We start from the raw sequence: 138,283 nt of genomic DNA, 5'->3' as shown, positions 1-138,283 counted from the left end.
AGCTGTTTTTCTGCCACCGATGGTTTCTTTCCTATCTGTGGTACGGAGTATTTAGCGATGGCGTCGGATCTCTAAGGCTCGGGGTTTGTATGGATCGTTCCCGGAACTATTTCCCTTCCTCCTTTCATGTTCCGTGTAAACAGGTGCTTAGGAGCTAACGTTCTGCTCGGTGATGTTTGTAGGATGCGTTCTTATGGCTACGATCAGGAAGTGAGGCCGTAAACCGTATCCATGTCTGACGTCTTCAAACCTTTGTTCGCAGGCCTGCTTTGGATATTAATAATGTTATGATGGGACAGACTGCGGAGGGAACGCCAGGAAAACGTATCCGCAAGCCCTCTCTGCTTTACGAAGACTTTGAGGGCCCCAACATGACGTCGGGTGTCTTTCACCACACGGTGCCAGCGAATCCTCCGCCCCCTGAGGTCAGCAATCCCAAGAAGCCCGGCCGTTCCACCAACCAGCTGCAGTACCTTCACAAGGCGGTGATGAAGTCTCTCTGGAAGCACCAGTTCTCCTGGCCTTTCCGCCAACCCGTGGATGCCGTGAAGCTGGGTTTACCGGTATGTTTGTGAATGCTTTAGGGGGGCTTTCAGTATAGGTGTTGGAAGTTTGTATGTTCCCTGTCTGAAGCAGAAATGCCATATTTTGAATAAAGGTATATTATGTTCCTAACTAGAGGTGCATTCAATGACTTTATAACACAGGAAGGTAGAGCGGCTCTAATTCCCTGTACACGTGCTGTGAGAAGCCTTAAACCCCGAAGACTGTATATTTTCACTGCCTGGTGACAGCTCTGGGATTGGGGCAAATTTTCAGGAGTCTGGTGCTGAATAGGTCTGATTTTGTGAGGACCACGTTGTTATCTTTAGGGTTGTTAATGCTCATTCATGCACAGTGTGGACAAATGAGTTAATAAAGCGGATACCAAGAGGTTTTTTTTTTGTTTAATTTTGGACTACGTTTGATAAGGATTAGGGATTCACCCATACCTTCAACCGTACGGCCTTCCCGTACATACTACAAATGTGTGGATGTCTCCCTGCACACCACGTACCTCTGATGCTGTAGCCACCGCCCTTTATAATGTGAACTGGTTAATTATTTTGTGAGATGCAAATTTCCAATTAATGCGTTTTGCAGATCTGCACTTCCACGAATTTGTACAGGACCCAAAGTGTGAAAGTTTTAAACGCTACACATACTGAGATGTCTTGGATTAGAAGTTTGAAGTTACATTAAACTGGTAGGTGTCCTATTACTTAGCTTCTAGATTGCAGTCCTAATTTTCCCTGTGCCGGCTCTTAGCCTCGTCGTTCACCGTTTGATGAGGTTTCCGAGTCCTTTGACGCATTCATCCGGTAGATCTGCCCCTGGTCATAGTTCTACCGATTGCTTAGTAGCCGAGTTCTATTGTCCATCTAGGTTTTCGGAGGCTTTAGGTATTTTTTTTATTTTTTTTTTACTTGCTGAAACAATGATTCACCTTTAGTTAACCAGGCTCCTTGATTTGGTAACGGTGTGTTTAAGACTTCTATGCGAGGGTTTTCGTATCCAGTGTTTATAAAGCCGTGATGTGCTTTCCAGCTGTATCATCGCTTGGTGGGGGTTTCTTGGGTAAGACGTAAAATATCCCCAGAGCTGTCATCAGGTCCCATGTACGCAGAAGCCGCCTGTGTGTTTACGTGGTGGGCATGTGCATTCCAGGGTCTGTTGTACATTTCAGGGAAGATGCAGCCATTATGTGGATGGAAACACTTTGGTTTCTGGGGTATCTGTTGGCCGGTGGAAGAGTAGCTTATGAAGACTTTTTGTATGTTAGACAATCAGTGTCTCTTGCTTTAAAGCTTTACTAGGTAACACTGATTATAACTATCCCGATGTGGAAAGACCTTTGGTCAAAAGTAGACTTTTGTTTCTGAATGTTGTCACTACAGGATTATCATAAGATCATCAAACAGCCAATGGATATGGGGACCATAAAGAAGCGGCTGGAGAATAACTATTACTGGAGTGCACTGGAGTGCATGCAAGACTTCAACACCATGTTCACCAACTGTTATATTTACAACAAGGTAAGACCCTGCTGTGTGTTTGCTTACAAACCCTGTGCGTGTGCTACATGTTAGTGTTGCGTGTGCGGCAGTTTCTTACAGGAGAATGAAATGTTTTATGTGTAACTCCCCAGAACTCTACATCGTGTATGTAGTCCATATTTGATCTTTGTTCAGGATGATCGTCCACATACTGCCGAAGCTTGTTTCTGTGTCACATGCACTTCTAGGTGCTTTTAGTTTAAAAACAGTTTAGGTTTGTTACAGTGAAAAAGAGGCGCACGCTAAAGACTTCACTGCTTTTAAAAGCGATGGCCTTCCTCCAACATCTATCGTTTCTTCACATTGTAGCCGACTGATGACATTGTTCTGATGGCTCAAAGCCTGGAGAAGATGTTCCTGCAGAAAGTGGCCCAGATGCCCCAGGAGGAGCAGGAAATTCCGAACACCGCTACGAAGAGCAAGCATGGAAAAGCCTCTAAACCCCCAGGTAAGAGATGCTTAAAGTGGCAGCGCTTCACTTCGTGTGGCACCAAGAACCAGAGAAGAATGATAGAGGTTTGCAAAACCATTTCATGGTAACTGAACGGTATTTTTTACTTGCAGCAGTCACTGGAGGCATTACAACAGCCCACCAAGTACCCGCTGTCTCCTCCATGTCTCAGTCTTCAATTTATCCGAGCTCTCCAGAAGTGCCCACCACCATCCTTAGCCTTCCGCACCCTGCTGTTGTTTCCAGTCCCGTTGTTAAATCCATGCCGTCTCAGACGCTGCTGCCTGTAGTTCCAGCAACCACGCAGCCAATCACAAAGGTATGTGAACGCTGAATATTTCAAAGTGATACTTTTTGTTATGATTCGGGTTTTTTTTTTTTTTGCTTGTGTTAATTTATTTGTGGGGGGTCCTGACCTTAGTTTCAGTAAAGTGGCTGTAGTCACGTAATCGTCCCTTTATTAATTTCTTCTGCATTATCCTGTTTTTCTGTTGACAGAAGAAAGGTGTGAAGAGGAAAGCTGACACTACTACACCAACCACCACAGCTATTATTGCCACCAGTGGAGATTCTTCCCCCATAACACCCGACATCAAACCTGCCAAGATCCCAGCTCGCAGGGAGAGCGGGCGCCCCATCAAGCCCCCACGCAAGGATCTACCGGACTCGCAGCAGCACCAGACATCCAAAAAGGGTAAATTGACAGAGCAACTCAAGTACTGCAATGGGATCTTGAAGGAACTTCTTTCCAAGAAGCACGGAGCCTATGCATGGCCTTTCTACAAACCTGTGGATGCTTCGGCCTTGGGTCTGCATGATTACCACGAGATCATCAAACACCCCATGGACCTGAGCACCATCAAGGTGGGAAGAGGCTGCGAGCCTGTGTTACTCAGTAGACTGTTATGAGTCTACCACTAACAAAAGGGTTTTTAAAAACTATTTGCTATAGAAGTCGTCTTTTAAACTGCTTTATATATAAGGCACAGCATGGTTGGGGGGGTTCTGCGGATTAGGAAAAATATTCATGGATCCTTCCTTATCTGCAGAAAAAAATGGAGAACAGGGACTACCAGGATGCCCAAGAGTTTGCAGCTGATGTACGGCTTATGTTTTCAAACTGCTACAAGTACAACCCTCCGGACCACGATGTTGTAGCAATGGCAAGGAAGCTGCAGGTGAGGACTTGCTTTCTTCAGCAGCGGTGACGATATTCTTTGCTTTTCTACCCTTGTCTATAACTCATTCTTTCTGCGTCTCCAGGACGTTTTTGAATTCCGTTACGCAAAGATGCCCGATGAGCCGTTGGTGGTCGGTCCTCCTGCAGCCTCCACGCAGCTGCCGCCTTCTGACTCCAAGTCTTCCTCCGAGTCGTCGAGTGACAGCAGCAGCGAGAGTTCAGATGGCAGCGACAGTTCTGACGACTCTGAAGAGGAAAGAGCGAATAGACTAGCAGAGCTACAGGAGCAGGTAGGACCGGAAATGTCTCTTAATTATCTGCCGGTTCTATATTAAACCCAACGCAAAAAGACTTTCAAAACACGGCTTAGGTTTGGCCATAGACTTGGCTAGAGTCTGCGTATAGTGACTCGCGTAAGCTAGATTCTTCCTGATTTTATAATGCAGCCCATAATTGCATAGCACCAAGAAGTAATTTAATGCAGCATTTATGATACAGTAATTGCCCTAGGTGTTATTGGGGGGTTTACAAGTTATACACAAAGAGATGGAAAGTCCTTGCCCTGTAGAGCTTTCAATCTAAATTCTGTGTTTGTTTTTTATTTAGCTTCGAGCAGTACATGAGCAGCTAGCGGCACTCTCCCAGGGTCCAATCTCCAAACCCAAAAAGAAGAAAGAACGTAAAGAGAAAAAGAAGAAGAAGAAATCGGACAAGAAGAAAACAAAAGATGACGATGAGTGGCGCTCCAGCAAGTCCAAGCCCTCTCAGGCCAAAAAATCCAAGAAATCCTCCGGAGGGGGTGCAGCGAGCACCAGCAGCTCGACCACTCCGACTGTCTCAAAGTGAGTGAATACGGTCTCTGAGGGATAGTTGTATCGAGCCTTATTTCAACTTTTGTTCGTTCAGTTCTTATTTTGAAAGTTTTTATGTTAGAGCGAGTTTGAATGTGGATAAGCCCGCGCAACTCTGCTGTTCTGTTGCTATTATAGCATTGAGATGAGCGAGAATTTATCTTAATGGCCCTTATTTTTTATTTTTTTTTATTTCCGCCACTCAGGAGTTCTAAGAAATCTTCGAAGTCCCTGCCGTTACTTCCACCTGTGGTTTACGACTCTGAAGAAGAGGAGGAATGCAAGCCCATGACATACGATGAGAAGCGCCAGCTCAGTCTCGATATCAACAAACTTCCCGGGGAAAAGCTGGGTCGCGTGGTTCACATCATTCAGTCGAGAGAACCCTCGCTGAGAGACTCTAACCCCGAAGAGATTGAAATTGATTTTGAGACTTTGAAACCCTCCACCTTGCGAGAGCTGGAAAGATATGTGATGTCGTGTCTGAGGAAGAAGCCCAGGAAGCCCTACAGTAAGTACCATCTGAGCTAAATGTAAAACATATAATAATAATTAAATTAATGACCACAGACTCCTGACACCGTATTTCTCTGCTGATTCCAAGCTTGTCCTCTGTGTCTGTTAACATTTTCCTTATCTGCTCTCCTCAGCTTCCCTTAACTCTGTGCTCTCTCCAGCACTTAAGAAGCCGGTGGGGAAAACAAAAGAGGAGATCGCTTTGGAGAAGAAGAGAGAGTTGGAGAAAAGGCTACAAGATGTCAGCGGACAGTTGAATTCTGCAAAGAAGCCCCCGAAGAAGAGTGAGTAGTTGTCGCCCGGGTGTTGTGTGTTGCTCTCCGTGTCGCATTGTAGAGCTGCCGATAACATCTTCTTGTCTTTGTGTTTCTTAGCTCACGAGAAGGTGGAATCGGCCCAGCAGGTCTCCGTGTCTCGCCTCAGCGCCTCCAGTTCCAGCTCGGACTCGGACAGCAGCAGCAGCTCCACTTCGAGCTCCTCGGATACCAGTGACTCCGATTCAGGCTGAAGGACATCGAATCCGCCGGCGCTGGGGAGGTTTCATGGATATATTTTTCAAAGGAGGTTCTGAATGGATCTGCAGGAACAGAGCCCACCTGAACCAGACTTGGCACCCTTTTGGGGGTTAAAAAAACAAAAAACAAACTGAGGCCTTTTGGGAACGGGAATAGGTGGATTTGCTGTTCGGTTGTATAAATGGACGACCGCACGGCTGGGTTCCCACTCGTAGAGCTCGAGGCATCAACCCTCCACCCCTGTGCTTATGAAAGGAGCTTGTGGGGAGGCACAAATGAGGCATTAAACTTGTGTATGATGGGGAGGGTGGGGGTACAAACCTGGTGTGTGTCCTTCTTACGCTGTTTACAATGTTCTCAAAGCGCACAGATCCCAGGACAGGGCAGGGTCCAGCTCCCCCGAGCTGAGCGCTGCCTCCAAGCGCAACGAGGCTGTTCCAGGACGGCTCCTCTGATCAGCGGATGACTCCGTGCAGTGTTATTAATCTTTCTCTTTAAGGTTTTCTGTTGCGTTGCGGCACACTACAGCCAAGCTCTTGTTTTAACCGTTCAGCTGCTAGAAGCTTGCTGGCCTGTGTGCTTCGAGCGAGGAGGAGAGAGGGCTGCATGTGGTTTGAGACACTTTGACTTTGTTTATTGTTTAAAGCACTTTGGAGAGTTTTAAACCTGCAAGTGTTTTGTTCCTTTGAAGCTGGTGGACTGACGGTCTCGCCCCCTTAAGCCCTCTCCTGCATGATGTGTTTTAGGTGGCATTGGGTAGTTCTGTCCCTCACCGGATACCATCGTCTGTATCCGGTTCCACCGTACAGAACGTGAAGCCTTTATTGTGGTTGCATTTTTTTTTGTTTTTTTTTATTTATTTTAAATGAGTCGGAGAAGGAACGCGCGTCTTTCCTCTTTTGTTTTATATTGTAAAATAATTGCAGAGGGCCACCTGTTGACACAGGGGCCGGTGTAGATGTAAGATTTTATAAACCCTGTATATAAATATTCCGAGTTGCACAAGCAGCATGTTTCTCAATGTAAAGGGTGACTTTATTTTTTACCTGAAAGTAGGTTTTTTTGTTGTTTTTTTAAATTTTATTTCTAATATTCTGTCTGTCACTATGATCTGGTTTTTTTTTTTTTTTTCTTTTTGTTTTTTTTTGTCTCTTGTATCTGTTGAAACCCTTTAGTTCAGAAACATGTAAATAAAGAAAATTATACTTGCATTTAACCTTTTTTTGGTGTATTTAATGTGTTGCCAAACAGTTTCTTAAAAATCAGCCAGAACGAGTATGTGTGAAACTGCAACAAAATGCTGGGCCGATAAACCGAGGGAAGGGATGCAACGAAGACAATCCGCAGTAGTTCTCAGCGTTAAATTCTAAGGGCGTATGCTCTATTTGTGTTTTTTTATGAACGTCTATACATCAAAAGTAACTTTATTTTACAAGACACAATCACATACTTTCTGCTTTTTGTGGGGTAAAAAAACAAACTACATGCCATCCAGATCCAAGTTCTCTCTGAGGTGAGTGATTACAAACCAGGCATATAAATTAACTGTTAAATAATGGCTAGGCAGTGTGTTTGTGTCCCAAATAGGACTCGGGAGTCGGGTCTTGTTAATGTCAAAATTCCATGAACTGTGCATAGACGCACACACCCCAAGCAACCGTTTAACCTCATAATGTGCCAGACATGTCAGCTGTCAATGGGTTAAAAGCAGTTTTACTTCCAGAGGAATAGGATGATTTGAGATAAGATGTACGCATGAGGAAGCTTTGTGTTTGTACCGGTAGAACTGAGACAATAGTTATGGAGGGTGTGGGGTCCCTGGGTACTATAGGGTCTTAACCGTTCCAGATGTGTTAGCTGTCCGGTGTCGTGTTGGGTGAGAGCTACTGGGTCACGTGTAACATTACTTTAGTATCTTCATCCCGCGTGCAAATGACAAGACGTTGACCGGTTTCTCTCGGGCAAAATTCCATCCTGTGGCTTTAAGGCTGAGGATGCTTAGAAGCTTCTAAACTGCTAAACATTTACAGATTCCTGGGGTTTTCATAAACTTAATCTGCTTTTATACATTAACACTGAGAAAAAAAAACACAAAAAGCAAAGCCTTTCGCCAAAACACAGCCGTCCGGGACAGAATGAAGATCCGAGAGACACAAATGGACAAATTGTCTCTTTCTCTGGCTGTTAAATAATCCGGATTTCGGCTGCCTCCGTATTGTAGAATATATGATGTCTTGGAGAAACTTTAGTGTAGGACAGACGGACCTCTGCGGACAGCTGGACTCCCCGGTGTGGAATCGCGTGGCATCGCTGCATGTACGTTATACCTAAAATTATTATTATCTATTGCTTATGGTGCTGACAGAACTAGAACCGACAGACTGGCGAGCTGATGGTTACATAAAGGCAGGGGATTTTAACGATGGCGCACTAATATCCATATTCCCAGCATATTCATGTAAAGAATGAAAGATTCAGCCCCAGACCCAGGAACGCCCCTGAGAAGCCACACGGGGGTATTAGCCGCATGCATTCAGCACTTTGTCACTGACTTGTCTTTAAAACACGTGAGCCAAAAAATAGATCTAAGGATGAAAATACCACCAGGGGTCTAAAGCCCACCTAGAAACATAGAATCTTCCCGGTTCGCCCCGTCCAACCAAAGCTGAGCTCCTTGTGTTTGGTGCTCGACGCGAGACAAATGATTTTTATACGATAAATTAATTTGAATGTTATATTTATTGGTTTCAGGTATGATGTTGCTGATAATATCAATTACTTTATACATTTAAATCCATTCCACAAAAATATCGATAAGATGACCATTCAGAGACTTAAACCAATGAACCGGCCACAGCTCGCTGACGACCGTAGCAATATCGCGTTTGGGTGACGACGGGGGCTGCAAGACGGACCGGACCCCTTCTGTGGTTGATGATAAGATCCCGGAAACAGACAACCAAAAGGAGAGCGGATAATTCCGCCGGAGATGATGTAAAAAAAGTCTTCAGCGTGAAGCCGGTTCTGTGCTTCCCTTAAAGGGACAAAGCCCACCTGCTCAGGATGGGATTCACTGTCACTGATGGGAGAAGAATATTATCCCCTTTTGGCAAACAACAGAATGGCCGAATCTTAATCACCCAGAGACATCGTCGGACTTTTATTAGCTGAACCGCAGCTCAGCGTGATGTCTTGGTAAGAAAAGCCATCACACCTGGAGACGAAGTCTATTAGAACAATATGAAGCGTAAAGAATGTGACTCTTCGCCTAATTCTAATGAATCCTCCTCCTGCCATCACAGGTTCTCTGGGGCCAATAAGTAACCGACCCTTAGTACCTGTTTAAGATGTAGTTGTGTTTACTGTATGTGGTTCCTATATACTTCTTATAGGTCAATCCACCACATAGTAATCATCTATTATCCACCCAATAGTTTAATATTACTTACATCACCTATCATTTACTTTATACAGCTAACATGGTCTCAATCCAGTTCATTGTAATTACCAAGAACCCACCATTGCCCTAACACTCATGCTCTCTTTCACTCTCTCTCACACTCTCTGTCTCTTTCTTACTCTCTCCTACTCTCAATGTCTCTTACCTTCTCCGCCAAAGGCTTCTGTGTCTCCCCAACTCTGCTTCTTCTCTGCTTTTCCCTCTTCTTCTATTTCCTCTTCTTTCTCTAGTGATCGTGCTCTCCTGGCTCAATGCTGCGTTAATCTGACCTCCTGACAGTGACGGCAGCTCCAGTGGATGGCAATGCGCTTGGTACTCAGCATAAAGATGGGTGCATGAATAAACAATTATACCAAACAGGTGAGAAACAGCCAAATTCACTAAAAAGGTCAGGGGTGTAACTAAAAACCACTGGGCCCTGGTGTGAAAATCCCCCCCCCCAAAAGCTGGTATGTGCCATCAATGCCACCAAACAACTTGTCTGTGCCTTCTTTGCCCCCACCTTCCAACATACACTCTGACACACATGTAGACGCACTTACAGAACTTACACACACTTACTCATACTTGCTCACACACACATTTACATATCCATGCTCACTAACAATTACATATCCTTTCTCACACACACACACATCCATGCTCACACATACACAATTACACGTCCATGCTGACACATCCATGCTTACACATTTACACACACACATCCATGCTGAAACACACACACAAAATTACACATCCATGCTGACACACACACACACAAAATTACACATCCACACTGACACACACACACAATTAGACATCCATGCTATCAATCATACATACATAGACAAACATTCCTGCCCCCACTTACCTCTCACCGTTCCTGCAGTCTCGATTTCAGTGCGGGGTCACATGACCCCAATGTGCTACTTCTATTTTTTTCCCAGTGCCGGTTAAAAGTAGTTTAGAAAAGGCCCTTCCGACCTGGAGCGATGTGGTCCAGGCAAAAAGTGTCGTTTCTAAACTATTTTGAATCGGTACGAGGGGACAGGAACAAGGGTTTACAGGGGTCGCACCGTGCCCCCTATAGGCATGGGCCCCGCGTAATTGCTGCAACCCCTGTAGTTATGCCAGTGGGTGAGTTTGTTTGGGGCAATTTAATGCTAATACACCATAGCAAGACACCTAAACATAGCATTAATGCTGAGCACGTTACACGGTATTATAATGCCATCTAGTGGTGAACCTAAACATAGCATCAAAGCTGAGCAATTACACAGTATTATACTGACATCTAGTGGTGACAATTAAACATAGCATCAAAGCCGAGCAGATTCGACGTTATATGCTGCCATCTAGTGGTGACACCTAATCATAGCATCAAAGCTCACAGTATTAAACTGCCATCTATTAAATATATATCTAAAGATATATATCTAAAGTCTTTGTTAACGTGTGAATTGTGCTTTTGTATTTAGAAAAGTCTGTGTTAGCTTCATTAATGCCTGAGGAAGGGACCTAACAACTTGGTCTCGAAAGCTCGCAATCAAACTCTCAGTTAGCTAATAAATGGTATCATTTTAACTATACTTTTCATCTATTAAATATAGCATCAAATCCGAGCATATTACACTGCTTTTTAATGCCATCTAGTGGTGACACCAGAACATAGCACCTAAACCGAGCATATTATACGGTATATGCTGAAATCTAGTGGTGACACCTAATCATAGCCTCAAAGCTGAGCAATTACATTGTATTATACTGCTATCTATTGGTGACAATTAAACATAGCATCAAAGCCGAGCAAATTACATGGCTTTCTAATGCCATCTAGTGGTGACACCATAACATAGCACCTAACCTGAGCATGTTATACGTTATATGCTGCTGTCTAGTGGTGACAACCAAATATAGCGTCAAAGCCAAGCATATCCCATGGTATTATAATCCCATCTAGTGGGGATACCAAAATGTAGTGTCAAAATCGGGCATGTTACACGGTATACACTGCCATCTAGTGGTGACACCTAAATCAGAAAACAGAATCAAAGCAGAGCATATTATGATATCTGCTATGTAATATGCAAGGCTTCAATACTACGTTTAGGTGTCACCACTAGATGGCAGTACAATGCTCGGCTTTTGGTGCTAAGTTCAGGTGTTACCAGTAGATGGCTGTATAATACAATGTACCTATTTTCTCCAATATAAGTCAAGGTTTTTTTCAGAGAAAATGCCCTCAAAAATACCCATCTTATAGTGTAGGTCGTTTTATAATCCAACCTCAAATAGCAGTCTAACTATAAGACTAAGATTCAGATCCCCCGCAGCGCTACAGGGGACCTGGATCCTCCTCTCTGGCAACCTCTGCTGCTGCCCGGCACTTCCGTTGGGGCTTCTATGTCTATGTGCATTGTGCAGACATCCACTGGCTGCCACCACTAGAAATCAGGGAGTCTGGAGTATCAGTCTGGGGATGCATTGGTAAGTCTTGGTGGGGCAGAGTGGCATATAGGGGGTATAAGGCATATCCGACGGGCAGAGTGGCAAGCCAGGGGGCATATGTGCATAACTGGGGGGCAGATGTGCATAACAGGTTGTCAAATAAAAGGAAATAAAAACAAGAAATGTTTTTTTCTCAATCATGGTATGTGCCATTAATGCCACCACGCTACGTTTATGATTCACCACTAGATGGCAGTATAATGCCGTGTAATATGCATATCTTTGATGCTACGTTTAGGTGTCACCACTAGATGACAGTATAATACCGTGTAATATGCATATTTTTGATGCTACGTTTAGGTGTCACCATTAGATGGCGGTATAATACAGTGTACCACATTTGCTCGATTATAAAACGACCCCCCAAAATTTGAATATAAAACCGGAATATTATGGCACTAAATAAATCAATAAATAATAATATAAACCCATGACTTCAGTGCTCCTGATAACTAATACTAGCAAGCCTAATTGAGCTTCTTCTGTAAGAAGGGCTTAGGCGACCTGGTTGATTGCAGCGCAAATTGCAGCCTCTGTTATTTTATTGTCTTTGTTCCTGGAGGCTTCACACACCACATTGTGACCCTGCTCTCCTTTAGTCCAGGCCGCTTAGTTTACTTTGGTCATCTAACCAAGAATTAAAGAGATAAATATTATGAAAACAAGACTTGAGAAATCAGGGAGATATCCCACTAGCCAGAGAATCCCCTATTATTATTATTATTATTATTATTATTATTATTTATTGGTATATATATAGTGCCATCATATTCTGTAGTGCTGTACTTTCTACTGTGGTTTTCGTTCCATGCATCCTGAAGAAGAGACTTAGATAGTCTGGAACATAGGCATCGCTACAGGGGGGCTCTTTTTGCCCCCCCCCCCGAATTTGGAACTCCCCCCAGTTGCAGGACTAAATGGCACAGTGCCATCTAAACATATGAGCGCACTGGGCAGTCGCCCAAAGGCCCTGCATTCTGGGGGCCCCGTGGTGAATCACATTGCTGACAGCAAAGTAACTCCCCACAAAGCCATACTGTCCTTTTAATGCAAATAGACATATATGTTCTACCTGTAGTTCATAAGTGCACTTTCTGACAATGCCTCTACCTGGTAACAGATGATCCAATTCCATCCTAGTGCTCTGATTGGTTGTCTGGGTTTAATAAGTACAAGAAGTCATGTGATTTCCCCTAACTCTCAGGGTGGAGTTGTTTGGTTCCTTGTTTTATTTGTTCCCCGCACCCCAAAATTTCACCGTCCTGTTTACAGCAACATTTTAACCCCCGCTCCGATCGCTGCCAACGAAACCAACCTGCTGCATCATAAAAGTCGCCTCATAGCTTAAAATCTACAAACAAATACAGGCTTGTCTGATTCTCTGCGCTTTTACTGTTTATATGACCTACTGTAACTGCAACGTGATTAGGTCATAACATTTAAAATAGAATGGAGTGGAAAAAGGAGTATTAGGGGGTAAAAAGAAAAGCAAAGGCGAAGGAAAAGGAGGTGTTTTAAAGGGGTAAAAAAATACGGAGGAAACATTTATAAAGGAGACATATGAAGGGTGAAAGAAGTTAGGAAGAAAAGGAGGTTTTACATTTTAATGCCCTTTTTTGTGAAAAGACTTGATTACAGATCTCCCAAGTGCCACGTTGAGAAGTGACAGTCCTTGTTTGAGTCCATCTGTCCTTCTTTCCTCCCCTGATGCCAGCTCTTTTCTAGGAGCTCAGAATGTTTGCTGGGTATGAGGGTATCAGACGGTTCTACTGCCCTAAAGACCCCAATAATATGTGTGGTAAAGCCCCACCCCTAGACAGGACTCGGAAAAGACCCCTATATAAAACTGACCCTTTTTAGCCATTAGAAATGTTGTGAGAAAAGGCGGTATTGGCCATCTGGGAAACGAGATAAATCCCCGGCGGCCTGGTGTCTGATGGCCCCGCTTATATCAACTGCGGCTTTAGCGGCAAATTCCCTCTTTCAGCGCGTGGCGCAAGAGATGATCTTTACTTCACAATAGGTCCCGGGTAGGTAGATTGGCCCCTGGCACGTAGGGCTGACATAAATAGCAGCGGCTCTCGTCCTGGCCAAGGTTGACGTTGTTGGCCACCATGATGAGACACGATGGTTATTTTTGGACCTCCAGCTCCGTTTATAGATCTGTTTGTGACTGTAAACCCCGCGCGTTTCATCTTCATATTTCCATCCCTCCCCCACACAAAGCCTCAGCCACTCGCTTCCTTCTGGACCGTGAAGTTTCGTTGTGCAATTTAAACCTCAGAAGACGCCTTCAGAAGCTTCGGGAAGCCAAACAAGAACATAGATAGAGACATGCAGACATTTCCATACGTAATAAATATACGTGATAAATATATTTAACCTCCGTGTCACTGAGCTGGTTCAGGAGAACATGTGTGAGATGCGGGGCATTACACATTACCCTGGTCATGGAGGCACAGAAATGATTGGGGGGTAAAAAGGGATTTAGAGTGGAAAAGAAACAAAGATATTGGAGGAATTACTATATACATCGCTGGGTGTTATATTACTGTATACAGTGCTGGGGATTATATTACTGTATACATCGCTGGGTGTTATATTACTGTATACAGCTCTGGGGTGTTATATTACTGTATACAGTGCTGGGGGTTGTATTACTGTATACAGCGCTGGGGGTTATATTACTGTATACAGCGCTGGGGGTTATATTACTGTATACAGCGCTGGGGGTTATATTACTGTATACATCGCTGGGTGTTATATTACTGTATACAGCGCTGGGTGTTATATTACTGTATACAGCACTGGGGGTTATATTACTGTATACAGCGCTTGGGGTTATTACTGTATACAGCGCTGGGGTTTATATTACTGTATACAGCGCTGGGGGGTTATATTACTGTATACAGAGCTGGGGGTTATATTACTGTATACAGTGCTGGGGGTTATATTACTGTATACAGCACTGGGGGTTATATTACTGTATACAGTGCTGAGGGTTTTATTACTGTATACAGCGCTGGGGGGTTATATTACTGTATACAGTGCTGGGGGTTATATTACTGTATACAGTGCTGGGGGTATATTACTGTATATAGCACTGGGGTTATATTACTGTATACAGCGCTGGGGGGTTATATTACTGTATACAGTGCTGGGGGGTATATTACTGTATACAGCACTTGGGGTTATATTACTGTATACAGCGCTGGGGTGTTATATTACTGTATACAGTGCTGGGGGTTATATTACTGTATACAGCGCTGGGGGTTATATTACTGTCTACAGCACTGGGGGGGTTATTACTGTATACAGTGCTGGGGGGTTATATTACTGTATACAGCGCTGGGGGGTTATATTACTGTATACAGTGCTGGGGGTTATATTACTGTATACAGCGCTGGGGGGTTATATTACTGTATACAGCGCTGGGGGGTTATATTACTGTATACAGCGCTGGGGGTTATTACTGTATACAGCGCTGGGGGTTATATTACTGTATACAGCACTGGGGGGTTATATTACTGTATACAGCACTGGGGGGGGTTATTACTGTATACATCGCTGGGGGGTTATTACTGTATACATTGCTGGGGGGGGGGGTTATTATTGTATACCAGTCTTGACCCGGAGAAGCAATGCTTCACCCAGCGATCTCCAGGTCAAACATATAGCAAAGAGCACCCTTCTACTATATAGACCCTGGGGCAAGTTTCTCCTGATGCCCGTTGATCCCATTTATACTGGAGCATACTGTAGGTGGAAGTCCGTGCAGCAGGTGGCACAGACGTCTCCACTAACATTTCCCCTTCATAGTCTCATTACCCCCTTCATAGTCTCATTACCCCTGCTGCTGGGAGGCAGAAATGTATGTCACGCTCCAGCACTCATGTGTAAGCTTGTGATCAGGGCAACTCCTTACCTAATGTATCGGTTTGTCTTAGTCTGTCAGTTCTAGTTTCTATGAATATATATGTATCATAACAAGCACAGCATAACTTGTTGGGACTTTAAAATAATAATAATAATAGTAATAATTTATATTGAGGTCTCCTCCAGCTGCTGCCCCTTTTCCCCATGTTACAGATTATTATTAGAAATGCACAATACAAACCCAAAAAAGCAGTGCTGTATATTTTTAGTTAATCATGGAATATATTCAACATTTAATTTACATTTTTTGAACGTTCTTCTCATCCTGGAATCTTTATTATTACATTGAGTGCTATGCAAGACTCAGTTTAAGCAACCTGCTACGGTCTCTTACCCGGCAACTGATGACCGCATGCCAGGGGCAGCTCCCATTGGCTGCCCGCCTAGGCTGGGAATGCGGTCGCGGCTTGGGGCCGCGGCGTTTGTTTGTGGAAGCTGTTGGCGCGTTTTGTGCCAGGGGATTTTCAGCTTCAGAAAGTCCCTTCCTCATAAAGCCAATCACGGTTCATTAGAAATTGCAACCGCTCTTTATTGTGTTGCGCAAACAGAGAAATGAAAGTAGTGGCTTTATTCTGCGTGTCCTATTCAGGGATCTGTAACCAACAGGAAAAAATGTAGCAGGTCCGAAAAGACAGATTACATAAAGGAATAATAAAGGTTATTGGGGAATAATACAAAGGGACAACGCACTAAACCCAAAAAGAGCTTTTAATCCAAGGACCAGAGGAGGATTTGGGCCACGACGACGAATACCCCTTGCCCTTGGTTCCCGTTCCAAGGCTTTATCCACGTTAACTTTACTACCCCGTTTTAGCACTTTGTCCTTCTTCAGCTTTTTTGTTGATTTTTTTTACATATTAAATCTGCAGGAATCGGTTCCTTAATGTGAGTTTGTTCCTGAGAGCGATTCATCCCCGTCAGGTAGCTCCAGATATGCTAACGTTAGTCTTTTTAGCCAATGTTTTGGTGAAGCCTCCACTAGTTTGCTTTTGTGAATTAATCGCAAGTGTCACCAAGTTAAAACAAGAACTATTACAAACCTGAGCGTCGTATTTCTTCGGTGGCCAACTTAACCAACACACACACATACTAACACACAAACTCTAACGCCATACACTTACAAACACACATTCTTTCACCTGCTCCTCCTCTTCATCTTCTAGCAGCCACTAACCCTAGGCTCACTTCTGACACTTCAACACAATATCCCGACACACACACACACACTTACACTGAAACTCATACATGCTAACACCAGATAGTAAAAGACACACACTCATGCTAACACCATACACTCAACAAACCTTTACACAACCTATACACCATACAGTTACCAACACACATAATAACACCATACGCACATGCCTGCTAACACCATACAATAATATGCACACAATCTAATGGCTGACGTGCACACTCACTCTAATGCCATACTGTAACACACACAACCCTATACGCACACTAACACCACATTCCTGTACACACACGGGGGTAAACAATCTGTTTTTCATACCTGTAATATAGTATGTCCTAAAAGTCATCTATTTTGTCTGCTCTGACTGTATACAGGTTTATACGACAAGCCAGGTCAGACCAGCAGTCAGTAAAGATCCCCGCACCATTTAAAGACACTGGCTAACTTCTTATTTCCGCTGTAGGATTATTATTAGCCATAAACTACTTATATTTATATTGGGATAAGTAAAGCAGCGGCGTGTCGTGCCCATAGTATTCAGGGGGCAGTGGTTGCAGGTCAAGGTGATATCCGTGCTGTGAAAGAGATTGCTCTTCTATTGAAGGTCAGGTTAAGGTTTTCTCCCCATGAATATGGCTTCACGCAGCCCCGCGGATTGTGTAGTAATATGGATAAGTAGTTTGTCCTCTGACTGATGACAATTATTTTTGGAACATCCATTGTTTGGTAAGAAGGGAAAAAAAAATATTCACTCAGGGCAACTCCTTACCGCGTGGATATATTTATTCTCTCGAGACGCCAAAGAGCCCTAGGCAGGTACAAGACATCCACCCTCCGCTCTGCTCAGTGTGTGAATCTGTGTCGTATGAATGGAAACAGTGTAAGCTGGGTCTAATTTTGTTTCAAAGAAACATTCGACGATATTTTAAGGTAAAGAGGCTAAGTATTATGGATATTGTGGTACAGATTATATCACCAAGTTCCCACCAACACTGCCATACATCCATGGTATGCGGTAGGTATCTGCGGTGACACTGTCTATACTGTGTGTCTATAGAATAGACATTAGTTCACAAAAATATTTATATTGGGGAGTGAATATAGCAGAAAAGCGGAAAATAGTAAATAAGCGGTATAAAAGGAGAGTATGCACATATGGCATTAGACCTTTTTCACACCACCAATGCCCCAAAACAGTACAAGTATGGGTTGACTGTCAAAATACACACATATACACGTACATACACTTACACATACTTACACATACATGCACATTCCCGCTTACTATTAAACACAATGGCATCCACATGCTTACTTGGCCTTAGACACATTTACCCTAACATACACTCATACCCAAGATGCATACGTTCTCTCTCCCTTTTCTCATTACGTCTCCTCTTTTTATTTATCTCTCTTCTTTATCGCTATTGCTCCTATTTTTTATCGATCGCTATATCTCTGATTACTCATTATCTCTCCCCTTTCTCATGATCTCGCTTACCTTTCTCCCTCTCATTTTTTCTTGTTTCAGTCCTGTGGTGGGAGTGCAAAGTCTTTTTCTTCAGACCTCTGCTCTGGTGCTCCCTCGCGGTGCGTGCGGCTTCAGTGCTGAGCGCCGGGATAATGATGTCATATCCTGGCACTCAGCATAAGTCGCCGGCACACAATGTTAGGGAGCGCTGAAACAGAGGTCTGGTGGAACAGAACTTGTTCTCACTTAATTTTGGGCCGGTTAGAGGGAGACTTGCACCCGACACCCACAACTTTTTGACTGTGTACTTGCCTAGGCTCATCTCCAATTGTTGCGTTGTGTAGTTGTGTGTTTGTGGATGTTTATGAACGCTGTGAGCGATGTTAGGTATTTAGGTGTCTGGCTGTGAGTTGTGTGAATGCTGTTAAGTTTCTGAGCGTCTGTCACGCTGAAAATATTTTATTTGTATTTGTTCTTCGTATTACTAATAATAACTGTGAAGTCCATTTACATATGTACAGCCCCAAATAGGTGTTTTTTGTTAAAATCCATCCCTCTGCCCCATTGAGTGTGTTGTAAGCTCTGTAGGTCACTGGGAGTCGTAGAGAAGTGCTGTCTATATACTAGAAATGGCTGACAAGTGACTACAACTCCCATCATTCTTACTGGGAAACGCAGGCTGCCCAGACCTGATACAGAGTCTACTGTCAGGATATTATTATTAGTTGTGAATAAAGATTGTACAGAAATCTTTTATGAAAACATGCTGTAGAATTATGGAACAAACAGATTTTGAAGGAAAAGGGTTTTATTTATTTCATTAGTTCCGTTATACGATACAGAAAAGAACATTTGCAGATCATTAAGTACTGTTCAACCGCCTCCGCTAACCGGGGGCATTAATCTCAGCATTAAGCCATAAGCGATAGTAAGGACGTCCGTAACATTTTATTCTATTTACAACAATGATGCGATTCACTCAGTTTTTTGTCCTAATCATAGAATTGCAGTTTTTTAGATGCTGTTCATTTTACAGCCTCCATGATTCTGCGGGTTCTGCGAGCAATTAACGCTCATACAGAGAAACGAGACAGAGCCCAGAAAACGGCCGTTTCAGTTCTGGTATCGTTTTGGGAATGTTATCACATGATCAGCGATAAATTATTTCATCCCGGAATTATTGGGTGACTCGGACCTTGTAGTAACTGCCGCTTTAAGGTTGTCCCATCGCACCTGATACAGATACGGATGAGAATTTCCCAATTAGAATATGTGCTGAAGCGATGTTAAAATATTTTGGGTCACTATTACAACCTGAATGTTTTTATTTGTCACTTGCAGTTCCAGATAACCACAGCTGTGGTCTTTAGGTGTCATCTCCACCATGACTGGATCCTTTCTGTGCTCTTTTTCATTAATGTCAGACAGGACTGTATAGTTTACATGGAACAAGATCTTTTCTTGGGTCATTCTAGTCCCGGTTTCCAGCCTTCCCTGTTATGCAGGTAAACTCTGTGTGATTGCTTATCATAGGTTTCATTGTATTTAAAATAGCATCTTAACAAATAGTGCAAAAAATACATGAATGTTAAAATATATGGCTCCTGCCTGATTTTAAGACATGTTCTCGCCATAGACAAACATCCATAAAATTAGGAGAGCAGTTTCTATTCTATGAGCGACAAAGCAGTAAAATCCCTTAAAGTGAGCTTAGCCTGTGGGGTGTAATTATTATCGCTGTTTGATCATGCGCTGGGATTAATACGATGCCTGTATGCATGGGCCAAATATTTTATTTGGGCTCAATTCACATAGAATTGAGCAAATGAGCTGTCAGAGGTGGAAGATGAGATTTACCCCTAACTACAGAAGCAAATCAAGATTTTAACACAAAAGCCACATTAATGGTACCCTGTATGGCGGGTAATCAATGTACGAATTAAAGGGGCCATACATAAGATACTGGAAAAATGAGGGGGGAAAATGGGGTGTTTAATATTTGTAATGCTGCTTCTAACAGAGAAGCAAGATGTTTAAGAAAAGAAAAAAACCCTCCAGAAATGTAATCACAAAACAAAAAGTAGTTTCAAAGCTGCCAGATCCAAAGTAATTCATGAAATGTACAATCTTTGGAGCCTCCTCGGCTGGGTGTTGCAGGATTTGGTTAGTGAGAGTAACACCGCGCATGTATTTTCAGTATTTGGGTGACTTTGTGTAGAGTTTAGGCAGATGAGGCCCCGAAGCATCAACAAATATTGTAAGCAAACCAACCCTGTGAATAGTAATAAAAATAACATCAGTATTGCAAGTAATCATTTCCATAAAAATACCCAAATTGTTCCAAAATACGGTACAGTGATGTCAGATAAAAGCCCATTACCCATACATGTGATTGGCGCGGGGGTTGTATGAATATAATACGGTACTTTGTATAGTTATCCCCTTTGTGTTTAGTTTTTTTATTGATTAGTTCATGTGCTTTACAAGAGGGAAATGTTTAGATAAAGACAAAGTGTTTTAAAATAACCTTTCAGCTTTACTGCACTTTAGATTCAAGACTCTTTAAGACTGTCGAGTGTTACGATTGGTATTAATTGTTATGCCCTGGATGAGAAGGAACCCTGTTCTAGTATCGTCCTATTTTAAGCCGCTACGCCCCGGCTGGGTTCTGCGTTACCTACGAATCAGTAACCGCTGCCTGGATTGTTGCGTCTTAGAGCTTTGAAAATCAATACGATCCCAGCGACGATCCCAACGATTCCGACAGCCAGACCCAGGCCACAAATGATATTCTCAGATGTCTCTGGGTGGGGAGACGAGGTCTCTGGTCCTGAAATTATTACAAATAAACAACAAATCTTAATATTATTTACTCAGTGAAAAAAATAATTATTGGAAATCAACGGGAATTGCTTGTTAATAAATAGGGTCCATCACGTGACCTCTCCAGCTGTCGCAGCTCTTCCTTAAACGTCTGGAGTCTTCAGTAGAAGTAAATTCAGTTTTATGCCAATACAGTTTTTCTTTTCTACTGTATATAAAAAGTGTTTATTTTATCGGTTTGTATACTTACTCCAAAATTGGTTTGTAGGGTTGGTGGGCTGTCCTGCGTGTTCCACAGAACACGTGTAAATATCGCCCTGTTTTGGGACAAACCCTAAGTACAGGAATTTTCGGAAGGAGCCGTCTGGAGTCGGGTAGAAGTCGGTTTCGGAAACCCCATCGGTCACAGGCTGGTTATTTTTCATCCAGCTCATTTTGACAACAGGAGGAAAGAACTTGCTGGCGAGACAAATCAGCGTGTTGGGCACCTCGAAAACCACAGGGTTCTCTGGGAATAAGTGGATGTCGGGGGCCACTGTGGGAAAAAGAAGCCGGAATTAATCCAAATGGCACTGGCACATAACTAGATGTCTCTGATGTGTCCTAAGAATAACCAAACACAAAGAAGATAATTAGATCGTCTGACCTTTAGTTCTGTCATTATTTCTATGTTAATGATGGTTAACGATGTGCTTTGTTTACTTTCGTATGGAATTAAAATCTACACCCGCTAAATCCACTAAAATCCTGATAAAGCGCGCCCTTTTTTATAGTGTAACTGTAGGAGGTGTTAGGGCGTGGCTTAATATTATTCCCACCCACTATTAACCATACCCTGCCCATTTTTGCCAGTATCCACCCCTTTTCCTATTTTTTTATATAGTCAACGCAAGATACGCATTTTTTTTTTTAAAGCCATAATTTTCAAATAACAGAACTGAGCATATCTAAGCCGTCTGAGTACCTATGGGATGGAAGCAAAGGTAATTAAGACGGAGATCACTAAGAAAGCTTTCCGGGTGAAAAGATGGAAATCTGTGCTCTATGCTATGCGTTTGGTGGGATCAGTAAGGATATGTCTGTGGAATATGGCAGTTTTATAGAATAAAGATTAGCACCAGATCTCTTGCATGTTCCTGTCGTGAGATTATATTCAGGTTTGAATAACTGGAATAGCACATTGGCAAAAGGTGTAGTTACCCACAGAGATCTGGGTCTGTTACCCGGCAGCCAGTCCAAGCTTGGCCACCAGGGGACACAACATGAGTGACTGTAAATACACCTTTTGTGGCTTGTGTTATTATAAAGGGAAAATGTACATTGATATACAGGGAAGGATCCGTAACTGATGGCCAACTCCTTATCTCATTCTAACCGACACCTGTAGTAAACCTAAACCCTCATTATATTTACTGATAATAAACCATCTCCACCTAAAGGTCCCTCTATATATTTGAGCAGTTGATGTAAATCTAGTAAGAGAAGCTCTAGGTGATCATCCGTTACCGTTTCTGGCGGCCGTCATGTTTGAACGCTTCATCATGATGTTCAGATTCTGCTTCATAATTCCAATATTCTGCAGGGCGCCCGCTGCCTCAAATGTGGCCGTTTCTCCAAACTGAGGAAGCCTCCACTTTGTCTCTTTTTTGTCCAGATCCACATAAAATATCTCATCTTCATCAAACTGGAACATAAACTCCCCCGTGGGCTCCTGAGTCTGGTAGAAGTTTGATTGAGTCAATACATTCTCCACTGCAGAGAGAAATACAGACATAGAAAGAGTCTATTTAATGCTTATTAGCAGCAATGTCCCCAAAAACCTCTTCAGATGACAAGCGGATATTCACTGCCCTCACTGCTAAGAAGATTCAGGGTCCAGAGCAATTAATTACAATCAACCCAGAGATTTATGCATACAAAGTAAATCCATCCACGTTAAAACACTTCGGAGAAATAGGCAATAGATAAATACAAAGTTTCTTTTTTAACATTAAAAACTAAGAGCGAAATGATGCCGATCACCCTGTTGGCCTGCGGGAAATGGGAATCCATATAAATATCTGGCTAATATAACGAGAAACACCCAGCCTTAACTGTATCTCGACCTGTTCATAGCGTGACGTGTTCAGGACGGTTCCGATAAATCTCCGCGTTCCACCTCTTATTCCTATAGCGTCTGGGTATTATCGTTGACGTGTTGGTTGGTAGGATATTGACCCCAGTTTGTTGTCTGAGTAATAAATGTAGACCCATAAAGCTTGTAATTTAGGGTAAGACCACCATGTATGTATAAATGTGCCCCCTTCCCACAGTTTCTGCAGCATCTGGCGGGGTATTTGGTAAAGTTTTGCCCGTCCTTGCTGTGTATAGAACCATCTATATATAAGCCGAAAGAGTTTCTTTATGGATTATGCAGCTGGTAGTTTTGCAGATATTCAGAAATATCCATCTTCTTTGGTTTGTAAGTCCGTTTCCCGTTTACATCACCCCCATATCATGGCGTAAAAGCCCCTTTTATAGACAGAGGGGTGAAAGCCAGGGAGTCGGTGGTGGATCGGAATCCAGGTTTTGTTGCCAATAAGCTGGTTTCTGTAGCTTGGTAATGCCAAACCTGCCAAGACTTATAGCGATCCCTTCTGTGGATGCCATAACTCGTAATAATATTGTATGATAGGGGATCGCGATGTTCATCTCTCAGCATCATGTGATGTAATATAATTTGGTGTAAAACCCCATGATGTAATGAATTATCTGCTGTCGCTTACCTTTTACTGCCTGACTGGAGTGGAGACGCAGCACACAGATCAGGAGCAGGGAACACGCCGAGAGGCACCATCTCTCTGCCATGATGCTGTTTTCACAAATACTGAATACCCAGCGTGCAGGAGCCTTCTGTGTCCTCTTTAAACTTCTGATCATTGTAATACCCCAAGACGAGCTACTAAGAGGAGGAGCTATCAAAACTCAGCCAATAGGAATATTCCTTGCACGTGATGTAACAGTTGCCAGGTAAGCATTTGCTTCGAAGCGCTCAGAAGTTATGCCTCTGGGTGCTCGCAGTGTCACTGGATCTATAGGGGGTATATATAAGGGGTTATATGTCGGCGTCGTCACCCCCTGGTTGTCAGTATGGGAGTAAAAATACAACATTCCAGCAGTTTAAAGTAAAATCAACAAAAGTGCAGCGATTATTCTGAGCTTTCTATAAGAATACATTCCAGCTCTGTGATTTTAGTTGATTGGCTGCATGCTGTGGGGGGGGGGGGGGTTCAGCCTACGGGTATAAACCCCCCATTGGTGCCCCGATTAAAGACCCCTGTGCTGTCGCTTCCCCTGCAGAGCTGTGATGCCTCCTATGTATCCGTGTAATAACTAAATATCTACAGTAAACACTTCTTTTATTAACCCCTTCAATCCCCTATAGACGTACTGGGACGTCCAAAAAACACCCACTAAGGAACCCCTATGGACGTACCGGTACGCCTAGCCCTTCGTGCAGCATCAGGGACACATCCTGTCGTTTGACAGCCTGGACTCCCCCCTGGCAGCAGAAGCCAGCGTCGCCCCAAATGAAACATAGGTCTACTAAAGCAAAATGTGAAAATTTCACGTTTGGAATCTATAACGCGCATGGTCCCGTTTGTGCCCTGTAATGTCCAGAAAACCACAAAAAAAATAGGCATGTGGGGTATTTCCGTAATCAGGAGAGGCGGCTGAACAATTTAGGATAGATTTCTCTGCCGTTACACATACCCTGTACAAAAATCCTAAGAATACTACAAAATACTAAGACGCGTTGGTGAAAAAAGTGCAGGAACTAATTTCTGTGGCCACCTTTGACAGTGATTGGTGGCCAAATACCTGCATGTAGAATGCCCAAATACCCCTGATAGGGGAGTTGCAGTCCCATCAAAACTTATGTAAAAATGTAACGGCTTTGTATAAAGTAATGTACACCTTATAGTATGTTGCCTATATGTGCTGGGAAAATCTATATAAATTAGGTATTTCTCAAATCAGGACACCTGAATTGATAAATCTGGATTTTCTGTCTCTTTACCTAATTTTGTGAGGATTCAGAGGGAAAATGTAAAAAAACTTAGATGTTTTTTCAAATTTTTGCTAGTTTTTACTAAATTTCTAATTCTAAATTTTCAGCTAATCCTCCAACTATGGTATCAAAAGAAAGCTCTATCTCTCCTTGAAAAAACAATATATAGTTTATATGGGTACACTATTCACAGGAAAAGAGAATCATCGCTGAACCGACATACCGCAAAAATTGCAAAATTGCTCCGGGTTTTGCGGTACCAAAAACCCCTGGGATTGAAGGGGTTAATATGTATCAGCATGTGTCTAATGTGCAGGGGTGGGGCTACCAGATAAGCAGCAGCTTAAGGACCCCATTGGTCTACGGGGCCCCTTAGGGGCAGGTTTATTGTAAGTTAATATTATAATGTATCTTGTTCATTAACAAACTAGCGATTATGTTCCTTTGTGTATAATGATCCGTTTTCATCATTGTACTTAAGATGGGCCCCCAGTCTTTTTGCTGAGGGCCCCTAAAAGACTCGAGTCCCAGGCGGCACTTTGACAGGGGTGGCAATTTGTGGCTTCATGCGCAGGTATTCGTTAGGAGCGCTGCATGCACACAGAAAGCTGTCATTAGCTGCAGACGTCATTCCCCACACCCTTCGCTTTTGGTGGGCGTGGTTTATGTGGGGGAGGGGCATAATTTCATCCTCGGACCCAGACAGCCTTGGGCCGGCCCTGTATTTATAACAAGAGCACTGAAAACTACGTCTCTTAAAACACATCCTCCCCGGAGACAAGTGATGATGATGATGAGCGCGTCTTCTCATTGGTCATTCATGTGAATTGTAGAAAGTCCCTCATGCATTTTATTGTAATCCATTTCTGTAGAGCTTCAGTTGCTGAGAGTTTTAGTCGCCCCCAGTCGTACAGATCAGGCAGCGGGATGGAAGCCGGGGGACTCTCTGGGACTCTTCTACTCTGCGTGTGGCTGCTGATAGCCGACTGCTCATGTAAGTAGATCCTGAAGTACCTCTAGATTATAAACTTGTTTGAGCAGGGCCCTCCTCACATGTTGTTTCTGTAAGTCAGTTTGTTATGTTACATACTACTTGTTATGTTCTGTCTATCCATTGTACAGCACTACGAAATTTGATGGTGCTATATAAAACAAATAATAATAATAATAAGTGTCCGGACGCACCTGTCAGATATTCTGTAACTATATAATACGTAAGAAAAGTAATTCCACGTCATGCGGTCGCAGGGCTTTATTCTGATGATCATTTCAGAAATCATAATAATAAAAACACACATTAAGGGCGGATCTTCAGTCCTCTGGATAGACAGGCTGCGATGGCCCTGCATAATGTATACTAATACCATTGACATGACAAAATGTAACAACGTGACTAAACGTCAATAACGATGTATTAATGATGAAGGCGAGTAAGAAATGGAGATAATAAATCTATATAATAGTTACATAGGGGGTTAAAATGTTCCCAAGAAAACCTATAAGAAAAATGGTTAAATAGAACATACCGTATTTGCTCGATTATAAGACGAATATTAATTTATGAAAAAAAGAAAAAGCCTGAATATAAGACGACCCTATAGGAAAAAAGTTTTACCAGTAAATGTTAATTCATGTAAACTATGTGAACAATTGTTTGTTAATAAAAGCTATGATTGAGAAAAATATTTTGTTTTTATTTTCTTTTTTTTCAACCTGCCCCCCCCAGTTATGCACATCTGCCCCCAGGCTTGCCACTCTGCCCCAGAAATGCCTTTTAACCCTCTAAATGCCACTGTGCCCCATGATATGCCTTTTAACCCTCTATATGCCACTGTGTCCCATGATATGCCTTTTGACCCCCTATGTGCCACTCTGCCTCCAGAAATGCCTTATACCCCTATATGCCACTCTGACATTTAGGGGGTTAAAAGGCATATTATGGGGCAGAGTGGCATATAGGGAGGTATAGGGCATTTCAGGAGGCAGAGTGGCATTAAGGGGGTTAAAAGGCATTTCACAGAGCACTCTGCCTCCAGAAATGCCTTATGCCCCCATTTAACACTCCCTTCCACTCCCTCCTCCAAACTTACCGGTGCTTCTGAGTCCCCCGGTGCTTAGTCCGGGCAGCGTGTAGAGCTCTACGCGATTCGCGTAGACAACGTCCGCTCTACGCGAATCGTGTAGAGCTCTACAGGCTGCCCGGGCTAAGCACCGGGGACTCAGAAGCACCGGTAAGTTGAGGGCGGGGGGCATAGCACAGGAGGATCCAGGTCCCCTGCATCGCTGCAGGGGATCTGGATCTTAGTCTCATAGTCAGACCTATTTGAGGTCTGATTATAAGACGACCCCGATTATAAGAAAAAACCTTGTCTTATAATTGAGCAAATACGGTATATACAGATTCATAACAAATGGATTGTTATCTTTATATTGATTCTATAGCCTGGTAAATACACAGAGCAATGAGATACGGAGAGATCCTGGAGGGTGTCGCACCTAATTCCACCCAATCACTGCCCTCCACACCGTCGTATTTTAATAATACAGTTATGTGATTGCGGAATATGTCAGCGCTATATAAAGAAAAAGGATGGGATTCTAATATATAGTCATCAGAGGCTACCTGCTTCTTTAATGTTAATGCAACATAATGGAACCCAGCTCGGTCATGGTTTTGCGCTCTTCCTCTGTACCGGTTCAGATGACCTATAATCATAGGTGTAGGTAACGCATTAGCAAAAGCAGCTTGCGAGTCTATATGGTGTCTTACTAAACATGGCCACTAGATGTCGCTAAAGGCATAGGAAAGGGTACTGTCTATGGGTTCAGGTGCGCAAGAGTGTTTATGTATTTATATAGCGCGATCATATACTGCAGCGCTCTACAATGAGTAAACAGCACATAACAATTTGGACCCAAACAAGTTTACAATCTGGTAAAGTATAGTATATCCTGTCTAAACCGTAATTGGTTTTAACCGAGGAGATTAGCGCAGGGTTTGCGATTCGACGACCCGTCTCTCAGGCGCATTACAATAATAATGATCATTTTTATTAATACTTTAACTTCCAGCAGTGTGAGAGTTATTTAAATTAAGTTCTTCCACCCCAAACTCATCCCACCATGTCTTTAGGAGCTTGCTTTGTGCGCTGGGCGCAGTCATGCTGGATTAGTAAGGGGTCTTCCCTAAACCGCCACCACACCTGGCAGACACATTTGTACGGCCAGAGGAGGAGCACCCGGATACCGTTATACGGGGTTTCTTGCCTCGGCTCAGGAGCCTGCAGAGTTCTGTGGGCCCGGCTGGGGCTCTATCAGTAATATCGGCGGCGGCTGACGAGACAGCGTATCCCCTCCCCCACCGCCTCTCTCCGGCTGCAGTCTGTGTTACGGCCGCTCCCCCCCAAGGGGGCGTGGCTACGGAGGAGGGCGGACACAACAGGAGAGCCGGGGCTTCATCCTGTATTGCCTGAGACCCTCCCTGATACACACCCCGCACTCATACTCACTGCGCACTCACAGATTCCGCACTAACTCACCACACACATCTCGTACTCAGTCACTCACACACCCGCACTCACAGATCCCTAACTCACAGATACCATACTAACACACCCCGCACTCACAGATTCCGCACTAACTCACCTCACGCACATCCCATACTCACGCACCCCGCACTCACACACCCCACACTCACAGATACCATACTAACACGCCCACACTCATACTAACATATCCCATACTCACAATAACACACTCACAGATCTCACACTAACTCACCCCACACTCACATGCCGTACTAACAAACACACTCCACACATCCCAAACTCATAACAATCCACACTCAAACATCCCACACTCACAATAATTCAATCCAGACTCACAATAACATACCCCACACTCACATACCATACTCACACACACTCACAGATACCATACTCAGAGATACCATACTTACACTAACACACTTACACTCACAGATACCATACTCACACTAACCCACACAACCCATAAAATCTCACACATTCCGTACTCACAGTCACACAGCCCACACTCACAATAACACACCCCACACTCACACATTCCGTGCTCACAATAACACACCTCACACTCACACATGCCATACTCACAATAACACACCCACACTCGCTGAAACACACCACACCAACACAATCCTCGCACACAGACCTCTCACTCTCACTCACACTCTGCTTCGCTGTCACTGCACATACCCGGGTGTCTAATATACAATCCGGCCCAATGTGGGAATTACCCCCGTCTGCTTTCTGCCCCTGTGATGGGGGAGGGGTGTGTGTGACCCGGGGTAACTCTGCTCTCTCCCCACAGCGGCCGAGGATTATGTGTATGAGGTGAAGGATGAATGTCTCTATATGAACGGGACTGAGAGAGTCAGGTATCTGCAAAGACATTTCTACAACGGGGAGGAGTTTCTTTACTACGACAGCGACGTCGGGAAATACATCGCGAAAACCGAACTCGGGAGACCCGACGCGGATTATTGGAACAGCGATAAGGAAATCATGGAGCACGAGAAGAATGAGGTGCAGAGATTCTGTGTGCATAACTATAACGTGCAGCCCGGTCTCACAGTGGGCCGGAGAGGTGAGTGCGATCCCCACACCGGCCAGCAGCGAGTGACCGGCGCCCCTGTCAGCACCCTGTGTCCACCATTAATAATACCCCAGCTGCTGCTAGTTACCCTGATGTACCCCCCTAGTCTAATCACTGACACCCCCGACACGGGGTTACCCACTGACATCCCTCTGCGGTATACAGCGGCCCTGGAGAGGACTCGGGAGGCTCCGTATCAACAATCCTCATATAAACGCGCATTTTGTGTAATTGGGTTTCCGGCACTTGTGTTACAGATCGGTCCCGATCACCTTTACATCCCATAATAACCCAGAACTGCCCCGTGTACCGATATCTACCCCAATTGCCCCATCCCGTGGCTGCCCGTTGTCGCCGTTGGTTACGCTCACTGCGTGTTTCTGTGTTCCAGTGGAGCCGCAGGTCAAGGTGTCCGTGATGGGGCCGGAGGACGATTTATTGCAGCACCAGCACACCCTGATCTGTAACGTTCACGGGTTCTTCCCGTCCGAGGTTTCCGTGAAATGGTTCCGGAACGATCAGGAACAATCGGAATCGGTGAAGTCGTCCGATCTCTTCCCGAACGGCGACTGGACCTTTCAGATCTTAGTGATGCTGGAGACCGACATCCAGAGAGGCGACTCGTTCACCTGCGAGGTCCTTCACAAGAGCCTGAGGAGCCCCCTCCGAGTGCCCTGGAGTAAGTGTGCCGGGCCCCCCCCCGAACCCCCCAAATAATGGGATCGTCCAAATAGAATACTCATTAACCCCTGCGGGTCCCGGGCTCTTTTACTACAGGACTTATCGCAGCCGTTATTCTCTAATAATTAAAATAACTATCAGGTGCTAAAAAAATATTGCACAAAATATACAGTGAATAAATGTTATAGTCAGTGCCGCAAACACTTGAAGTATAGCCCCAGATACCACAAACAATAATGATAAATAAATAGACTTTCAACTTTTAGAGTGACAATTAATTAATTTTACCACCAACAATACAAAACGTGTATCATAAGAACATTTAAATAATACTAATAATATATTATATTTCTCTCAGTTGTCAAATTGGATCTTCATCCGTTGTATCGCAGAGACATCAACATGTGAAGAATAAAAAACAAACCAAAATAAACAAAAGTCATAGTGCTTCCCGTAAAATAAATAAATAAATATATCTATCAAGTGTTTCCCCTAAGTGGTCTCGCACTCACATAAACTTGAGCAATACAGTTTGCTCTAACTTTTTCCAACACACGACCAGAGGTTCCGGCTCTGTTTTCGCCTGTCGGGTTGCTTTGGAAGATTCCCTCTGGATCTCTAGCGGTTATCCGTCCACACGGCAGCGTAACGAGAAGAAGGATGCGCATGGAGAGGCAAAGGGTAAGGTATACAAAAGTTTTAATGTTTAGAACAAAGTGCGGTACGTATGCTCACATTAAAAATCTGTCTCTCGAGTATCTGAGTCTCTCTGATTTTCTCCAACCGAGCGGCTTCTGGATGCAACGCGATGACGTCGACGCGCAGACGCGTTTCGCCCAGTCAGGCTTCCTCAGTGGCGTCACTGTCAGTGGCGGGAAGCACTATGATTTTCGTTTGTTTTTTATTCTTCACATGTTGATGTCTCTGTGATACAACGGATGGAGGTCCAATTTGACCACTGAGAGAAATATAATATATTATTAGTATTATTTAGATGTTCTTATGATACACGTTTTGCATTGTTGGTGGTAAAATTAATTAATTGTCACTCTAAAAGTTGAAAGTTTATTTTTCTGCGCAACACTTTATTTATCAGCCGTTATTCTCGTTTACCGAACCCACAGAAATTATATTTTTTTTTTCAGAACAAAAAGGGCTTTTTTAACCCCTTAATAAAATTGTTTTCAATGGGTTTTGGGACCGCCCATTGTCCTTAAGGGGTTAAACTAAACATATATATATATATATATATATATATATATAGACATTACTTTTTATTAAACATAAAAAAAAAAGGGGGGATTTAAAAAAAACACAAAACTCCGGCCCTAACTTAACAAAAACCCGACATTTCTATATAATTTTTGTTTGTTTCAAGTTTTCAGGTTTTTGTTTTTTTTATTTTGTTAACCCCTACCTAACCCTAACTCCTCTCTCGTCCACCCCGCCGCACTAACTAAAGGGAAGAAGGGAAAGAACTCCAAACATAAAATTCACTAAACAGGCTGCCACCAATGTCGGCTTTCATGATGTGAATTCTTAAACTAAAAATAAACGGCTTCATGTGAAAGAGGGCGCTGGGAAGCGGACGTTCTGCGGTTTTACGCGGCGGCTTTCTTCATCCGTGTAGTTTTTCAGGCAGAAGGCGTGATAAATACCGTCTGGGAATGTCGGGATGTGAAGTCATCGCCGGGTCGTCGTCTCTTCTAACGAATCCTTTGTTGTTTCTGCAGAACCCGAGGTGTCTGATTCGGCCAAAAACAAGATGGTGACCGGGATAGTTGGGTTTGTACTCGGCGGCATCTTTATCACCGTCGGTCTTGTTATCTACTGGAGAAGCCAGAAAGGTAATTAGAGACGACCGGAAGAACCCAATGATACAGCACGGCATCGACACCTGATTTGTGACAATTTTCTGTTTTTTTCTTCCAGCGAGATCTTTGCAACGGGGGAATTACTCGCACCGTAAGTTTATGATGTCATAGGAAGTAACACCCCAGTTTGTATGTCCCCATTACATCAGCCTGCAGGTTATTAAAATGAAAAGCAGTCACCCACCAGACATTTAACCGGGAATACAGCTGCTGATTCTGTACGGGGGCTCACAAGGACCAAAACACTAAACTGGGGGAGCATCTTAAACTTGTTTTTTCTCTAAGAAGGGAGAGAACAGGAATGGGGTGTAAATTGGTGAGTTGTAAGGAAGTTTAACTTTACTAAGAAGGCGGTAGATAAGCGGAACAGCCTCCCAGCAGAAATTGTAGTGGTTAATACAGCGATAGGATGTAAACATGCATGGGATTGGCATACGGCTCTTGAATCTAACACAAGACCAGCGACTGACTGGATACACAGAATGGGACTTCCGGTCAATGGGATTTCCGGTCAATATCTATGTTTCTGTGTTGGAAAATGATGTAGAAGGCGTGATGTCGTGTATTGCCCCCCCCCGGTAAAGGATGCTGAGGGCACAGCCACCAACATTAATTGTCTCTCGCATTTATCCTACAGCATTAAACACCAGCGAGACCCACTGACGACCTTCAAAGCACCTTCAAGCCTTTTCCTCTGCATATCTGAATCTGCGCAAGATGGCGGCAGCGGCGGTCATGTGACCCGAACCGTAAAAACAACCCTAACAACGTATATATATATATATATATATATATAGGGACTCAGCTTCTATACTGTAAATAATGAGATTGAGTTATTAAAAAGCTTTTTTATGATAAGGAGGGGGTTAATTCTTAGATTATAGAAATAAAATGATTTATTTTGCGGGTTGCAGGTATTTGCTGTTATGATTATTAAAGTTCATCCCAATCTAATCCATATAGTCTGTACATACAGTAAGCGTGTCGCCTTCCGCTGTGGGATCCCTGCGTAATCAGGGGTTTCCTAGATCTAACGCCCCTGGATACAGATACAACCCGTTGCTATGCCGATAATATACAACCCGTTGCTATGCCGATAATTGGGTTTCTAGCACTGCTTTGTGGGTCGGAGGTCAGCGCGTCCCAAACTTATACGCCAGAACCCCAGACGCTTTTCACCAACTGCTTTATTAAATGGGTGAATGGAAGGGCAAAGAGGTTTGAAGGACCGGCTCCCGTCAGCGCATGTATATAACGGAGGGAAACATCTGCGTCTCATCTGTCGGTTTACATTTTATTTGAAGAAGAGATAAAAGCCGAAGATCTGCAAAGAAACGCAGAAAGAGGGAGACAAACGCAGAAGAGGTGATTTGCATATGAGCCCGCGCTGTGATGTCACAAAAGGAGCATAGCGCGCCAGGCGATGTTTAACCCTTTGCGTGACAGATTTATGCTGAATTCTGCTTTATCACCAATTATGAAATGCTGTTTTCTGAATAGCTGCTGATTGATGATCGTTAATAAACTCCTTTCTTTCTGTATTTTGCTTCCGATACTAAAGCTCTGCCGCCTCTTCCAAAGAAAAATAAAACAAGTGTCGTTAAAGAGACCTCTGACCTCCGCGTTTATTTCTCGGGATCTTTTGAGAGGATATTTAAGTCTGAAGTGAATCCCACCTCATATTATTTTCTGTTTCAACGTTATTCTGTATTATAACAAAGATCAGCATCTCGCAGGGATCAGGAAAGACCAAATCTGCTTACTTTATACAGACAGAGACCCCCGGATATACCCATGAGGAATGCCCCCCCCCCCCGAGATAAACGTAGGCATGCTCTTGCAGTGTCTCGGCTTACCCATTCATCTCCCCAACATATCAGGACATAACATAAATCATCTGTTCCTTAGCAGGTGTAAAATTTTGGAAAATTGAACCTCAGATGAACAACAACACATGACATGTTACACCGTGTCATGATTTTTTCAACAAAAATAAAGTCAAAATGGATAAACCATGTGTGAAAAACAAAGTACCCAAAGTTTGGCGAGTCCTGTCTAATTTTTCATGGCTATATTGCTTACGAAGGAGCTGAATCAATGATGCTGCATTTTAACCCAAATGAGACTCAATGTAAAGCCTTCTCTGGTCTCCCAGGAACATCGCCTAAGTTATCTGCTTTCTAGAAATATATAGTTTTGTGGGTGCTTTATGGCTTCTTTGTTCAATATTCCAGTTACAAATCCAGCACACTAATTAGGGGGGAAAAACCACACTTTTTTTAATTATCAAAAATATATGGAAATTCTACCCAAATTAGGTATTTCTAAAATAGCAGCTGGGTGGGGTGGCCTGGCTCGCTATGTGCTATTTGAGGAGGGGTTAATAATAAACAAGACTTAATTTGCCAGAATCTTATGTTTATTGGTTAAATGGTATTGAAGGTATTTCACGGTTACAAAAGCCATGTCCGGGGGTACATAGCGGGGCATATGCACCTTCTACAGTGGGGAATTTAAACACGCATGGGATAGACATACGGTTCCTGACTCTAAGACGAGACCAACGACTGATTAAGGTTTGAGTCGTTACAGCAGAGAAAAAGCAGACTATACGGGCTGAACGGCTCTGATCATCCATCGGTTTCTATGCTGGACGTTGATCCTAAAGTTGTGATGTCTGAATCGGCGCAGGATGGAGGGAGTGGCAGTCATGTGACCCGAACCATATAAACAACCCTAACAACATATATATATATATATATGGGGATCCATTATATAATCTATAAATAATGTGATGATGAGCTATTGAATAGCATTATTTTTTCAGAACTTGACTAGGCAGAGATGGAGCTGGATGTGGCAGAATGGGCTACAACCTTGTACAGCATGCATATGGCTACAACACTGGGCAGAAAGGCCGTACACCAAAATATTTATGTAAAAGCCATTTATGTAAAATAGTCATTTTTATTTTTTCACTGTAGTATCCTTAATCCAGTAATCCATGATGAAGGTACCGGTTTGTTCCCTGTAAGCGGCATCACCGATCACTTACAGCACTCTGGCGCCACCTCTCTCTGCTCATTGGTATTGATAATTGATTCGTATTTGCGCTCTGCGCCATCTTCCCACCTAGCTACAGATGACACAATAACACTAAAATTTCCCATTGGCTTCCAGGCTGTTGCTGGGCACGTGACATTTAAATATAGATTGTAACTTCCCTTTATGCCGGGGACTTTCCGCTTGAAACATTACCTGATCTCGTAACTACGCGATGACGGAATAGAAAGCGATTTTTATTCTCAGTAAATTTTGATAATGTCTATAGCTAAATAAGCACATTGAGTGCTAACCCCCCAATTGCTATATTAAACTTAAATAAAATAGACTTTTTTAGAGAAGTTACCAGCAATTAAAGCTTCAAACATTCCTTAAAAACCTTAAAAAGCCCTGTCAGAGGCTCTCTTGCAACCTTAGGATATATTGCAAATTATACTTCTCACTGGCCTTTCCTCTCATGTCTCTTTCTATTACACTGTAAGCCCTCCCAATTCTTTTAGGGTCTCCTTTCTGGCGGTTGCCATCGATTAGCCAGTGGTCCTCATTTTCCACAGGATAGCCCAGCGGCTGAAGCTTCAAGTCCCCAAAATCTTCTTAAGTGTACAAGAAAAGTCTGTACCACAGGTGACGCGGTCTTTTACTTTAAACTGGACGAGTTAACTTGGCACCGTCATTTGATAATAACTAATTTAGGCTGGAAAAAATTTATAAGACCATCAAGTTCAACCCTTCTACCGATCATTACTGCTGTTTATCCAAAAGAAGCCAAAAGACCCCATTAAGCTATTTTTCAGATTTTGCCACAATCCAGCGTGTATCAAGGTCCTTATCCGAGTCCGAGGTGCATGTCCCCTATTCCAATTCTAAGGTGCCAACGAGCCACAACGTTCCTCAGAGACTTTCCAACCCGTGTGTACGGCTGTATAACCAGTCCTGTTTTTCTTACCTGATCAGCCAGCACTAGTCAGTATAGTCTTATCTTGTAAACCAGCCTTTACACTGTGAGAGTAAGAGCGTAGCGTGTGGTCATGTGTATGAATGTGTATGTGTAAGTGTGTGTGTTAGCGGGAGTGTGTATGTTTGTTAGTGTGAAGGGGTGCGTAAATATGTGTGCCAGTGGCTACCCCCCCTCCTGAGCCAACAAAGTAGGTGTGTATGAATAATAATGTGGGGGTGCACCTGCAAGAAAGGGCTCTGGATAAGGATGTCAGGTGGGAAGTGTGATTGGAGTGATGTGTGATGGGAGTGGGCTTTGATGTGTGATTTATAGATGTGATGGGAGTGAGTTGTGATAGGTGCGAGGGGTTGAGTGGTTATTTGTGAGGTGTGATTGTGTGATAGATGTGAGGGAGTGATGTGTAATGTTGTAGATGTGAGGGAGTGATGTGTAATGTTGTAGATGTGAGGGAGTGAGGTGTAATGTTGTAGATGTGAGGGAGTAAGGAATGATTGCCCTATGGATGTGAGGTGTGATGTGTGACACAGTAGTTGTATGGGAGTGATAGATATGGCAGGGAATTGTATTGTGTGATAGAGCTGAGGTGTGATGTGTAATAGGTGCTAGGTGGTGAGTATGTTAGTGTATTCAAGTATTTTACTGAGTGTGATACAGTGTGTCTAACTATTTTACTGAGTGTGTGTTAGTGTGCCTATAGGTATGTTACTGTTTTTTTAGAGGTGCTTAGGTACCCCAACCTTATGTCTTGCGGGGTGAGTCCCGGCATTTTTTGGTTACACAGCTGGTCAATGTTTTGCATCAGTTTGTCCGAGGGTTTATCACTGGGTCAGCTTAAAAGAAGTCCACACTTTGGAACCTCTTTCTTTAGTAAACCCAATGGCGAATTCTCCTCAGTGAATTTCAGTCTATGTGGTATTATTACTGGTATTTAGTGTTGTTAGGCATAGGAACCTAAACATATAGGGGATAGGGTAACTTTAATTTGTCATGATGCAACATCTGGATCTGTCTTATTCAATATTAAGGAGCGCCAACCCCTTCACTTCTTCTATTGTATAAAAATGAACATTTTCAAACATTAAAACACAAAAAGTGCAGCTCTATCCAGGCTTCTCCTGCATCGCCGCACGAGGAATATTAAGTAAAAATATAGTTTGGAATTTAAACTCACTAACCTTATATGATCCATATTTTATACCAGGGCTGCCACCAGAAATGGTGCCCATTGCAAACCTAGAGATGGGCTCTCCCTGCCCTGACCTCACCCCGGTTGAGCCACCCCTTTGTAAACAGTTTGGACTGGCCCAAAAGATTGCAAATTTTTGTGGTTTGCAGAATTGTGTCCGCTAACTCATAAGAAATGCACCCATCCTGTTATTTTATTCCTCTGTGGGATTCACCTTTTGCACATCATTTATTTAAATAAAAGCGGAGGAAACAGTAGATATGGGTAGAGAGCAGGCTAGAGTTCAGGAACTGATGCTAACCAATCAGAATAAGGGGTGTGACAGAAGAGCAAACAGGAAGTTGAGAGGCAGGAAGTAATGCATGGACATGCGCAAAAACAGGAACAAAAAACAGGAATAAAAAAGCAGCAAAATTATAGATTATATATTACAATACAAAAAATACTTACAAACATTACACAGTAATTCTCTGAGCACCTGTGAGGTTTTTTTGATCTCCTTGGTCAAATAATAAGTATTATCTCTGAGCACCATAGTGAAATTTCATTCACAGAATTTTTTCCCATCATTTTCAGGACATTTTTTTTTTAAATATTTATCCCAGGTTTTGTGTGCAAGGGAGAAGGGGAATCCATAGCATTTTTTATTATTTTTAAATAATATTTAAAACTTTTATTTATCCACAGAAGAAAAAAAAAATAGAGTCCTGTTTTTTTTTTAAGGCGCAAAAGAAGAGGCTCAGGGAAAAGGTTTAACGATAGATAAAGCTCTCTATGAATGTAAAAAAGAACGGCTTGTAATGTCTTCATTGTGATCGTATAGGATATGGCATGGGGACCCCATTTTTTCTCTGTGAATGATGGGTTTTAAAAAAAGCCTCAAATAATTCTAGCTAAGAGTCTATCATAAATCTTTCTTTGGTCATGCGAGGAGCCACCCAGTTTTTTTGGTCAGAGTCACGCGTTGAGTGGGGCCTTTTGGTCTTTTGTTCCGCCTTGTCAGTGGGGCGATGCCTTCTGTTCCTCATCGGCTGAGTTTCTTGAATACTGGTGTACAGGAATAAAGGGGGAAGGGAGCTTCTCCGTTTTATTTTCAGAAAGGGGAGGAATTGTATAGGGAGAGGAGTTATTTTTTGCCTCAACCCCTAAAACATACAGGTCCCACTTCAAAGCCAAATTTCTGGTTGGGTTCTCCAAAGTCCATGAACATAGCGTCCCTTAAAGGAAGCTGATCCACGCGTGGAGTGTGAATCTCCAGTACAGTCTTGTCTGTGCCTTTCCTCATCTGTAAAGAAAGTATTCAAATATTACGTGGAATTCACACTACTATCGTAATGAGCAATGTTACCAAATGATTGACAGTACAGGCAGGACAGATGATATATTTTGTAAAATGTTGATGCTACAATCTTGTCACCCAAAAATATTTCTAGTAAGCCTGCAAATATGCCTCTTGTTTAACCCCTTCAGTCACGAGCGTTTTCATAACCAAATGATCACAATATAAAATGTTGTCATTTTTACCATGTTTACCATGATTCCCCTTTTCCATATTTGATGGACATGCACAAATTTAACATCATTTTGTTCAGAATTAGGGCCTTTTTAAGTAATAATTATTTGTGATAATAGATAAATAGAGGGCCACATCCATGCTTTACATATTACACTATATTACATATATTTAATACTATTGACTAAATCAGTTTTGTGTAGTGTTTTTGTTTATTTTTGTACTTCTAGTGGAAGGGGTGCTTTTTTAGTTTTTTTTCATTTTATTATTTTTTTATTTTTTTGTACTGTTCCTAGTACAAAAGTGAATTTTCTGGTGGGTTTCAACAGTTTTAGCGAAGTACTATTACCGATACCCCCGTGTATTTGTATAGTTAACATTGACCACTAGATTATCTTGGGTTTTTTATTAGGCCTTTTCCGATTAAGACTGTTGCAGTATTTCATCTCAATGAAAAGGTCATCAAGAAAGCTTCGGGTAAAACCATTCTTCAAGGAGCCATTTGGTTTATTTAGTAAGCCAAGAGAGTATGAAACAATTAACCTCAATGAGTTAGCAATGAATTGTGATGAGCCAACACCAGCATATTTTTCTGAAAGAGGGCCAAATTAGTGCGTGATTTATGGTTAAATCAATGAGTAGAAATTTGAAGAAATCTTCCACTTACCGCACAGCCATCTCTTAGAGCCTTGATGTAGGGGCTGTTGTAGAAAGAGAGGTCCTCATCGTTTGAGCCCATAAAGTGCAGAGCCTTCTGGTAGGTGTTGGAGGAGGTGAGGTGCCAGGCAGCTGAGCGGTGGCAGTTATATGTGAAGTTCTGATGGGCAGAGACACTCAGCAGGCGGAGGAAGGTCAGCTGAACCACGCCAATAGGGATACCGTCTGAGTCAACATATGAGAACTGTGGGGAGTGGGATATGTTTAAGAAAATGATTGACAAAGCAGAAGAAACCAACAAGGAAAGGAGAACAAAGCTCTGGAACTGGTTATAGAAACATAATTCTAGATTGGTTAGATTGGTAGGTTTGACTTTGCTCAAGTTTTCTGAGGAGCCACAAACATCTACTGTGTGCTCACCTTCCTGCCATTCCTGAATTTGCTGTACCAGGTCTCCTTCTTCTCCGAGCTCCAGGGTGACATCTTAACCTGTGTGAGATGAGATGCAGAGTTAGCAAAATATTTGGCTTGATTGCCATGCAAATCACTGCTTACTTTAGACTCTTCATCTAACCTTCTCAATGTCTTTGCTGGGGAAGATGCAAGATTCTGCTCCAGCTGTAAAGTTACAGAAGACCTTAAAGGAGTCTCGTGTGCAGCCCTGGTTGGGGTCAATCCAGTATTCGCCTGAAAGAGAAGGTTGGGTTTAGGCATCAGTGTTGTAACATGGCAAGAACATGCTTGTGCTATAAAATACCCAATCCTGTTGACCTCATATTGTATTTGACCGTAAGGTCCTATACTCTTGGGTAAGATGCCCCCACTCACCATCTGGCATCTCTGGATGGCACAGTATCAGCTCCTGGCATGTTCTGGCTGGATGTTCTTTGGTGCCCAACGGTGTCCTCATTAGCTCAATATCTTTCTTGATTGCATCAAGAGAACCATAGATCTCCTCCATGCCATCAGCATATTCTCCAGCTGGCTCATCCGACATGATCTGACTGGCATCGATTGAACGTTTGTTTTTCTTGGGCATCTGGAAGGGTAGAGGCTGAATCACCTCACCTGGAGGTCCCTGCATGGGGCAAATAAAAAAACACACGAGTGACACTCTGTTCATGTAATGTAACATGGCTGTTGGATGTACAATAAATAGACAAAAAGCTTAAGGCACAATCCCACCAGGAACGCTGACATACATGTCTTACAACATTAAAACTCAGATGAATGTGAAAAAGTGAACTGCTCAGTAAATGAGACTTACCGGGGGCCCAGGTTGACCTGGTACTCCTTTCTGTCCCTTGGGTCCAGCTTGTCCCTGTGTGACAAAGGAAGAGAGAAGGATGACTAAAGAAAAGGTGTTTGCTTACTTACAGTTGTATGCAGAACCATTGGAGAAATAACAGGGAGCTATAGAACACCGCCGTAATGCCACATGATGCTGACAAACCCAGGCAACAGTGTCAAACGTTTAACTGTCCCGTTACAGAGATCAAAGAATGGAAAGTTATGGGTGTAATAGTGTAAGCTTGAATGTAGGTAACACATTGTGTGCATATAACATTTACAATTAACCTCTAAAGGGAACTGTGGAATGTACAAACCATTCTAGCCCAATGGAGCCATCAAACCAGAACAGATAGTTAAGGAATCGCCAGACTACATGGGCCACATAATATACATTGGCGGTTCTTATATGGCATTAATAAGCACCCAGCCCTTCCAGTCTCCTGGTGATAAATATATTACTCACCGTAGCTCCTTTGGCACCCTTAGGACCTTGAGGACCCTTTGGAGAAAAAGATAGAAACATTTTTTTTCAACCTAAATTACTAGGTAGATACATATAGAACTACTAAGATACCGTGCAATACTGTAGCAAACGTACTTCGGGTAAAACTGAGTTTATCTACTACATTTACTGTCTAAAACAATCTACTTGTCACCCAGAACTTTCTGAATAAGGGAAACAAGAAAAAAAGAACATAGTGGAAGGGCAAGAGATATCCAGCATCTGATAGACGAGGTGGAGAAGGAGACTGGGCACCAAGAATTAAAATGTTTAGGCTGTGTAATATATATACGGTATATTTAAAGAGGGATAGGTGTAGACAAGAGAAACTTACAGGGACACCAGCAGGTCCACCGGGTCCAATGGGACCTGTGACACCAGGAATACCCTGTAGGAAAAGGGAAGGCAGTATTATAAAACGTATCAAACAACATACCACGTAACCAATCTCCAGCCCAGGATCTAATGGTGCTCACCGTCTCTCCTTTTGATCCAACTGTTCCCGAAGGTCCAGGCATGCCCCTGTCACCCTTCTCACCCTGCTCTCCTGTTGGTCCAATCAGACCGATAAGTCCAGGATGACCCTGTCAGAGAATAGAAAATGGAAGTCACTGCATGGGAATCTGGGGTTAAGCGATGCTCCTTTCATACAGCAGGTACAGGGATTTATCCCACATTATAATCTAGTTATCCTATATGATTTTCTATGGCTCATATGTTAGAGTTTTCAATGTTATTTCTCCTCGCAATGGCGCAAACAGTCCGTTCCTGCTCCCAGATGGCGCACAGGTCTGGAGGACAGGCAGTGATTGGTCTACCTGTGCTCATCAGGGGAGATCCTGAAAACCTGCTCTATTGGAACCACCTGAGGACTGATGTTGAGAGTATCTGCATTCAGGACATGTGTTTAATTACATGTTGTGTAGTCTTTTACATGTATTTTAACAAATCTGGCCATGTGGATAGCATGTGTTCATAGAAAAGGTGCCCTCTAACACACTAGGTCTATGTGCGAAGGTGCATACGTGTACAATGGGTTCCTTACCTTCTCTCCCTTGGGTCCAGTATCTCCCTTGAGTCCTGGCAATCCAGGGGGTCCCTATAAAACATACAGTTTAGTTTTCAACGCACTTGTATACATCTGCACAAAACATACACCTGAAGAACTCCAGCTTACCATGGGGCCTGGAGGTCCAGCTTGTCCAGTCGCACCTGGACGACCTTGTTCACCCTGCAAGTAATGGTAGGATTTGTGAGTAACTTTGTTTAATGGCATCTTACAGTCTGTCTATAAAATGCATGTATAATTTCTGGCCAGTCACGGTTTGACGCAAAGAAAAAAGTCACAGATAAATAGTAGATGGTCCTGGAGGTATTCTGAGTGACCTCGTCTGAGAAAGTTTTATGACACCTTTGGAGTTTGAATACAGTGCAAACTTCTGAATATGGTTTTATTCACCATAGCAATGGAATTACCCAATTAAAACAAACATTTGGGGCTAAAACCCCAGAGCCGGATCCAATAATAGTGAACATATAGCCACCATCTCTCCCTCTGCCTTACATATCATTCACTCACCACAGCTCCTGGGATCCCGCGCAGTCCCTCTGTGCCTTGTTTTCCTGGAGATCCCTGAGGACCAACTGAACCGGTTTTACCAGGAGCGCCAACAGCGCCATTCCCACCCTGAAAGGAGGACAAAATGGAGGCCATGAGAGCTGCATCCGGTTAAAAATTGAAAACCGGCCACAGTTAGGGAGATCACTAGTGTCAGGCTTTAGAGAAGGTGCTGTTGATCATACCTTGGCTCCTTTCTCTCCTTGGCGACCTTCAGGACCAGGTGGACCAGCAGGACCCTACGAGAAGGATAGACTGTGATAGATGTCTGTACAGACTAGAATGATTATTAAGCAACACAATAAAGAATTTCAGAGACAATGAAACAGAAGAGAAAGCTTACAAGAGACATGGAGAAGGAAACAGTCAGAGGAGAAGACACCAGAATAGACAGTAAAAGGCAGAAAATCATCTGTCTAACCTTAAAAAGGGCCAGAATATTGTAATAACAGCTCTAAAGAAGTGAGCGGTCCAGTGGCCCATCTTCAGATTTATTCTCTTTAAATACATGATAATGATGGAGCCATGTAGGGCCACTTTGGGCACTATGTTTAGCATTAATCTTGAATTCAAACTCACCCGCTTTCCTAGTGGTCCTGGTGGGCCGTTCTCTCCAGTAGGACCAGGAGATCCCTTAACAAGAAGACAAGGAACTCTCGTTACATTGTGTTTATGAGATGCTGTATTTATGCAGGTCTCAGAGATACTAAGTCTCATATACCTCAATTAACTGACGGTCCCATGGAAGCCAGCAGATAACTAGTTACTAAAATTGGTGGGATGGAGCTGGCATCCTGCTTTCCATCATCCAGTGGCTTCATGTCCGTGTGTTTTTATAAGGGCAGTAATTCTTTAACACATGTATGAGTGAGCTATGTGCTACACTTACAACAAGATAGGATCACTTACCGCCTCTCCTTGTTCCCCATCTTCTCCTCTCTCTCCTTTAGCTCCATCTTGCCCCTGTATGATTATAAAGCAATTACAGTAATAATAATAATAATAATAATAAAAAGCAGTGAGGGCATTATAGACCCCTGCATTATTTAAATATCCCTTTGTATATTTCTATGTGATGTGTACACACAAAACATGCGCATTTCACAGCCGGAATGGGTGTAAAGGACACATGAAGGTTAATTGCACTGACTATTTTAATATCAGATGTTAGCTATAAACTGGCTGAGGATAATGGGAACTTCGGAGCTGCAAGTTGAACACCCCCGCCAGCAAGCCATGAGTCCAAAAAAAAGAAAGAACTGGAAACTCAGATCTTCTTTCATATACGGAGATCTTTAAAGATCACTAATCTCATACTGTTATATAAGTGATATTCCAACAGATCCCGCAATCTCTGTAGTAACAAGTGGCACATTTGGCACTTACCCTGGGTCCCATCTCTCCTGGGGGGCCGGGATCTCCTGGGAATCCAACGGGACCCTAAATGCAAGAGATACCAGTTACTTCCAGTTTGGCATCTTAATGTGTTGTGTTATTTAGCCCAATATACCACGTTATCAGTTACAACTCTTGTTACAGGTATCCTACAGACACAATTATTAACCATCATTACACTTATTATACTACTGTACCATACAACTATTAAGAGCATAGCATTATTTCAGCGTAAGATTGAATTAATAACTTACATGGACTTATTTTAATTACGTCTCCAATGAGGTGAACAGAAACTGGAAATGTAATCCCTACCAGAATCTTGGTAAATACTCACAGGATTTCCTTTGGGTCCATCATCTCCATGTGGGCCTTTTCCTCCCGGAGGTCCGGCCTCTCCTGGTTGTCCAGCTTCTCCCTTCTCACCTCGGTCTCCATGTGGTCCCTGTGAATACGATGAGTGTTACAGATTTCCGGAGAATGGCACCGGCTACGTCCTACAGCGTAAGAGATCTGCGGTTCGTGAGATGATCAGATCACTCACCTTAGGTCCAAGCTCTCCAGCGACACCAGGGACGCCGCTCTCACCAGGTTCACCCTAAAAGAGTAAGACGGTTCCATTAGAACATTTGGTCAAGTAGTATGCTTCTTTAACCAATAAACATATGATCGACTCTTTGGAAAACCAACTGATGATCCAAAATGTAAGAACCCACATAAAAAAAGTTCACTCCAGCGAGGGAAGCCTTTCTCAGGTGCCACGATTTTCTGCGTACTCACTTTTGTAAAGTGTCTCTTTCTTTAGTACGTGGTCTTTTATGAGTACATGTCTTCTCTTACTGGAACGCTGTCCACCATATTACATCAATTCATACGGTCAATAAATCAAGGGGTCTGGGCTTACTTATGTAGGATCCAGGTCTAAGAGGATGTAAACCTGGCCAACTTTTACTGTTGCAGATTGTTAAGGTTACATGGTCAGCTGCTAGATATGCTTTGATTTGATTGGTTATTTTATAACGTGGCGCGTCTATGTATAAATAAATCTGCATTAAATCTATGTGTTATCATTCATACACACGGCGTGTGTAGTGATTCTCCAAAAGAGTTCCCGATCCATGTTTCAGTTTTATGGAAGCCCTCAATAGATTCTCAGATTACAGATACGCTTGTTGCGTCTACTGGCTTCCCAGCCAACAGTTAATAAGTATCAATGTCCGCTTTATTATTTAGTGGCAGGGCATGTATTTAAATCAAAAGGATCATATACCTTCTGTCCTGGTGGGCCCAGGTTTCCTATTCCTCCAGGAGGTCCTTGTGGACCCTGCAGTAGACAAAAAGTAGTCAGTACAGAGACAGCAGGAATGGGAAGAAAAAGTGGAGACACAGGGTAAGAAAAATGGTGTTATCTCAAGTATGAGGAAGGGTCATATATAATAGCATATACTGAGTGTATAGGGTACATATTAATGTGGGTAACTATTAAATTATCTGAAAGTACAGGGTACTTAGCGATCTAATACTAGGCAGTTACTCACATCGGCTCCAGAAGGTCCAGCAGGGCCACGTGGTCCGGGTGGTCCAGGAGGACCCTTATGAGAAAGATACGTAAATATTTTTCAAAAAACACAATTTGCAAATCAAATATAACTAGTACCATGTCACCTAAAGTTGACATACCAATGGGCCAACATCCCCTGTCTCTCCCTTCTCTCCAGATGGACCTGGTAGTCCCTGAAAAAGAAAAATGTGTTTAGCTAACATGCATATAATAGGCTGCCAGTAACCTATAGAGTGAGAGGACTTCTGAAGAACATGCATACAAACCCGTTTGTGCCGAAATATGCGACATTGGTGCCCCCTTATCTCAGCTATATATCGTTTTTGTATATCGCAAACTCCTCTCATGCCATATCTGCCCCATTACCTGCAGACCAATGGGTCCCGGAGCTCCTGGGAATCCTCTGGTGCCTTCATCACCCTTTGCTCCAAATATTCCTTGTTGACCTCGTTGACCAGGCTCTCCGTCAGCACCCTAAGTGGAGAGAAATGATTAAAACACTTATTATCAAATATTAATAGGTATTTAATTAACGAATGTCATTTATGTCTCATTGGATGGATAATTGATCTATTTAATGTGCAAATTGAACTACTTGCCCCTTCCATTGGCATTACTTCCATTTTCCATAAGGCCCTGGTAATGTATAGTCTATCGGAACGCACGTTGACTTATGTTACTAGACATTCTGTAGAGCATTGATTTGGGGACAATAAATGGAAGGTATCCATGGATGCACATTTCTCTATTACAGGTGATATCGTCGTGGAGGGTAAGAGCATGAATCTATACAATAATCTACACCCTTGAAAGGTTTAAGGGCATTGCAGAATATGTTTGAAGATATATATATATATATATCGCTATTACAATATGGAAAATTGAAATGAACAATAGCACTAAAAATAACAATCTTAATAATGAATACATGTGAAGAATACCGGTAAAGAAGGAAACGAGAGTCCTTGTCTTGTGAGCTGACAGTCTTTGGGACTTATAAATCATTATGCCGCCTGAGCTGTGCCTCAGTTTTTAATATCAATAATTGACATAAACTGTTGCTTATTTACTAGCCGGTATTTAGTGAATACATTTCATCGCTGGCACCTCTCCTTTACAAACGTTATTAATCATTTAGTGAGTTACTTACTGCAGCTCCTGGTTGTCCAACAGAGCCAACTGGACCAGACGGGCCGGGGGGACCCTAAGAAATAAAACAGATTCAGAGCGTAAGCAGAGCCCAATTATCACAGTAGGCAAAAAATCAACTTGCATCCCTATAATTTTTGTTTATAGGGGCAAAGGTGTGAAGCGCTTTGGGTAATTAAGGAAAATGAGTTTGTGAGAGGCTTAGTAAATACCCCAGTTGGTGGATGGGGCTGTAGTTGACTGCCCCAGAGGTCCAGGTCTGGGTATTATGAACTATTTGTGCCCCATTCTAAGATTATTATCTCTAGTTCCCCATTTACAGTGTGTTCAGCCAGTCATCTTCCTTGTGTATCGCGTATCATCTTCAATACCATTTTCCAAAGATAATTTAAAGAAGAATATATGTGGAAATAGGAGAAAATATTGTGAAAGGATAAGAAAATGGTATCTGGAAAGGAGGACATAGTTGAGGGAGATATGATGAGGTGGGGAGGTATTTAATGATGGGACTGGCTGAAAGGAGGCGGAAATGAATGTATGGGGAGAGATACAGTGGTATAAGGTATATATTATACGTGAGGTGACACGACGGGATCTGTGGATTGAGGATAAACCTGTCCTCGTTTAAAATGAATTTACAAGGACAACGTTACATAAAGCTACTCACGTGTTCTCCTTTGTTCCCCTTTGCTCCTTTCTGACCATGGTCTCCAACTTCACCCTAAGAACATCAGAACATATTACTACTGAAGCACAACACACACAGAGACAAAAGAGACAAGCTCATACTAAACACACACAACATACGACATACGACATATAACAAACACACATGCGGACACAAACATGTTCGGCACCCAGCATGCAATGTCAAAATAAAACTCCGAACCTTGTCTCCATCCTCTCCGGCTATCCCAGGGGGTCCAGCGGCGCCGGGTAACCCTACAGGCCCTTGGACGCCATCTCTACCCGCAGGGCCAATGGGACCTTTCTCTCCCTGGAAGAAAATGCATTGAAGAGACAGTAAGTATATATATAGTAGTTACAGTAATGTGTAAAATGAAGAATAAATGAAGTCCTGCGTTCCCAGATAAAACTTTGATTAAGAATATGTGAGCCCATTAGTGTACAAGATCCCCGTAGCTCACACTGGGAGAAACGCACCACTAAGGAAGGAAGGCGATCCTTTACATTTAATGCACGCAGGAAGCGTTACATGATTTTATTTACATGTTTACTGTAAGTTACTATGAGCCATGGTTACAGAGTATACGTACCGGTACTCCCTTCTCCCCTGCGGAACCTGCTGGTCCCTGTGGTCCTGGTCTTCCTGGGGGTCCAATAGGTCCTCCTTGGCCTGGTCCACCTCTCTCTCCTGGGGATCCCTGCAAGGGTAAAGAAGAGGTCACATTGTAGCATCAAGAAAAGAGAGTCTTTTTCGCTGGGATTCCAAAAATGATTGGCCAAATCTTTTTTCGAAGACTTCATCCATGAGTCGTTTATTATCTGCATTTGTAGGCAGATTCCAGAAATCTGTTTGGTAGGCCTCATATTATACATTTGTATTATTTGAGCCTGAGACTAGCTTAGCGCACCGACATTTTTTCTTTTCCCTGTTTGCACATATTTGAGGTTGTTGGCTCCTCATTAGTCTGGTTGCAGCTTGCTGTCCAGGGGTTAAATGGGAGGAGGTTTAATTGCACCTCCCCCAACACATTAATTTGGTTTTGGTAGCAGTATAAACTGCTTTGTGTGCCCACTATGTAGGAGGTGAGAGTAGGTTCTCACCCTATTGAGAGTGTGCCTTGACGTGGCGGGTGAGCTTAATTATGCTTTGGCCAATTCATATAACCAAAACCTCTCATTTATATTATGTTTATATATTTGTTGCCAACTTTATTAGGGTGAGAAGCGCAGACAGTATTTTGTCTTTTGTATACATTGTACAGCCAACACTGTATTTGCAGCATGCTCACACTGTTTGGTAGGCCTCATATTATACATTTGTATTATTTGAGCCTGAGACTAGCTTAGCGCACCGACATTTTTTCTTTTCCCAGATTCCAGAAAGAGACTATTCGCAAATATTTAGACAGGTGGCATGTATAAGGCCAACGTCCACCTCCCCAGCATTTTTAAAAAGCATAAAAGTTCAAATAAAAATTACTGGACAACATCCATGGCGCTCGGTTCCAGTACCAAAACATTGGATTAGCGATCACAGCGTACAATTGGAACACAGGAGTAATGGGAGTGATAAAGGGCCATTGGAACACAGGAGTGATGGGAGTGATAAAGGGCCATTGGAACACAGGAGTGATGGGGGTGATAAAGGGCCATTGGAACACAGGAGTGATGGGAGTGATAAAGGGCCATTGGAACACAGGAGTGATGGGGGTGATAAAGGGCCATTGGAACACAGGAGTGATGGGAGTGATAAAGGGCCATTGGAACACAGGAGTGATGGGGGTGATAAAGGGCCATTGGAACACAGGAGTGATGGGAGTGATAAAGGGCCATTGGAACGCAGGAGTGATGGGAGTGATAAAGGGCCATTGGAACGCAGGAGTGATGGGAGTTATAAAGGGCCATTGGAACACGGGAGTGATGGGAGTGATAAAGGGCCATTGGAACACAGGAGTGATGGCAGTGATAAAGGGCCATTGGAACACAGGAGTAATGGGGGCGATAAAGGGCCATTGGAACACAGGAGTGATGGGAGTGATAAAGGGCCATTGGAACACAGGAGTGATGGGGGTGATAAAGAGCCTCTGTACGCCTATGATGATTTTCCATAAAAAACCCAGCTACGATAGTTATTTACAACATTAACACCGTCTGCGCTGGATTTCTGATCTATTTCATGTTATTTTAATGGACAAAATTTGCTTTTCTTTAAAAAACAAGTCAACATCTAAGTGACCCCAAACCTTTGAACGGTAGGTTTTTTTTTTGTGCATGAAAAGGTTCCATCCTATCATTAGACTCTAATAAGTAGACACTTACCGCAGGGCCAGGGGGTCCTGCAGGGCCTTCGTTACCCTTCAGACCTGGACCACCCTAAAAGAGAAGAATAGTAATGGTCGGTTATCAGTAATTTTTGGATGCATGTTATTACTTGATCTTCTAACGAAAGGTTTGTTGATTGCAGACAGTCCGGTACAGAAGCTGATCTGCCCCAATCTTCACAGGTATGCAGCAGAAGCTGATCTCTAACAATGTGTAATTGAGGGGTATTTTATTTGGGTGCTGCACCCCAGCTGCCCCCTCCACTGTGGGTCTGGGGTCTGCATGTGACTGGGCATAAAGCTAAAAGAGATTTAATTACATGGAGCTGCCACTGCCTGTCTGTTACACGGGACCTAGCGGGAAGCCATGATGACCTGAGATATAGCAGAGTATATCGGCCTGATGCTAATTATGATACTGAAGGAGAGACAGGAAAACATGGGATTTGTCTTTATAACATTGACCAATAACAAGTATGACATCATACATAGCTAAGAGACGCTACAATGTAAATTGCCATTAGAATAGAAGATGTGATTGAGCTCTACTTAAGACCCAGTAACACATCAAGTCGCGCAGACAATTACCCCACTTTATAATTTTGCTTCCTTTTCCAAATGATCTCTAACAATATGCTATGCTTTGGGTACCTGCTGTCATAATTTATATTTTGTATATTTGTATTGATAATTGTTCCATCTCTGGGATCTGCAGATATCTCTCGTTAAGTCATGAAGGGCACCAATTTGCAAATGGGCGATGTTCGATGGGCGATGTTCAGCCCTTAACACTTACCGGGGTACCAGGCAGGCCTCTCTCTCCAGGGAATCCTCTTAAACCAGCTGGTCCATCTTTTCCGGGAACACCAACAGTCCCTGGGTCTCCCTAAGAATGGAGGAGAGAGAAGTCAGGACAGCACCTGGAACGTGCAATATAGGAAGAAACTTAAAAGGAGGAGAGAAGCCTCGTTCTGCCCCAACACTCACCTTGGTACCCTCCTTCCCAGACGGTCCACTCAAGCCTTGCTCTCCTGGAGGTCCGGGAGGGCCAGGATGTCCTCTCTCTCCCATTTGACCGGATTCACCTTGAGCCCCCTGGAAAGGTACGAACGGCTATGTGTCAGCAGTTCATAATATATAATATGTATACATACTGGGCACTTTAACCAAGTGGGACGATCTGTGAAATCCGGCTGTTACTGGACTAATACTGGTGACATGACAGCGAGTATCTAAGCACTAACGATAGAAAAACGTGTTATACGGGAGGGCAGAGAATCCATCTGCTGGTGATGAACGCGTACGTCCGACAATGAGCTACATTATCAATACCCAGATTCAACAAGATACATTCCTGTCCAGCGATGGGAAAAGATTTTATAAATAATAATGCTGAGTATCCGTACAATTAATGGTGAGAATATGTTATTTCGCCGCACGCATCTCACCTGTGCTCCTACAACACCGGGAGGTCCTGTTGTTCCCACCTTTCCTTGGAAACCCTACAAAGCAGAGACACGGATATTATTCCCAGTTGGGTCCATAAAGCATTTACCAAAAGAAAGCAATTCTATGAAACCATTTCATTTTAATTCATTTTCTCACCATATACACAGTAACGCTGGGAAAGATCTACTCACCACTTCACCTCTCTGTCCGGGGTGTCCTGGGATCCCGTCTTTTCCTGGTGGTCCCTGCGGGAGAAGAAGACAATTTTCAGTTGAAGGCTTAACCTCGGCAACTCTTAACCTGAAACAACTCCCAAAAAGTTTTAAATCAAGTTTAAAAAAACTTCAAACTAAAGCCGGAATTATTAATGCACTCAGGAAATCAGGATAAAGTTGCCTGTTTGCAAACATCTCACTTGGTCCTGTAGGACACAACTCAGCAGAGTAACGCGCATGGTACCTCGCCTAGAGTATTGGGTACAGAGGACAGTTCTGGAGTACGGTTCTGAAGACCTCATCTCCAGAAGGTTATTGAAAGAGTCCATAGAAGAGCAACTAAAATGGTTCATGGTTTGCAGGATAACAATAACAAGAAAAGACTACAGGATCTCCAAATATCTGGCTTGGAGGAGAAAAAAGAGAGAGAAACTCTTACAGGTGGTCCTTTGGGTCCTGGGAAGCCGTTAGATCCTTGTGGTCCAGGAAGACCCTAAAAAAATGCAGAGAAATGATTTAATACGAATTAATGAACAAAAAAAGAGACACATTCCAAACTAGGATACATAAAGAGTTAAAAGTGCTGATCAGTTCTACAAAGCATTGGGGTCTGCAGCTTGTTAAGCATTAAATACACGGAGACTTTGGAAAGGCCTTTTTGATTTCTATGGCAACAACATATTAGTGCACGATTTTGTGTCAATTAAACTTTCCCTGACAAATTATGAACGAGGCAAAAATTTGAAAGGTTTATCCATTTTGGGAAGTATTGGGAAGAATGTTGATAATGCTACATTTAGTTTATTATTTTAGGTGAAACCCTTTAAATAACATTGTGTGTGCGTGTGTGAGTATGGGGCATGCGAGAATATATGACGGCATGAACATGTGCCGGGGGATGGGTATACACATCATAGGAGATCTTTACATCAAGCATGAGGGTAACTTACTCTTTCTCCTGCTGGCCCAGAAGGGCCGTCACCACCAGAGGTGCCCTGGATTTTGGAAAACAAAAAGTGAACATATTAGTGCCACACACAAGTACACAGGCAGCATGGGTACGCATAGAAAATGCAAGCAACAACTATACACACAGACACACAGCTTACACAAACAGCCACACAACAAACCACCTGATACACTAACAGAAAACCACTGGGGTCGACTTACTAACCCCCAAAATTGCAGAAACTAAACGTTGTGGGGCTCGTGTGTTGAGGTGGGCTTGTTAATGGTGGGAACAGTAGTGATTGTGAAAAGATACCTCGACCGAGACAGCAGGAAATAACCAATTGCCCCATTATTGATGGCAGAAAATTAGGGAAGAAATAACCATAAGACCGGCTATTCTGTGTATTGTTCAGTTTTACAATATTTTCAACATAATTAGAGAGATTGTGATTTTTGCTATTGACAGAAAACCTGGTGGACATCAACCAGCTCTATGTATCGTGTTCCCCTAAGGCCGTGTTGAGCCAGGTCACAATATCATATCACAATATCATATCACAGTATCATATCACAGTATCATATCACAATATCATATCACAATATCATATCACGTTCAAAGGCTCCCCAACTGTGCATCCACATTGTTCTGTAGAAGAATTCTGTGTATAGCCTGAGAAGAATTCACCGTTACGACTACGGTCACTGAATTATTGGAAATAATTATTTACCATGCCTGTATTAATAGAGCAGCGGAGGGCAGGAGAACTGAGCCCTATGTTGGAGGGGTTTGTTGCCTGCTGACCCAAAAATCAGCCAACACGATGCGATTGGACATATTTTGAGCAATAACTTTTTAGGGAGCAATCACAAAACGCAGACACGTCTTATTAGAGAAGTAATCACAAGTTATGTGGAAAGAAATAGATAGAGATCCGCTTGTGCCATTACAGCAGAAAAATTAAAGGCATCTCTGCTTTGTGGATATTTTTTACCCGCTGTGGGGTGTTGGTCAATGTGAATAAAGGGGTATTTTCTACAAACTCTACGGCTTTTCTGAGATGCTGATTTTAATTAACCGAGGATTCCTCACTAGGGAGTTTGTGCCTAATTAGAAATGTCCTGGCTATAAAGACACGCAGTAATAACCAAGAATAAAACGAGTATATGACGCTGAGAGGTGTCCGGAGGTGCGCAGGCAGACAGGCGGTGTGTACACACACTTACACAGCGTAACCCGTGTGACTCACACAGATACACTCTGTATACACAACCCTGCAAACGCACAAACATACAAACCCACCGATCACGCACGCTGATAGTAATTGGAACACCATACATAAAAAAGGACAGCTAGATTAGGACGTCTTCCACGCACACTGCCTGTGTTAATAAGGGGGTAGGATTTCCACACAAAAATTGCCGCTAGGCGCGTCACGCAGACTCGTGGGCAAGGAGTGGAACGTTACCCACCTTGGGGCCTGATTTCCCAGTAGCTCCTCTGGGTCCTCTCTGACCTCTAGGGCCCTGGAAGATTAAAAGTTATGCATATTATATTTCAACGTATGGAAGGTGAGAGCGTGTATTGTAACTCTAGCCTGAGTCTGCAGCAATAATGTCTGAAGAAAAACAATGAAATCAGGCCGGGAAATAACGCAGTGTCTGTATTGTTCATAACACATGGAGACTTTATTAGTGAGACCTGTAGGGGAGACGGGTAATAATACACGGGGACTGTGCTATTGGGATCTGTAGAGAAAGCTGAGCGGCAACACACATGGGCCATACTATTTAGATTTGTAGGGGAGGCCAGGTATAACACACAGGGACTGTGCTTTTTGGATCTGTAGAAGAAGCTGGGTGGTACCACACATGGACCATACTATTTAGATTTGTAGGGGAAGCCAGGTATCAACGTGTTACTCACCGATGGTCCCCTCTCTCCTCTAGGGCCGGATTTTCCAGAGAGACCCTGTGAACACACAAGAGTGATAATAACATTAAAAGACAATGTGACTGAACGGGCCCTCCATCCACATAGACCTAGCTTTGGCTCCTAATAAATTATAATGCAGAGACTGTTTGGGAATATAATAATGTTTATGGAAATAAAAAGCTTATATCCCAAGTGAGACAGTCCTGTCCTGTGTCGTTGCAGATAGTGACTGTGGTGGCGATATGCGTTATTGATGAATTTTCCTACATAATAAGACAATTAGGTTTATCTGTGTCTTATAGACAAAGACCCAAAAACTAAAAAAACTAAAGTTAAAAGGCTTTTTAGGTGGGGCACAAACTAGAATAAAATATGTGGGGTTTTGTGAAAATGCGCAGGGCATAAATAAGGATGGGCAGAGCTACCATTAATTTTAATTTGCTGCCAATTATACCCCTAGAAATATGGTGGCCTTGGCACATAATATATATAGCGATATATTAACACATCTTCATCCTATTGGGTATATCGTTATTAAGTATACCTAATATTCTGCTTTTAGCACTCTTTCTTTACACAGAGAATATGGGCATACTATAAGCACGCAACGGACATTGAAACGTGAATATACAATATATTGCTCCTATTGTATCAATCTAGCCCGTCAGTGAGCTAAAGACCAAGTTACTCTTACCCGGGCACCTTTCTCTCCATTGGCTCCAGGGAATCCTGGGAATCCGAGTGAGCCCTGTAACAATGAAGACAGGACAGGTTACTACCCACAACAATCCGTTTTGGTCTCCCCAGCACTCATCTGCTTCCGTGCCCTTCCTTCACCTTTGCGCCCTGGCGTCCTGGGTACCCAGGCAGTCCAGGAACTCCAAGTTTACCCTGGAAAAGAGAGGGGAGAAGCATATGAGCAACAGGTCATCTTGTCTTCATATGTGCGTGGACACAAGACTCTGCCACATCTCACCTTCTCACCAGACAGTCCAATGGGTCCATTGTCACCATTGGGACCAGATCTTCCCTTGGGACCCTCAGCGCCATCTTCTCCCCGTGACCCTGGCACTCCGATTTCACCCTATAGACAGAAGAGGTACACAGTTGAGAATAATAAAGCGTGTGCTGCCAATGTTAAGTTTTATATGACAAAACATACAAAAAAGCATGTACAGTATGACTTCGTATCACAAAGCAGACACATCTACACATGCTACTGTTATGTCACGTATTGCTGCACCCCGTTTACATTTAATTAGGGATTTCATTTCTTGATGCAGTTGCTATTTTTTATTTTTTTAATGGAATACTCACCTTGTCACCTTTCACCCCCACATCTCCTTTGAATCCAGGAAATCCGTCTTCGCCCTGAAATGAATTAAAGCCACATTAAGAGTTTGGTTTTCTGTAAAACTCCAATATCAGCCTCATTGCATCTAATTTTAGTCATCTCTTGAAGTTTTTGATGCGATTGTAAGGGTTGGCGGTGGTCTCATAAAATCAGAGTAACTCTTTGGGCTATTGGCTCCTTGGCTGCTGTAAAATCCCAATGTGGGGTATTATAGCGAGGGTTAATAGGATGCATAGGAAGAAAGCAATGTGCTGAGACCAATGGAGGGAACCCAAAGCTGAATACATAAGGAGGCAATAAGGGCATCATTTGGTACCTTTTCACCTTTGTGTCCTTTCAGACCACGGATTCCTTCTTCACCCTGTAAAAATATACAGATCAAGAAATAATTGGAGAGAGAAGAAACACCAAGTAAGCCAAGAGTAAGAGAAACGAAGGGGAAGGAGTAAGAAAGATCCATGAGAGATTCTATAACATATAAGGTAGAGCGTGAGGACAGACGTTCAAATAGAAGAAATAATGATATTTAGATTTGGTTACTGTACCTTCACACCACGTGGGCCGGGATAACCAATGTTACCTTGTGGACCAAGTGGGCCCTGAAAGAAAGGGGTGCATACAGAATTTTAGGTTGGCATCCAAATGATTTTCCTACTATTGTCACTCTATAAATTCAGGTCGTATTGGAAAGGTTGGAAAGATCATTATTATTTATCCTCTACGTCCCACCCTAATTATTATTATTATTATCATTATCATTAGGGTGGGATGTAGAGGATAAAGCCATAGGCCACTAAAGAGGTAGAGCGGTATGTGTGGGTCTATATAAACCACACAAAAAATGGATATATCTTATGTTTATTGGAACAAAGAAAGTGGAGCAGGCTGTATGGGTCATATGGGACATGTTTGGACAGATATGGAACCAACACCAACCATGGGTCTTTGGTCTACTTAGACGAAGGGGTCGTTTACAAGGTTGGACAGACTGGATGGGGCATGTAGAGATCATAAGCTGTTTGCAGGGCAAGTGAGAGTTTGTGGTTCAAATGCTCATTATGTTAATTACTGTGAATTATGCCTCCGAGGTCTGGATGACCAAAGGTGCTTTTATGTCAAAGGAATGATAATGTCTGCATGGACCTCAGGTGTCCACAATATAACAACAAATGATGCAACCATAACCTCGTGTCACAAATCCCCACAGCGCTCACCTGGTTGCCTTTATAACCCGCTGGGCCCTCTTTGCCAGGGTGACCCTAGAAAAAGAAAGAAAACATTTGATGACACTGATTATTATGCTGATATTCCCATGTAATATTTCATTCACATACTTTGACATCAGTTGTGTGTGCCTTGTAGATTATGCAGGGATTATACGATAGTCTAGACATGACATTTGGATTTGTCTGTACTTTATATTTTATATGATGATTTTAAATAACATAAACACAACTGATGGGTTTTGGTCTGGTACTGCTGGAGGAGAGCTCGGCCCATCAGATGTGTATTAAGGTCAGTAGCGTCTCTTATATCAGAAAGGAGGCAGATAATAACGCATTGCCCCGGAGGCCAGGTCATGGACCTTCACATGCAGAGATTATTGGGACCAGTTCCAGTTTCATCACAATGGCTGTTTTTGTTACATTGTTAATCTTAGGGCTGTTACTGAAGTGATTGATTTCCACCACATTAAATACAATATATAGTTTCCTCATATTACATACAAAGCATGTGTCTATGGCTTTGGTGGGGGCTTTATTAAGGACAAGTGGAGCATCATGAAAGCTAAGACCCCTAGCAGCGGCTACTGCTAGCCTAAAGCCCTTTCTGCTTAGACACATTATTAATCTACCTTTTACTTGGTGGGGATTCTCCAACTATGTGGAAGAGAAAAAAATCCCACCAACTGGGACCAAGCCTATAATTTTTACGCTTGTGCAAGTTTCCATCTGTGGCTGGGGATGAAGTGGGTCTCAAAGTAAGAAAACAGTGAAACCTGGTGATCATTTCATGATGGGGGAACCTGAAGCACAATTGTAACCTACTACAAACTCTTTTGCTGTCAAATTCTTAGCCTTTTCGGCCCCCACGCTGGCATATGCTTTAACTAAAGTGAAGAAGGTTAATACTCACAGGAGGTCCATCAGAACCAGGAATACCAGGAAGACCAGGTTTGCCTGTTGGCCCCTGTAAAGAAGTACATAAGAGTCAACCCGTGTGCCGTTGAAACGTTGCACCCTACAGCATTGTAAACCAGTCCTGTGGGGGTTTCTCACCTTCTCTCCGGGAGGACCCTGTGGCCCCTGTGGTCCGGAAAGCCCTTGAGTACCAGGAACGCCTTGTTGTCCGGGAGGCCCAGGTTCACCTTGTGGACCCTATGGAATAGAAAAATAAATGACATTGGCGCAAGGCAGATACTTTGTGACAGGCATACTACAGTCAACATTATATCGCATAAAATATAAACATGTCTCTTACCAAGTTTCCTTTAGGTCCCACAGATCCATCCATGCCTCTAACACCCTGCAGAGATACAGAGCGCGATGTTAAACGGATAAGAGCTCCCCGCAATAAAAACCCAAAGTATGGAACAGACAGCAGATACTCACAGGGGGTCCGGGTATTCCTTGGGGTCCTTTAGGTCCAAGAAGTCCTCTGACTCCCTAAAGGATGAAACCCAAACACAAAAGGATGAGGCACCCAAGAACATCCACTGCAAGCTGACTACTAACAAACCTACCTATACACAGCTATACAGACCACTTACAACACCGGTTTCACTGGTTGCTATGGAGATAAGACTACTTTTAAACTACGACAGACAGTAGAGAGGATACTGATGATTTAATATATTTGGAGCTCCTGGTTTTAATGGCAGTGGAATAGCTTGAAGTAACAATATTTCTAACCACCTGTCGGGGACAGTGTGAAAATATGGGCCATGAAAAGAAAAGCCGTCACGCTTTCTGAGAATTGTTCCCGGAACAGTACAAGTATTGTGCTCAGAATGTCTGAATATTATTTACCTGCAAAGAAATTATTGTCTACTATTGTGTTTGTTGCTAAAATATAAAGCGTTCCTTACTGGCTCGCCAGGAAGTCCACGGGGGCCAACATCTCCATCTCCTCCCTGGGTTTAAAATACAGAAAAAAGGGTTATTAACCCAACAAGGAAATCTATCTCTAGACTGTCAGACTCCATCCATCCATGGATACTCACCCTTGCGCCATCTTCTCCTGGTGGTCCATGAGGGCCTTGTGTACCGGTGTCACCCTGCAGAAGACAAACGATCTCGTGTCATTTGCACATCTGTAATCTTTCCTGATTTTATTCTATAATCTTTCCCGCGGAAGAGATGATAATGATCCATGGAACGGCTGAGGATCACAGGGTGCTGCTCAGAACGTAACGTTGGCTTGGGGTGGATGGGATATGGAAGTTAGGAATTCAGCTCTGATTCCTCCAGATGCAACAAATGATATAACCGTTCCTTCTTTTCCTCAAACGCTTTGTGTGTACATTAAGATTATTTAATTTAATTTGCATGCAACGATTATGTGACCACATCTATTAATCTTTATGATTTTACATTCTGCAATTCGACATTGTTGTTTGCCTTAATATTTTGGTGCCTGAAACTATTTATATAAACCTGTGGAAATAATAATTTTTTCTACTGGGTTTGTACGCATGAATTGGGTATGAAAGCTGCTGGAATAGGTATTAAATGGGTATTAACATCAATATTATCGACTTGACTTACCCTGTTGCCCTTCTCACCGGGAAGTCCAGGAAGTCCATCGAAACCTCTGTCTCCCTAACACACAAGAAATATCAGTTGTACTTTGATCCCAAAGAAGTCATACATAGTCTTAAGAATGTCAAAAATGGAAGATTTACCTTAACGCCAAATTCACCAGGAGGACCACGAGCTCCGTCTGCACCCGGCCGGCCCTGCGGCAGACAGAATACGTGAGAGAAGGACAGGAGACTTAAATATACAGAGGGTGATGTGAGATATGAAAAGAAGAGATGTAAATGAAAACTAAAGAGGCAGAGGTAGGTTTAAGAGCGAGTGAGAAGATGAAGAAAGGTCATGGTCCAAGTGGAGAAGGAGAGATAAAGGTGAGATCCTCACTCGTCTGCCAGCTTTTCCATGAGGTCCTGATAATCCCTGGGGTCCTCTTGGCCCCTACAATATGTGAAGGGAACACAAAAAATATGTGTAAATATGAATCTACGTTACCTTCTACGTGTGTTCCTATAAAGCATGAGATATTATTGGAGATCATGTAGAGATTAAGTGAAACCCAGGCTCTAGCCAATTATATAATCTAATAATCCCTTTATAACAAATTCACGGACAGTACTGTTCCGTAGTTGTTTATCATAAAACATCCTTGCAAAGCAGACAATTCACAACATTCTGCCCTCTTTGTGTCTAAAATAATACAACGTGGGACAGACACTCGCTAACAGAGCGATTCCAGTCGTTAGGGGAAGATGTCCTGTTCCTTGAGTTCACCGGGGTTCCCACGATTGAGAAAATGGGAGAATTCGCTGCATTCCCGCCAGCGAGCGGAGAACACGCAGGGTTCCCATATACAGAGGCCGTCGCCGCCGCTCGTTACGCTTGGCTGATATGTGTTAATAGGATGCGCTATTATATTATGTAACAATATGAATTTATTTATTACCTGAGAACCAATATCTCCTGATTCACCTTTTATACCAGGATTTCCAGTAGGACCCTAAAAAAAAGCAAACAATTAGCACATCGCAGGTTAAGAAGAACATCAAACAACAGGCAAACTTGACGGCAGACAATGCTCAGTATTTTTATAGAACGTTATGTTCATTATTACTGCACAGTCGGATAATGCTTAGTATTAGTATAGGATGTTACAGATTGCTCAGTATTACTATGAGATGATATCACTATGGGATGTAGCACTCAGTACTATTATAGGATGCGGCCCAGCACTCAGTATTAGTATAATATGTGTATAATATTATCAGTAGTATTGTGAATACTTTCTGTGCCAACTTACCAAGGGTCCGGATCGCCCGGTATATCCCATTGGTCCTGGGGGTCCGCGAAGTGCTTGCTGTTGGGAGAGAGGGGTCATTAGATGATATGAAATACCCCAGGAAGCAGAAAGCTTTAAGGTGCATATGCCCCACTAGGTACCCCTAGGCATGGTTCGCAGTCGGTAGACTTACCCTGGCCTGCTGCAGAATGGCCTGAGCTTGAGCTTCTTGTGCCGCGATCACAGGGCCTTTACTACCCCCACTGCTTCCTAAACGGAACTACGGGAAAAAAATACGGTTACAATGAAAGTTCAAGGTGTGGATCCTATGGGTAGAACATCCCATCTACAGAATATTCACAGAAATAGAACAGTAAATATCACAATATCTGTGCTCCAAGTTAGAATACTGCACAGCCAACAGGAGTAAACCAACTGCCTGGTAAAGCTTCTGTTTCCTTGATATACATTCTTTACATAAATACTGCCTATATATATATATATAGAGAAAGAGAGGGGGACAGGCAATGTTTTCCTAGTGTAGTTATACTAAAGTGGGTCAGTAGCCGGAATGGCTTGCAATATCACACTTGAGAGTATTTGAGTATAACTGGACATAGTACCAGTTGCCCAAATGCCCCCAGCCCCACCACCGGTGTTTAAATAGCAGAACTTGTTTTTCGACTCACTGGAATCATGACGGAGCTCCCGGGCTGTCCTGGCAATCCATTGGCTCCATTGAGCCCTGCGCGCCCAGGAGGTCCCTAAAACCAAGTCAGATTATTACTCACAGCTTTAGCAATATAGAAGAAGACAAGTAGAGATCCGGTTATATATCATTTGGATTCCCGTCCCGAGTGCCTGCTTGTCTTACCCTCTCTCCGGGATCACCAGCTGGTCCAGGAGGTCCTTGAGTTCCAGGAGGTCCTGAGAGACCCTAGGACAAAGCAGAAGCCATTAACATCCATTTAAATTTATCCTACCCACGTTAACACCTTTATCTCATTCAAACCCTCACACGTTCCTACATAGACGGCTGTAAAGTCCACTTCTTTCTATCCCACCTAGCAATGTACTAAAGCAAGGCAGAGATATAACGTCTAATGTATGTTTGGCGCGTCCAATGTACAGAAACTCTGTTGCTTTATAAACCAGGTGGGTTACAAAGTAACACAAAATCTGTAATTCTCACAATAATTCTTAAGTTTTTCCTCCAAACGTAGTTGCTAATATATGTCTTTATAATTTCTTTCTTCTATAATTATATTGTTTTATTTCATTAACCATCAATAGGCACTAAAGCCGCTATTATTACATTACGATATTGGAACAAAAAGAAAAAAGAAAATTGTCCATTGTATAAAACTAATAAGAACAAGAAAATGTGTGCGTGAGAAGAAAAGGGAATACGGAGACGGAAAGAGAAGGAATGGAGAAACCAAAGATTACTTACTGCGGGTCCTTCTGGTCCTGGAGGACCTTCAACAAACATTCCCTGAGTGAGGAAGAAAGGGGAGCAGATGAAAATGTTTGTAAGTATCGATATTATTATTATTTAGTGTTTTATATAGTGCCTTCATATTCCGTAGCGCTGTACAATTGGATGTCAATAATAAGTTTGTTTCCAGATGAACTGAAGGTGAAATGTTCTCGATGAAATGCAGAAGCGACCATATACTAAACAATCATCTTTGTATGAAATAGATCAGCTTTTCATTTATGGCCGATCGCCATTCTTCATAGGGCACTAAATCGCTCATTTTTATTTAAAATGTGATAAATGTGGAATAGTTTATTTTCTGTTTGGCTGGTCGCCTATGACACAAATCAGGTGTTAAACAGAAAACCATTTAGTTATTTCAACATAAAAGTAGTCAAGCCCCACAGAGATGATCCAGAAGAGGGATCTGAACCATTTTGTCCCTCACTGGCACCCTGGAAATCAATGATAATGATTTGTTTTTCCAGCAGAAATGTTCCCAAATCTCACAAAAATCCCACCAAAAGCTAGACTTACCGGCTCAAAGACAGCTGACTCCCCTTGATCCCCTTTCTGTCCCCTGGGTCCGCTGATTGCCTGCGGGTAGCACACATATAACCGTAAAAGACGCCGTTATTTAATATAATTGACACCAGGAAGGCCTCGCTTGGTTATTTCTAATGTGACAGACAGTAGAAGAAGGTAATATCTACCAGAAGTAGTAATATTGATTATTTGTACCCATATTTGTGAACTAAGCTAAGTTACATTAAGCATCTCAAAGCATCTGGACCAATGGAATGTCAGATCATAAGATCCCAATGCATGTTGGGAATTCTATAAATCTACATATGGGAGTCAGAATGAATCCTATGGGAGTCAGAATGACCAAGTTGACGCTAAGCAATAGGGTAACTCTGGTCACTAAAGACACCGTTAGGATTGCTCTACTTCTGACATCACACAGTAAAATCATGTCACGGTGACATCAGAATTGGCATTGGTGCATCATGGAAGAATATATTAGAACAGGAGGTTTTGAGGAGGAACAAAAACAGAGAGTGGAGAATTGTTTTTTTTAGCACATACTTCAAGAAGGAAGTGACATCAGAGGAACACAGAAGACACAGATGACATCACACGTGCTGTTCCATAAGAGGGATTCAAGACAAGACAACAACATTGACACCAGGAAGGTAGAAAGTGACACGCGTGAACAAAAGACACGTGGAAAATGAAGAATGCACACAGAACGTGACATCACAACATTGACATCAGAAAGGAAGACTTGAATCAACGAGTAAGAGCAGACCTTGGAGAATAACAGATTTTGCTAAATGTTTCTCACCATTTTTTGGGAGAAAATTTTGCTTTCAATGAAAGGACCCTAAAGTTTTAGACTTACACCTCCGCTCTCGGGGGTCTCTGCTGAGAGAACTGGGCCCAGCTGCGCGCTTTCCGAGCCCTCATGGTAATCCTTGTAAACATATTCATAGTCCAGCTCGGGCGCTGGAGTGTCCTCCTCCCCGGTCACATATTCCTCTGTGAAGGAATCACTACCCTTGACAGCCACTGAAGGAGCGTTTTCTTTTTCCTTCCAAGGGGAGGAAATGAAGCAAAAAATAAAGATAGATGCAGGAAAGGGGGCAGCAGAACAGGGACCGGGGTCAAACACATCAATGACATCATCACAGAAAAAAAAAGGGGAATACGGGGGGAGAGGTTCACTAAAAATGCAAATATTTCCCAGAAGCCTTTGCAAAACAGCTACCGAGTAAAGAGGGGCTCAACTTGATTTTGTAATGATTAAAAAAGAATTTTTTTTACAAAATTGCTGATATTTTGTATTTGCTAATTTGTTGCAGAACTTCTCTGTGTATCATAGAAAAAGACTGACGGCGTGCTGCCGGCGCCGCCGGTTTTACCTCAGGGGCGGGCGTGACTTCTTGCGTCACCTCGTCCTCCCAGACCCCGTAAAACTCTTCCTCTTCTGGGGGAGGTGCAGTGTAATCTGGATTTTGTTCTAATATGGTGGGCTCGGGGGTCATGATGGGTTCAGAAGTGAGAGCAGGATCCTTGGTGACCAGAGAGAGGGTAAAGGAGGGCGAAGTTGAGGAAAAGGGGGATCAAGTAAGAAATGATGGGAAGTGGGGGTGGAATAAAAAAAAATGCAAAGAAATCCAGAAATTTAAAAGAGGAAAGCGAGAGGAGAGGATAAAAAAACGAGAAAAATGAAAAGCATTAGTGAGTTACCAGATGGATTCTCTCTCCAGGTGAGAGAGAAAATCGCTGCCCCATCACAGATTCAAACAGAATTAACATTATCGCCCCCTTTGGAGAGAGGTAGGGGCAGATAATGAATCCCAGATGAATCGTCGCATGTGATGATCAGTCATCCACAACCATGTGGATCGGGCAAGGTCTGTTCATTCATTCGCTGTAACACCATAAGTTACACAACAAGCAAAACCTGAGGGTTCTGAAGAAACAGAACATTGTTGCAGACAATCATATTCTAAGAGCAGACATTCTAAGTCTATCTGTAAGCCCCTACCCAACGTAGCAGTAATTTACCTATAATTAACCTAACGATTCCCGGAGGAGACGCACAATGTTCTGTTACCTTCACAACTCTTGCGTTTTGCATTTAGGATGATGAATGAGCCCCAAGCACGGAGCGGCACAGAACAGATGAGGATATCTCTAGCAAGACACAATGCACAGCTGAGACAAACAACTTCCTCTCTTTTGGTTCACAATCTCGGCACTCATTGAGGGGGATTTGGGGAGCGGTGTGGGCTATAGGGGGGCATGTATGTCAGATCTCGCTCCTGGGATCTGCATACTTTTTTGCTCTACCTGCTGGTAACCATTTCCCACGTTCTTCCTCTTGGCGCCAGCGAAGTTTTTCTTGGGCTGGACTTTGCCCACATTGTTTTTCACGGGGGTGTCGCGTTTGGCGGGGGCCTTGCCCGCTGCGCCGTTTTTCACCTTGCTGTTATTCTTGGCGGGAGGAGGCACCTTTGGCTTCGGCTTTGCCGGCTGCTTGGTGCTTTTGGCTTTGTTTTTCTGCCGTCGGCCAAAGCAGGTTGGGTAGAACGGGCGGGGTATTTAAGGGTGTTTTGGGGGGCAGGTAGTGATAATGAAGGGCACGTAGGAAGTGGTACACACAGACAAACAAATGAATTGGAGAGAGAGAGAAACACGCATGAATACAACATGTGATGGACAAGCAACATACAGGGAATGCAGGAACATGGCGGCGCCCAACAATGGAAAAAGAGGGTAACACTATTTGCCCCATATACCCTCCACCTGCTAAATCAATTGTAATAAAATTATAAGGAAAAGGGCGATTTAGGGTCCCTTAATGGAATCCCTATAACTAAAGAGAATTGGGTGGTTGACTTTTGAATTGTAATATTACTAAGACGGGAATAACGGGAAAGATGTGAAGATATCCATGCTTGAACACAGGTATGCAAGTAGATAGCACTTAACTGAGATCAAGAGCAGCTGTGTCCCTTAAGCTGGGCAGACCTGTTTCAAAGTCTAGTGAGCTCTAACGCAGTGACATGGGGGGTCAGTTTAATGGGGTGACAAAGAATGTAAATGCCCCCTCTTCCCCGGCTGGGCAGCACCATGTTCCTCAGTAACAAACGCTGGATGGAAGGAGATGGAGTGACAGACGACACCACGGATGGACACAATGACACATCCACCGGTTACCTGCTCGGCCGCCCCTTCCTCGGGGGCTTTTGCAGTAGGTGGGGCAGGTGTCCCTTCCTCTTTATTGTCATAATAGTACGGATACTCGTAATACTCCACCTCTTCCTCTGTGTACTATAAGCGGCAGGGACGGGGGGAGGGGTTCATAAGCACAGGGAGTCGGGGAGAAGGGAGAGAGCGTTATTATTCTGAAATGCTAAGAGGTTGTGTATTACAAAAGCATGGGGGCAGAAAGCGATGGAAAAACAGGACAGTACCCCCCCCAACTCTTTACCGAAAGACAATTCCATTTAAAGTGATAATGATAACTCTTCACGTGCCGCCTGATTGGACCTTTTATGGGTCAACTCCAGGAATAAATATCTAAAAACTTTGAAACTCAACCAAAATAACATTCCCCTTCCCGCCAGACACTAAAGATGCTTCGACCTTCCATGTTTTAAGACATGGCCGACCTGATGACTGTACAGAACGCCCCAATTCATTGACCAGCGTCATCAAGAAAGACCTATAAGAAGATCCTACTCAACGGGCGAGAGAATGCCAAGAAAGATCCCCGGAGGGGAGGACAGGTAGAGGCATACGCAGGAATGGGAAGGAAGTTTTGGGGTAAAAAGCCTGGGCAGCAGGGGGCGATATTGTTAGTCAGAGACGTGAACATTTTTGGAAAGTGCCATAAATATGACTGTGTTCAATATACACGACATTCACATTAGGTACATTGTTCATATTATAGCCTGATGACAAAGTATTGTAATGGATGCTGAGGTCATACTTGATAAAGGATAATTCTGGTCCAAGAACAAACAGCTACACATCCTTACTGGCAGAATAATGACAAATGCCCTCAGTGGCACTAAAACCCCACAATTGCAGGTGGGGGTCACAGAACATTCAGCTTCATTCTCACGTTTGAAGGAATTTACAGAATAAATCGCATTCCAATCGGAGTCACAATCAGAATTAATGCTCACGAAGGCGTCAGCTATTGTATGGTGTAGGAGGAAACTCATTGCGGCGAATGCAGATCTCTTTTATGGAAAATATAATAGATGCATGGAGCTCACTGAAGGGTCTGTGTTCTCCTGGCCCCTTTTATTTGGTATAGCTGGGCATGAAAAGGTGGTAAAGCTTTCCTTTTAGAAGGGTAAGTCATACGAACTAAGTGGCAGGCGGAAGAAGAATGGGCAAGTTAGACGATGAATCAGTGGCTCGCTGTTTGGTGTTATAGTTTCTATATCAGTGTATATCAGACCGGCTGTGTCCGGGACCCCACCATACTTACATCTAGCCTAGTGTTAGGGTCCTGCGCCTGAGGAGTGTTGGGTAGTGCCTTGTCACAGTCTGGGCTGTAGTGTTCACAGTAATCATACGCTGCCTGAGCATTAGATGCTATGAGAAATTGCTGTATATCGCCCTAGGAGGAAAAAAAAAAGGTAAATTGCTTTCATTCACCAGGAAGACATATCAGATGTTACATAGCATACAATATTATTGTTTTAAAATCACTTCCATCTGATGAAGAGATCCCTGAGGCCCCAAAAGCATATGTAACTTTGCATCTTTTTCTATGTTTACCCAAATATCTTCAGAATAATCACCAGATTCTTTGACTGGTAAAATTGAGGTTATGTATAAAGGTGTCATGATCGCATATGAGTATTCTTTGTCCGCCTAGGAAATGTGTAACACATTTTGCTTTGGTGAAGCTTGCGGTGCAGTGCTCCAATTTGCATTGAAAACATTGGTTTATATATAATACTATGTACAGTGGCTAGGCTTGTAGACCCTTTTCATATTTTATGTTAGTGTACCTTTAACTAAAACATATTGCATTTTTATTTTTTCAAGTGAAATTAATATGTCCTGGCTTAAGTTTCTGCAAAACTTTTTTTTTGCACATGATTGACTTATAAATTCACAATAAAAGAGCTGGGATTGCAACAATTTTATGAGTTAATAAAGAAAAAAATATAGTGGTAGAGCTCCCTCAGGTGGTAGTTTTGTGTAGTGGCTCAAGTGTCTTTTGGTAGAGCATAGTAGAAATGTGCAAACAGCCCCATCTAGTGGTGATAGCGGGTATTTTTTCCCAATACTCTTCTTTCAAGGCAAACCAGTACAATAATGTATACTTCTTAACAAAAAACGACTAGAACAGTATAAATGCATCTTTTGTCTGCATTGGATTATTTTTAACTGGAGATTATTTAAAACATTAGAAGCACATTTCCCACGTGGAAAGCTAATCCTTAAAATGACATGAAGGGCTGGGGCGCATAGCAGGGGGCAAGGAGGAAACTGGGCTGGTTTGATTTTTAAAGGTTTGGGCCATTACCTGAAGTGTTACAACCACCAGCATGTCTAAAAAAATGTAATTGTGTTTTGTATAGGAATGGATACGTCTGGAGCTGATTTATTACAGGGCCTCTTGGTTGGACTTGGCCCCAGACTGAATGCTGCTAGACCTCCCATGATTATAGGAACATTGTAGACATCATATGTACTTTATTGCCTATGATAGCTGAGTGCTCCCTTTGAATTATCATTGTTATCTCCCTGTAAATGCATTTCCCCTCAGGATTACCCCTGTGTATTTGCACTTCTTCCTCTGTCCCCAGCTCCTTGGCTCAGCCCAACACATTTCTGCTTGCCATTTCATACGCGTACTATTCTTGCCATCAGTCAGCACCAGCGCTTGTTTATCAAGCGTTCCAGAGAGGGCCAAATTAGATGACCAGGCTCTAGGTTAGCACAATATGCTATAAGCGGGTTTGTGTAAGTGTGTGTGGCTGCAACAATTGGGTTTAAGCGGGGCTATGGTGGCAATAAGGAGAAAATCTTTTCTTTTTGGCCTTGGCATGAGTACCCTCTAGTGGTGCAATATGGTATTGCCTGATGACAGGGAGAGACAATGACTGTTACTGTAAAGCTGTGTAAGAGCGCCCTCTTGTGGTATTTACTTGATACAAGCCAGGTGTGAAAAACCTGCCCAGTATTGACTTTCTGGGAGGGTAACCAGCTTCTTGTAGAGACCATTTGACATCTTCCATGTGTATCGGGGTACCTGACGTTACTTAGCCTAATGACACAACAAGCAGAATGGTTTTTACCTCGAATGATTCCTCATCCAGGATACGAGTCCCAAATACAGTGATTCCTTTGGTGTCAACGATGGGTTTATTCCCACGTGGTAGTTTCTTAGTTATTCGCTTCTTACAGTCCAATATCAGGGTCACTGAGGTTTTCTGTACACTTAAAGCAATGCGGTGCCATCTGTGGATGCAGGGAGAGGGGTGAGGAACTCACAGAGAAGATAGAATGAGTGGTCTTGGTTAAGCTGCAGGAGTCAGTGGGTGTAGCTATTGTCACAAAACCTAATATTATAGAATCAGAGAATTTTGTTCCAAAGTTATCATAGAACGCATATGGCCTTTTCTTTTTGCTTGTACCTGAACTGACCTGCAGAACACTGGTGTAGTTTATGGAACATCCAGTGTAACCAGTTAGTATCCAGGAAGAAAATAAAGTGAGAGAATAAAATATGGAATACAAAGGGAAATTGACATATAATTTGTAACCCAGCCAGTGAGTTGCTTCCCCCCTCTGGCACTTAAAGAGTTAAAATAATGGCAATGTATACTGACTTTCCATCTGCCAGGTTGATCCCGCTGAATATGGGGTAATCCTCGGGGGCCGGCTTTCCATGCTGATCCTCGTACAGGAAGACCGGGGAGCGTCCTAACTCCACCCCAAGCTGCTGGACTCCCTGCTCATTGTATATGGACAGGAGGAAGGCCTGCAGTCCGCTCTTGGCCCGCACCAACGCCATGATTGAAAAATCCTCAGGGAATTTACCTACAGGGCATATAAAAAGGTTTGATTAAGGAACCAGTTAATGTATCTGTTCATGCATCACATGATGAGGGCTGCACACGTACCTGGGAAAAGCTGCCTGGTGGGGGCGCTGATCTGCGCCTGCTTGGATATCCTGTAGGCCACATCAGAACCAGTGCTAGAGCGACGTGCTGGGCAGAGGCCAGTTGTCTTCTTCACCCCCTCGGGCTGTGTGTGGAGCTGGAGACCCTTTAATACATCCACAGGGTCTGTTACAAAGAGAGGAAAAGAGTGGCAAACATGAGAAAACTTAAGAGAAATCTATCCATTCCCATGTCCTGTAAAATAACACGTTTTTGCTCTATTAAAGTCTGCCCCCTAGTGGCCCTGCCTGGTCATAGCTAGTTATAGTGGCGCTGCTCCCAGCCTCCAGTCTGCTATGTAGCCTGGGGCAATAAGACTAACCCCACCCTGGCATGAATATAAAATCAATAAAACACTTTATAGACGGGTTGGCTCCCCGTTCCACTAAACCAATGGTCCGCAGCCCAGTCTTCGAGGCACGCTAGTAACCGGCATATTCCATTCCAACAGGGAGCTTCATAAAACCTGGAGCGCCAGTATGTCTCTGGGACGGGGCTGAGAACCATGTCACTAAACCAGTCAACGGTAGGTGGACTGACTGCTTACGGTGATGCTGCGACCGTGAAGCCAATCTGGGCTTTTCAAGGAGACAGCTTTGGAAGCACAGAGCCGTTTAAACAAACGCAGAGTTCTACGAAGCTCCCCATAACATCGCAGCTCCTCGCAGAGCATCGCAGGTGTCTGGAAGCAGCCGGACTGAGAGAATGGAAACTGGCAGCCGGAAATATTTCACAGTTAAAGCGCCAGCGATGTCTGCTATATCCATCAAGCTGGGCCTCGCTTACACCCATCGTATAACCATCCACATATTCCCATTTATACATCCGTCCCTGAATATACACCAGTCTACCCTTTATCTGTATACACCGAGGGTAACGGGGGCACAGAGCGCGCGGTTACCCGTATATACAGAGAGGAGAGAGTAAAGGGGGCACAGAGCTCCCGGTTACCCGTATACACAGAGAGGAGAGAGTAAAGGGGGCACAGAGCTCCCGGTTACCCGTATACACAGAGAGGAGAGAGTAAAAGGGGCACAGAGCTCCCGGTTACCCGTATACACAGAGAGGAGAGAGTAAAGGGGGCACAGAGCTCCCGGTTACCCGTATACACAGAGGGGCGAGGATAAAGGGGGTAAATAGAAAGGAGAGAGTAAGGAAGGCACGGAGCTCCCACTTATTTGTATTGTTTGTATATACAGAGTAAGAGACGCCGAGGACTGTGTATTTAGATGTCTCTATCACTAGTGGAGTGAAGACAGCAGCAGAAGAGAATGAAAGGTCAGAGAAAAAGGGAAGAATGGAGAGAGACCGAGCGAGGAAGGCGCAGGGGACAGGCGGGGGGCGCAGACTAATGAAAGGAGCTGATGGGAATCGCAGACTCCCCGTAATATGATGCTCATTCAGCCTGCAGGACTTCCAAGCAGAAGCCAGGGAGGAAAAACTCATTACCCTCGGCATACCTCAATCCAAGAGGGACCAAGAAACAGAGGGAGAGGAGAAGAGGAAAGCGAGCAGGACAGAGAGAGAGAGAGAGAGAGAGGGGAGGGAGGGAGGAGAAAATAGGGGTGAAAAGGGAAAATAAAAAGACATTGCTGAGTCCACCGGTGGAAGGGGGTCCGAGGTGTTTGATGGATAGCAAGGGGATGAAGGGTCGCATCCATGGACCACCTTTACGCACGCGGTATACTGCCTGGGCCCACACAAGAAGCCCTGGACAGATTATTATTATTATTTTAACAGACTGTCCGGTGTCTGGGGGTCAAAGTGCATTTCCCTTTACTAAGCAGCGGGTAAAAAGACCACACGCAACCTGCCATGTGGGTGAACGGGGCAAGCGATTACCTAAAGCACCAGCATAGCCCACAGCGCAGTATGTGTGTCTAATTCATACACACGCACACATTGAAGCACACACAGACACGCACACATAGAGATGCACACGCACACACATTCAAGCAAATCTTCTTTACGTTCTGCCGATGCCTTGTAAATCCATTGGAACACAATATTAAAACCAAACCCCAGACCAGAAAAATGTGATGGTTTTCCCATTAATGGACAAAAAAATACTATGCATATTAAACTATCCACTAATTTATTTCGGGTAATGTAAAAAAAAAGAACGCTGAAAATATATCAACGCTACATTCTATAGAAGCGGTTACTATATAACCTTATATATATATAACTCAGTTACACAAAATGTATCCACAACTTAGAAATCAATGACGGTTACATGCAGAAACATTGTTACATATTCCAGATTATGTATAAAAAAGTGATTCTGGTACAAATATTAAAAAGTGGTTTTATCACCATAGCAACCAATGTGATTTTCCTGATTCTGTCTCAGCCTTTGATCAATCAGATTATAAACTGTTTTACATGTCCATAGCTGTAATAAAATTAAATTTAACTAGTGCAGGTACAACCTTCAGAGGTGGCCTTATATTTTTGGGGGTCATAAACATTTGGGGAATCGGAGGTAGAGCATCACTAAAACTAGCATCGCGACTGTGCATGCGCACAATTCTGCCCATGCACAGTGTGCGAGATAGAGGGAGAACTCAGTGGGACAGTAGGATAGAGTGGCAAAATCAGGACTGTGCTGCACAAAGCGGGACAGTTGGGATGCATGCTCTAGACTATTGGGGGCCCTCAACAGCTGCTTAATCTTCTTATCTGGTTGCAGCGCGTCTCATGACCCTTTCCAGACCTACAATTCATAGTTAACATAATTGTTCTGGCCAACCATGGGTATTCCTTGGCCATCCCCATATGGGAACAACTACTGCCCCAGGGTCCATCATCTCATCGCTGTGTATCCAGATGCCCCCTACTGCATGCCAACATAGGGGGCAATCTAATGGGGGTGCTTCCATCATCTCAGGGCTCTTCTCTGCTGCCTATGCCACCTACATGGTGGAGCCAGTCCTGTTTGCGTGTTTATATACACATTATCCTTTCTGTCTCTCGCTTCCCTCGGTGTCTTTCCATCCAGGGCACCAGAAGCAGACACTTTGCATGTCAGCGAGAGGCTGCGTCCTCTCACAGGAGGATAGGAGCCGTCTGGGTTTTTGGGAGAGGCTGGAGCGCCGGGGAAGGGACTCCTCTCCTAGGAATACCTGCATTTGGTTCTGATTTGGAATGCAGGCAGCAGAATTCTGGGATGTGTTTGGCTCAGCAGGACGGTAGCAAGGGGCAAACGGACGGGGGCAAGAGAAAGGAAAAAAACAGGAAATATATCGAGACAGAGGGTTAAAGGTGAGAAATGAGACCGTCTACACCAAGAGAGAAGTGCGAACACTCTCCCCAAATCTCTACATATTCTTTATTGGTCACTATGTAGGCAATACAGCTATCATCTTAATAAATCATATTGTGGGGCGCTATATCGTAAATAGTGCTACTTTAACACAGTACAATTTAACTGGATGGACATCTGCAGTATGGAAATGGAGAGACTGATGGAGGAGAGGTCCGTATAAAACCATGAGGTCTCCACATTAATTGTTATAGAATAAGAGAGCTATGTTCGGGATCAAACAGCTACTGCAGCTACCGTATTTAATTTCATGCATATAATAACTTAGTGGACCCTTTAGATTTCTGTGTGGTCTTCCTTGCAAATTTAGAGCCCCCCATATTCTCTTAGGGAAATGAGTTCGATGGAGCGATTTTCTGCCACAAAGGAAGAGAGAAGCTGCAGCTTCTCCCTAAGGTAAGCAGTTAAAAAAAAATATATATATATATAAAGCATATTCATTTGGTGAGGCTGTCTGGAGTATTGAACGGCCCCTTTAATCTTCAAACATATATCTGCTGTATATTGCTGTTGTGTTTGTTGTAATGCGTTGAATACAGACATAACCTGATCTTATCACTGTATTAAAATTAAAAAGACCCCAGAATTTGCTACCCCCTCAGAACCCCCCCCAAAAGATATAGTGTGAATATTATTTAACTTCCCATATAGCACGCCAAAAAAACTTATATTATGGGGGGGGCACCATGTGAATCAGTATAACTGATTATCCAAAAACCAGATTTTTAATAGCAGGATCTTGGAGACTCCCACAAATACACTTTAGTAAGACTACTACTAATAAATTATTATTCCTTAATATTGTAAAAGAAAACTACCCATTACTAACGCTCTGTTATCTGCAAAGATCCAATGCATTCCACAGGAAAAAAGGATCTGAAACAAGGTAACGTGACAGAGACCAGAAGAGGGGATTAGAGGGGATGAGGGATGAGGGATGAGGGTTATATTTGGTGTAAATTAGAAAAGAAAAATGGGGACTCAAAGAAGAGACTTTATCTCAGAATGATAAAGAGGATATGAGACGGAGAACACTGTGAACATTTGAGGGATTTAGGGCTGGATGAGAAGGGTTAAAAGCTGTGGATGCCAAACCCCTATTTTCAAAGCATTCATTCTGGAGGGTGTGTTGGGTCATTTTAGAGACCTTGAAGATCCCCCAGATAAAGATCAGGGGGTTATTTAGTCTATAGCCTGCGGGGGGGATCACGTATTGGGCGTCAGGCCATGTATTAAGAGCGTGCAATAGTCAGGTCAGGCCACGGTCGGTGAGCCGAGGTTTACGGTGGTTGCGTCTGTACAACAAACCTTACATATCTAAAGTGTATTTAACTGAATGCAGCACTCTCTTTGAGATGACCGGATCACTCCATTAAATGCAGGGTGAAGGGCTGCGTCACAATCATCAGAAAGTCCACTTGAATTGGGCAAGCGTGCCTGTCAGGGCTTCCATCGCCGACTCCTGCTCAACCTGTGGCCCTCCAGCTTTTGTTGGACAACAACTCTCACTATGATGTGAAAACTACAGTTCTTCTTCTACACAGAGGAGGCATCTGTTACGGGTGGTGCTTGGAGAAGACACACAGCTCTACCGGCCCTGGGGAGTTTCCGGTTGCCTAATTCACAAAAGGTTCAAGTAACAGAGGTAATTAATTTGACTTAACTCGAAACCACTCAACGAGAAGAGCAACTTGTCGAGATGAGTGGGGTGCTGATGAGCTATACATTGAGTTGGGAGTTGCTGTCTAATTGATGTTTGTTGGCCAAGTGGATGGTGCAAGTTTGTTGTTGAGTTCTTTGGAATCAAGTCAGTCTAAGTAGATGTCAAAACCCTTTTTTGAGTTATTTTGAAGTCAAATGTATGTGAATATATGCTTTTCATAGAACGTTGAGTCAAGTTGACTGTAACTGTGGTGGAATTGGCCATCAAGTTCGTTACAGCAAATCATTTGCTCATTTTCTGCCAACTCAATGGACTCAAAAAAAGAGTTGTAAATGGTGAATGGCCACCTACTCCCATCGGTCCCTCCACCGAGTGTGCAAAAGATTGACTCAACTCAACTTTGCCACGAACTCATGAAATGCTGAAGTGTGACAAAGTGGCAAAGTGTCCGCGGAATTTCTGTAATGGGAAGTATGTGAAAAGTGAAGGAAAACAAAAAAGAAAACAGCGAGACGGAAAAAATTTAAAGAGTCACGTCAAGCTCCTGTCTGAAAGCATCGGAATACTTCGACTTCAATTATCCTGCACCCCGCATATAATCGGTGATCAGGGGTATTATATAAATAAGACGCAGACGTCCAAGAGGTAATGGCTCATATTACTGCTCTAAAACACATAAAACCTTTAAAGATATATACATGTCTGACAGAGCGTCTTCACCCAACCGGAACCCAATCTCTGCAGAAATAAGCACTGCTGGAAAATAGCTTTATACAACTTCACCAAATCTTAAACAGATGGAAAAATCCTTCCAGCGAGAAGAAAGGATCAGCGAAATGTTATTATGAGAAGAATTCAATAAAACTTAAAGAACCAATCTGGGGGGGGGGAGCAGAAGGAATTAGGGGAAAAAATAATTTTCTCCTATTATTTATTTATAAAAAGGCAATCCCTCCTATAGATTTTCTTGTTTATTTTATTTTTTTATATTAAAGCTTTATTTCCCCTTCCCTTGTGGTTTTTCTGGTTTTATTTTATGATGCTGGATATAATGGCGGCTGGAACTTGCCGTAGACGGCAAGGTATTTGCTGCCAGACTGGATCACTGGCATCGAGTGGCCAATCAACACGCAAGCCTTGTGGTAAAATTATAAAACCCAGATTTTAACCGTTTGTAATTCTATTAAAACCTATAATATATTGAAAGCCAATATTACAAGGTATTCAAAGTCCGCAGAGCCAGGTGATGCATTAAGCTGCTGGGGTCCATGAGATCCATAAGGCGTCTGGGTGGACCCGGTGAAGGCCGGGGTAATGTGCAGCAGGGATAATTTGCCCCGTATTTAAAGTGATTAGGAGGTGGTCCTCAAATCCATACCTTGCCTGGAGCCTATGGAGTGTTCATCTGGCTCTGGAAGTCGGTAGTCGGTGTGATGATTTAGCTGGGGACACTTATAGGAAATTAATACATTAAAGGCTGTGGTAATATTTTCTGCTGCCCCGCATGGTGCATTTTTTTTAAAGCATGCCCATGGTCATCCAGTTATCCAAGACCAGGCCCGACCGGTCATCGTAACCATACCTGGGAACTCTCAGGAGACTCCGGGTCAAGTGTTGCCCTTTCAGGTCTCTGGGTCTTCCCCAAGAAAGGGAGCAATGTGGCGACACGCTCATCACACTGATAATTGCTTTCATGGCCTAGGTTGAGATGAACACACCAACAACACACTCTTGCCGCCATCACATTTCCACCATCAGAAGGAGGCTGTGCTCATGGAAATTTTAAACGCTTGGCATCATTATTATTTTTAATATCAATATTATGATGATTACCCTATTTATTACCCTATTTATTTAAGTTCCAACATTTTCCACAGCCTGACTGCACTATTCCCGCCCTGAAGATGCTTGAGAGTGGAAATGACCCTCGAGGACCAGCGGTGGCCATTATGCCACCACTCATCAGGCAGGCGTGAAATTGAAGGAACTTCAATTATTTGTAATTACATATTTATCTAAGTCTGCCAAAAATGCCAGGCCTCTGTTTTAGCTAGAAGCAGGGCGCTCTAATCATTGTAGGTGGCTCTTGATACCCATCCACGGGGTAATAATAGAGTCTGAGAGGGCTATGTAAGGACCTTGTGTATATTTATGGTCCCCACCTAAGCTCCTCTTTAATAGGGTAAATAAATAACATTTTCACCAGATGCTATTCTGACCACACATCCCATATGTACCAATTTGCCTTAAGAAATAGTCAGGGTCAAACTCTTTTTCTCAGAGGAGATCACCACGCAGGATCTGGCCACATTTAACCATGCGCAACACTTCCCAGTGGACATTCCACCGAACAGGGTGGTCTCCTCGGCATCAAAGAACTGCATAACTTTTCTTTTTACCCGAGCTGAGCCTGAGTAAAACTGAATGAATCCCTGAGGGGATAATTGGCAACTTGTCACCCACGATTTATCACATCTTGAATCCACTTGCTGCTTAGTTAATAAACCCCAAGGTGATAAATCACACGCAAACACAAGCCCATTCACACACACATACACACAAACCCCCTTAAACTGCATGGGGACAGAATTATGAAGGGCCAGGTTTCTCCATTAAGAAGGTCTGAGCTGACCCTGTACAATGCATAATTCAATGGGTGAAGAGATGTCTTCTATACATTCTATACATTATACAGGGACTGCCAAGCTCCTCCCGCAGTAGAAGCTCAGTTGGGTCTTCATAATGTTTAGTGAAGCCAAGGAGCTCTTTCTTTCTAGGAGGACCCACAAATGTTCTATCCGTTGTAAAGGAATCCAGGAAGCGATCTCGAGGTGAACGAGAGAACCAGGCAGGCCAGATGGTTCTTAAATATATAAAACACTTAATATTTCTATGATGAGTATATAACAGGAGAACAATAACAGCCGCCTTAATTGAGGTTATAAATAACAGAGACTATTAAAATAACACAGACGTTCCGTAATGTAAGAGAAACGTTGTGGCACAGAGTACCACGCTGGCCTCGGAGCCTTCCAGTGGCTTTACGTGCCATTCATGTATCGTGCGATGAACAGACCGGGCAGCGATACTCCGAAAACGATCTCCTAACTTCTGACACATACTTTCTAAAACCAAACTAAATATTTACCTCCCTCCTCTCTCCCTCGCTCCTTTCAGCGAAGGCCCCCCCCAGCTTTTCCCAAAGCCGTTCCATAAACAGAGGAGACACGGAGCGCTGTATGTTCATTCACACAATGGCCCCTCTGTGAAAGGCCTTCCTTGGGTTTCAGACAGAGGATGCTCTTAGTACACAGAATAACACCGGATAAAAAGCTCGCTCCGCGGAGAGCACATTTCGCAGGGTGTGGGGAGATTTTTTTTTTTTTTTAAATTGCCCTAAATGTTGACTTTTACAATTAAAACGTAACATTTCTCCACCGTAGTTCTTTTTTTTTTTCAAGGTAGACATTCCAAGAATTCCAGACTACAGTGAATACAAAGTGACCCGTAATAAATGATAATTCTAGATCGCTGGGGTTCTACAATGAGCTCTGTGTACTGTATGTGGTGATGTGGCTTCAATCACTGATGCAATAATTTTTTTTTTAAGTGAAATTATATAAATTACAGTATATTCCATTACATGAACTTCAAGCGGGATTAAAACAGAATTTTTTTAAAAAAATTATATGAAATTCCCAAAAAAAGGCAAAAAAATAATAATATTTAATTACACATTTAATGGATATGTGCATATCTAACATTGACATAAAAAATCTAAATGTGATATAGAAATTAATAATAATAAAAAATATATAAGCAGATACGTCATTCTTGATGGAGTTTAATATACAGAGAGAGCATAAAGGGCAGGAATCCATGCATTATACCCTCAATCTGGCACAGGAAGGGTTAATGTTCTGCTATTCTGTCCTTTTTGCTATTGCCCTGCCGGAGGGCCCTCTGGAGCTCTGGGCTCTGGATCAGACGCACGCCATGTGGCATTTATTTGCTTTAGCACCGTGCAACCTTGTAACCTTGTTTTTTAAGGGTGCTGTTCCATTACTCCGTTAAATTAGAGAACTCAGACTCCTCCGAAAGAATTTTTCAATCATGCCAAATATTTCCTCATTCATAATTTTGCAGGGAACGCGTTATTGTCACGGGACACAAAAGCTGGCTCCGATAGGCTGATACGGAAAAAAAAGCTTAAAGCCTAAAGGTTGTTGCATTGCTTGTATTTGGTTAAAGAATCGAGTGCCTTATTTGCTAAATGCTCGAAGGCTCAATTAAAATGGAACGGCACCTTTAACACAGAAATGTGTCAAGATTAGCGTAAAGAACTTGTAATAAGTATCACAAAGCTGGTTTGGGCAGGCGCCAGAATTACACAAGTGCGCCAGAATGACACAAGAGCGCCAGAATGACACAAGAGCGCCAGAATGACACAAGAGCGCCAGAATGAAAGTGACTACAAACTGGCGTGATTCCTTTTCAAAGGCGAATGACAATACAACAATGAGGGTGATTTTATTTTTAAAGTAGTTGGCTCCTGCAGTGTGCATCTGTCTACTTAGGACCGAAAAATAGAGTAAATAGAGAAACACAGATTTAGAACCTGCCTACAGTATAAAGGATCACGAGGATCACATGAAGGATTTGGAGGACTTTCTAATAGCCAACCTTGCTTGATGATGGACCTTAATAATATATAAATTGTGTTAGGTCCTGCAAGTGTAACCCTTTCCCCATCTGTACTTATTGGGCGTTTTTCATCGTTACCCCGTAAGGCTGCTGGAATTCCCTAATAATACTTGAGTTCTCATTTTTGGAACCATATGGCCGTTCTAATTGGCCAACCGAGGCCAGATGATACTTTCGTTTTAGCGGAAATTGCCCTGTCCCAAAATTCCAAGGTTCAGCAGGACTGACCCAGTATGGGACCAGTGTCTTTATTACCAAGACCCCTTCTTGTATTTTAGGGGTACTAGAAAAAAATCTTTACATGTGTTCTTATTGTTATCCGAGGATACCCATTTCACTGAGTATCCATCTTTTCTAACAGCTGCATGTCACATGCGACATGGGCACACGTGCCAATACATCATGCAGCACATGGGGACACATGTAGGAATACAGGGTCATATGTGCTCCTGCACAGTTATGCGCAGAAATGAAGACACAGTCACCTCTAGGACTTCAATCAAGGACTTCAAAGACGCTTACAGACCCCAGTATACATTTTACTAATATGATACTATAACCAAGAGATATAACATGGTTATAGCATGGTGGATCAACCATGCTAACGTCCAAGAGGACTTCATCGGTCTCCATTGCAATAATGCAACCTCAAGGACGAAAGCCACGCACATTGAAGTTAACTGGTGTGTGTCAAAGTTACCAATGGGCCCCTTTATTCTTCTCACTTAGGGCCCCTTCCAACCCAATTCTACCACTTCTCCCTTGGGCTGGGTGTATGTGAATATCGCCGACATCATAAACTAAGTTTTAGATATCAGTCGGTGATATAGAACGACCAGTATGGCTGACGCAAAGTGTAAGCATAAAAAAATAAACGGTTATGTGTCAACGTTCCTTCCCTGCCCACAGCAGTTAACATAGGTGCGCTGTCTGTATGTCCGACGAGGTGTAATAAGGAGGGGAGTGTGAATGTTTAATTATATGTCCCTAAACGCTGCTTCCTGCCTCTGTGAATATAATCCCTGCCTTATGCCGGTGAAAGGAGCTCTCTGATGGCGGCTCGCACCCACATTCATTTCCGAGATGACGTTTCACGTCGCTCAGCGCTTCTTGCCTTTATTCGTAGCGCAGATCTCCTCGCACTCCATCGGCCCAAAATGGAGTAAAGCTCACATGGTGCGTTCTCGTTCCGGTAACATTTATATGATATAAAAGTTAGTATAGAAAATCTAAGACGGAGGATTCCAACGCGGAGAACGAACGCCACCGAGCGGCTCACGCCACGGCGCCACCAGAGCTCCACGCTTCGGGGGGGAGACTGGGGGGCCTGCATCTATTCTAATACAACTAACTCTCAGAAAGACATACAAATAAAAAGATAAATTCATAAACAATCAGGAAATAATAATAAAACATGAAATGCTTCTAATATATGCATGTCTTGAACTTCTTTTTTCAATATTCTTAGCTGTAGCCCTTAAGCTATTAGCTCTACTTCTCTATAATTCCCCGACATCGCCATCCATATATTCTCCACTGTCATTCATTATAATAATGTTATCAAGCCCTTCCTACATCCCATTAACATCTCAATATACCGCCATATTGTCATCTATTAGTCATGGATGATCCTTCTCCATATAAACCCACTTGATCTCCATCCTCTCGCTCCATATGATCCCCTCCTTATACTCCTCCCCTTACTCCATATAACCTCTGGGTATAACTCCTCCTCCAGCGCCATAGTACCCCCTATATCCTCCATATAACCCCTCCATATAACCCTTTCATATAATACCTATCCCTTTAATAGTAATTCATATTTTACTTCTACATTCTATACATTCTTTTAATTTGCTGTTGAAATACTCAGAGCCACTATACGCAGCGACATGCTCATTACTAACGTACAGAGCCAACAATACTGAAAGGAGTTAAGGTACGCAGCATAGTAGGGTGCGGATACTCGGCATCATTATACAGAGCATCCATCGCCAGTGTATGTATACTCTGCTTTATAATACAGTACAGAGTATTCATCACCAGAGTACAGATACTCAGCATCACTATACATCAGATACAATATCCATTAGAACTGTATGCTCAGTATAAATATACCGCTCAGTACATTGTTACTATTACTTTAGAGATACTCATTACCTGCGCACTAATAATTAACTCTTTGATATGATGTAATAATACCGAGTATGTACAGCACTGATCATTATTGTATTTATGATTTAAATCAGTATTTAAATGTCTGGTTTCATTAAACACTGAAGCAGATCCCTTATCAGGTAGATACTCGGCATTATTATACAGTGTGATCCATGATGTATAGAGGATCCATGTGATTGACATGTGGAGGTTATGGAACTATGGAGGAACCGTCCATATGAAAGGCTTGCCGTTCCTACTTTGCCCACTACACGTGAACCTCGCAACGACACAACCGTCCCCCCTCTGACAGCTGTCAAACTATCATGGGACGGTGTCCTGTCTTCTCCTTTGTGAGGAGCTAGCTTTCAAAAAAAGCTAAGAGCCAGACATTTGGCCAGCTCTGTGACTGCTTCTCCGAGTGTCCTCCAGAGTGAGATTCATGTACTTGACCCCAAAAATGTCTATTGTTTGACAGGTTTATTATTAGAAAATGAAATTGTAATTCCAAGTAGGAAGGAAATGAGAAAGTACACAAATAAAGTTTGAAGCAAAAGTAATTGTAGCCAGGAATGTCAATGGTTCCCACTTAATATACTTTCGGTTAAAGGTGCCGTTCCAGCTACATTTGTAACATCAGAAACATCATAGCACTGCTGAACGAGAATTACTTCTTTACTAAAAATAAAATTCTACTTCCATATTGTTTGGAGGGATAACCTAATTGTCATTAATTGCCTAATTGCACAGAAGCAGGCACTGGTGGTCATCAAGACCACCATGGTTAGGTTGTCACATTGTCCCAAACTATCTTCTAAACCAAGCTGGTTTTCCCTGTCATATCCTGATTTCTAGCCTAGAATAGCGTGCCTTCTTCATACCTGCCCTGAAACTTTAGCATTTAAGATGTTCTTGGAGTGAGTAGACCATTCATATACCATCTCTGCTCAAAGAGAACCTTCATCCAACTTGTCAACATTCCTCAGGAGAGCTTTCCCTCAGACTCATAATTTATTGCCTAGAAAATTTGTGACATGGAGCTTTGTCTCCTCTGGTAGATCACAGTCCAAGACTGTCACCTCTCCTCAAGAAAGTCTCTGGTTTAGAACTTTTCTCTACATTCTAACCCCTTGGCCAGGAATATATGCCACGTCCTAATTCCAGATACAATGTGTACATTTTGTAACAAATCAACTCCCAAAACTTTTAACTACATATTATCCCATCTTTCTACCAAAATAGATGCTCCACAGTGGCCCTTATCAAGAAGACCACTACTACTCAACCAAACCTGGCACCTCTTCAGAAACAGATCTGTCTACAAAGTATTTTATTAGTAGATCACTAATCAAAACTGTCACGTCTTGTCAATGGGATCCCTGCCTAAACTCTCCCTTACACCATCTTAACTCATTTCCACCAACTCCCACTTAAAAAATCTGCCATCTCTCAATGTATAGATCAAAAGCCCCCAGCTCTGTCCCCTTACCAAGAACCTATATTCAATGAGTGTATTTCATCTCCAAATTGCCCCATTCTATTAAACTGCCAGTAGTTGTTTTTTTTGTTTTTTGTTTTTTTTTTTAAATCTTCCAGGATGTGACAAAACCTTTCATTCGTTGAGATTTTGGGTCTAGACGCCCAGGCTCCAGAGTAGCACCTTTTTTAATAGACGTGTGCTGCTCTGAGACACTGCTGTTTTCATGGAAATTCTAGTTAGAATTTTATAAAAGTTTTCTTGTTCCATCAGCCAGCGTGGAGCTCATTAAATGCAAACCAAAAAAAAAACCTATTCTGCTCATTGAAAACAATAAAATATCATCATTGTTTTTCTCGGGAAGAGATGTTATGGAAAGAAAAGAAGAAGCCAAAGGGTATTTTTTTTCTACCCATGATTTGAAATTCCAACTTTTGATATCCAACTCTTTTTGCAAATAAAAGAAATCTGGGTAGGTTTATTCAAAAATATTAAAAAATTAGAAATGGCAAGATATTCCACATTTGTTTTCCAAAAGCCATTTCAAAGATGTAAAGCTTTTTTCTTGAAATTAACCCATAATGCTTACTTTTGGCCTTACCATATATTTGGGCCCCCCTTAGCCCTTGTATTAACCCTTTCAGTGCCAGTGTCTGCTACACAATGCAGCTAACACCTCTGGTTGTTGAACAGTTAAATTTGGCCGAATGATGAAGGCCTATGGTAGCACCCTGTAAATCCCCACATTTCTAGGTACACACACACACAATTGCATTCACTATCTTAAGATGTTAACATCTCGAAAATATATTACCCCATGACTGTGTCCTCTACCTGGCCTGGCAAATCAAGGGTTAAACTACGAGTGGTGTGAGTGGTCCATTCACCAAACGTCAGCTCCAGTCCTTATGAGTACCCGCTACCTGGGCTCCCTTGGTGCCTGCTTCCCCTGCATACCACCTTCACACACACACACACCCTGCTATACACACACACACCCTGCTATACACACACATATGCCACTATTCACATGTGAAGGCACAGCTGGAGATATGCACTGTCCTACACAATTATTAAACGCTACACAATACCTACACAACCAATGCGGCAGCACACACCCAGGCAGGTGCGTGAATAACCATCCTTTACAGCAACTAACATAGTGCTTTCCCGTAGACTTATACACAGCGACGTCTGTGCTTCTAGAATCTCTAAAATGTTTGCTCTGGTCATTCACACTCATGCTTAAAAATCACACCTGCATAGTAAATAATACAGTGAAATACTCCTACAAATCCACCGCAAACTGGAAGAACTCACGTCTCTGAGTGGGATAGTGGGTGAGTGGGATCCCACCTCAGTGCCCCACACACCCTAAACTCAGTAACAAAGACACATCTGGCTCAATAATGTCCCACCACCCAAAATCATCTGGACCATCATAACCTGGAGACATCACACTAATCCCAAGAATGTATCTCAACCTCAAATCATCTACATGAAAATCCTATATCTTCTGAAGTGCCTCTTCCTTAGGTAATCCCTTACATCCTAAATTCCACATTCTCGCCACTCAAAGTGATCCCCTCTGTGACCACAAGGATTAAACAAATAATGCATACATTCCGAAATCCGAGGACCTAGACCTTACAGGGCGATCAAACAATAACATCAGCCCACATCAACGGGTCGTCCATACATTCTAATCAACAGATACATTGGAATGAAACCAACAACTTGCCCCCATCTGATGTCCCTCAATAACATTCCCTACATCCTAGCCATAACAATCAGCTGATAAGAGTCTGAATTTAATACCCGCAGGAGCAGATTCTAAACATTATCCAGGGGTTCTAATTCTCACCAAGAAAGCTGACTTCTGGATACGCTGGAATAGCCACTGACGGAACAATAAAATTGCCCCAATACCCCACCCCGACTTATGTGCAAACCCAGACGTATCACCTCTGTTAGCTGGCATCTGACATTAGCTGTCAATGGGATCCTCTCAGAAGATCCCTTGATCTCCCTCCAGTCCATCACTTCTCCCTCAGTTTTTTTTTCTTCTTGAGGAGCAGTCAATGACATATTCCAGTGGATATATCCCAAAAGCCATCTCTACGCGAAGAACATGGGCATTCCTTCATATCGATTTAGAAAGATATCCCCTAAACATTTCCATGCACGTTTGGTCTATCAGCTTTCCATGGGCGCCCCATGGATCTGCATTCAGAGAAGCCCCCCCAAAAAACAAGAAAGCTTTCAGAGGAAATCATCTCAACTCTCTGAGATAGAGAAAACTCAAAAAGACAGATAAAGAACCTACCATGCAGAATATACAGGATTTCTATCAATTAACAAAGTAACTGTTGAGCACCAACCACTAAGAAGTCTGAACTTAATATAAACAATTAAACATTTCACCTGCTCTTAGAGATGTTCATAATTCTAGAAGTAACTCTCCAAAGCTTTCTTTTCAATTAGTTTTTTTTTAAGCATCCTTTATTTTTTTAGAACTGGGTCTTCCAAGTTCCGGAAGGGACAGCTTTTCTGCTACGAGAGTTCACAGTTTGTTTTGACATCTCTGCACAGTTTCTGACAGTCTAACACATTGGTGGGATCCAAAATCTTGGGCTGACTAAGGATGGACTTCATTCATTCGTCGCCCATGGGTGCTCTGCACAGTGGGTGCTACGGTTAAGTAACTAGATTGGGTCCTAATTTTCCAACACAACCCAGAAGGTGCTACAGAGAGTCTACTAGTTCTGAGAGCCCGCACAGAGATAGCGTACTGTTTCCCCCGAGTGTATGGCATGGGGATGCCAGTCTTACCTGCTGCCTGGGTCCTCACCAGCTGCCAGAAGAGGAGCAGCACCAGGCTGCAGAGAGGTGGCACCCCGGGGACCCCACATCTCCTGGGCTGCCGCTGAGGCCGGGGCATGGTGCCCAGGTAAAGGGAAGGGAGGGGAGAGGAGGTGGGCCGCAGGATCAGAAGGAGCAAGATGCGAGGGAGCAGGACAGGAGAGGACAGGCTGCAGCTACTGCTCAACTCTCACTACTTACACCATGTGCAGGCAGCCTGAGGAGGAGAGGGGAGGGCTGCCCAGCACTGGGAGGGGAGGAGGAGAGAGAGGGGGGTGCCTGAGGTGAGACCCTGTCTCAGCTCCTTTCATAAACACACCCACTCTTTCTTTTTTTCCCTCTTTCATGAATTATCACCCCAAAATTCTGCTACCTTACATTTCTTCCGAAATGTTACAATGTTTCATTTTCCCAAGCGGTTGTGCCAACATCATGCCCTCTCCCACCAAACCCCGCACTCGCCATCACTCTCACCCTCTCCTCCCAATTATTTCACTCTCCCCCATGTAGTCGCCTCCATCCTCACCCATTTACCACCCCGATCTAGCTTATATTTGATCAGTCATCATACCCCATAGTAATTAACCCCACTCTCTTCCCCATCATTTTTTGCTCCTAATCTCCTTTTCTCCCATCCTCTCACTCTCCACGTTCATACACCTTCATTCCTCTCCCCCTCCCCATCTTTCTCCCCTTAAAAGAACATTTGTATGTGAAATTCCTCAATACCCTCATGCCACAAGGCTCAAAATTTCAAAAAAAAAAAATGCTCAGCAATATTTACCGGGGGAGAAAACTTTTCCAATTAATTTCTACTTTCCTCGCTTAATAATTTTGCAGGTAGAGGTCTGGCCTCTGTTTACAGGGCCTTCCTTGCGTAGTAAAGGTGCAGTTCCACCTACTCTGCTGAGTTGAAGACCTTTAGATGTTAATGAAGCGTTAGAACTATCCACTCCTACTCCAGCTGAACGTTCAAACCATTCCAAGAACGGTTCTTTAATCATGTAAAATTTTGCTTCATTTATATAGTTTAGGGAACGTTGACACAAGCAGCCCCTCATATGTTATTGCCGTAGAAACTTCTATGTTGGGTTTTTTAATGTGACTAATCTTAAAAGGGAAGAATGAAATGTCTGGCTTAAATCCTTCACATGCTAGAGGGGGCAATCCAAGTTTTTGCTCAGTGGAACACCACTTAAACCTAAAATACACATTTTTTTACGGTGTCAGAGAACCCACATTAATGTAACGTCAGGCTGCCTCTAAGAATGGAGGTGTTGAGCCGGACCATAATGTTACAAATGATTCAGCCCTTTGCTATGGATTGTGTGATGATCTGTCAGAATGAATTAACTAAAAATCACACTGAAAATACATTTAGGCAGCACGGATACTGAGTATACTGAGAATTTATCCTGATCTTTCAAAAATAGAATATTTTTTACATTATAGATTATATAAACCCACCCAAAATGTCCCTAGGAAAGTTTAAAAAGTGTTTTTATCACAGTAGCATCCAGTGGAATTGTCCTGTAGAATGGACCATTCCATTGGTTGCTATGGTGATAAGAATACCAGGGAACGCTCTGGGTTAGACTCGGCGTCTCCGGGTGAATCATTGCTTCCCTGGGTCTCTAGGACACTCTCCTTTTTCTCTGGGGCCCACTCCCCGCCCAAATCTCCTCCCACTCTCAACCCATTTCTATATTTGGGGGCAAGTCCAACCATACCATGGCTAACCACACCCCTTGAGCAGATAGACCCACCCTTATGCATGGCTGGCCCGCCCCCTCGTAAAGCCACATCCTCGAAAGATGGAGAGCTCTGGGCAGCCTATCCCCTGACGTTCCCAGGTATGCTGATAATGATAAGTCTACTTTTTAAAACTTTTAATTATTTTGTTTTTACCTAAACCTCTTTAGTCGGGGACGTGACTATGTACAGGTGAGAGGCAGGTGCTGGGGCTCACGAGGTAGCGAAACTGAAATAACAGTGAGAAATGTTGGGAACTGTGATAGACACCTGATTGCATAAACCTCTATTGATGTCACAGCACGGTGGGCCAATAGAGGAGGCCCAATCATCCCTCCAACCAGCCCATTATCCCTACCACATGGCAGGCACCTTTCACAATTATTGGGAGGTGCAGAATTCAGTGCCAAGTCTCCATCTTCTATTAACCCCTAACAGCCCTGACCACCCCCTTAGATTCTAACGCATTTGGGAATAAAAAATCCAATTCTGAATTTAGAGTTTTTATTTTGTAAAGAATTGTTCTGGTACAATGATTTAAAAGGGGTTTTGTTACTATAGCAACCAAGGATATTTCAGAATACTCACACTCATACCTGGAAACTCTCTGGGTTTGACCCGGAGTCTCCAGCCCTGGTCTGGAGGGGTGTTTGGCCACACCCACTTCCTCTACTACCTGATGTCCATTTAAGGCTGTCTTGTGCTAACCCCACCTCACACATGGCTAGCCCTGCCCCATGTCTGGCTAGTCCCACTTCTGCACACAGCTAGCTCCACCCCTGACAAAACCACCCCCCCCAGAGAAGGGAGAGCTGCAGGGAGCAGGTGTTATAATACTGTTAACAAAGAGCTGTCTCGCGGAGTGATGGAGATGGAGACAACTGCACTGACCATGCCAGAGAGGACAAGAATGATAATTTCAATAATAATGCAGAAAATATAGTTACAGATTATGACAGAACACTGTCCCCCAATGTTATATTCTGCTTGGGAGTTAAAGTGCATTATTTTACATTTATCAACATTAAACTGCAGCTGCCGCACTCCCGACCTTTCTTCTAATTTACTCAAATTATTTTGAATTGTTCCACAGAGAAGGTCTACCCTGTTGCAGATCTTTGTATCATCTGCAAAAATGCATACCATACCATTAATTAGTAATATAACTAATAAAAATATTAGTTATACCAATACTGATCCCCGAGGTACCCCACTAGTGACAAGTCCTTCCTCTGAATATACTCCATTATCCAAAACCTTCTACCTCCTTTCACTCGACCATTGCCTCATCCATTCAACTATTTATACCCAGTCAGAAAAATAAATTAAGTTAGGTAAACCTGGGCTGTTGCTGATCATGCAAACCATATACGTCCAGATATTTTACAATCCTATCCTTTCGCTCGGTTTCCATTAATTTGCCAACTACTAACGTAAGACTTACTGGTCTGTAGTTGGCCGAGGCTTCCCTGCTACCTTTCTCTCGTATCTAGCTATTGGCCACCCAGTTGACCGGCCCTGCTTTCCCAGGCTACACAGAGCTCTTCTGGGTGAGTGGTTTCATTAAAGGGTGGCACTAGCCACACGTAGGGGCAGAGCCAGCACCTTCAGTGGTTGGGGAGGAGGCATGACCAAATGTTGCTCTCTTGCTAGGGTAGCAAGGCTTGATCCAGAGACTCCAGGTCAAACCCAGAGAGTTTCCAGGTATGGTCATCCCTCTCATTCCCGGAGGAAGGTCAGAACAACCCTGGGGTTCTAAAACATAAACCACGGTCCTCAAGAAGATTCAAGTGTCCCACTGGACCTTCTGCTCAGGGAGAGGAGGACATTTTGAAGACCCCAAACCATGGGTGGGGAAGGTCGAGGGAAAGGATTGAGACTCGGATCATTGTGCCTTGTCATCCATCACCGGATGATGAGTTTTGGCACTACTGGGGAAAAAAAATATTCAAGTTTTAGGCTCCAAAACACAAAAACAACAAAAATGGATGATATAACGATGCTTCGAGTAACTCAGCGTGATAGACATAACATGCTCCAAGCCTCCTCCTGGACGTAAGAAAGGATGCCAGCAAATTATTAACTCTTGATCTTTGCGGCTTTAGCTACGTTACTCTTAAAGAATTTGGGAATTTTGGGAGCTGAGCGCCTTTTAAATGACAAAACCTCACAGTGTTCTCTCTCCGCTCCCTTCTGTTCTTTTCTGAATCAGGAAGAGAGTGAGGCTTGGCCTCCCTGTTATTATGGGTTTCGCTTCTATTCCGGGGCTTTAATTACAGGACTCCCGTGGACAGGGCGTGGACAGTGTTAGTGTTATGTGATGGTTCAAGACGTTTATCACCTGCTATATCTGATCCTATGGAATCCATGCTAAATACCTACCACCTTCCAATCATCTAGGTCTGATCACCGCACAGGTGCCACTGGACCGGCAGACCCAGGATCATGGGTAGATCATTCACAAGGTAACCTTGTCTGGCTCCCTGCATCTTCAGTTAAGAATGGAGGTGGCAAGTCAGACCAGCCCTATCATGAGAATCTGGACCACCAGGGGGCTATTGTCCTCCTGCCTCCTGGGATAGCTCGCTCCTGCAACTCTCAGTTGATATTCTGGCTAAATATAAGAAGGGTAATAGTCCACAACAGCAGAACTGCCAGTGAATGGGGAGGAATAAAGATGTGGATCCCGAGAGCAGGGAGTTAAGATTGCTGATGGTATGCAATAGATATATATATATATATAAATAGAGATATATATATATATATATATATATATATGGAGCTGTAAAGTGGAGGATTTAGGAAAAGTGACACAAGATGTCACTTCCTACTCTTATAAAGCAAAGCTGAGTGTGTGGTCGCAAAATTACAGGGGCGGTGAAAGGGAATCTATCATCAAAATCATATTCACATCTAAACACAGTTTTACTCGGTGTAACCTACAGTTTCGTAGTATTTTTGGAATTAGGGACATATTTGGTTATTCTTACAGACATTTACATTATATATTATTTATGCAGCTGCTATTATAGCTAACATTCCAAGTTTCACCTGGACAGTCCTGGGTCTCAAAACTACCTCCTTACATACCGGGAAGATTAAAAAATCTACTTCTTTCTCTCTTTTCTCTCCTCTCTCTTCACTCAGTTCTTTCCTCTCCTTTCTCTCTCTCTCTCTCTCTTTTTTCCTTTTTTTTTTCCATGTGCCCACAATTTTTTAAAAAATTCACTCCTTCTAAAGTATGTTGTTTTGGACACAAATCCCGTGTTTCCAGAACAAAGCCAGATACTCCAAAAGGGGCAAACTGGTAGAAATTACAACATTCGTCTGCGGAGCTCCAGAAATATCTGATGAGCCGGCCATTCCTGCTTGCACAGTAATCCCTGTCCAAACTGGCAAAAGTAGACTCGTCAGCATGAATATCCATTGGTTGCTATGGTGATTGCACTTTCTTCCTCCCATTTGCACCATAATCACCTTCTAGACACCATCCCTACATTTTCAGTTACTGTTATTGTCCCAGAGAGACCCGGGTTGGACGCACGTACGCGAATGTTTAGCAGAACAAAATATTTCTTGGACGTTGCTCTTCAAATCACATGAGCGTTTGGAGAAAAAGTAATCCCGCTTCCCACAGCACTTAATCTCATGGCAGGCGTAATACTACAGTGCCCTAAAAACTCACATAAAACCAAATAGCTTGGATTTTAGTATTTGCAGGTCACGTCTTGGGTTCCTATTCCTTAAAATCCCATGAATCCTATTTGTTTACAAAATTGGAAGTCTCCGCAACAACGTCCAACGCTCTGCGGTTTCCGAAACGCGACGACGACCTTTAGAGTTTCCAAATTGTATAAAATGGAGAAAAAAATGGTTTCTTGCCTTTCCAGATCGGTTGACGCGTTTTGTTTTATTAATTAGGTGTGTCAGCCAGCCAAGATCTTGGCCTGGAGAAATGGATCGACATGAAAAGAGACCTGATAAGGTGACGGCACAATTATCCATTCCGGTTTCACCAGAACTTATGGACTCACCGAAGCCTAGCGTTCTATTGGCTGCAATGAATGAACTGTAATGAGCTTGACGATGAGGGTAACACCTGAAGAGTAATGTCACTGAAGGCTTCATCTGGCCTAAAATGGTCAATCTCTGAGTGGCTCCATGGCATTTTCTTGAAGTTTAGCTACCTGGCATGGAAGTTGGGGCATGGAACTATACGGGGCCGGATTGGCGATGGCGTAAGTCAGGGGTGTCCAACCTGCGGCCCTCCAACCTGCTGCAGGACTACATCTCCCATAATGCTCTTTCAGCGAAAGGGCTGGCTGTGGAGTATGGGAGATGTAGTCCTGCAGCAGCTGGAGGGCCGCAGGTTGGATACCCCTGGCGTACCAGTTGGATATGCGCAGCCGCACGCCGCAGCACCCAATCTGCCGCTGGAGCAAGTGTGTGGCTCTGTTGGCCAGTGGCCCACCGGGGCAATCTTTGAGGTTGGATCCCAATATTGTTGAAAGGATTAGGCGACGACAGAGGGTTGCGGTGCATGGAGTATATTCCAAGTAAGCAACTTTGTTCTTGTCAACAGTTTATTCTTAAAGATGATTCTTACAAATATCAAGCCAAAAAAAAGTTAAAAAGGAGCAAATCGGGAGAAGTTAAAGAAACCAACGTAGGGACAATAGGTTGAGAAGGAGATGGAACAAATGGGGGCTTCCGAGATCCAATAGGAAATTAGAGAAATATTTAGGATCCTCGGTGATTTGGAAAGCACACGTAGGTTTCTACTAACATTGAGTCGTCCCATTTTTCTCTTCTACGTCCCTCCCAGTCAAAACATTTCAAGATTTTATGATTTACATCAACTGAATGGGATTTTGTTTTCTTATTTTAACACGTGTACAGCAGAAAACAAAAAAACGTATTGTCCAAACTACGGCCATCGCTCGTAATAACAAGTAAATCGGGGGGGATATTTACATTTTCCAAGGGAAAGAAAAATAGGAATAGGGGGTGGGGGTGCAGACAAAAAATATTTAAACAATTCACCTCTTCATTCAACGTATACTGTAGCTCAATTCAATCAAGATATAACAAGCGGCCCCAGTTTCTTCAATTTAAAACAGAAATGCTGAATTGTATAGAAATATCTTCAAAAAGACAGATTTTTTTAAAAAATTTTTATGAAACAGGGAGACAAAAAATATATATATATTTATTTTTTATAATTTTTTTTTTTTTTTTTACATATTATATTAATAAAATTATTTGGCTTAATAAAAAAATGTAAATTACAAAAAAAAAATAATTAAGTATTATTTATATATCTTCCGCAAAGGTAAGGTAGCAAAAAAAAATGTTCATAACGCCGCCCATTACCATGGTGGCTACCGAAAAAAAAAATTCGTTTTTTTTCTTGCAGGTTGCGCATTTCTACTGGCCACCTGAAAGTAAGACTTCGTGACGCGGGGCTCGGCCTAAATATGGATTTCAGGTTAATTCCGGCATAGGCCAGGCAGATGTGAGATGCCGGTGTTTGGCGCAGTTGGGTCTGGAAGGGGTAATAGGAGCAGAAGGTGAGACACGGACTCTCGTTCTGTAACACAAAGAACAAGGAGCCATTGACAGAGCAGAAAAAAAAAAAAAAATCCAGATTTTTTTTATTTTTTTTTTTTCCTCTTTCTGGGTCGGCTATGATATAAAAAGCACGAGGACAGAGGAGGAATTCAGAGCGCACCCCGTGCTCTACTCTCGCTGTTTGGGTAAAACTTCAGAGCTGAAATAACAGCCATCCGGGATGAACGCGTTTCTTTCATATTTAAAGTTGTTATTGAACCGCTTCGCTTTCTCTTCTTACTAAAACGTCGAGAAGGGAGGGGAGTGAAAAATTAAGACATCCTAAGCGGCGGACTTAAGACCCCAGGGAAGGGTGAGCAGGAAAAGAAGGAATGAGAAATATGGAGGGATAGAGGGGCAGTGGGAGGAGAGAGGGAAATGAGAAGGGAGGGATGGAGGGAGGGTGAAAGAGGTATTGTGAGCGCGAAAAGAGGGAGAGAAAGGAAAATTCGGAAAGACAAGGAAGGATATTGTGAAAGATATTGTGAGGTGGGAGTTCGGGGTAATCTGAAGACGTTTTACCTAACTGAGAGAGGGGTAGATAAGTGGAACAGCCTCCCAGCAGAAGTGGTAGAGGCTAATACAGTGAGAGGATTTAAACATACACGGGATAGGCATGTGGCTCCTGAATCTAAGACGAGACCAACGACTGATTAAGGTTTGAATTGGAGGAAAAGCAGGAAGACTAGACGGGTCTGGCGGATGCACCGTGGGTCGTGAAGGGCCGGCCGCAGCGAGAAGGGCTGAGTTGGCCCTGTACAATGTATAGTTACAACAGCGCACGTAATGAATCTATTTAACACATCAAACAAACTTTACTCGAGGCCAGCTTAACCCTTCTTCCAGGAGAAGCTCACCTGGGTCGGCTATTCATTAAAGAAAGTATTCGATTTTCCAAAACTTCCAGGATTTTGTATATATGTATTTATTAATGTATTTATTATGTATATATATTCCATTGTTAGGACATAAAGATAGATGATACACAAAAGTATTGGGACACCTGGCCATTACACCAACAGGGACTTTGATGACATCGCCTTCTAAATACATGGATATTAATATTAAATTATGGGGAAAGGAAGTGATTGCTTAATTTACACTGTTTAATATATATATATATATATATTTTACAGCGCTGTGGAATATGATGGCGCTATATTGATAAATTAATATAATTTATACACAGAATCCTGACCATGAGAAGCTGCTGCCCCCTTGTGGACATCAGCATGAAAACGTAGGCATTACAGACATTTCGCGATGCACAACGAGGCTCTGTGACGTACGCCGGACAAGCAATCAGTTCTTTCAGGATCAAAATTATGTTTCAGAATGTCATACCTGCCAGCGGTACTAGGGCAGTCACTAGGTAGTCCCTCTATCACTCAACAACCTGCTGTCCCGGAATACGTCCCACCATAAAACTGGAACATTTTAATAGATGTTTTCTGTATGGGTTTTAGAAGCTTGGACCGGACACTGTACGGTTGTTATGATATTCATGACTGCCATAAAACATTGATTGTCCAACAGCCCACCCAAACCCAAAAGCGGCTCCGTGCTGCAGGTTGTGGATAGAGGTGTTGGCCGTGGATTTATTTAACAATTATAACCGTTAAGATAACCGGCTGCCTGCAGGATTCACACGGGTGCTTGTGTACGGTCTCTAGGTGCTGTTATCAGCCATCAGATCACGGCTCTACAGCATAACACGCCATCAGATCACGGCTCTACAGCATAACACGCCATCAGATCACGGCTCTACAGCATAACACGCCATCAGATCACAGCTCTACAGCATAACACGCCATCAGATCACGGCTCTACAGCATAACACGCCATCAGATCACGGCTCTACAGCATAACACGCCATCAGATCACGGCTCTACAGCATAACACGCCATCAGATCACGGCTCTACAGCATAACACGCCATCAGATCACGGCTTGGTTATTAAATCCAAGGGTTCACTTACTTTTTCCACCCTGCACTGTGGAAAAAAAAAAAGACATTAAAGATCATCGTTTGCGTTATTAGCTGAAACACATCGTGTTTGTCGACATTTTATGAACAATTAACGCAGAAAACCAGGTAAGCCCAAAGAGTTCATTCACGTTGTTGTCGTGTGTTATTTATACACACTTTTTTTTGTAATTTTGCGTGTATTTTGAGGTCTTAACCAGTCCTTGGGGTTCAGCAGCCCTCGTACCCCGCAGGCCCTCGTTAATGGTGTCTGGAAATGGCTTAAAAATGGCAGGAAAGCGTCAGTCGGTTAAAAGTCATGCTGTGCCGCGGATCCAGCTCCATGCCGCGCATCGTGTCGGGATTACGTCTTTCCTCCCTCACGGTTGGGGTACTTTGATGAGGCAATTTATGGTCATATAGACTGACAGCATGCCCATAGAAACATAGAATGTGGCGGGAGAACCAATCGGCCCCTCTAGCCTGCCCAATTTCTGAACACTATCCCATGCTTGCTTAAACTCATTCAACTCTATTAACCTCTACCACTTCTGCTGGAAGGCTAGTCCATTAATTCACCCCCCCCCCCTCCAAGTGGAGTAAGATTTCATATGACTTTTAAACCTTTGCCCCTCTGGCTTCTCTCCTTCATCTTGTCGATTCCCAGTTGTGCCCCGGATGCATTATCTTGCACTTATCCACATTGAACATCACTTACGGCAGCTCTGACCATTTTTCCGGGTTACTTAAATCATTCGCCATTCGACTTATTCCTCCAAGAACATCAGCCCCGTTCATCAGCCAAAAGCCAGGCATCTGAACTCTCTCCAAAGCATCTCCGTTCTCTTTAGATTCTCTCTCCAGTTCTGCGAAGGATATTCTCGCTTTCCCAGACAGATGCGATCTGATTATCGTTCTTTGTTGCTCTGCCCCCACGAAGGCCATAACGATAAAGGCAGAAACAGTCCGGGGTATTCTAGACCCAAGGGGTATTTATTTAAACACAATTGGAGTGGACAAAGTTCCTTTTTGGGAGTTTCAGAATTACCCCAATTCTATGGCACCTCTTGGATTTCCAATAACACCTTTAACCCCCCCCCCATTAAATACATTTTCCATCTTTACCATACAGGACTTTAACCTCTTCAGCTTAGCAGCCAATTCACGTTACAGAAATCATTTTCTCGCTATAGGGAACCCGTGGAGTAACCCCACATATATAGGATAGAGTTGGTATATGACGTATGAAGCTGGGACTAAACAAACGACTTTCTCCCCTTTCATAATTTGATGTTAAAAAAAAAAATAATAGATCTCCAAATTTGATGAGTTTTCCTTTTAGTTCAATTCAGGCTTTTTGTTTAGTTTTTTTCGTTTCCAGATGCTGCGTTTATGGGAAAGAGCAGCATGCGCAGCTTCATGACCTCGCAGCTTCCCATGAAGAAAGAGCCAAGCACAACAAGATTGAGCTAAGTTCTCTTTAATGTTCATTCCAAGCAACAGGAATAATGAAGGAACGCAGAGAAGGGACAGGTCCGCAGGGGGGGCTGGGGTCAGAGGACTTCAGAATCCCTCTCAAGGTGCTGCATCCCACAGAGGGTTAATGTGGGCAGGTGCGGGGAGCCCGGTGATGGAGCAGGCATAAGGGGTGCGGATTCATAAGGGGACGGGCAGCTTGGTATTAAAACATTGCATACAGGAGTTGAGGGAAGGAGAGACGTCAGTACAAAACATTAAAAAAAGGACATGGATAATTATAGACAGAGAAGGGGACAATGATTTAGATCGAAGTCTTAAAGAACGCTAGCAGCAGAAACATCGTAAAATCTTATATCAAAAAAACACCCCAAAATCTCAAGACGACTCACAAAAGACTAACCAGCCTGCAAAAAACCAGACAACTTCTCAAATTGCATTCTGCGCGTGTAAAACCCCCAAATTCTTTCAAACGATTGCCAAACGTGGACGCGAAAAACAATAAGCGGGATGCAGTTCCATACGGGGATGCCGAATAATCCTGTGCAATATATGTTTAAACTCCTCCAAGAAAACAAGGACAATGATTAAAAGAGGGCAAAAATATAAAATAAAAACAGACCGATATCCAAATCCACGTCCCACGTAGAGAAGAAAAAGCTTAAGGGTACAGAAACCCTCTCGCTTTTCTTCAAGGCACCCTAAGATGCAGAGCAGTCCTAAAAACCCCAGTAGTGGACCAAAAAAAAAGAAAATAATTAACCCATGGTTCTCCCCTTCCTGCTAGAGTGAACCCGATAACCTTTCTTAAGCTAACAAGTGCAGTAATTAAATAGGGCACCACAAAATCAGGGAGGAGGAATCACCCCATTAATAATGTCCACTGATTAAATAGGACTCATTAAAAAGTATTTCAAATCCAGACACCAACCCACCAGCGGCCCAAATACATCCCACGGTTTAGCATGCGCTTCTGCAGCGGTATATAAGGAGCCCAGGTCATGGCCAGCTGTCTCGCCTGCTAGACAAGTCAATAGGTAAGTCGCTCTCCTTCATAAAGTCCGGCCCTCTCAGAAGAGTGTTGGTTTCCCCAAAATGATCCGTCTCTTCCAGGCAGGCACAAAAACAGCTGGAAATGGAAAAAAGTGTGAGCGCACCGATAGATACTCGTGCCTCCGTCTTCTGATCCGTCCAGTGATCTCAACAGTCTCCTTCAAGCGGGGCCGATGCCCAGGGACCACATTCATGGCTATTGCATAGGAGTGTCTCTCAAAGCAAAAACAAGATCTCGCGTCCTTGTCAGATTTTGGAAACGGAAGCCATGCCTTGATCTGTAGGAGGCCATCGCAGCCATGTAAACAGTTTCTGACTGCGCTGGGACACCCGAGGGTGAATCAGGAAGCTTAATAAGAGGGTTTACAAAGAGAATGCCTCGGTAAAAAGGCCTAGAGGATTCTTCTCTAGACATCTGCCGTGTTCGTTCTATCCACCCCTTAGGAAGCCATCTATCGGAGTGCGTAACAGGACCTGTCCTTGGGGTGGCGCTGTAGTCTCTAGCTGATTCGGGCAGCCTCTCAGGACAGCTGGTGAGGTGCCTCCAACATCTCCATCAAAAAAGTGTCGATTGGAGTGTCTCCGATGAGTTTGAAGAAGAAGAGGTGCTCGAGACATTTGAGGCCAATGGACCGCAAGGCAGGGAGACGGAGTAGCAGCTTCGCAAACCTTGGTGGGGGAAGAAGAGTGCAAACAGAAATAAGTGAAGGCAGCGGAAGAAAAAGTGGCTCAGATCAGCACCCAAAATACATACATTACTTTTTGACCAATTCCCACAGGCTAGTCTGCAATCCGCTCACCTTCCCTGCTGGTCTGGGTACTTCTGCTTGCAGTAAGATTCCAACGACGCATAAACCTTCTCTCGTAGAACCTCCACGTCCCCGGGATTTGACAAACCCTTGGCATCTAAAACAAAAGCATTGAAATGAAGATGATCAGAAGCGATTCTCCAGTTCAAACCACTTTATAAAGTAAGACATGCTCTGGGATCAAAGCGCGTATATCTGGTACGCAAATGTGACGCTACATAATCAAGATCACGCATTAGAATCCGTGATCGATGACTGACCGGTCTGACAAGCAGGCGCCGGTGATCACATTATGCGATGCTCGCTGTATTATGATAATAAATTCATTGAGAACCCGGAGCGTATTTTAAGGCTCGCCAGACCAGACTGTGCAGCATCCCTTTCACAACACAGGACATTAATCACGGCTATGCCTCGCCTACAGAGCATGGATTTGCAGTGTGCTGCCTCTGACCTCCAAATAAAATCATAATGACCTCTATATTGCACACCCACCCCCCACCCGAAACCCTACTGCCTGGATCTGCCTGATAACACCCCTTACAGTACCTGGATTGAACAAAATGATGGCTCGCAGACAGCCCAGTTCAGTTTTATCCATGCGCATGTCTCTCATCTTAGACACAAGTTCAGTGAGGACCCTGCAAGGGACACAACAACTACATAACAGCGTGTCGGAGAGGATGAATGGTACACGGAAAGAGGACCCTTTATAATCCCCCCACCTCAAGTGAAATACAGTTATAGGATCAATTAATATTTCTCTGATATTCAGCAGCCAAACTGGTAACATTTTGTCACACAGAAGTATTGACACTGAAAATGTTAGACACACATCTTACACGGTACCATTGGTATTAAACTACGGCCAGAAACGGACTTATTCCAATACCTGTCGAATATGGCCCCCACGCCGGCACTGTGCGCACTGTTGCGGTGAACGTGCAGACCGGTGGCGAGTAAAATGCCGTCTTTCACCGAGATGGAGCGGTGCGAAAAGGAGGCTATGAGAAGCTCGTTCCAGCCTGGGGAGGAATACACGATGTGAGCAGAAGACACAGGGACCCCGCTGGGGCATCGAGGGGCAGGGGACGAGGAAAAGAATGGAGGGGGTTAATAAGCTAAATATCACATGAGAAGGATCCTCTTACCAGCTCTCAGCAGAATAACCTGATCATCCAGAAGCAGTTCTGAGAAGTGAGGGATCCGCTTGGCCCATTCGACCAGAGTGAAGAGCTGTTTATCCGCTGCTTGGCAGATATTGGTGACCGGATCACTGGGCTGGAAGCAGAAGGGGATTCAATATAAGGGAAAAAAACCTGCACATCCATGGAGGTGAAACGGCACATGATACAAATAAGTCATTTTTATTGCAGATGCCCGACAGACGGGTCGGACACAACCATAAAAGATTGTTTTTACATAAATATCCGTACGAGCTTCGGATGTCACGCAGATTATTGATAAAACATCATTACAATGCAGTGTCTGGTGTAATACTATACTTAATATACACAAAAAATGTTAGTTATGAAGTAATTCTACGGAAAATCAACTATGACCCCCCTCCCCCCAGTAGCGGCAGAGCCGTGACCCCAGGCGTTACGATAGTGTTGCTAAACCAATCAGGAGCCGTTACTCACAGATCCACCCCCCTCCAGGCTCTGGTCACTCTTCTGTTCAACAGCTAGCTCCGCCTCCAGAATTTTCTCAACGGGCATATCTTCATTGACAGTGCCGCATAACTCCGCCTCTCCGTCACGTTCCCGCCCACGCTGGCGCTCTTCCTGCACAGCTGCAATATATATGTATATAATGTGTATGTGATATACATAAACGTACACGTAAATACAGATTATAACCGAAGCCGCTTTTAAACATGCAAAACAGCGGTCACGGGCAGAATTAATTTCCGGTGTCATGTCTTTCATTTGCGTGACTCGGGTGGCTGCTAAATGTTCTACGTGGAGCACATCCCAATGGTTCCCATGGCGACTGCTCCACATTTAGCACTGGTGCTACTATACAAGTAGTTTTCTCTGCATCTGTTCATTCAAGTGGCAGTTGCTAGGGGGGTGGGGGTAATATTTTTTTCCGGGCATCAATTCCCAGAATAAATGTATTTAGACGGCAGCAAAGATCCATTAATGAGAAATAAACACGCAGGAACGCAACAAGAAAAAAAAGAAGCCGGCGGGAGCAGCCGAGGCGCGTGGGATGAGAAAGACATCTGGGGTATTTATAGATTACGACCCAAACACGTTCCTCGCGCGCAAATGGCGATCACTCCCCGCGGGATCCGTACATTCACAGTAATAAAAGAATCTGATTTTACAAAATATTAAAGAACTCCACTGGTTTTAATCCAGCTGCCGGACCGCATCACATCCCAGGTTTGAGCGTGTAACCTGCGCAGGGGGTATTTATAGGACGCCGGTTCAGCTCCTCGGTTCCAACGCCTGTCTTGTATTAAGAGGAACAAAACAAGAGAATGGTTGTGATCCGGCGCAGAGTTTCGTAAGACTCCGCGGGCCGCTCGTAAACAGCCGTCTGCGGCACAATGTGACCTTTTACCGGTCCGCACCCGTTTATTATCGGTTTATACAGACGAGCTTAACTATCTCATATACAGCGTATAGTAAAGGGGCCCCACGATCAATCATATGACCCCAGAGATACTTTTGTTGTACCGTGATACAGCGTATGTCTGCTGTATACTACAATGATCAAATCACCGATAGTGGCGTGAAACTTTTTACAAGCAGCCAAACAACCCAACTACAGGGCGACCCGACAGCCGTATTTTTCTTTACGCGGCTAAGCAGATATTTGCAGATCACAGAAGCGTGAGCGGTCAGGACAGCTGGGTGAATGCAATCCCCGGCCGCACATACTGCACACGCGAAGATCTGTCACGCAACACCAGGGAACGGATGGAGCTGGGGGGCCACAGACCCCGACGGTAATAGAAAGCGATTGGCCAAAGATCAGCCCCATTTGGCCAGTCTAATCCGTTTATCCTGCTGTAAAGAGTTAATCCTTAATCAGTTTTGATCTCGTCTTAGATTCAGGAGCCGTATGTCTATCCCATGCATGTTTAATCCCCTCACTGTATTACCCTCTACCACTTCTGATTGGAGGTGGTTCCATTTATCTACCACCCTTCTTAGTGAAGAAACTCCTTTACATTACATTTTATGAGGTGGAACCCTTGATATAGGATGCCCGGGATACAGTTCTTGGATGGTTAGCGCAGCTATAAAGATCCATCAGGGTGGTTAGGGTTGGCAGGTTATTTACTAAAGGTGCCATCGTATACCCATTGTACAGTGCTAGGGAAATTGATGGTGCTATATATAAAACAACAATAATAATAATAATAATAATAATAATAATAATAATGTAGCCTTCTCATTGTGAATCATGTTTGAAAAGGGGTTACAACTGAAATATAGCTGCATGGACAAGGAACCTCGCAGAGCCAGAACACTGGAAGAGCGTTTGGGGTCACTGAGCTGTTTTCATGGAAAACAAGGAAACTTCTCACTAACATAATCGCAAAAGGGTTCCTAACCATCAATTAGCCTCTTAAACTTAAACTTTGATCAGCGAAACACAACGTGCCATTGGAACACAGGAGTGATGGGAGTGATAAAGGGCCACTGGAACACAGGAGTGATGGGAGTGATAAAGGGCCATTGGAACACAGGAGTGATGGGAGTGATAAAGGGCCATTGGAACACAGGAGTGATGGGAGTGATAAAGGGCCTCTTTACGCCTATGAAGAGATTCCATTAAAAATCAGCCATTTCCAACTACAATAGTCGTTTACAACATTAACCCCGTCTGCGCTGGGGTTCTCATCCATTTCATATAGTATAGTAGGTTGAAAAAAAGACTCCAGTCCATCAAGTTCAACCTTTCACACATACCTAGTTCTAAAGTTGATCCAAAAGGCGGCAAAAAAAATAAATAAAAAAAAAATACCCTACTTGGGGCAATCACCAATTATGCTACAACAGGGGGGGGGGATATTCCTTCTTGACGCCATAGATTACTTCCTGGATCAACTTTCTAATACGACTGTCCTTTTAGCAGTCATAGCCCTTTATGTTACGCTCAACCAGAAAAGCATCCAGACATTTCTAAAAAATATCCACAGAGTTATATAACACAACATCCTCAGGCAGAGAGTTCTCCAGCTCTATAACATCCTTCTTAAAAAACGCTGCCCAAAATTGCCCTGCATATTCCAGGTGAGGCCTCACCATCGCTTTATAAAGAGGTAAAATTATATTTCCATCTCGTGATTTAATTCTCCTCTTTATGCCGATACCTTATTGGCTTTTGCAGCCGCTGACTGGCGCCGCACTTTGTTGCCGAGTCTATGGTCTACAATTATACCTAAAAGCCCTTCTCATTTTCTGCTATCCCCAATGCAACGCCCTTAAGAGTGTAAATTGTGGGCTTGTTTTTGGTACAAGAGTGCATAACCTTACACTTATCTATATTGAACGTCATCTGCCACTTAGTTGCTTGTGTTATTTTAATGGACAGAATTTGCGGTTTGTTTTTTTAAACACATTTCTAAGTGACCCCAAACTTTTGAACACTAGCGTACTTGAAAAAAGCCAAACACTTCATACGCATGTTTGTGATGTTGCTGCCATTGTATTGCGCAACGTGGCCTTTCCCTGAATCAGCAGAGTGTTTGGAGAGACGCTCCCTATATGCTATACATTTAAAGCAACACCAACAGCAAATATAACAAACTCTTTTCAGGCAATCTTTTACAAGGTGGCATGGGTTTGAACCGTGAGTCACGTCAAAACTACTTCATATGAAAAGCAAAAGAAAGTAAAAAAACAAAAAAAAAACTGACATGATTCAGATACAATCGCAGATCATAAAGCTAAACCTCCCCCCCCCACCCAAAAAAAAAGGCAAAATGCACTTTTCTTGCACTGAATAAAAGCCGATGGATAAACATACCCAATGTTTTGAAAGGATTTGCACGAACGCACGGAAAAGGCTACACTTTCTGGCAATAACACTGCAATGGAAACTAACGCTTTCACGCAACAGCCTGCAACGTAAACATTATCACGTACAGATCGAGCCGTATGCTCTTCACAACGCACTAATGTACGGTTTGGCGTGAAATATGCACATATATACAGTATAGCAATAGGGAGCTCCCCAGCTGCGCCGGATCTAATCTTCCATCAACTTGGTTACAAAACTCCTTGACCCGATGCAATGTATATATTATATATATTATATATATCCTCCCTATACAGTATTTTCAGGAGCGGCCAGTCTGCCAGCATACAGTAACTACTCACACTACATACGGACAGCTGTCATGGAATGGACACAGTCATGCCTCCAGGGCATCGAGACGAGAGACGCCATGTGTATAAATTTATGTTATATATATATATATATATATATATATATATATATATATATATATATATATATAGTTATGATATGAGCGATACCAGCACACTTACCTTCTCTCTTCATGCCGGTGGCCAGACACTTCTGGTATCTGCAGTACTGACAGCGATTCCTCTGCCTTTTATCCACCACACAGTCCTTGTTGTCTCTGCAGGTATAGGTCAAGTCCTTACGGATTGTACGCTTGAAGAATCCCTTGCATCCCTCACAGCTATAAACTCCATAGTGCTTCCCTGAAAGAGGCAAAATATACACGTATTCACTGTTACTTCCCATATAGAGTTTGCCCAGCAATTTGCCACCCAAAGACCGTTCAACCTGGCTGTCAGCTTCCACCCAGAGGGCTCCTTGTTGGCCCTGGTACTGATCACCCGCGGTTCCTTACTGACCAGATCTTGAACCCTCTGATCATCCCAGGGAATCCCTTCCGCTCTCTCACCTGAAGAGCGGTCGCCACATATAGCACACAGCTTCTTTCCACCACCTGCTCCACCGTTAGGATGATTTGGCATCCCCCTCATACCCAGAGGGGGCTTCACGTCTTCAGAGGAGCTGACGTTATGCAGACCGGAGAGATTAACCGTGGAATTTATCTGTAAAGAGGAATAAACACATAAAAAACATGTAACACGGACTCCGTGATACCTGTATCGATGCACCTGTTAAGCTCTGCAGTGTCAGCCTATTGCCTAATTACCCCACGACTCGTTCAGCAGTACCGGAAACGAGACGTTCTAAAGCCCTCTGAAAATCAGAACAACTTATTTAATCAGCAGCACTACCCGTCCTCTCTCTACTCCAACATTCTCTCCCTTTGGTCCGATTACAACATCCCAAGGCTGCTATTCTCTGGAAAAGCGAGACATCTGAGCCGTCTCATCAACATCATGCGAGACGATTATAGAAACGGGGGGGGGGGTCACCAAAGTGCAGCGCTTGCCATTTCACCTTAAAATCCAGTTCCTCTAATGATCAGACACCCCAAACCCTGCACTGCTGTGAAGAATTATATAGGGTTAATTTATTTTTGTACCCATAAATATACTCAGTATCCGGCTAATAAAAAAAACACCATAACAGTGCAATCCACATGCCAAGGAATTCTGCTGCTCGCTATAAAGCCGTCTTCCTCCGAGGACCTGGAATGCTCACCTGCGGGCTGCTGACCGGTCCGTACCCAACAGACGGGGTGCCCGGAATGCCAGGTGACCCCACGGAACAGTTTATGACCGGAAAAGGAGAGCCGATGCTCCCCAGGGGAGAATTGACCGAAGAGGTCATCGCAGATCCAATCATGGAAGGATGTAAGGGGGCAGAAAGGAGAGGAGGGGTGGCGCTGAGCGAGCGGCCTGAGGGGGGGCTGAGAGAGGAGGTGTCAGGGCTCTGGCACACTGCAACGAGAGAGACGGAGAGCATATTAGTAACACATCACACTTACACGTGTGCGGTACTCGCTTACATACGGGGTATCTTACACAGAAATAATATACATACAATAAACATAAATCCCCCATTTTTTGTATTTTGAGTTATATCACTAGCGATCGGGCACTTTGGCCACACGTGTCGTGAGCGATATGTGTCAGAGACACGCATATCCATACGGTGCGAGCATATTAGCAATTTTAGCTTCTTAAATTATAGAGAATAGCATATTTTGAGCATTTCTGACCCGTCTACTCTGCAAGCGTCCTCCTTACCGCTGTCCAAGTCACACGCGAGGGGACCGCTAACCCGAGACAGAGGCGAGAGAGTGTTATGGAGGAAATGAACTCTCACCCAGAGAGCGCTGCCACCGCGGGCCAAGCGGGGATCGGAACAGGAAAAGACATCAGTGATTTGGGAAACGAAATAAGAGCAGCCGGCGCGCGCACACGATTAACCCTTTCAGTACTGATGGGGTTATAGGCTCATGAATACATTAAAAGCACAGTAAATATGCAAAAGACATTGTGCAGGGCGGGCACCATAACAGCTGGGCCACACACCAGACACACACACACACACACACACAGTGCGGAGTAACACACACACACACACACACACACACACACACAGGGCCTGTATGCCCCCAGGGTAAACAAACACTTACCCCGGCTGTCTCCCATCCCGCTCAGGCCTCAGTATCCCCTCCTCCTGTATATGATACAGTTATGGATACTCTGCCTCGTTCTATATAGAAACTATATATTATAAACATACGCTCGGTTCATTATGCTAATGAGACTGCATCCTGAGAGAGCGCCGCCGCCCGTGACGCAGTTTCCGGGGTCTCCTGCGGTCACCCCGCACCGGAGCCGCAGCCACCAGCTCACCCAGCGGCCCTCGCGGCCCCAGACTATAGAGGAAGAGGAAGCGGAAGCGGCGCCATCTTGCTGCACCCGGAGACCAGATTCTGCTCCATCGGGGGGCGGGGCCACGCAGTAACAGACGAAGGCTATGGACGCAGCTAAAAACAACCAGCGTTATGCACCGAAAGCAGGCACACGGATACCCAAGGGTTAAAAACACGGGTTTAAACGACCTTCTCTGGCGTAATAACACGGCAATTGTGTCGTTTGCTATACTGACCTAAAGTGACCCCCTTGAATAAGGGCGTGGCAACATGGCGGCTTACTAGACAGCAGGTGATTACCCTTGCGGCTATGTAGTCTGGTAGTACCAATATGGCCGCGCTTCCGGTGCCTTTAAATATCCTGTGTTGTACGCGTGATTGAATTATTTATTTCCAATCGTAACTGCATGTACCCAGTTAATCATTCCAAGTACGCGGCCTCTCCGTGTCAATAACCGCATTCTATGCGCTTCTCGCATGTTGGACATTTTCAGAGACGCGCTACTTTAGGTGAAACCAAACATGCTGCCCCCAAGTTACCCCAATAAAATATGACCCTCAGCTCGCATCCCGCCATAAACCGGATGCGCAGTCACAGGTACCTACCTCTCATGTGCCCTCGGGTGATGAGACAGGCTGTGATTTGGAAGTCCGGTCCTGGGTTACGCTTATTCCAACGAGACACCCGCGACATTAAGTGTGCTAACTGGTTCCTGTGCGATGCATACCTTCCAAGTTTCCTTGCTCAGAAGTGACAGTCCCTCTTTGGGTTCCAAATCCTTGTCCCTGTTTTCTTGAGAGTTCTGAATGTAAGTCTTTAGTCCAAGTTGATACCTTTTATCGAGCCAGCGGGTAAAAAAGATGCAAAGTTACATGAACTGTCAGTATCTCAGAGGTCTCTTCTTCGATAGCCCCAAAAGTCACCGTATGGCGTATAGAACGAGTTGATCGCTTAAATTGTTCAATGTCTCGGATAAACAGCTATGGACAGGTCACAGAAAGAGCCTCAGTACAGCCCTTCCCCCTGCCCCTGCCCGTAGCCACGCCCCCAAAAACAAATGCCCCTCTCTGGCCATTTAACATGTTGGGAGGTATAACAATGGTTAACTTAACTCCTGACATCCAGGAATCTTATGCACTGCAAGCAGGTTTATCCCCTAAGAGTTAATCAGCAGCATTGTTGTACAAAGCCATGGAATATGATAGCGCTATTTACACAGAATCCCTTTTTCAAATGCCCCGAAAGAGACAAATGGATACATACGTTAACGTAAGCCATCCTTGGAAGGATATATGTATGTAGAGGATACATGTAAGAATTCTACATGCTATCTGATGAACCGGTGGGATGGGGGGTATAAATCTGGCATGCGATGCATAGAGTTATTTGGTAAAGATGATGATAGAAGAAGAGACCGAGCTTGTCCGAGAAGCTTGCAATCTATTATACTCCAGTTAGCCCACAGGTTGCCTTCATATGATGTCAGATCATTGGCGCTCCCATTAATGGGTATTTAAGCTGAAGTGAATGGTTTTATCTATTCGTGCCTCGGGGGAAATCCTTTGTTGACGCTGTAAATTACTTATCCAATTATATGTTAAAAAGATCATGGAATCACCTTAAAAAAACAAATACACCGCCTTTGGCTACGTCCCCACCCTCCACTGATCACCTTGAATGGTGGGCGACATGCAAACACTGAATTAAAACTTTTGGCAAATGCAGAGTAATTAGAAAGGAGTGCAAACATAGGTATTGTGCCAGGAAATCAGGGACAGTTGGCAGTTATGACATTGTGATGACTTAAAAAATAAACTGGACATTTCGAAAATAATTGTGTTATATTTGGCCATAAATTATTTTCTACTCGTTATTAACATTTAACATTTTTGCGCCGGGTATTATGTACTGTTTTCTGAACTTCAAAGTGTAACATATTGGGCAGTTTTTAAAAAGTGCAACTTTGTCACCAAATGTCTGTAAAACCCCATTGTACAGCGCTGCAGAATCTGTTGGTGCCATATAAAAATTATGAAAATAAGAACTATAAAAGGAGCAATCACCATGGATACCAATAGAATATTCTTGCTGACTGCTCCAGATTTGGCACCATAATTGTCCCTAAAGGGAAGCTCCTACTATTTCCTGCCTGTGGGAAACAATAGAATGGCTCGGTTTTAATCACCCAGTCTGACTCTCTGACTAATAAAAGTCTGTGGAGGACTTCATTATCATTGCCATAAAGCATCAGCTCAGTGTGGCGTTTGAGCCGGGAAAGTGATTTAACAATGGCGCCTCCAGGTCTGCAGATAAAGGGAGTTTATTGGGGTAAAATGAGATAAAAATGTTTTTTTGGCAACACCGACCAACATTACTGTATACAGCGCTGGGGGGGTATTAGTGTATACAGCGCTGGGGGGGTTATTATTACTGTATACAGCCCTAGGGGGGTTATATTACTGTATACAGCGCTGGGGGGTTATTATTACTGTATACAGCCCTGGGGGGGTTATATTACTGTATACAGCATTGGGGGTTATATTACTGTATACAGCACTGGGGGCTATATTACTGTATATAGCGCTGGAGGTTATATTACTGTATACAGCGCTGGGGGTTATATTACTGTATACAGAGCTAGGGGGTATATTACTGTATACAGTCTTGATGTAAATTTGTCTGAGAACATACATTCAGTCACATGAATGATGTCACCCATGACATAACAAGGCTATTGGTCACTAGGGAAGGCTTTTATCATATCCAATGTTTCTTACTATTGCAGCTGAGGCCCTCAGAAACACTTAAACCTTTCCGATACAATCACTCAGACGGCATTCTGGAGAGAGTTCAGAGGAGGGAGACTGTACGGTAACAGTAAATGGTTTGCATAATAAAAATTATCAGAAGAGGCTAAAGGATAGCAATAGTGTTCGGCTGGGGGAGAGGAGAGACATGGGAGGAGAGACAAACAACAGGAGAGAAGTTTATTTCAAAGAAGAAATGTTACAACAAGAGTCTATAATCTAAAATTAGAGGGTCAGAGGTTTAGATGTAATGTTACTTTACTGAGAGGGGAGATAAGTGGAACAGTCTCCCAGCAGAGGTGGTAGAGGGTAATACAGTGAGGGGATTTAAACATGCATGGGATAAGCATATGGCTCCTATGCCTATCCCATGCATAGGGATGGCCTAACCAAAGTTACAGGTATTATTATGAAGTTAGTCCCCCACCATTAGGAAGTAATTTACAACAGGCTCTGTGTTTCTGGCCAATGTTGATGATGAGAAGTTATTAATTGCAAACATTATTATTTTCATAATAAGTTATCCAAGCAATTTTTTTTGATACTTAGCTTGTTTAAATCAATTAACCCAGAGGTAGGGGCAGTTCTTCGAGCCATGGTTCCCCAGAGGTTTCCTCCTGAAAATGGGGGATTTTCCTCTCTTATGTGCTGAAGAATGACTCTGTAAGTCCAGAGGTTGCTCCTTCTCTGTCTCCCTGCCCCCATCCATACAGTGTTTTATATTATATAATAAAGCTTTGAATGTCCCCAAAATCATTGTTGTCTGAGTAATTCAAAACCTTAAAAGGAATTAAAACAATCTCTGGTTAAAATATATTATTTCCATAAGTCTGCACTGATGTGCTAATATTCTTTTTGGACTAGCAATTTGATTAAGTATCATTTGAATTTGTTTTTAATGTAAAAGAGACATTTTACTTTACAGTAAGAACAAATTTAACAAAAACAACACATGTAAATGAATGCATTTTATAGTCATTCACTAAAAGCTTTTAATAACAAAAGGCAAAGTAACATCTTTGTCACCAGCTTTTTGTTTGACAAGGCTCTAAACGGGTACAGTCACTGGCGGCACTGTTGGCTCCCCACAGCAGAGCCACAATACAATACAGGAAGTTGGTGGCCGAGGTTACGTTTCTTTGCCTTTAATATAAACAGCTTTTTTTTTTTTTATAACCCCTAACTAAATGTCCAAATATAACCAATTATCTGTTATGTGAGACAGTATAAACCCAATACAAAAATAAAATGGGAATATAAAATAAATCCCATTAACAATCATACAAGAGGGAGATCTGGGCCTACGCCAGGATATGTCGCTGGACACCTTAAGTGTAGGTAAGGACTTTAGACATTTAAGAAACAATTATAAAGTAATAACCAAACACACTTAAGCATGCGCCAACTAATAATCTGTGCACATCAACCAAGTCCACATTGGATGCTGGGAGCCGCTAGGCAATTAGTGGCTGCATTATAGGGAATTCCTTCTACGTGAAACCATTTAAAACTCCAATTCTCTACGAAAGGCTGTGAATACATCCAAAGCGTCTGCAGAGAACGGAAGGAAGAGGTCTGGGCTGTAGAAATGTACAGTTGGGCAACATGACTTCCTGCCATGTGAGACTGGCGTTTTAACCTCTGATTACCTTTTGGTCGGGGAAACACAGTATCTGACAGCAGGGACCCACTCGGCCCCCGTCTAGTCACCTGTTTCTCCTGCTGTGGAGACTCAAACCTTAATCAGTCGTTGGTCTCGTCTTAGATTCAAGAACCATATGCCTATCCCATGCATGTTTAAATTCCCTCACTGTATTACCCTCTACCACTTCGCCTGGGAAGAACTTCCACTTATCTATCACCTTCTCAGTAAAGTAAAACTTCCTTACTTTACACCTAAGCATACCTGGGCTAGCGGGGCCCCAGATAATTTAACTTATGGGAGTGACGGGGGAATAGGGCCGGGAGTGGGCATGCCTACACACCGCTCCTGCGATACAGGGAGAGAACAGGGTGACCCGGAGAACTAGAGAAGTAAAACCCAGAGAGTTCCCGGGAATGGATCTAAACCTCGGATCCTCTAGTGTTGGATGATGGCCTCTTTTTTGGCCTTTTTCTCGTTGAATCTCGTTCCTCTGATCTCGCTGTGATTGGCTGCTTAGTTAATAATAGCTTGATGTCTTCTCATTCAGGCCATTGGCATCACAATGGAAAACATAATGACATACGGTGGAGAGGTGGAGTGGGAGGAATAATGAGTGTAATGGAAAATGTGACTTCCCAATCATAGAGAGCAATGACCGGTATCAGAATAATAGGGGTTAATGAGTATGTATGAAAAATACAAGAGTCTAAAAGTTTACATTGAATCGCAAGCATGATACAGAAACCCAGTGAATGTGCCGGTGCAGAAGGGTTACTGTGACTTGTATTCTGCCGCACAACCACACCACGCTTCAACCTTATTAGGTGTTTATCGGGGGTATCGGTACAACCCCACAGCTTAGTCACCTTAGTAGCTGAAACGCGTGCCCCGTTGCTTTAAAGGGACCCCTCCAGCCATCATCCGCACTGTAATGAATACGATAGGCGGAAGTCTCATCAGACCCCTGTGTGCATGAATGGGAAGCACTCCTTTTGGTTTCAATGGAAGCTCATTCCTGCCACTGATTGGCTGCTAAAATCCTCGGAATCATCGAGGAGGTTGGCAGCTACAGGGCTGCAGCTTTTATTAAATTACTCACAGAGTACTTTTAGATTTATTCTTCTTTAGAGGAGGTGTCAGGAACATTAAACTGTCCCTTTAAGAGTGCATTAGAGATGATGATCCAGTCTACTTTCGGAGAGCTCACAGTTTCCACCCTTGCTCGCTGAACCGGCTGAACCAGTTCACACGAGCAACAGGACAAGCAAAACACAAGAGATCTGAACCAGCTGGTTTTCGAGCTTGGGATCTTCAAAAATAACCCTTAAAGTGATTTAACATGGAGCTGTTACCTAAATATAACTTCACCTCGTTAATAAAGCATAGCATGCTATCTGGATATTTTGTTTAAAAAATAATTCTCAATTTTAAGGTATAATTTCCATTTTATTTTAAGGCTAATTTAGTTCCAACCTACCTGTCAAGGAGCTCTAAAGATCTTCTTATTTCCTGATTTCTGCAGTAAGAAAAAAAAAATACAAAGATTGAAAACCCAGCGTAAGCAACAAACAGGAAGGGAGGCCGAGTACAAAGTGGTGTTATTGTTTATGCAAGAGACATTGTGCAAACATGTAATTAAAGGGACAGTCCAGCCATCGTATGCACTTTAATGCACATGATAGCTGAGAGGTCCCTTTAAATGTATGTGGTGTCCACCTTGTCAATTCACAGAATTCCTCATATGCATTTGCCCCTTTCCAATGGTATTTGCCATGCAGAAGGTGAGTCTGGTTGAAAACATCTCCTTTTGCCGGGTATACTTACCGCCAGTCAGTTCCAGCACCAGTATTCTATCCCCCCCCCGTGCGCATGCTCAGAAAGTGCTCACACTGAGTTAAATAGGTGCCTTTTCCTGCCACTCAACACGTTTCTGCTGGCTGTCCATGTGTTATACCCACCACCAGGGGGCACCAGCGCAGGCTCAGAGAATGCTGCGGGCTGGGGTCTGTTCAGACTCCCATGCCTGGAAAGAGCAATCTCCCGCCACAGATTGGCTGCTTCCATCAGCCAATCAGTAGCAAGAATCATCAGACCACAGAGGAGGAGGGCAGCTGCAGCAGCAAGGTTCTGTCTTCAGTGTCAGGTTATTGTTTTTTCCCTTTTGGAAGAATGCATATTGGAGTAATCATGGAAGGTAAGGGTTACACATTCTTCTATAGTGTTGGTGTCATTAAACTGTCCCTTTGAACTTTGTTTATCTACAGAGGCTGCCATTGTAGGCAGTCATGTGACTCTTTCTGAACTCAAAACTCCCCTCAGCTGATTTGTATTGTGACGCTAATGACGCCCCTTTTCAAAGCCTGCAATTAGTGAAAGGGTCCCTCTAGGTAATTAAGACTTTGACTTTCTATTGTTAATAATCACAAGGCAGTATGATAAACAACGTAATGTGTTTTTTCACAGATTTAAAAATACAAAAAGCCTCTATGAAGCTGTTACAAACATAGCGAGAACCTGCTTAACCCGAAAATTACACAATAGGTTAAATCTGTCTTTAAGCAATGCTTTTATTAGAAAAAGCATTTCTAATGCCCCCCCCCCCCGATAAATGCCCCAGAGGAGATCTGTCCGGGATAACACATCTCCCTGCACCTGATAGACTCACCTGCAGTCATCTCCGGCACTGGCTCAGGGACCGCTGGGGGCCAGATCTGTCCAGCCCCCCCCATTTGTGAACCGCCATGTACCTGCCACCGATTGGCTCCCTCAAGCAAGAATAGTCTGACCACGGCGGACGAGGGCAGCCACTGCCTCCTCTAAGTCAAATAACTGTTTTTGGAGAATGCATAATATGGTCCTCCCAGAGGGTTATGGTTACCCACAGAGTACTTTAATATATGCATTGTTCTTTAACCCCTTAAGGACAGAGCAGTTTTTTTACATTTTTGTACTCTTCATGACAATGACTGTTTTAACTTTTGTTTAGCTGTAATTTTCTTCTTTCTCATTTACTGTATCCATACAAATCATATATGGTTTTTTTTCAGGCTTTCTTGAGATACCATTATTTTGATCATATTATCTAATTTCCCAAAAATAAATAAATAAAATATGGTGAAAAATTGAAAACTCTCACACTTTTTCTAGGCGTTGATTTGAACTTTGTTTACTTCTGCAAAAGCTTATGAAAAAAATAGATTCAAAAAATTTGCAAGTTTTCTTGCTTTTTTTTTGAAGTTATAGGGCAAAAACCATGAGTACCATGAGTACCGTTTTGAAGCCAGCCAATTCAACTTACCCCCACAAATCATATATTTTTGAAAACCGGTATTTTAACACTTAATCTGCCAAGACACTTAATCTGCGACAACACTGGAGCATTCTTTTTAATGGTTACTAACTTTTTATTCATTTTTAACTTTTTAATGTTTTTCTTATTTTTCACTAATCACATAGAAACTCAGTTAAATTGACCTGCACTGTTGACTAACTAATACTCATTCTCTTTTACTTTTGTGAGAGTCAGCAACAACAGCGGCTGAGCTTGTTTAATCCTGTGACGTGCCAGTCACGGCAATTGTCACAAACTGCTTGCATTTCAATTATTGTCAAGGGGTTAAGGGGTGGTATCAGGGAGACATTAAACTTTCCCTTTAAAATTCCACATTAAATCTATCCCATTGAAGAAGCCATTTTTAACTTCCTGTTTTGTGGATCTGCATGAGTATTCCTCCCCATTAAGTTACTTATCCCCTATGCCAGTCTCCTGCTAATTTTCACTTTTCATGAGGTTAATGTTTAAACTAAAGCTCTTTAAAAAAAATTATGAGCAACAAGCTTCCATAATTTCCGTAAATGCTTGTATTTGCTAAATGATGTAATAGTGACATTTCCCCCTTAAAGACAGATATGATCTCCGTAACCTCAGCTGACCTGACAGCAGTAGCATAGACCAGACTCCTAGAGTCTAGATAAATGCCCTACTTGCAGTTTATTGACAATAATACAGTTGCCACCTATAGACTCCATCCTGTGCCTATTCGGTACAAAACAGGCTACCTGACAAATTATTATTATGCAAAGATTATAGATACCAAAAAGAATACTGTTCCAGAATTAGAATCAAGCCACACCAGGTGAACCAAAAACACTCATGGTAACAGTGTAATTGCAGTGATACACAGTGACCACTAGGTGTCTCTAATAATCCATAACTAAACAGACAGAACCATGAACATCTCCTGCCAAGGACCCTGGAGGACTGTGGCCCTTCAGCCGCTGGTCTTTTCTTTCAGGGGCCATATGCCTATCCACCTCTTCTGTTGGGAGGCTGTTTCCTTTATCTACCACCCGATTTGTCCAAAAACTTCCTTACATTACATCTAAACCTCTGACCCTCTAGTTTTAAGATTATGGACTTTTGGTTTTCTCTTTCTCTGAAATAGCATCCCCCTTTTTAAATGTTTCTATCACGTTTCTCCAAACTGTATATTTCAACCAAATAGCTTAAAAAGCAAATACAAATCATATCAATTAAAAAAAAAACAAAAAACAACATTCTCTCGTTTAAAATGTGCATTAGACGCTCACAGGCCATTTAAATGACCACTAATGGATAATTGCACAGAATGGGTTAATATTTACCACCGAAAGGTATATATATTTTTTTTTAAATTAAAATGGATGAAATCTCTTCTCTTATCTTGGTGGTCATTTAAGACAATGTTAATTCACTAAAGGGAGAGCTGTCAGGAGGGCTTAACGACTCATTATAAAGGACCAGCACTGGCAGGTTTCTCCAGCAAGAAGGGCTGAGCCGGCCCTGTATAGCGGTGAGCCTAGGGTTTGTGGGGCCCGAGTGCAGTATTTCTTTGCACCTCCCCCAACTAAAATGCATGTGCATTCAAACACCCACCCACTCTAACACCATACACTTACATATACATACATGTACACAACCTCCCTCGTAGCACCATACCCTTGGCACACTTACGCTAACAAAAAACACCTAAACACCATATGCTGACACAACCGCAGATTCTAAAACCACACACTAAAATATACACTCATTCATTCTAACACCATACACTTACACACTCATTCTAACACTATACACGAACACACACACACACGACGCTCTACCGTTACACATGCAGCTTGCGCTGCTTTCTCTGCTGTAGCCAAACTACCATGGGGTCACATAACGCGTGTTAAGTTAGGGTAACTGGTCATTCATTCCCGTCATTCCCGCTCAAAACAAAATATAACATTCTAAAGGACTCTGTAACACACTGCGCATCTACCGGTTGAATAATTTACTATAAAATACAAGATTTCTAAAATTAAGCTCAAATTACACGATTTAACCATGTAGATGCCAAACACCCTTGAATACAGAAGTGCCTCCTAAAACCTCTTATTCTAGAATGAGGTGCAGGAGGACCGGGGGAGAACTTTTATTTACATTCCAACCCAAAAAAAATAATATATCTAATTTTTAGTGTAATATTTAAATATTTTCACCACAGTTTATTAACCCCTATGCATCCAGCGCCCCTTACAACAACCCCCCCCCCTCCTTACACCTCTACATTGTTTATATACAGGCAGAGCTCTGGCCGGAAGTGGAAGTGACGACACGGGAGGGGAAAAAAGGGGGGGGCAGTGGAAGAGGGCATCTTTGTGCACCGACAGAAAATTGTCACCAAAGCTCGGGACTCTTGTGTCGCGACGTCACCCGGGGGATTGAGCGCGCCATATCGCCAATAAGCGCGGGTGAGCGGGTTTTAACGCTTCCTACGGGACGTGCGCGCCTAATATCCATCTATTTTAAAGCTTTTATTAGGCGGCTTAATATCCCTGCTCTTTAATAATATTTATTTCATGCGGGGAACTCTATGAGCGGTCGCTAAAAAAAAAAAATATTATTTATCGAACGGTATTGTCAATATAACAACAAATATTCATCCTAAAAAAATGATATATATTTTTATATATATTATAATAAATTTATGGATATCGTTATTTATTTATTTATTTTTTTTAAAAACCGGATTTTTCCATTAATGCTCCTAAATATATATATATGATACATTGTGATACATAGTCTTCATGTGTGGTGATATAGTATTATTATTATTATTAATTATAATATATTGATATGGGATTCAGTGCATGTCGTGTTATTTACATGGATGAGGATCAAGAGTTTGAGACGGTGGACAGCGTAAATTCACGTGTTTAAAACTAAACCTATTTCCACATTTTCTTGGTTAAATTCTATTAATCTCCAGCATCAGTAGCAGATTATATATATATTTTTTTTAAATATCGCACTAAATTTGATACGTTTTGATTCATTTTTTTTGTAGCCGTGAATGTGATTTAAAAAAAATATATATATTTTGGATATACAAACTTTCAGATCAACGAATGCTACGCCTACCCGTTTTTTATGATTTCTTATTTTCACTTTTGTTATTTGTAGTCAATTATTTGGGACGTAAGAAGTTGGCTTCCTTTTTGAAAATTAGGTTCCTGTGAATATTTAATAAATTATGAAAAAATATATATTTAGCCCCTTCGCGTTTATGCCACGTTTACCCACTTTATACAGTTTGTTTTAAAATTTCGTTTCCCCATTACAATTTCCCCCCCTATATAAAAAATGCTTTTGTGCACGAGTAAAAATGATTCTTATTTCTCACTTCTGACATTTGCATCAGTCCAGATAGCACTTTTTACGTCTCTTAACCTTTAAGGGTTCCCCTCCAGACACCATCGTCCCATCTTTTATCTCCACCTATATGATTTAATGCCACAGAAAACAAATAACCCCAGTTGAAAAAGTACAATTTCCGTGCTTCAAAATGTGTTTTTCTTCACTTGAGTGACATCACTGCTGTTTATTTATTTATGTATTTATTTGCTGTGATAAAACTCTGGTGGCATTAAGGAGGGGGAGAGGCTCATTCTGTAGGAAGTTTGAGCCTCTTTGCCCTCCGTAGGACTCAAAGTAGTCTCCCAGTAGAAGTCAAAGTGTTTGTGACATGGCGATTTCTTTATCATAAATTAATGAGGCCGCATTGGGGAAACGGCGCTTCTTTCAGGCACAGCGCTTATGCGACGGAAAATGGAAACTCCATCGGCGAAACTGGACTTTTATCTTTATTCTATCCAAGTAAAGTGGAGCCAATGTTGTGTTTCGGAAGACCTCTAAATCCAAAGACAAATCTTCATGTCCCAAATCAGTGGGGGTCTTACTGTAGTTGGTAAAGACTTTGAGCTTTTGCCCATATCCTCTAATTTAAAGGCTGTGCCCAGCCGTAGTAACGCAATATCAATACAATACGCAATTTCGTCCTTAGAAAAAGAAGATATTTCTCTTCTCATACTCCTGTATAAACGCATTGCCGTACAACAGCAGATGAGGGCTGATATATTGGGTAGCAAACACTCAGGATTGTATAGTTTGCTTTACATAAAACTCTTTAGATTTCCCCAAGTAGGCTTCCAATGCTGGCTGATCATTCGGTTTTTCTAGTCTGAAGGAGGCATGAGGATGAGGGGAGTAATTGGTTTTATCCCACATGGCACTGAATGGATTAAAAGAGCCCTTAATTTGTGGACTAACTGAAAAACTACGTGGTCCGGTAGATGGAGCTCTGTTGCCAACTTGATATTGATAAGATGTGAAAGGCACAGCCTATTAAAATGTAGAATTTATCTGCAATTGAAAAAATTATTAATTATTAGTAAATCTGTGCCGACGATGCTGTAATAACACGGGGTGAGGGATTTTTACATGACTTGGGGTTATCAACCATGGGCATAGGGGGATATAAAGCGTCAACCATGAACAATGGCCATCCCATGCAGAGTGTGTGCAGTTTAAATAGCCGGACTGCCCCTGCAGAATATCACTTGCGTAAATACCATTTGGTCCTGCATACAGTTAGAAATTTGGTGTAATTTACGCTTTCCACAGAATTAATTTTTTTAAATTTCAGGTTGGGTAATATATGAAAATAAAAATATGATTAGGGAAGGAAAAAAAAGTTGGCTCCTAACATTTTTTTTGGCCTAGATTTGGCCCAAATTAAATTTGTCGACCCCTCGGTTAATGTTGTGTTTTACTACGCGATGGCGCCGTTTGGCCAAAAGTAAATGGAACTAAACACAAGGCGTAGGTACTTTTAAAGTATCCATTTCATGAAGCTTAACATGTTTGCATGTTTAATAATACTATGTGCCACTCAAGCTTCTCTTATGTGGCCGCTTTTGCCACCTTTAGTAGAAAAGAACAATAAGAAATAAATAAGTATATGTCTGTTGTTCACGTTGTTCCAAGAAGTGGAGCGATTCCTGTCGCTGCTGGATCACTCCTGACCTCTTGTTACATCGCGTTCACGTCTTTGGCTTGTGACGCGTTTCTTCCCCGCAGGTTACGATGAGTGCCACCAAAGCAGAATCCAGCGCGAAGAGGAAGAGGTCAAAACCACATAAACTAGGAGACAAAAAGAGAATACTATCGCGAAAAGACTCGGAAGAGATCGTCCCGTCCAGCCAAGAGGTATAGCCCCGGCAATGTGTTATCTTACTTGTATATTCTCTTTAAAGGGCTGCATAATTGTAATAATTGATCCATAAGCGAGCAGACATTCTGAAACCACCACGTCATCCGTAGCAACGGTCCATCTCCACCCCTCTAAAGATATTGAGAATGAACAAGATAATGCAGGTACAATTCTCCGTATCAAGTGTTAACACTAAGAAAGTAGTCTAGATTCCGGCTAAAGGTCGCACCGATTATTTGTGCCTCTGGAAGCTATATAGATATTATAAATCTCCTGATCGTCGCCAGGTGGCTTTGCCTCGTATCGCTCCTGCACGTGGAATTTTTTAGATTATGCTCCAGCTTGTTTTGCTTCTGGTTTGACAAAATGACTCCACAATTAATAACAAATAATGAACAATAAACAAAAAAAGGCAACTTTGCAGACTATCCTAAGAGGAAATGTGATGTATAAGGTATGCAGCTTGGGGTGGAAAAAGAGGGGAGTACTGCATGAACACCACGATTCTCTAGTCCATAATGCATGATGAGAACCCCCATCACAGCAAATCCTTACCCTTCTGGCAAAGAAGTAAATTCTCAAAGCAACTCCATCATCATCATCACCCAATTTTATACCGTCCTGTGTTTCATTCATTCATTGCCCTCCATCACAGACCCTTTGCTCTCCCTGCCCTCCATCCCTCCAGTTTTTGGGCAAGACCCAATCTAATAGGATGCTGCTTTCTTTCGAACCATCATCAAGATTATAGGAGAAGCAACAAGTGCCGATGCCACTGCGGAGGCTGCCGTTCCAGTGGATTTGAAAAGCTCTGAAGAAACGGAGGACTATGTACCACAGGCAAGACTTTCACACTGATGGGGAAATGCTTATTAAAGGGACCCTCCAGCCATCATATGCACTTTAATGCATATTATAGCTGCGTGGCCCCTTAAATTCTTTCGTGGTGTTCCTTTTGCATTTCTGCAGCTAGTTGCCGTGTAGGAGATGTGTTCAGGCGAAGACATCTCCACGCATGTGATATACTCGCCTCCGGCCAGCGCTGACTTGGAGAAGCTGGTTTAACAGTCCAGCAACCGTATAGGCTCTATGTGGGGTTATTGCTGCAGAGGGGGGGTTCTGACCGACATACAATGAGAAAATGCTTTAAGCTCCTAAACAAGAAGTAGATCTGAATCACCGAGCAGGACGGCGCTCGGCAGCCACCTACGAGAAATTCTAGCAATCCTTCAAAGTAGAAATGAATCAAACGATGAAACGTAAAAGGTACCCCAGCCCTGCGGAAACGCTTTGTACGCGCTGCTCATAAAGAACAGATGAAGCTGAAGCTTCTCCTGCCTACTAGTACATCCATCTCTCCAACACGAGCTAATGTCCTCCTGCAAGAAACATTTGCTGCTTCAGATGTTGGGATTCAAAAGTTATTAATAGTGTGAGCGACCGCCGCAAATGGAGAATTCTAAGCATTCCAAAAACACTAAGACGTTACTTATGGAATGTAATAATGCAGGCTGCTGATTGGCTAAATCTGTAGTTAAGTGTTTTTTTTTGTTTTTTTTTTTTATTGTACTGTGTGCTTAAATCATTTTATTGTTATCTGATGTTCTTTACTCAATATTTTAATAATGTATCCCATTCGGTCTCCATGCATTTAGACGGTTTTATGTATTATACGCCATTTTTATTTTTGCCCAATAAAAATTTGAATACAATTTTTCTTACTAATAAGATTGTAGTAGATCCTATAGGCATACAGAAGTACACTAAAAAAATAGTTTTTTTCATAAATCCCATTTGTGTGGCTGTTGTGCACGCCGGCAGTGGTTACGATGCAAAAGAGGGGGGTAGAAAGGGTTCGATAGGCATTTTTTAAATTACTATAAATTGCAATGCAAGTTCAAAATTGCTTGGCCCATCAGTGCAACTGACCAAAATAATTAGAGCAATAAAGCAAAGGGAAATAGAGAAGAAAAAAACCAAACAACAAAGTATATACGCAAATATAGCTATACTTTAATATATTTTATTAAATAAGGTTATTTACTTTGCCTTAATCTCAATATTTTTAAGAATAGAACTCACACAAAGTTTCAGCGCCCAATGATTTCTTGATGATTGGTTTTAGCGATATGTGAAAATTCTTCTGCATATTGTCACTTGAAACTTATCGTGGTTCTGTAGACCCGTGGTGCTCTTTTGTGTCTTCCTTTAAATACGTTTCAGCATCTCCTCACATATTGTATATATCTCCCTCAGAGCTCGAGAGGCAGAAATGAAGAATTTCAGAAGGAAAAGGAACACTCACCAGCACGTTCAACGGAGGAGAGCGTACCCCAAAAATGCCCCAACGGAGGCAACAGCACACCAAGAGGAAGAGGGCGGCCAAAGGGAAGCAAGAACAAGACTTTCACTGCTTCTTCTATAATGGTGAGAGGTTCTAAGCAGAATCAACGGATACATTGACACATACTACATACACATATATATCTATCTCTCTCTCTCTCTATTATATATATATATATATATATATATATCTATGACATCTGCCAACTGACCTCATCTAACTGGATGTGGTGCTAAAACTGTTAATCTTTCTATTTATTCCCTGTAACTAGAACCCCTTTTTGTCTCAACTTGCCCAGGTCTCCAGAGCCAGAAATGGTCAATATCAAAGGGACCTGCATCACACACAACCCTTCCCGAAACACGAGGAGAAACGTGAGCATCCCGGCGGAGGGGATATACCCCACCGAGGGCGAGGGAGGCCCAAGGGCAGCAAGAACAAAACATACCCTGGTTCTCTGAAGGTGAAAAACATTTGGAAAATGTTATTTCCTCCGTTTCTTCCTCTTAAGTCACTGGAAACCAGTAATTCTTTTAAGGAGCAGCCATCAGTCAAGTGGGGGACTTTAATGGGAATTTCTGAAATAACTTTATTTTATACAATTTTACTGCACAGCACCGATGCCGTATGAAACGGGAGAATGTTTTCCTCCTCTGATGGAAAACAGTATTTCAAATAATTTCTTCTTAGGTTGTATCAAGGTACAGTAGGAAACCTTACATGTTATGTAAAGGTTACAAAATGTGCTTTCATGTATGTACAGTGTATGTCTTCCTGTGCAGGTCACAGTCCAGTCCACCGGGGAGAACATGCCAAAACGCACAAGAGGACGACCAAAGGGAAGCCTCAACAAGAATCCGTCTAAAGCTGCTCTAAAGGTGAGAAACACAAAATACCACAAACCCTTTAACCATATCTGTAAAAAACCTGCCCCAGTTACCCCATGCTGCCTCTTTGTGCCATTGCAATGAATGAATGAATAAACTTAACAAGTACGACTTAACGTCTAACAGGTGAAGACTGAAGTCCCAAAAATGGGGAGAGGAAGACCCAAAAAAATACTGGCAACCAATGGAGCTGTGGTCCCAAAGCGTGCCAGAGGCAGACCAAAGGGAAGTTTGAACAAGAGATCTTCTGCCAAGAAGGTGAGATAGAATAGTAGAGACATTGTTGTAGGGATGGATGTAGCTCATCGTGTTTAGGAAGGATGCTATACGGTGACTCCCAGGTAGTAAGACCTCCTCCCAACATACACCTATGTAAGCTCACTGAAGCTGGATCGTCATAATGTATTGGGATATCATAGAGCTAAGTATACAACAATGCAGATTGCAGACGGATTCCATGCCCACCATACTGTGTCAGAATGGCTGCAAATAATCTTAAAAGATATTGGCGTAAAGAGGACTCGTGTGATCATTAGGTAGATGGTGGCAGCCGATACGAGGGCAACCATCATGGATCAGGTAATCTTGTGGAGAAAATCCGTCTGCATCATTACATTCGTGGAGAAGAAATCGTTAATAAGGCAACTTTTTCTGACTTCTGTTTTGACTGGACGTGGCAACTTCTTAGACGCCGGCCGATGGTCCATCGCTAGCAAAACGTCTCGTTTAATCGTTTTGTTCTTGCGATCACTTTAATTGCAGGTGGCAATGTTATACAATGCTCTATCTGAATCATCTTTGCAATCGGTTGCTGATTAATATTTCTTTGCATCTTTTGTGCAGTTGAAAGGTGTGTACACAGACGGAGGCAGTGACCGCGAGAATCGGCCTTGAATACAGATCTACGGGCCATCCTGCCCTTCCCTCCTGTTTAATGTCCATGACAAGTCTAGGGGTGAAAAAGAACATATCTGATGTACAAGGACCGCAGAATTTGCAGCACAAAAATGTTTAAAGGGATATCCCAACCCTTTTAAATGCATATACTGGGGTCCATCTATAGTTACATTTGTAAGATTGTTTTGCCCGTATTTGTCACCCCTGTGTATCTGCCCAGCATGAAGCGCTCAGTAGCACAGCGAGAGTCTCTTAGCTGGATGCTCACTGAGGGGAAACTCTGAAGCGTGTTAGATACCTACCATGATCACGACAAAGGAGAAGGGGGGCCCTCAGGGCCTTAAAATTTATATCCCCCTACATGAACATTAACCCAATAAAAAAAAGTATTAACATCTACGGGCTCTAGGGCTGTTATGTAGTTTAGTCCAAGCTGAGTCCTCATTTAAAGCATTTAATCCAAGCTCATTGCAACTTGAATGTCTAGTGATGGAAGTAGGCAATTACACATTCAGACCTGGGGGCATCCCTGGGGTAAATTTCTATTAAAAATATTTTAAAAAATTTCCCATGAATAGCGTTTCATATTAGGCAGATACCGCAGCAGAGAAGTGATCCTGGAACTTTACGTCAGGTTACAATGCTATAGCTAAACATATATTATCCTGGGTGTATGCATAGAAGTCCTTACGTTTTGTATTAAAAATAATAATACATTTCAGACAGGAGTGTTAAACAGAGACTACGGGGTGGGGCAACCTACATGACTTGTTTGGAAAACCTTTTTATTTCTAGTTTTATCAGGGGAGGAGCTGCCAATTTAATCTTATAGACATTTTGAAATGTAGTAGATGTTTTTAAAGTTGCGTATCAGTAGATGGTTAGTCTTACATACACAGAAAACTTTGTGAGGAAGGCTTCGGTGTAATGTGCTGTTGGGGGTGTGCGGGGTTAATAGGGTTTTTAAAAAAAAAAAATGTAACTTGTTCATATGGTGTATTGTACACTTTATTTTAATATAATAAGGTTTTGTTAGGTTCTGACCTGGAAATCTTAGAGTCTGTCTCATGTTTCCGAACTTTCTTTTTTGTAAATTAATAAACATCATCCAAATAAACTGCTGCCTACTTATGTCTTTTGGAGTTGGCCGTTTGAAAAGCAAAAAGGATCTGTGGTTTTTTTTCCCCCGTTGTTCCCAATGCTTCAGCACCGTACCATGCGAGACCTTTTTATATTTTTTTTTTCATTCTCCGTGGATTTTATGTTAAGACGTTAAAAAATTTATTCTGTGTAGCCACAGCTTGTGCTTAATTAGTAATGTTTCTCTTAGTTGGTCTACTTTCCCTTTTATTTTTATTCCCCGTAATTGCCCTGTCGAAAACTTACATTTTGATTTGTCATACAGCAGGTGGAAAGTGTGCCTGACTTTAGAAGTAAGTCATTGATATAGTTTTTATATATAAAAATTCGAATGTAAAAGACACCACATAAAAAATTACATATATACTATTTGCATTTAAGATGTACAGCCTCAATTCCAATTATTAACGTGTTGTCCACTGTCCATTTCAAGCGAGGTGGACAGTCGCCATCCACTTAGAAAATAGAAGGGGTCCGGTATGTCTTCTAGCCACCTTCACCACCAAAGAGGTATATTGCAACAGATCATTCGAGAGCGGCATTATGTTCATTTAAGCCTCAGATATCCTCGATGATCATGAATTCCACAAGGAAGACAATCTGCCGGATGACATCACACAGCAGAAGCAGCTGGCGTAGTAACCTAGACTGGATCTCCAGGAACCTTACTAGCTCTGATTGCTAACGTACCAGGGTCTTATATTTTTCAGCTGAACCTCATTCACCCGGCTGATGTTTTGTCCACATTCAAGTCCCCGCATGTCCTTACAGGCTGTTATTGGCAAGCAGTGGTGGAGGCTGAACGTGATTTCAGATACAAGCTCAATGTCTTTCCGTGCCAAAAGAGACCATCGCCTGAAGAAGCTCACAATCTTTGCAGAAGCTTTCAGAGATCACTCTATGATTTTGTGTTAATCTGATAGCCCCACATGCTGGCCAGAAACAGTCCAAGCAGTGAATGTTTATTCGTACTTTGTAGGCTCCGTTTGATGGATGGCCTTGAGCATCCGATGATGGAATTGGGAGCGGCTGGATTTTCTGACCATGGTTTTTATGACCATTTTAAGGGTCTTCTTGTCCATGACTCCTGGATAATAGGGGAGCTCTAAATGAAGACAATCCCAGCTAGAAGACACAATTAATAGTATTCAATTAGCGTGAGTTCACTCCGATTCCCTTCTTGGTCTCTGTATCCTTAACTTGGCCTTGTTTATGAAAAATGGACTATGGAGTCTCTACAGCCAAACCACAGGGACTATTTCTCCTGAGCCTGTTCCCTCGTCTCTTCCTACAGCTTGATCAGCGCACACAGAAGCCGAGGGGAAAGATCAGTGGATATTTCAACCAGGACCTTTACGCCATTTTATCTTCCAATTGTGTTTATTTTCTAGCATGGGTTCCTCATTATATATATAAAGTTTTTGCAACTGTGTGTTAATCACGAGAACCTTTTTTATTAGCTATTTTACCCGGTCTTCTAGATGATGTTGGTTGACCGTATGGCCACGGTTTTTGTTTTACACATTTAAGGAGACAGTTAACCAATCCTTACTTGTTTGAAAAGTAGGATTTGCATAGCGGTCACTTCATGTGTAAAGAGAATAAAACTTACCATAGAGTAGAGCTGGAATGAAACATAGTTACCTCCAAGAGCAGGGGCTGGAGGGGTTAGGGGAGGCAGAAAAGAGGGACCCTCTGCCTTCAGATAAACGTCAGTATATGATGTCATTTCTTTGCGTCAAACATCCATAGGTCACAAGGTATTCAAACTGGGGTGTCGATCAATTCTACAGCTGGTGGACTAGCCAATGATCCCCCCTACCTCCCAAGTGTCCCATTTCCTGTGGGACAGTCCCGATTTCTGGGTACCGTGCTGCTTCTGTGGGCATGGAGGATCACTGGTTGGTTAAAGAGATCCTCTGATTGCCCACATGGCATAATCACGATGCTGTCACGTCAGCATCATGCCCCGGTGTGCACTACTTTTCGAGGAATAAGGTCCAACCCCCCCGTAGTAGGTACTGTGAATAAGGGACTGTACCAAGTAAAACAGGATACTTGAGAGGTATACATTGGGAGAGAACTTCACAAGTCAAGGCCGCATGGTTCGTATCTGCCGTTAATTTCTATGTCACCCGCGGACAGCTGGGTTCGGTGTGTCGGTAGGGAACTTACATATCACCATTACCTGCGGTGGACTCATGCGGCCCGTTTCCTTTGAGCCTACAGCACCGTATTCAGCGCATCACGCTATTGCTAACACTTTACCTCACGTATTCGCCTTTAAACTTCCAGTTATACTGACAGGCGGACTCCTATTGGCCAAGTCTTTCCACAGGACATCCCTTTCGCCCAACCAGCTTCTCCTTCCTGCCCAATCAGCGTCCGCCTACCTGACGTCTTCCGAGTGGCAGCTTACTCACAACCACACATCCGTTGCGTTTTGTTTTTTTTGAACGCGTATCCAATCATAGCCTCTCTCTTTAGGCCCTCTGCTTTCCTATTGGTGTTTTCAAAGGGCGGGACTTTCTCCGCTAACTGCCGCTAGGTTTGAATTTGAACTGAGGTGGATTGTAACGGGTCAGCACCGGAGCGGATTGTGGTCGGTAAATGTATGGTATGTATGTACCGTCTGTTCGTTAAAAGCTGATAATACTGTATGCCGTTATCGCGTTTGCTGTACGTACCGGGCGCTGCTTTACACGAAGCGGCACTGAGCGCGTTTCGTGTTATATACTTTGCATATAGGGAGGGTGTCGTGCACAGCTTTGTGTTGTTTTAATTAATTCCGGGTAAATATTTGGTGTAATTCTGACGCATAATATATAATAATTCTATTAATAAAATAGTGTTACATGGCCTGTGGTTGGCTGGGTTCTGGGGGGCACAGTGGGGCCACTAATTGATTTTGTAGTCAGAGTAACTCTATCGCTTTCTTTCCACGGGCTCTTTATTGGTGCTCATGTCATTTGCCTGCTTATTGGCTTATATAGCACCTTCATATTTCCTGGCGCTCTATAATGGCTATTGTTGCAGACTTGAAGTTTACAAAAAAAAAATATATATATTTTCCTGCAGGGTTGGCTATTGCGCAAAACTTGGATGTTTGCACAAATATATATAGGTGTGTGTGTGTGTATATGTATATATATATATATATATATATATATATATATATATACACACGGGGATCTTGTCACTTTGTAATTAAACCAGGGTTGATATGACTGGAACAGCCTCCCAGCAGAAGTGGTAGAGGCCAATACAGTAAGGCTCCTTAATCTAAGATTAGACCAAGTAGTGATTAAGGTCTGAGTTCTTCACATCAGGAGAGACGGGCGAATGGGTCTGATCTGCCCGCAGGTTCTATGTTTGTGTTTGAAGCAGGTAGAGACGTGCTGCGGGATCAGCTTTCTCTTTAATGCAGATTAAAAACATGATCATCTATCACAGGGGGTAACACTTCTAATTGTAGAGATTACTTCCAATTTAGTTTGTTGCTTTTTTTTTTTTTTTTTTTTAGGGGGAAAATTATGTGCCGGGGGGGGGTGTAAACATGCAGGCGGGGAATGTGCGAGCCCCCTGTACCAAGTGCTCATGACATCACACTATGAACATAAATATACATTGGGCTCATGTGCAAAAGCCAAAAGTACCCGGCAATTAAGCATGCGCTGGCGGTTGCTTTAGCCATCACCCTTGTGTTATGTGCGGGTCACGCGGTGGTTGTTAGTGGTTCAGACATCTTTCTGAGGTTTGTTTATGAAGAGCTGGTGTCTGTGAAACGTACAGGCGGGGCTATGTATATTTCCAATGTATGGGAAGCTTTATAGAAGCCTTTAGGTGTGGAATGACCTTAGAAGAAGCTGTTGATGGCTCTATATTTTAGTGTTGAGTTTGAATAGGATTGATCAGTACCTGACCGAGCGAGTGGAAAACAGATCTGTCTGTATCGTCCCATATGGCCCCACCAATGAAGACCGTGTGTTATTTTTTATTAATGTAGTCGCAATGATTTCTGCAGCACTTAAAGTTTAAAAAAAAACCTAGAACTCAGACTGAGCATCCAATGCATTGGGTAGTGAGGGCTCGGCTCGCAAGCTTAGTCTTTTTTGTAAGTACTATACTATATAATATGCATTTAACTTAAATGGTAAGTACCCCTAGAGTAACTTGTCATTTGTACCACACCAAAAGAAAATGTGAAAATGATTTGGCAGCTTATTGATCTAACAAAGCTCTATGTGAACCATTACAGTTTAGGGAAGAAAAACCATGTGCCCAAAACAAGTTAAAAAATGTATTTCAGCTTCCGGTCGCAGAGCGTTGGGCAATGATTCACTTTTCCTGGTTTTTGTAACAGATCTGATGCAGGTTTGCCTTTCATTCTCCTCTCAGATGGACAATTCAATAGAGAAAAAGTGTCAAGCGGCAGCAAAGATCTCGCGTCTGCCTGTCCCACCCAGCAGAAAGCGGGCATTAAGTGATGAGAACCTGGATCAGATGACGAGGGTAAAGAGAGTACAGGGGGTGTGTTTCACGTTTACTATAGCGCCTTTATTCTCCCTACACATCCCTCCCTGTGTACTGTTGTGTGGACACTCGTTCTACAAAGATCTTATTCTTAATACATTTATTAATGTTGGATACCTTGAAGGTAATGGGTCCCTTATAGAAGATGTAGTTCAGCTGAACTCTAATGTTCCTTTTGTACCCTTCCCAGAAGCGAGCCAAGGCCTCCTCCCCAGAAGTGGAGCGGCCAGCGGTGCGAGTGGCAGCAAGTATTGCCACTTCCAGACCACGTGTTGCCCCTGCGGCTGCCCTTCCAAAGCCTCAGGTCATTGGTAAGTCCCAGAACAAGCACAATTAGTCCATTGCATTGGCCTTATCGATGTATGTAACGAGTATCACCTTTCTTTTATTCGCAGGGAGACAGTCCTTGGCTGTCATCAGGCCAAAGAACAGAATCGTAGGGGTAACCTCTACAGGTATTTTACACACATTTGTCCACAACTCAATAGTATAAGTACGGCTTAAACAAAATGTTATTGCCTCAACCATCAAATGTTATCACACACATAACTTAACCCTGAAGACACGCTGCCAAATGAATACTAGCATTGACAATAGTGTATGATCCGTTATACTCCACTTGTACCTTATTGTAAACATTTGGTGAAGATTGTGAAAAGATTGCACCTTTGAGATGGAAACAAATCTTCAGTTTGGAATTTGTATTTAAATGTTAAATGCATCTAATACTGTATTTTCTATACGAGAATGGGAATATAATGTTCTCACTTTATTTTTTTTATTTTTTTTTTGCAAGTTCCCATCAAACCCAAAGTGAACACTTCTGGTATGTTTTTACAATTTGCTGTATACGATTTTACTGTTATGGCCCATAGAGGTTTTCCTGTTTCTAATTACCTCCATTGCTTTTCCCAAAGTATCCGCAACATCAGCCACTGCTGTCGATAAGAAAAAACGGGCTGCCTGGGATCTGAAAGGGCAGGTTAATGACATGAAAGACAAAGTCACAAACTATAAGAGCAAAGTACAGACGCTGTCTGGGGAGAACACAAGACTTCTGAGCACCAAAGATCAGTTACAGAGACAAGTGGAGTCCCTGTCTTCAGAGAATGCTCGGCTCAGCGAGGAGCGCTGGTAAGACCCCAGAGCGCATTTTACCTTCGTATTGAGGCTCTAAAGTGTCTTGTTCTTGTACGAGGGTGCAATGCACAATTGGGTGGCTCAAAGAAAAGCCCATCCAGTCTTTCTCCTGCTGTAAAGATTCAAACCTTAATCGGTCCTTGATCTTTAAGATTCAGTGGCTATATGTCTATCCCATGCATGTTTAGATCCGCTCACTGTATTACCCTCTACCTCTTCTGCTGGGAGGCTGTAGCAGCCTCTTAGTAAAGTAAAACTTCTGTGTTCCATGTAAGCCTCTCGCCACCTAGTTTTACACTGTGAACTCTTGTCACGTCAAGTGTTTTTAACATAGTCGCTCTCATTTTTCCTCCAAGTTATACATGGGGGACTTTGCTAGCTTATGGATGATATAGGTAGCAGGAGGTGGAAATCTATTCTGGGTAGTTGTCTCCTAATGCAAAATCTTGTTTCTGTGCTCAGTTCTCTGGCATTAAAGCTGCAGTCTGAGCAGAGGAAAGCGGCTGTCTCTGAAAAGGAGGTTACGCGGCTTTCTGAACTTTCGCGGCGACAGGAGGAGGAGCTGGCTGCTCAAAAACGCCTCATAGAGGAGCTGCAGGCAGCTAACAAGAGCCTGACACAACAAATTATGGATAAAGAGGTGCGTCTGAGCCGTATGATGCTCGTACCGTGACGTCTTCCCTCTCCTGATGCTTGTGAGCCATAAGTTTGTGATGGGGGCAATGACCTATCTCTTTACTCCAGGTTAAACTGATCTGTGTGCAAGGAGAGAACACCACACTCCGAGATACAGCGCAGGCGCAGAGCGAGGAGATCACTGCACTCAAACTATCCATTGATCAGAGAGATGCGCAGGTGCACACGCTGGAAACAGAGCGAAGACATTTGCACAACATGGTCCAGGAACTGAAGGTGAGCAGCCCCAGGAAGGAAAGTTTGACATTAAAGCAATGTGCCTTTGGTTACCTGCGTTCAGAACTAAACCCGGCCAACAGCTTGTGCCCAAGGCATTGGAGCCAATAACATGATCGGTTTCCTAGAAATCAACGGTGTGCTCTCATTTTCATTTGCTCTGATTCAAAAAGGCTTGATTGCAATGAATATTTACTTACATTGACATTTTGGTAATTCTTCTTCTGGTTGTATTGTCATCTGACCTTGTTGTCTCTGCCATCCATCCCAGGGCAATATCCGTGTCTTCTGTAGAGTTCGTCCAACGCTAAACTCAGAGAAGAATCAGACTGCCGGTCACATTTGCTATCCTAGTAATGATGAGAAGGGGATTATTTTATCAAAACTGGAAGAGGTAAAAGCTGTGCGCAGCACTCTATAATATGCTATTCAGAGTGAGTGCTGCGGTTTGGGTTATAAACTCCTGCAGTTAAGTCTCAACAAACTATGCAAAGCCATGCTTACTTTTATGTGAGTTAATTACAGCACAGATAAAGTATAGCCGTGATGACGAATCCCCTTAAACATTCATGAAACGGTTACTGTGTGGCTTTAAATATCATCTTGCCTGTTCTGCTTCTACACCAACAGTAATGTCCCTACGCGCCACCAGCAATCCATAGCAGAAAGGAGCTTAAATGTATCAAGCGGTCAACAAGCCAGAGTCCCTCTAATGGTTGGACATCTCTCTCTCTCTCTCTCTCTCTCTCTCTCTCTCTCTCTCGTGTAGTCTCATGTAGGACGGGAGAAAAAAGAAGCCGTGAAATATGATTTTAACTTTGATTGCATCTTCCCTCCCTCTTGCACGCAAGAGACTGTGTTTGAGGAGATATCGTTGCTGGTCCAAGTAAGTATGTCCCGTGCGGACTTGTCGTTCAATCTGCTGGAAAATGGCGCACGCCAACAGCTTATTGTTTTTATCATTTTTTTTCTTGCTTTAGTCAGCGCTGGATGGTTACCCTGTGTGTATATTTGCATATGGCCAAACCGGTAGTGGAAAAACATACACTATGGAGGGACCCGACGATGTCTCCCATGATACTATGGGGATGATTCCCAGAGCTATCGGGCAAATCTTCCACAGTGCTGAGGAACTGAAGATCAAAGGGTGGCAGGTGAGGGGCGCATCGAGAGAACAATGATTGGTCAATACTAGGACACTTACTGGAAAGAAGTGTTTCTTACAAATGTAGGATTTGTCTATTCCTTCTCACTACATTTTCCTAAATTTTTTATTTTTTAGTACAAGTTCACGGCCAGCTTTCTGGAGATCTATAACGAGTCTCTAAGAGACCTGCTGGTTCACCGTCCAGATAAGAAGGTGGAATATGAGATCCGTAAAGTGAACAGCTCAAGCAACCAAGTGTACGTCACCAACCTTCGCTACGTTGAAGTCTCCAGCGAGGATGAGGTAATGCATACAGGGCAGACCCCGAAAACTAGGTGTAGACTTATAACCAACCCTACCCCCCCCCCCCCATTCATAAAGGCAGGTCAGGTTGGCCTGAAATCACGGTTCAGAAGTGGGTTTGTTGTCTCATGGTCTCCCTATAAAATATATAATCTGTCAATTAAGAACTAGTATATCCAACAAATAGTAAATACTTTCATTTTTTGGGTTTTTTCGATTCCAATTCTTATCCACTTGCACTCCTCTTAGGTACATGAACTCTTAAAGACAGCAAAAGCCAATCGCTCTGTGGCCAAAACGGCCCTCAATGACAGATCATCTCGAAGTCACAGTGTATTCCAGCTAAAGATAGAGGGTGAGAATGTGACCCGAGATGTCAGAACATCGTGTAAGTATGTTTAGATTCATATCAAGCCATGCTCAGATCATCTAATAATCTATTTGTGAAATACAGGGCTTCCTAAAGGACAGGTAGGAGAATCTAGCGACTGCCCTACAACAAATTCTGGCAGATCATTGGTGGTTCTCATTGTTATGAAATTAGTGTTTTTATTAGACTTCACACCCCATGTTCTGCTTTCTTTTTTAGCTGTTTTGAGTCTCATTGACCTTGCTGGGAGTGAACGTCTAGACCGATCTCTATCCACCGGAGATCGACTGAAGGAGACCCAGTCGATAAACACATCTCTGTCCACTCTCGGGATGGTCATCACCTCTCTGTGTAACAAGGTACTGCGACACAGGGCGTTCATTCTGTCCCTGCTCATCCCTCGTGTTTTGGGCAAATGTTAACGTGAACATGCATGCGTTTCCTCAACAGGAATCTCATATCCCGTACAGGAACAGCAAGCTGACGTACCTCCTGCAGAACAGTCTGGGAGGGAACGCAAAAGTGTAAGTACGCCTGTAAAAGCTGTGATGAAAACTTCCATTCGCCTTCTCTTACCTGTTCTTTGGCACGCCACACATTTTCTGTTTTCATTTGCTGTGATATTTACAGTCTCTCCTTTTCTAATCCTGTTTGCTGCTTTCCTTTTTCTCATCGCTCTGACTTTATTACAGGTTGATGTTCGTTAATATCTCTCCACTAGAAGAAAACTTTACAGAGTCTGTGAATTCCCTTCGATTTGCCAGCAAGGTGAGCGGGGACGTGGATTTTCATACATCTCTGTACCCTAGGGTTTTGCTTTTGTTTATTCCGTATGTTTGATCAGGGAATTGCCTTTTCCCATATCCAGTATTAATGAGATTACACTAATTACTACACATTAACTCATTGAGGTTGAAAGAATACCATGTCTAGGAGAACATTTTGTAAAAGGCACATAAAATTGGACGTGTTTAAAGTGTTCAGTGTGCAGCGGTGCGCTTTATTTCCCACTAACGGGAGAGTAAGCTGGAGAGCTGAAGCTTCTACTGCTCGGTTCCCGTACGCGTTTATAAAGGTCTAATCACAGTGAGCTTCTCAGGCAGGATTTCAATCCAATTATTAGAGACGGTTATGAAAGAGAAGGTTTCAGTTTATAGATAAGTATGAACTTTCTTTGGACAACCTGTAGAAAGAGTGAGGTAACCCAGAGCTCCTGACATGTCTTGGGTTCCCTGTGATGGCTCTTATTGGTCACCAGCTCAAGCCACACAAGTGAAATCAGTTTACTTTGTTCAGCACGACATTGGGATCTTGGCTGTTCCTGACTGTTTGGGGAGATGGTCCTTTAACGTATTTCTTAATTTGTGTTCTAGGTCAATGAGTGCGTAATTGGAACCGCACGCGCCAACCGCAAGTGACCCTCCCTCGGACTCCGATTTTAGAGATGAACACTTAAGTGCCGTCGCAATCCTTAGCCAGCGGATTGTGCCGGATCGTGTGTATTGTATACACACACATTGAAAAATATTATATTCTATTTTAGAAATTGACCAGAACCCCTGTTTTATGGTTTTCTTCTTTTTTTTAAAAAAAAAATAACCGTGAGGTTAGGAGTGAAATTTTAGTAATTAAATTATCGTATAACTTTCTACTGCCCATTGTATATAAGATCCCAGTGATGTAAATATTAAACCTCCTTTTTTATATAGCATTTTCAGTTTTCCTTTAGCGTGTGTGAACCTCCCCTCCATCATGCTGTGTAATTATAAAACGGTATAAATGGCCGGTCAACGTCCTCGTATTCTGTGGACATTCTCTGTGTATTCTGCTTCCCTTCTGAATGTGTGTTGTATATCCACTCCTGTTTCCCTGTAAATGTTTGCTTTAATGCCGTGGGGGGGGGGGATATTCAGTTATTGAATGGAGGTACAGTGAAATTGAGGGAGAAATTGATATTATTTTTTCTTTAATAAACTACAGTGTTCTGTGTGTCTTTTTGTATTTTCTGAATGTTCTTTGGTGCTCCCACTTGCTTTATCGTGGCTGATCTGGCTTATAAATACTTTGTGTACTCCAAATATTAGTACATTGTAGGAGTAAGCGACCCCATGTTAAGGGGCTGGAAGAAGCTTTGATGCTACCCTGTCGGTAGGAACCTTCATGCGGGGCTGTGTGGCGGCAGCCCCAGTGTAACGGCGCACCGGTACACCTTCACGGTTTGGGCATTGCCCCGGAGGCATCTCCAAATCCACCTCCCGTGTTGTGAGGGGGACTTCAGGGTTGTAGATGTATGCTTCCCAATAACGGGGAGAATAAAAGGGAAATGGAAACGTAAAAAAAAATAATCCCATTACTGTTAGAATTCCACGTAAGAGGACGCTGTGCCTGTTACCTGTAATCAGAAGATGCTGCTCAGTGTTTTTTCCCCAGCATTGGCACCTATCCTAAAGCGAAACAAATTTTTACTTTTCTGTTCACTTTTACACTATTAGTACTAATTAATCTTAATGTGGTTCTAAAGGGTTTACTTGTCCTGAACAAAAATTGAAATGCAGAATCCTGTGCAGAAACAGGAATCCTGGGTTAACCCACAAAAAACCCAAACCCCTGCATGTGGTAGTGATGTCCGGATCATGAACGAATCGTTCATTTGATCCGGTTCTTTTTAGTGAGCCGGATGAGTCGGTTCACTAGACTGAACGATTCGTTTGTAGCGGTTCAGTCTGTGAATCATCATGCAGCTGTAACCTGATCCTAGAGCTGTGAGTCATCTGCAGAGCACTCTGGGGTCAGGTTACAGCTCATTAATTCTCACAGGAACGATGACTCATAGAGTCAGAGATTCGTTCAAAGAGTCGAATGAACCGAAGAGTCGAATGATTCGAATCTTACAGGGATCCGGATCTTACAAGGATCCGAATCTTACAGAGATTCGAATCATTCAGAGAAAATCACTGATACCATACTTTTATAAATAAATACATTAATAATGTTCACACTGCCCCCAGGATTTAGATTCCCCTGAGTTTGCCCCCCTTTACCTATAACTGCACCTACAGTTAACTTTATTAAATTAATTAAATTAACCCTCAATCATCAGCATAAAATTAACCCTTATACCCCATCAACCATAACTGCCCCTGAAATTAACCGTAAAGATCCCATTAACCATAACGGCCCCTGAAATTAACCCTAAAGACCCCATTAACCACAACGGCCCCTGAAATTAACCCTAAATACTCCATTAACCATAACTGCCCCTAAATTAATTGCATGTACTCCAGATAAATTACCTAATAAATTGGTATGGTTGATGGGGTCTTTAGTGTTAATTTGGGGGCAGTTATGCTTAATGGGGTGTTTAAGGATAATTTAGGGGCAGTTATGCTTAATGGGGTGTTTAAGGATAATTTAGGGGCAGTTATGCTTAATGGGGTCTTTAGTGTTAATTTAGGGGCAGTTATGCTTAATGAGGTGTTTAGGGTTAATTTGGGGGCAGTTATGCTTAATGGGTCTTTAGTGTTAATTTAGGGGCAGTTATGCTTAATGAGGTGTTTAGGGTTAATTTGGGGGCAGTTATGGTTAATAGGGTGTTAAGGGTTAATTTTAGGGGCAGTCATGGTTGATGGGGTGTTTAGGGTTAATTTAATGGTGAGGGTTAATTTAATTAATTTAATAAAGTTAGCTTAAGGTGCAGTTGCAGGTAAAGGGGAATGTAAATCCTGGGGGCAGTGATTATGAATGTATTATTTATAACAGTATGGTGACATTCTCTGAATGATTACAATGCCAATGAAGGCAGAGAGTCGTTCAAAGATCCGGATCTTACAATGATCCGGATCTTACAGTGATCCGGATCACTGTAAGATTCGGATCCCTGTAAGATCCGAATCTTTGAACGACTCTCTGCCTTCATTGACATCACTGGAGGCAGGGGGGAGGATTCATAATGAAAGGGGCGGGGCCAATCGTTAGTGTGCCTGCACGGAGTTACTGGAAAACAGTAACTCCGTGCAGACACACTGAGTGATCCGAAGATCAGAACTTCCCATCACTAGCATGTGGCCCTCATCCCTCCCCTCAATATATTCAGTATGGGGGTGTATGAGCTAAGGCTTGGTGGTTGCCCCATCACCCTTGTTTTGTGCATGGAGTAACCTCTGCTCACAGGAGGAGGCAGGACCCTTTGGCTCCTCTTAGATGTATCCCTGTGTACACAATGCGATCGGATCATGGATAACCTGCTGCATGCGCCTAAATATCAAGCAATGAGATTCGGCCTCAGGAGGTGACAGGTTCGGGCTCTGCACCATACGGGGGCAATTCCTCTTAATGCTACGTCTATAGGGGTTTATTCATGAAAGTGGAGTTACTAGTGGGATTGTGTTTTTCATTCCCTTATTATTTGTTATAAAAGCCATCTTCCACGGAGAGTCTGCTAGAAGACTTTGTTGTCCTCGCGGTTGCTGTTAGCTGAATCCAGTCTGCTATACATATACCATTTTTATCATACTGCCTGTGGGAAACAGAATGGCTCAATCTTAATCACCCAGACACTGACTACTAAAAGTCTGCGGAGCTGTATACTTCGTTAGTATTACCACGAAGCATCAGCTCAGTGTGGTGTCTGAGCAGGACTCACCCTAAATATCACACGACTGACAGCAACGGCGCCTCCAGGTC

General features: G+C 43.0%; 6 protein-coding genes across 7 annotated transcripts; 3 read left to right on the top strand and 3 right to left on the bottom strand.

Annotated features, from left to right (window-relative positions):
• Positions 1-290: 290 nt before the first annotated feature.
• LOC149280398 (bromodomain-containing protein 2-like) lies at positions 291-5,602 on the top strand. Of its 2 annotated transcripts, none has more exons than XM_089500574.1 (11): positions 291-563; positions 1,938-2,075; positions 2,406-2,544; positions 2,661-2,866; positions 3,046-3,411; positions 3,597-3,725; positions 3,811-4,017; positions 4,334-4,569; positions 4,785-5,089; positions 5,229-5,378; positions 5,469-5,602. In XM_089500574.1, exons 1-11 carry the CDS (start codon positions 291-293, stop codon positions 5,600-5,602), a joined length of 2,283 nt encoding a protein of 760 aa, XP_089356700.1. The 2 variants fall into 2 exon arrangements, with proteins under 2 accessions (XP_089356700.1, XP_089356701.1); XM_089500575.1 differs by having other exon boundaries at positions 321-563; positions 5,256-5,378.
• A 15,243-nt stretch (positions 5,603-20,845) lies between these two features.
• LOC149280397 (RLA class II histocompatibility antigen, DP alpha-1 chain-like) lies at positions 20,846-23,831 on the bottom strand. Its single transcript, XM_089500642.1, has 4 exons — positions 23,750-23,831; positions 22,491-22,736; positions 21,235-21,519; positions 20,846-20,991 (listed from the first exon to the last, which is right to left on the bottom strand). Exons 1-4 carry the CDS (start codon positions 23,829-23,831, stop codon positions 20,846-20,848), a joined length of 759 nt encoding a protein of 252 aa, XP_089356768.1.
• A 2,131-nt stretch (positions 23,832-25,962) lies between these two features.
• On the top strand, positions 25,963-32,885 carry LOC149280396 (rano class II histocompatibility antigen, A beta chain-like). Its single transcript, XM_089500641.1, has 6 exons — positions 25,963-26,029; positions 29,383-29,658; positions 30,059-30,346; positions 32,082-32,195; positions 32,281-32,313; positions 32,860-32,885. Exons 1-6 carry the CDS (start codon positions 25,963-25,965, stop codon positions 32,883-32,885), a joined length of 804 nt encoding a protein of 267 aa, XP_089356767.1.
• Positions 32,886-38,567: 5,682 nt separating this feature from the next.
• Positions 38,568-71,014, bottom strand: LOC149280395 (uncharacterized). Its single transcript, XM_089500640.1, has 67 exons — positions 70,901-71,014; positions 70,209-70,371; positions 69,915-70,125; positions 69,381-69,543; positions 67,556-67,687; positions 66,271-66,384; positions 65,401-65,610; positions 64,467-64,616; positions 63,947-64,135; positions 63,079-63,138; positions 62,515-62,556; positions 61,936-61,998; positions 61,751-61,825; positions 61,255-61,341; positions 61,083-61,139; positions 60,729-60,782; positions 60,170-60,223; positions 59,932-59,985; positions 59,795-59,848; positions 59,251-59,304; positions 59,116-59,160; positions 58,640-58,693; positions 58,509-58,553; positions 58,307-58,405; positions 58,164-58,217; positions 57,242-57,286; positions 56,573-56,626; positions 56,344-56,388; positions 55,991-56,044; positions 55,650-55,757; positions 55,511-55,564; positions 55,368-55,421; positions 54,665-54,709; positions 54,211-54,264; positions 52,740-52,784; positions 52,229-52,282; positions 51,766-51,819; positions 51,574-51,627; positions 51,113-51,220; positions 50,922-51,011; positions 50,124-50,177; positions 48,395-48,502; positions 48,007-48,114; positions 47,785-47,838; positions 47,119-47,172; positions 46,335-46,442; positions 46,088-46,141; positions 45,946-45,999; positions 45,678-45,731; positions 44,952-45,005; positions 44,745-44,852; positions 44,399-44,452; positions 43,922-43,975; positions 43,592-43,645; positions 43,198-43,251; positions 42,974-43,081; positions 42,572-42,625; positions 42,440-42,493; positions 41,871-41,978; positions 41,729-41,782; positions 41,356-41,391; positions 40,867-40,920; positions 40,428-40,677; positions 40,174-40,286; positions 40,020-40,088; positions 39,610-39,843; positions 38,568-38,714 (listed from the first exon to the last, which is right to left on the bottom strand). Exons 1-67 carry the CDS (start codon positions 71,012-71,014, stop codon positions 38,568-38,570), a joined length of 5,622 nt encoding a protein of 1,873 aa, XP_089356766.1.
• A 27,798-nt stretch (positions 71,015-98,812) lies between these two features.
• On the bottom strand, positions 98,813-106,671 carry LOC149280394 (retinoic acid receptor RXR-alpha-B-like). The gene is made up of 10 exons (XM_089500576.1): positions 106,656-106,671; positions 105,716-105,954; positions 105,003-105,156; positions 104,617-104,796; positions 100,744-100,895; positions 100,252-100,381; positions 99,993-100,125; positions 99,650-99,741; positions 99,092-99,197; positions 98,813-98,960 (listed from the first exon to the last, which is right to left on the bottom strand). The coding sequence occupies exons 1-10, from the start codon at positions 106,669-106,671 to the stop codon at positions 98,813-98,815; spliced, it is 1,350 nt and encodes a 449-aa protein (XP_089356702.1).
• A 22,922-nt stretch (positions 106,672-129,593) lies between these two features.
• On the top strand, positions 129,594-135,018 carry LOC149280393 (carboxy-terminal kinesin 2-like). The gene is made up of 15 exons (XM_089500639.1): positions 129,594-129,707; positions 129,919-130,039; positions 130,124-130,183; positions 130,646-130,862; positions 131,331-131,508; positions 131,613-131,780; positions 132,052-132,174; positions 132,550-132,666; positions 132,761-132,934; positions 133,063-133,230; positions 133,480-133,618; positions 133,820-133,959; positions 134,051-134,124; positions 134,293-134,368; positions 134,974-135,018. Exons 1-15 carry the CDS (start codon positions 129,594-129,596, stop codon positions 135,016-135,018), a joined length of 1,914 nt encoding a protein of 637 aa, XP_089356765.1.
• The last annotated feature ends 3,265 nt before the right edge of the window (positions 135,019-138,283 follow it).

This window comes from Sceloporus occidentalis, unplaced genomic scaffold (assembly GCF_023333645.1).
Source record: "Sceloporus occidentalis isolate IW3139 unplaced genomic scaffold, rSceOcc1.0.p SCAF_157, whole genome shotgun sequence".
Classification (NCBI taxonomy): domain Eukaryota; kingdom Metazoa; phylum Chordata; class Lepidosauria; order Squamata; family Phrynosomatidae; genus Sceloporus; species Sceloporus occidentalis.
This window is presented reverse-complemented; position numbering and strand designations above follow the sequence as displayed.

What these genes read in the sequence shown, in the direction of transcription:
- LOC149280396 (XM_089500641.1), top strand. Translation starts at nt 25,963, where the DNA reads ATGGAAGCCGGGGGACTCTCTGGGACTCTTCTACTCTGCGTGTGGCTG. An exon ending in GCTGATAGCCGACTGCTCAT is followed by an intron (nt 26,030 to 29,382) that starts GTAAGTAGATCC and finishes CTCTCCCCACAG; the next exon opens with CGGCCGAGGATTATGTGTAT. An exon ending in CTACTGGAGAAGCCAGAAAG is followed by an intron (nt 32,196 to 32,280) that starts GTAATTAGAGAC and finishes TTTTTCTTCCAG; the next exon opens with CGAGATCTTTGCAACGGGGG.
- LOC149280395 (XM_089500640.1), bottom strand. Translation starts at nt 71,014, where the DNA reads ATGGATATAGCAGACATCGCTGGCGCTTTAACTGTGAAATATTTCCGG. An exon ending in AGGGTCCTCCCGGAGAGAAG is followed by an intron (nt 58,218 to 58,306) that starts GTGAGAAACCCC and finishes ACTTCTTTACAG; the next exon opens with GGGCCAACAGGCAAACCTGG. An exon ending in AGGGTGCCAAAGGAGCTACG is followed by an intron (nt 40,921 to 41,355) that starts GTGAGTAATATA and finishes TTTGTCACACAG; the next exon opens with GGACAAGCTGGACCCAAGGG.
- LOC149280397 (XM_089500642.1), bottom strand. Translation starts at nt 23,831, where the DNA reads ATGGCAGAGAGATGGTGCCTCTCGGCGTGTTCCCTGCTCCTGATCTGT. An exon ending in CTCCAGTCAGGCAGTAAAAG is followed by an intron (nt 22,737 to 23,749) that starts GTAAGCGACAGC and finishes TTCTCTCTGCAG; the next exon opens with TGGAGAATGTATTGACTCAA. An exon ending in CATGACGGCCGCCAGAAACG is followed by an intron (nt 21,520 to 22,490) that starts GTAACGGATGAT and finishes TTTTTCCCACAG; the next exon opens with TGGCCCCCGACATCCACTTA.
- LOC149280394 (XM_089500576.1), bottom strand. An exon ending in ATGTGGCGACCGCTCTTCAG is followed by an intron (nt 104,797 to 105,002) that starts GTGAGAGAGCGG and finishes TGCCTCTTTCAG; the next exon opens with GGAAGCACTATGGAGTTTAT. An exon ending in CACCGGCATGAAGAGAGAAG is followed by an intron (nt 100,896 to 104,616) that starts GTAAGTGTGCTG and finishes TATATATTGCAG; the next exon opens with CTGTGCAGGAAGAGCGCCAG.
- LOC149280398 (XM_089500574.1), top strand. Translation starts at nt 291, where the DNA reads ATGGGACAGACTGCGGAGGGAACGCCAGGAAAACGTATCCGCAAGCCC. An exon ending in CCACGCAGCCAATCACAAAG is followed by an intron (nt 2,867 to 3,045) that starts GTATGTGAACGC and finishes TTCTGTTGACAG; the next exon opens with AAGAAAGGTGTGAAGAGGAA. An exon ending in CAATGGCAAGGAAGCTGCAG is followed by an intron (nt 3,726 to 3,810) that starts GTGAGGACTTGC and finishes CTGCGTCTCCAG; the next exon opens with GACGTTTTTGAATTCCGTTA.
- LOC149280393 (XM_089500639.1), top strand. Translation starts at nt 129,594, where the DNA reads ATGGACAATTCAATAGAGAAAAAGTGTCAAGCGGCAGCAAAGATCTCG. An exon ending in TTTTATCAAAACTGGAAGAG is followed by an intron (nt 132,175 to 132,549) that starts GTAAAAGCTGTG and finishes TCTCTCGTGTAG; the next exon opens with TCTCATGTAGGACGGGAGAA. An exon ending in AAGTCTCCAGCGAGGATGAG is followed by an intron (nt 133,231 to 133,479) that starts GTAATGCATACA and finishes CACTCCTCTTAG; the next exon opens with GTACATGAACTCTTAAAGAC.